Here is a 121,896-nt window from a genome sequence, read left to right as displayed (position 1 = left end):
ACTCCCAACGCCTTTAAAGGAGGTGATGACGTCACGCGGGATAGAAGGACCCCACTGGGAATTTCGACTTTTCGATTAAAATATCTTCTCGAGCCCAAATTAGCGCACACTACTCTTAGGGAAGGACGTACCATCAACGCAGCTGCTAACGCATAATCTCGTAGGCGTCACGAATATGGTGCCGTTTGTCAAGCAAAAAGGGTACTGAACTCAGTGTCAGTCTATTCAGGCACATTTTCCAGGCGCCCTTTCTGCGCGCGGTGCATTGCGGGAGCGTCGCGTCTCTTGTATCGAGCAAAACCGGTAAGCACAAACTGAACAGCACAATTTAAAGGGGAAATGGGACACGAATATAGCTTTGTACCACAATGCATTACTTGTGAGGAGAGCTATCTTAATTATCCCAGTAGAAGACATAATCAGCGGAATTTGTGTAAAGTGCGCCAAATATTTTTAATTTTATATTACTACTCTGTTGTGCACACTGCAATCATGGCGCGGGCGCTTTAGGAGTTAATTTTTCCACCATGACATTTTTATAAACACTTCAGCCGGCTTGCTTCTTTTATTCATTTGATTCATTTTACTATATTACCGTCTTCTTCTTAACATGCACAAGTTATATCGTACATTAGATGCGATGAAATGTAACCGAGCAGCGGGAGGCGTTTTGTTGGATCGGCGTGTGCAGCGGTTTTTAGTGATTCTCGAGGGAATCGTTCATTTGACATGATTCTTTTTAATGACTCGTTCAAATATCTTCGCAAGCAATTGTATTTGATTAAACAGTAAGTGATGTTGTTAACTTTCTTAATCTTTGCATTCATGAATGCAAGTCTATAAAGACACGACTTTATTTTCGCTCAAAACAATATATTGGTTATCCAGAATAACAAAAACTGATGAACTCGTTTGTTTTTTTTACATATTTTATAATTGTGCGCTGATTTTCTAAATGGCACTGTATGTGCTTTTTGCTCTTAACTGTATCATGTTACATATATTTGTCGTGCTCAAGAGTTTTGGGAACTTTTGGGACTACGGCTTAAATCGTTTTTCAACCGGTTCCTTAAGCGAACTCTTCAAACGAACCGAATCATTAAGAAGAATCTGTCTTGGACAGAGAGCGCGCGCCACACCACTCTAGTTCGAACTCCAAGAATCCCAAGAACCAACAACCCATTTATTTACTCATGGAAATGAATTACATAATCTATTTTATAAACAGTACATCCATTATCCCAGAAAATAAAGTCTAAATAAAGAGCAGAATGCATTATATATGTATGTTTGATTCGTGTTTTGTCTTAAGAGCAGTAAGGAGCAGGACAATTAAATAGAGAAACATGTGGCCATGTAAACAAAGCGGCTCCACAGTGAATTCATGTCAGCAAGGGCTTTGAACAGAGCTGATGTATTTAAGGGGAGGAACACTTGAGTGTCAGTGCAAAGATATTTGTACAAAATGTGCATTTTTTTTTTATTCGAGTTTGGGGTGGAATGGTATATATTTGTTAGCATGACACGTTTTGTTGTTTGCATAGCCACACTTAATGTCCTCGTTCCTTTACACACTTTAACAAACTTGCATGCCTGTTTGATTATTTCTTCTGCAGATTGTCTTTGCCATTGTGTGAAAGTGGTGTTTTGGCTGTTGGTGTCGGTGACGTTTTTTTAAAAAACATGTCGGTGCGGGAATCTTTTAACCCGGAGAGTTATGAACTCGACAAGAACTTCAGACTAACGCGCTTTCACGGAGCTCAAGGAGGCAGGCTGCAAAAGTCCCTCAAGATGTTCTCCAGAAACTTCTAGAATCTTTGCAGGAAAACCATTATCAGGAAGATGAGCAGTTCCTTGGGGCTGTGATGCCCAGACTAGGTACATGCCTATGCGTAACAACACTCACAGCTGGAAATGAAGGCTTTAACATTTTTAAAGGCGTAACAATGTTTATTTAAAACAGGCATTGGTATGGACACCTGTGTGATTCCATTGAGACACGGAGGCTTGTCGCTTGTGCAGACCACAGACTACATCTACCCATAGTGGACTGACCCATACATGATGGTAAATACTCACTTTAGAATCCCATTATAGAGCAAATGCATCATAACTTGGAAATCTGTCACACTCTTGATGTTTTTTCTTCTGTGAATTCTTTTGCTTTCTAGGGAGAATTGCCTGTGCCAATGTGCTGAGTGATCTATGCGCCATGGGAGTCACAGAGTGTGATAACATGCTGATGCTTCTCGGCCAGCAATAAACTCACAGAGAAGGTGAGACGGGGAAAAAGCTTTTAGTGCTAATGAGATGCGAAACTGGCCTATAAATGAACAGGCTAGGTTCACCTAAATATCATTTTATCTTCATTTGACCTGTGAGTAAATGAGTTTTTGGGTGAACAAGCACTTAAATCTTTTAAATGCACACGATATTTCTAAGATCTTCAACTGTCAACGTGATCAAAATGTTAAAAACAGGTATACAATCTACTGTATGCTTTTGGAAACATCATTTATGATCAAATTTAATGATCAAATATGATTCATCAGGCTTTTGAGGAACGTTTATTTTTTCAGCTCTAAAGTATCATTGTGTTGCAATGCGTGATACCAGTGGTTTGTCCTGCTCACAACAAGAGCTTTGATTAAAAAAAAACAAAACACTAAGCACTTAAATATAACATAGACCAGCAACTAACATTTCTATAATTTTTGTTTAGTCTGTGTTATTGTTACATCTCACTGATTTACTGACCATATAACAATTAACTATTTCTGATAACCTTGGGCCTCTAAATAAAATATAAGTTTTTTTGTTTTTTTTTACTCGAGTATGATGTCCATGTTCTTACTAGATTATACTGTATGTAGAGCTGCACAATTAATCGAATTTCTAATCACAATTCTAGTTATGGGTGCCATTTATATAATCATTCAAAAAGACAATAATCGTTCAAAACACACTTATGTTCTTCTGTGTGCATAAGATGCTTTTTTTCTTTCTCCAGGTTATCTCAAGAGTTTTTCCATTGTTATAATTATAGTTTTAGTTTAACATTATAATACCATGCATATTTAATTTAATTTGTTTTTTAACTAATACAGTGAATAGTTGACATTTCAGACTTAATACTACAGAAAAGCAATAGTTTTTCAGTTTAAATGATTAGCTAAAAATATTTTCATATAAAAATATGACACGTAAGTGGCTTCAAACATTGGTATAAACACTGTTGGGTATAAATCGCATTAATCACAATTAATCACTGCAATTACAATTTCAAGCTAAATAATTATGATATAAAACTGATGTATCAAATATAATACTTTAAAAACAATAAAACAGCAACAAATGTTAGTTTGCATATTTTGTCCAAAGTTTCAATAAGCTGTTATTAAAAAATACATAATTTCCATTTTGGCAGGCATTACAGGGTTAATAATCATAGTGAAATGCCTTTTATAACCTTTTGCTAATTGTATGCCTTGTATAATGTATTCGGAAATCGACATTAAAATAGCCTTTAACGCCAGATGTGAATAAATGATTAATGACATGGGCATTTAAAACAGAAATCATATTTTGCGTGTGTTTTGTAGGAGCGTGATAAGGTCATGCCTCTGATCATCCAGGGGTTTAAAGATGCATCCGAGGAGGCGGAACCTCCGTTACAGGAGGTCAGACTGTCATCAATCCTTGGATAGTCCTGGGGCGTGGCTACAACAGTGTGCCAACCTAATGAGTTCATTATGTAAGTCATTTTATATACTCTAGTCAGGTGTTTCTTCAAAATCGAGTCCATTCCTGTAACTTTATGCGTTTATAGGCCAGATAATGCAGTGCAGGGGACGTGCTGGTTCTTACCAAACCTCTAGGTACACAAGTGGCGGTTGCAGTGCACCAGTGGCTGGACATCGTGAGTGTTGCAGACATTTGTAAGTTTATTTTATAGTTTGGGCGGTGTTTAACTCTTGCCGTCTATCTTTCTGTCTCAGCCAGAGAAGTGGAATAAGATAAAGTTGGTGGTCACTCAGGAGGACGTTGAACTGGCTTATCAGGAGGCCATGCTGAACATGGCTCGGCTCAACAGAACAGGTCAGTATGTGGATCATTAATAACGGGGTCTTCTGGCAAACGCTTGACCTTTTTTTTTTTGTTTTTTGTCTCTGTCCAGCGGCCGGGCTGATGCACACCTTCAACGCACACGCAGCGACTGACATCACGGGCTTTGGGATCCTGGGTCACGCTCAGAATCTGGCCCCGCAGCAGCGTGCAGAGGTGTCTTCGTCATTCACAATTTACTGTTCTGGCCAAGATGGCGGCGTCAGCAAAGCTTGCATGGAACATGTTTGGCCTTATGCACGGCACCTGCCCAGAGACTCTCAGGTATAAGATCAGCTTCGTTCTTCTTAAAAATTGCTGCTTTCGCTTTGAAATAATAACAAATGTTGAAAAAGTTTAGTACAAATTGGATGCATTTTATATATAGAAAAACAATAAATAAAAAATAAGCAATGCAAAAATGTTATCAAATTAAAAACAATGTAGAAAATAGGAAAGTGTTTTATTTATTAAATGGATTTTTCACATTTTACTTATATAATAAAAACAGTTTAAATAAACATTACATTTAAAATGAACTACAATTTAATTTGTAATTGCATAAAAAGTATACATTTTAAATAAATTTTCCACTCTTTATACATGGTGAAAATAGTAATAATAATAAAAATGTAATAATAAATGAAATATAATAAATTGAAGGGATGATTATATTAATAATAATATTTGGAAAAAAACAATTTAATATGTCATTGTTTAAAAACTAATGAACATAAGAACAAATGTTGTAATTATAGTTCAGTACTATTAAAAGTTTGGTGTAGGTAAGATTGGTAAAAATGTATATGTATACAGTAAAACTAGTAATATGAAATAATTTAGCAATTTATAATAAATATGTTCTATTTATATTTTAAAATGTAATTTATTTCTTTGATGCAATGCTGAATTTTCAGCATTATTACTCCAGTCTTCAGAAATCATTCTAATATGCTGATTGGCTGCTCAAGCAACATTCATTATTATCATAATGTGGAAACTTTTAGGATTCGTTTTTTTCCTTCATGCTATGGCTTTTCTTTTAACTACTTCTATTTTTATGTTTAGGTTAAAATAAGGGTAAAATGTGTTCTTACGATATTTGGATCCCATTGTATTTGGGTCAAAGATGAAAAAGGTTTAACCACTTAAAACAATAAGAAAGTGCAATACTGCTTTAAATTGTTGTTGTCAACAAAATTCGATTAAAAAAATACTATTAAAAGACAAATGACTTTCAGTCCAAATACTAATTAGTTGTCATTTTTACATTTTTAAAAAATCTGCCATTCTTTTATATATGTTAATATGTTCAAGTCAGAAACCTTAAAAGTAGACACTTTACTTACATTTAATGTGCTTTCTATGGACACAAAATCACTTTTGTAAATTTCTTTTGATACGGACGTCTATGTGCATATTGTCCCTGTAAGCTCTTATTACACTTTCACTTCCATCTTTGCAGAAAACAGCGGTCTGACTTCTAAACGTTTCTTTCGCTCTTTTCTCCAGGAGGTTTGCTCATCTGTCTTCCCGCGTGAGCAAGCGCCCGCTTTTTGCGCCGAGATCAAATCTCCCAAATACGGGCGAGGGTCACCAGGCGTGGATCATCGGCATCAGAGAAAGGCAACCGACGCGCGCGCATCATCGACAAACCCCGCATCATCGGGTCGCACCGCAAGTGGCCACACAGAATGTCAACACCACCCCGGAGCCACGTCTTAAACCTGACCCCGTGACCCCTGAGCGGCCCGAACGGCTAGCCTGATCTAGCCTCACCTGAGATATATCAGCGTAATGATATACAAAACGTCTGCCCACCTCGGCCTTCGGGCAGATTCTCTCCACGGACACGGTTATAAAGCAGAAGAACATTTAACAAAGAAAATTCGATTGCCTTTTTATGTCTATAGTTTTCTGTTACATTAACCGAACATGCACCCGATTGTGAGGCAGCTTCAAGTAGAACGAATAATTAATAGTATATTTCTTCTCTGATACTGTTGATTACTTCCAGATTTCTTCTGCTCATACATCACCTGCGGTTTCATACTTAGCCATGGTGTGTTTTAGCCTTTCCTCTTAGTATGCACAGCCCGTGTGGTAGTTCACATCGTAATCTTTGCCTCGATAGTTAATGAAGCCGCAGCCACGAGGAAGAGTGAGTCGGGAAAGGATTGCTTTTTTACTTTTGTATTATCCTCGTATGTCGGATAAAATAACCCTCCCACACTGTTCGTTGGAAACGTGGGACTGAAGGAATCTAAGGTAATACCTCTCTAATAAATCAAGTCCTCGTATTTTGGGAAATGCGCTTCTGCCTTCAGCGGCGGTGCCGATGTTTCTCAAAGAATGTGCTAAACATTGGAGATGCAGTTTATATTGTATAATATTCACTGTTTCACATGAACATCATTAGTTCTGTTCTGTGGTAGAGCTGTTTTTATATTCTGTACAAAGGTCATACTTCTCGTGCTCTCATATTTGCTAATCATTATATATATATATGCCTTGAAACCCTCCAATAAATCTGATGTTTTTTTTTTTTTTTTTAATTCTTGAAAAATGTGTATATGATTGTGCGTGACGGATGTTTATATCCAGAGTTTTATGTGTAAAGTTTCAGTTTAATTAAGTGCACAGTACCTTCAACATTTTCAGAAGTAAATATGCACAAATGAAATATATACAGTCATTTGCCAAATACTACATGCTGAAATATTTACAATTAAATACAGTTTTGTTTTGTTTGTTTTTTTGCACTTTCTTTTCCCATTTTGCTCTAAAATATCTAGTGCACTAAAGCACTTCTTTGCTATAAATAGCTACAATATATTTACAAGTTATATATAATACTAACATAATCTACTGGTTGCTTTTTGTGCTGTTTTCTCAGATTATTTTCTTTAAACCGGTGCTTTCAGTTTGGGTCAGCTGTTTTCAGGAGTCACATCTTCTTCTCTTTCGGGTTGAATAGAGCTCTTATGTCCAGCATGGCTTGTCTGATGTTCTGCCGAAACGAAAAGAGTCCTGAGGACGGAGAGGAAAAAGACAATCTACGATGAGGAACCGATTCAGAAGTGTAATATACTGATACTAAATCATTTATATTAAGATTTTTCTTTTAACAAGTCCATTTAGTTTCTTAGTTTCAAAGAAGTCGTGAGTTTTGAATGATTTGAGATAAATTGACCTTTTTTTGTCTTTTGTATGAATATTTTCATAAACTTGATCATTATGTTTTCCCTTATTTGGGCAAAATCCGAGCGTACATTTACTATATTAGCACCTGGAATTATAGTGGTTTTTTTCTCATAATTCCAAGTTTACATCTCACATTTGTGACACTCTATTATTATTATTATTATTTTCGAGAAAAGTTAGAACTCCGAGTTGTAAAGTTGCAATTCTAAATTTATATTTATGGCATTTTTCTCTCGGAATTCTGAGAAAAATGCTTTTTTTATTTTTCAGTGGCGGTAACGGGCTTCTAGAATTTCTTAAACCGAACAATAAAGGTTTAAGTAACAATAAACCACACAGAGGAATGGTATCGTCGGAATAGCGTAACATTTTAAAGCGCGCGCGCAGATATTGCGTTGCTTATGTAAACAAATGTATCGTCTGTTGACGTGGACGCTAATACAGTTATTGTTCTCGATGTGAAAACAACAAGGTTTTATATCTGAATAATGTACGGCCTCGATTCGATCTGTCTGGATCGTGTATTCACAAAGTGGCGCTAAAAACGGTTTGAAATTCGCCTACCGTTTCAGGGCTGGAGAACTTGCTGGAAATGTGAAATGTAATGAGATTCTCGCCGACAATGATGTAAGAAACCCCATAACCGTCATCAGCAACCTGTATATAAAGAGTTTTGGATGAAGAACGATAAAATACCACATTTATTTGGCATTTAACTTGTTGCGATGTCACGTTGTGTGCTGTAGGGGGAGTGAGTGAGACTCACAGGCCCAAAGCCGCCTCCAGCTCCCACAAATTTGGGAAACTTCTGAATGTCGATGAGGTTGAGCTGCTGTTGAGGGTCTGACTGGTGGAGAGGCGCCAGGGCTCCGACAAAACCTATCAAAAGAAGCTGTACTTGAGACTTACGCAAAGTTAAACAGGTAAGTCCTATTTTATACTCCGAAACACACACCTGTTTGAGGAAGGGTGAGTCAATGGCCATTACTTTGGACACGATGTAGAGGCAGAAGAGATGGCGGTCGATCCCGGCCCCTGTCATGGCCAGACGGTACATGTTCTGATGTTTATCTGCGGCTTTCTTGAAGAGCGCTAACCTTTGCTCAGTCTGGCAAACAAGCAAAAGTCAGACTAGTTTCCAAAATTTTTTTTAAAATGGTGCAATGACCCCTGGGTTAGGTGTGTGTATATATTGCTCTCACCGTGGTTCTTTCGTCCTCCATTGCTTTTACGAAAGCCGTGGACTCACATGTGCATGAGCGCACGGTTTCCGTCCGGCCCTCGCGGAACATGCGTGTCATGGACGATTCATACGTCAGACAAAATTCGCTCTTGTCCTGCTCCGACAAACATAAATGCATTAAATGGTTTGTTCACAATATACAGACACAATTTTGCACAGGGATTATATGTAAATATGCGTGGCTTGTACCCTGTAATGAGCTAGCTGCAGTGCCAGCTGGATAAAAGCATCAGGACTTGTTCTGCATTTCTTTATCAGGCCCTTTCCAAACTCATTAAACAAGCAGCAGTGGAAATCCACATCGTCAGCAATTCCCTTTGCAATCATGTAAGAACCCCGATAATCTCCTGGCACTGAGAAACATGAGGAACTTTAATCAGTCATGTTTGTAGAAAGGATCTTGCAGTTGTCAGAAAGTACATAAAACACCCATTTTTTTTGAAAACCTATGCCAAACACTAAGATGAAAGGGTTAATTCATACTGCTTTCGAGATGTCCCATTGTAGTCTGGTAGGTGATGCTAGGCTTTTGTTGATATCTCCTTTGCAGTGTCCCTCTGCCGTATATCCAAGGTGGAAACTGTCTGTGGCTAAAACATACTAAACAGAAAGTTCAAATGTTAATTCTTATTAATTGCTTATTTATAGTTGTTATTTTTATTCATTGTTTACCTCCCACATATGTCCTATGATAGGGGAGTCAGCCCATGAATGCTCAGTGTTGACGCCGATTTTACCATTCTTGTAGACAATCAATGTGAAGGATTTATCAAACCACCTGACAGGCGAGAGAATTGCGTTTCAGTGTGCGGATATGCAACTGGTCATGGCAACCAGAAATAGTTATGTTTTAATACCACTGGTTCTTACCTGTCATTGCACTTTCCATGCAGTAGAGATTTGGCGTAGAGGTCTAGGGACCGTATGTTCTCTGGATCATATCCGTGCGCTTCATCGTCCAGAGTCAGAAAAAATGCAGCCGATTCAATGGCCTCCAGAGACGCCCGGTTGACCCCTGCATTAAAGTACTTCAAACGGGCCCTGGCCCAGGGAACCCTGCATGTGTGTTAAAGGGGAAGATTTCATTAAGCATTTATTCACCACATTTTGGTTTTAATTTTGTGGAACTACAATGGTTTGGTTTCGAACATTCTTCAAAATATCTTCTTATAGGTCCCACAGAAGAAAATCAAACTGTTTGAACACCATCTTGAAGCCTATGGGACCCCCCATCCCAGTGCACAGTTGCAGGACTATTGTGAGCTCATCTTCACCTGTTCCCAGCAGTCAGTGAAGGGAGCTTGATCTCTCCAGGTTGAGGCTCAGACTTGTCATCTAGGATACGTTGAAACTGCAACTCAAGCTCTGAGGGCCAAAGATGGCGACCACCGTAGTACAGCCAAACCTTAAAGAAACGGCCTCGATGGTACACAACCAAGTGCTTTCTGTCCTTCAGATGCTGCACGAAATCTGAGCACGGACAAATCAGTGTCAGAAACTATCATGCCATAGTAAAAAGCCATGAAACTGTGAGCCTATCATCAAATGGTATACAAAGATAAAAATATATGAAAAATGTCATTACCGGTCTCAATACCAGGAATACGGGTGGTGTTGAACATTCTCTCATACTGAAAAGAGCACATGGGGACAATCCCAAGAGCTCTCAGCTGGCAAAGAGAGAACAGAGGGCATGATGGGAATTTTTTCTGTATTTATTTTTTTCATGATAATTCACGGTAAAAAAAACACTTTTGTGTTTCTGTGTCAGTACCGGGGTAAGTTCTCCTCGCTCCAGCTTACGTCGATACTGCAGCATGGCATGGACTACGTTTGCTGCTCGTGCAGCCTGTCTGTGTGTAGGGACCACATAGAGTAAATCCTGGCAGAAAGAAAGAGAGAAATGGAAACAGACAGTTTTTTTAAATACCGATATAAACAGTATAGCTATTTAAAAAAAGAAAGAAAACTTAATTGTTTATGAAGGTCAACTGCTGTACTCCTCAACTTCCTGTTTCAATAGGAAGTATATCAAAACAGGCATGAAATCTGCAGTCATTTCATGGTCATATCAACTGCCTAACAGGCTTATTGTTACACTGTAAGATATATGCGACATGTAGATATCTGCTCACCATTGTGTAGAAGTTGCTGTTGACCATGATGGGGTCCCGTCCTCTCAGGTAGATGTACTCCTCCCACCAATCACTCACCTGTTTACACACACAGTGACATGCCTGTTAGTTTGCCTGCAAATATAGGGTTACCAAGGGCTTATAGTCCTCCCATGTAGAAGATCTCTGGCTTTGTTTACTTACATAATTTGTGGCCCACCAGGATTTGAGTTTGAGGTGTTTTTGGAGTTTGGGTGCAGGGTCCTTTTTGAAGTCATTAGCAACAATCTCCATCTGTTTATATTGCTCATCAGCCAGAAGAGGTCGAACTGATTCTAGATACTAAAAGAGGTAAGAAACAAATAATATGAAGGAAAACCGTCAATACAGAGTGCAGTGTAAAAAATAAATGGTGGCGATTCCTTTTTATTTGCAATATGAAATGCAAAATAAATAATACATTTAGCATGATTTTTTTATATTTAGCATTATATATTTCTGACAGCTGATGATATTTTACCCTGCTGATTGTATCATCAATACTCGGTACTGGCAGATGGGGAAGAGATGCCTGGAAGCTGTAAAGCAACGGTCGTCTGCCAGACAACAGCTTTACAAGACTCTAAAACAGACCGAATAAATCATAAAAACAGCCACTTTATAAACTGCATGTGTTGACTTTACATATGCTTTATTTCATATGAGACGCACCAGCCAGACTTTAGTAAAGAAGCTCATTTTGCCATGTGACTCAAAGATCCAGCCATGATAGGACAGGAGAGCTTTCAGGATGTACCTGCAGCAGAAAGATGAATGATAACCACAGGCCTGTGGCAAACAGGATGGCACTCAACACCGTCTTAGTCTGAAGGGTCATAAACTCGCTACATGGGAAGAAATATTAAAATGTTTTATATAATAGAATACATTATAAAAATAGGCACAAGGCCATCTACGCAATGTTTCAAAGCTGCTTTAATCAGGCTTGACACTAGCTCATACAGAATTATGTTTTAAGTTTATTTATATAGCACATTTCATACACAGTGGTAATTCAAAGTGCTTCACATAAAAGGAAGCAAAATAGTCATTCAAAAAAGAATAATCACAACAGTAAAAACAAAGCTTTTATGTTTTTATGTTGCACTAAAAAAAAAAAAAAAAAAAAACTTCCAAAATACCTATTCCACTACTTCACCCCCTACTTTGACCATCATAGACCAAACAAATAGAACTCAGAGGTTCTAATTTCAACTGATCGGCCAACACACTTGTCATTCTTTGCCCACATTCTTTACCATATAACCACCATGGCCATAAATAAAGTTTAAATGAATGCATTTATAAGTTACCTCACAGGTAGAGAAGTCTTGATCCTGTCAATCATGCCCATGGAGGGGTCGATCCTGGCATACATGGTGCTCATTATTGCAATAACTACAATTAACCAGCTGGAGGGACTAGCAGGGTAAACTCCTGTGAGAACACCATTCTGTTCAAAATAAAATGAAATAAATATTTTTTTATTAGATAGATAGATAGATAGATAGATAGATAGATTGATTAACTGATTGATTGATTGATTGATTGATTGATTGATTGATTGATTCACCTTGAAGCGGATGGCACGTTTCTTCCATGATGTCACTCCAGATAGGTAGATGTGTTTGAGAACCTCGCGGCTCAACTGTAGGTCAATGCCATCAGGTGTGACGGTGAACTGAAATGCCACTGCCTGATGAGCCTCTGCCATTATACAGGCTTAAAGCACAGCCTGAGGAATGAGATCACAATAAATGAGGTAATAATAGAGTATCTTTAGCAAACTCTCAGTTTTTGCTGTGTTTGCATGCTGTTTTAGCTGTGTTAGCGTAGTCTGATGGAAAGATCTGGGCTTGTAAGTGAAAGGTTATGTTGGGATTATCACCATTGTGCTATTTGTGCACACTTAACCTGAATGTTTCTGTGATCAGTGTGTATTGCAAGGCATTGTTGATACAAGCATCAGCTAATCTAATAAGTATTTAAATTATTGTCTTAAACTGCTTAAATTATAATATGAGAATTTGTATCCTTATTAAAGGCTTGAGGTTGAAACTTGTCAAGGGAAATTTACACACTGTATGATAAAAGAAAAGTTGCAGCTGGAAATATCCCATGAAATGTATGAACTGGTGAAATTATTAAGATCAGTCACCACTGTGCCATTTTACACCAAACTGCTCCAAAGAGAATATGCTTATAATAACAAGATTCCTGTAAGTATCTCCTAGGTTATAAGATTCTGAAAGAATGACAAATCACATGTATTCATCTTAAATCACAGAGTTCGGTTATGACACTGTCAAGCTTATGTTTCTTTTTCCATGTCATATGACTGCAGCCAGAAGAAGTGGGGCAAAGTTGAACAGTCAGAAATAACGTAGTAGGACATCTGAGAGGGCTGGGCTCTTATGTGATGAAGTTTCAGTAACACTGGCCAAAACACACGTGACATCTGACGCATGACTGCGTAGATGAGGAGATTTTTTTTTTAATAGAATATGCAAGTTGCTAAAAATACACATTTTTATATTAAATTAGACATAGATATTGCTATATGGTGAACTCTATGGGTCATTTCATAATATAATGTCAGTGTGAAATACCAGTATGTGGTGCAATAACAAATGGCACTGAAACATTTTTCTTTAGTAAAGGTTTAGCAATACTTAAGTATTTACTACTAAGACAAGACTACTAAGATCGCCAAAATAACAAATGATACTTGGAAGTACTTTAATGAAACATGTACTGACTACTAGACAATACAGACTCTGATGCTACTACACAGAGCTCAATTAACCAACAGAAAAAAAGTCTCTCAGAAGGACTTTAATAAGAAATATAATTAATTTACATTACCTGCAACACTGCAAGTCAGGTGAAACTCAATGGATAATGAGATACAATTTTCTTTCAGCTGGGCTGGAATGTCCTTTATGGAAGCAAACCGTTCTTCACTCTTGTGCCCTTCAGTCGACTCCTCGTGTACTCTGTAGCACAGTGACTATTTATCTCCTCTTGTACTCAAACTTTCTCCTCTCCCTCCCTCTTTGTTTTCCTTTATTTTGCGAGTTGCCTGTTTTCTGAGTGTTTGCTTTTTTTCCTGTACGCTTCTTGTAACTACCTGCTACATAGTGGCCCTCATAAATGCTCTCTCCCGTTCTGTGTATGTGTAACTAGATACTCTCGGGGCAGAGTTAAACCGATGGCTGTACAGTCAGGACACACTGTATGATCAAACACAGGCCGAATCTTAACAGTGCAGCTGGCAATATCCCACGGCTGCATGCCAGAGCATTCTGATGATTGTTGTAAGAAGCTGAGAGACTTTGTGTACATATAGGGTTGTGTCTTTGTAAAATATCATAGCAGGGAAATTTACACACTTTATGATAAAAGAAAATCCAGATCTGCAGCTGGAAATATCAGATGAAATATCCCATACTTCTCCCGAGTTATATCTTTCGACATTTTGGAGAGTACTTAAGAACATATTTGACACAATCAGCCTTGTTTATGCTCTGAGCGCACACATAAATGTAATCTGTGTAATAAATGCTGTTTATGTTTAGGGGAAAGCGTGCGTTGTGATACTCTCTAAAATGGTGGAAGACATAACTTGGGGAGAAGAACGTTTGAGTAAATTATGTTATTATGTATTCTCGCAAAACTTAAGTTAAGCTAATGATGTCACATCCTGTATTTACTGCGTTTCTGGATCATTTCAGTTGTGTTGCTGTCTATGGAGTATCAGATGGCTCTGGTTTATTCAAAATATCTTCATTTGTATTCCGATGAACGAAGGTCTAACAGGTTTGGAACAACATGAGGATGAGTAATTAATGACAGAATTTTTATTTTGGAGTGAACTAAACTTTTATTTATGCCAAAGAAACATTGTTCCACAATAACAGGTTTTCACAAAGTGGTGTACTTTTATACAAAATGAGAAATATTCAGTTCACATTTTATTGTATAACTAGAAAAAAAGGTCAGAAGTAGAGGTGGAAAAGGCTCTCGTAGCAGGTGGTGACAGGAAGTGAAGGAAGAGGACAGAGGGACAATGAATGCAGGTTCAGTTTAACTACAGCATTGTCCTTCATCCCTGACATGTAGACCTCGTTATGCAGAATGGTACCCTGGCCAATTAAAGTGGTCTTCTCTATTGCTCTGATAGGGCCCCACTTTTGAGAGTCCACACAGAAAGATGTCACCATGGTTTCAGAGTTATTCCCACCAATTACAACCAATTGACTATTGGCAGCACCCAGGAAGTGCAGGATGGGGAGGTCTGCACTGGAGCGGGTTAGTGTGGGGAGCAGTTCACACCAGCAATCTGAGAGGAAGAGAAATAATTGTGGCAAAGAGAAGGACAGGTTAAAGTCAGCATGAAATAGAAATTCACCCTGTGTATTTTTTAAATGCGTCTCATTGATCTTGTAAATTATTTGCCCATGCATATGACTTCTCTCTGGAGTTGCCTGCTGGAAGTTTCACTTGAATGTACGTCACAATACTTCAAAGCCAGAGGCTAATAGTCAACCTTGAGCAACCTTATATCTTGAGCAAGAAACTTATTGGCAACCTTTTGTCTGAACCTACAACCTTTGAGTTACCACCATCACTAGGCTCACTAGGCTATATCAAACCAAACTGTACCTTGTGTAGTATCGTAACGCAGCACAAGTTTTTCTCCAGTTCTCTGGATGTTTCCCAGTACATAGAGGCAGTGTCCCAGGCTGGTTGTGAGTGGGGAATCATGGGAAAGGGACAGGCTGAACTGGAAGTCTGTCAGAGGAAGAGACGAAACAAATTCCCAGGCGTCTATCCAGGGATCGTACCTCTCCACAGCAGTGTAGACGCCTGTACTGGAGTCAGGAGTCACAAGGGAATCCAGATACCAGCCACCCACAGCAAAGATTCTCCCTTCACAAACAGCTGCACTGAAGTGACGCCTGTGCTGAGAGGGATCATAGACAGTCACATGTGAACTTTGGCCTTTATTCTTGGATATCTGGTATCTGATTTTTTTGCAAATGAGACCTTAAAGAACAATATGTTCTAGGCAGGAATCTATGCATGCTGGGTTATACTATTATAGGACATCAAGTTGGAACATAATGAACTGGTTTGTTACTAATCAAAGGTGGTCTACAAGACACAAGACCCAACCAGCTTGACCAAGATGGTCTTGCAGCACAGTTAGATGCCCACCTTCTTGTAATTCAGCTGGTCATCTATTTAAACCATCTTGAACCAGATAATGACCAGGTTGAACCCTTAAGAGTAAATGAGTATATTTACTATCATTGGCAAGGATATTAACTTTTATTCTAATGTTCATACCTTAATCAGAGGAGCTGTTGATACCCATTGATTGGTAAAAGGGTTGTAGCGGAAGGAAGCCATCTTGAACTCATAACCCTTCTTTACACGATGTCTATAGCCCCCTATGAGATAGAGGTAATTATAGAGAACCGCTGTGGTGAAGCACCACTTATCTGCATAAAAAGGAAGATCTGTCAGAGAACTCCATTTAACATAATCTCCATCTTCCTCTAGCCTGAAGAGCTTTCTAGCAACATCTGTTTCCGGATCATTCCTTGAGGTTAAGTTCTCCTTCCTCAAGCAGCATAAGTGTAGACTTCCCTTTGACCTTAATCTGAGAATCTCTGCTTTAAGGTGTGGATCCAAGCCCTTGCTCAGGTGTGGATATTCCAGTAGGTACTTGCTCAGGTAGGTTAGCACAGTCTGTTGGAGCTCCTCACTGCAGAGTTCCTCAGCCAGCTGTAGATAGCCCAAGCAGGTGCACTCCGTTAGGGTCTGAGAGAGGGCTATCAGTAGACGATCAGTGAATCCCGAAGCAAGCAGGTAGGTGCTCACCTGTAGGTGCTCCACAAACAAGTCTTCAGGAACACAGAACCGCTGTAGGAAGCAGAATTGTAGAAGGTTGTGGAAGACTGGAGAGGGAACATGTTCAAGGTGCACCAGCTGTTCAGATGTCTCTCTCATGCAGGAGTGGGAAAGAGCCTTAAAATACTCGCTGCAGTCTGCAAGTTTCTCCAGATCCACCTGGAAGTAAATGCCAATAGGCATGCCATCATGTGTTTGTGGGTCAAGGTTCTGTGGTTAATGTGTATGCCCTTGTAGATACTCACTTGGAAAGTATGCGTGCTGGTTTGCACCATTACCATTGGTCCATTGCTCTGTTGTTGATAGGTCCTGTACTCTTGATTTGTTCTCCAGACTTCTGACTGTAGGTTATCAGACTCCTCTTGGACAGTGTCAGAAACTGCCTCTCTGAACTGAATCCAGTTTAAACTTCTTTTCAGCCATGTGCAAAGGTACATTAATGTCATGACTATAACCTGCCATAGATTAGCCATGTTCCCATTTAGGTAGAATACTCTAGTACTTGTACGACTTAAAGGTTTCATACGCCCTTTCAGCTGCAATATGAATGCAGTTAAAATGCTGCATTTAGACTGTCTTTTTAAAAAAAATCCTGACTCACAATCTCAGCCAAGGCCATGTCATTCCATGGTGGATGCAGGATAAACCCAGCCTGTTGTTTTGGTAGATCATGCACGGTTGTTTTCAAGGCTCAATATGGCGCCTGTGTGCCAGAGCAATCGCAGTAGAGCTATTTTGGTGTATCGCTGGAGCAGGAAACAAAATATGGTGGGCCCTTCTGTTCAGTCTACTGAATCACACACTTGAACCATGTTGGGAACTGATGATGCTTGACTAATATACTTTATACGAACTCTGTTTAAAACATGTACAGTAGTAGTGTTTTGAATAGTGCATTAGCTTACATAAAATATATTGTAAAAATGACATATTATGGCAGAAATGTTTCAACCAAACCTCTAAAAATATCTACATGTCTTTATGACACCATTGCTTGGAATGGAATCAAAACCCTTATGCTGTAAAAGCTCAGATCTTTAACCTTCAAAAAAAAAAAAAAATCAAATATAACATTCACACCAAAGTCAGCATGATTTTTTTTAATGAGCAAAATTAATGGATACCTGCACAGCAAATGAGTAAAAGGAAACATACCAGGGACAAGTTTACAGTATAACTTAAATAAGCCAAAGCAATTATAGAAGTTAACATTGGTTTTAACAGTGCCATTGCTTCTCAACTCAATATTTAAAAATCACAGATTCAATACCAACAATGATGTTGGGAGCATGTTAAAGTGGCCCAGCCTAAAATGTTCATGGTCCCCCAATGTTTCTTTTGTTTCTTAACTTACAACATACGATAAAGAAAGCATTGTGAAAATGATTCGGGACAAATACAGGAGCATCGATTTGGCCATTCAGAATCCCCCAAAATGATTCCAAAAATGTACCATGATTCGTAAGATGATCCCACTGATTCACTGTATAACGCTACTTTCCTTCATTTGTATTGTTTTTCTTCAGGAATCATTCAGAGAAGCTTTTACCATTTGGTTGAACAAAACACAGTATACTTGCTTTAGACAAATAAAAAATATAAATTAACATAAAACAATTAAAACAGAAAACCAAATCAGCAGGTACATAAAATCAATTTATGTTGGGACAAAGGCATTTGACAGTATAGTAATTAAAATTCTGTTCTTGAGGTTGCGTTTCTTTTATGTTCAGTACAGACCATATTCAAACCTATATACAAATGCATACAAGACAGCTTATGGTGTAGACAATAGTTATTGCTACATATAAATATGGCAGAGCAGAGACTGGTCAAATCCCAAGTAAAACACAGCATACATAGCTCAAGACATTATTTGCGATTATTAATAATTTTTCCAACTGAAGGTCAAATGCCATTAAAATCATAAAGAAAGAGTAGTTTATGTGCCATTCAACTAATTGACTCCTGAGTTTAAAGAAGACGTGCAATGTTTTTCACAGTATGTAAATATAGGCAGGATGCAATCATTTTGCAATGTTTAAAACTCTGGGGAGGAAAATTAAACAGTTAAACAGCTTTTGTTTTCAGATGAAAATACAAAAGAAATTCAATTTATAGACATAACTGGACCCTGTGGTTTACACAGTAATTATGATGGATGGATTGATTCTTAATAGAATTAATAGATAATGTTGACCACACGCAAGTTAGATAAAAAGTAAACACATTAAATAATGCAGTTACATTATTATAAATAAACTGACAGTTCGTTTTGTACAATCAAGAGGTACGAACAGTACATGAAATGTATCTAGGTCACAAAATACTATCCTAACAGTTGCAGATTTTTTGCAACTTTTCACCTTCTAAGTTTTTGGTAGGGACAAGAACAACTATAAAGCCCAACAAAATGTGACTTTAAGGCAGGGTATCTTTGGATGTTTCATTACCTAAAATTAATGTTCCCCAGGATGAACCATTCTTCAGCATTCTTAATTGTTTTGTACTGTGCCCTTTCTTGAATGTTCTTTTTAAATCAATATCGAAACAATAGGTGATGTAAAATGATATCCTCAAGCACAATTTAGGAAAAAAGCCTCTTCTGTTTGAAGTATGTGTCAAACCTGTGCTGTGCATAGTCCTGGGGAAAAACAACAAAAAGAAAATTAAACAGAAATTGGTGATAATATAGCTTTTCTGTTTGACGTGTCTTCAAATCAGTGATGAACAGAGGGGGTTTGTTGTGTATACATACTTATGTTTACTGTACACATGACTGTGATGCTGTATGAGCGCTCTCAGAATTTGATATTACTCAATTGTCTTTGAATATTTCACAAACAGTGTACTACAAACTTTATATGAATGTATAAATTCATATTTATATTTTAGGTGCTGTACTAGCCACAACTGACATGACTCAAAAGTTAATTAACAAGTTATCAAGTAACAATTGTAATACAATGACAGTCCTAAAAAAAAAATCATCATAGAAATATTAGACAAATGTTTGTAAGGGTTATAATTTTTGTGTGTGCGTGTTGGATACATATTTTTTTTGTTTACCATATATCCAAACTCGATTTTGGAGATCTTGGCTTGAATAATGGACCACAAGCCCCAGAGGAAATGAGAAGCAAGGGCAAACCTGTTTGTGTGCATGTGGTTTTGAAACAAACAGATAAAAGGGTTACTAGGTAAAGGTGGAAATACACCAAATGGTACACAGTGGTGCTTTTCCCCGTGTTATGTCAATAAAAGTCTGATAGTTAATAGGATTCATACCGGTTTGCCTCAATGATAATGTCCTCTTCTATCCTGGCTTGGTCTGCAGGTGCAATGCCCCCCTTTTCTGACAGATAGTGTCTGATAAAATGTAACTGAAAAACAAACCACAAACACCGTCAGAATAATATCTGTAAGAATATCCACTTTGTTTTGATATTTAAAAACATTACTGTGCCCTGCCCCATGACAAAATTGTACTAATTCCTAATAATAAGTCATTTTAAATGTCGTTTAATATTAACAACATATGCTGCTGTGCTGACCTCTATATGTTATACTGATAACCTTTGACACACTTTTTGTCACACCAGTTCCAAAACTTTCCACTAGATGGAAACAAAACTACATGTACATTATATCCAACACAAATGATCTTTCAACTGACAAATCATTTGTCATCAATTTGTTAAACAAATACCAAATTAATGTAAAATATAGTGTATGATGATGCTGTGTTGCATCTTGATAAGAAAAAAAATTCTTAAACTACTGTTAATCTGGCAGATCGTACGGTTTCAGGTTTTATGTACACATTTGTATCACCATCGTTTATTCTTTAATATATTGGATAACATTACATTTTAAAGATGGAATTAGTGAACATAGTAGAGAATTTTAAATAATTTTACTTCATGTCTGAAAAGGGTTGACAATACTGCTTGAATTTACAATCATATTATTGTGATGTCAATTTTACTTTGCACGCTTTTGTCTTTGCCTTATTTGGATTTGTACAACACAATATCCAAATAAACTGAAATGTTATTTTTCAGTTGATCATTTATAAATTGCATTTTTTATCTTGTCTCGACCATTAATGATAAGCTGTAGTGAGTGGGTGAGCAGTCTGTGACTCACCTGCTGTTGTCTGTTGGGATAGTTCTCCACCTTTGCCTTGTAAAAGGGCCACTGGTCATATGTGTAGTCATATATCCATTCACAGAAATGATTTCCAAAATCAAAGCCTCTGCCAAAAGAATCGGTTTTCAGAGCTGCATTTATTATAAACCATACAATGACAAGCGCATGTAGCATGTTATATAAGGTAGTTTTACCTGTAGTTATAGCTGCTGTATTCAAAATCAATAAGCATTAGTTTGTCAGATGAATTCTCTCGTCCATCCAGCAGGAGGATATTGCCTGAAGAACAAAGTATTATTTTGTAGGTGAAAGGGCAGATATGTTACAATATTGTGCAACACAACAGTGACTGACAGAACCGTATCAGATCACCAGATTAGACAGCTGGCAGGGCTCTGGTATGCGTGTACGAATGTGAATGCGATATCTTTTACCTTCCTGTACGTCATTATGGCAGAACACAACTGGAGAGGGAGTAGCTGCCAGCAGTGACCTGACAGACAGAACCGGCGTGTGATTAAGTGCTGCTTCATCACATCGCTCTTATAAACCGGCTTTTAAAATCATTGTTTATTGTTCAAAAGCCCACTGAACAAAACGTGCAGAAAAAGACAGGAACACACACAGAGCAGTAGAAAAGCATTTCATTTAGAGAAAAGTTACACAATCGTGTGTGTGTGTGTGTGATTGACCAAGCAAGCTGAGTATGCACAGAATGCAGCTTCCTGTAAGTGTGCCTAATCAGTAATGCCTGGAACTGGGCTAAGGGTGTTAGCATACAAACACACTTACAGTTTTGTAGTCAGTAAGATTTTTGAAAGAAAAAAAAATTGTATTGTATTGTATTTAGCAAAAATACATTAAATTGATCAAAAGTGACAGCAAAGACAATGTTATTCCTTTGAGCTTTCTATTCATTGAATAGTCCTGAAAATAAAAAGACTGAACCTTGGCCATTAGCTTTCAACTTGAAATCTTTCTCACCTCAGATTCTCCAGTTCTGCAGGAAGATCATACTTCAATAGCTTGTTAAATTTCTTTATGTGTGCTTCGCGCACAAATTTAATCGTTTTGACTTGTTCCATATACCTGTTCAGAAGAACGAACAGTAATTTTAACACTTATGCAAGTAGAAATAAACACAGCACACATGATAAACCACCATGTTTTGATTGACTGTTTCCAGGTACGATTAGTGATCTGCATGTTCTGGGATAGAAGCATGTATTAAAAAAAGGTAGTGATTGTTTCTATAACCGCAGGAATGCAGTCAGAAGACAGTGTGAGACTTTTACCGGTCAATGGTTCCAAACAGCCATTTGGGTTCCTTGTTGAATGGCATCTCCATCCCATGGAATCGTGCCACTTTACTGGCTATTTCAGCTGAGATCTCTGGGAACCCTAACTGCTCCAGACGTGCATAGCGATCACTCTGTGGACAGAATTAAAAGCTCAGATCATCACTTTTAGATTATGCATACAGAAATATGGAATGATAAATATTTGATCTACTTTTAAGGCATGCAAATCTCTTTAAAGGTTTAATTTTAAAACATGCATATAGAATCTGGGATTTTGGTTTAAGACTCACAGGCAAGTACTGCTCTAGACGCCCTTCTGGGAAAATGCCATAGAGATGTGGGCCCAACTCTCTCTCTGCTAAAATGGCAAACATCACACTTTCCAAAACAAGAGAATCCACTCCCTGCGTGTGAACAGAGAGACAGATGCATATGAGCAAACATGCATAACGCAATCACATACGACATCAGGGACAGCACTGGGCAATAAATAAGATTAGACTCTTATCAGCTTATGCAACAGCATATATGGTCTACTTAATGTATGATGTGGTCAGGTTGGCACACCTGTAGAATGGCCCCGTAGATCCGGAGCAGAACTCGTCGAGGTTCGACCCCGGTGGGCTGAACGTCGTCGGGTAAACTGCACATGTACAGCAGGTTACTGAGTCCTCCGCTGCACAAACAAAAGAAGCAGTATTGTTTATATTTCTATGTATACGTAATGCATGTGTGTGTGTTGAATACTTTTGCTCATCAAAGCTGTATTTATTTGATCAATTTATGTTGATCAATATTGTTTATTGTTTTCCTATTTTAATATACTTTATTAAAATATACTATATTAAGTATCATTCACTTTCGTGCACACATGAAATCATTCAAATCATTAATTATCAGAGCTGAAAATGTGCTGCTTAATATTTTTTTGCAACCTGTGATTATATATTTTTTAATTCGCTGAGGAATTAAACATTAAAATGAACAGAATCTTACATTCTTTAATATCTTTTTATCTATTCAGCACATCTTTGCTGAATAAAATTATACATTTCTTTAAAAATTATATTAAAGACAATAGTATATTATATATTATAACACAAAATGTATATTCTCAATAAACGCTGCTCTTTTTAACTTTTTATTCATGTTTCCAGCACTGCTTACAAATCAGCATGATTTATCAGAACGATTCCTGAAGGACAATGTGATTCTGAAGACAGGATTAATGTAACTTTTTTTCAGCTTTGCTTCACAGGAATAAATTGTATTTTAAAAGTACATTAAAATAAAGAAATTTTTTAGCAAAATTAAGGTTTACAGTTTAGAAACCATTAAATGTCTTACTGATGCCATCATTTTCGCATTAAGTATTGTTTTTTAGTATAATAAATACAAGTCAACATATAAAGTGGATCAAAAAAAGTTCTTAAGACAACTTTGATGCACGGTTTTGGTCCACTTCTCATGTTGACTAGTGTTAATTGTAATCATTTTGAGATTTAAAGTTCTTAACAGTTTGCTTACCTGACTATTTTGATCTGAAAGTCATGCTCCGATATAGCCTTCCATGATCCGGATAGAAAGTCGCGGCACCAGCTGAACGCCCTCCTCCTGGTCTCCCGGTCCACATCCACGTTCCGGCCGTCCTGATGGGACTCCGCTTCAGAGTCATCGTCTCCGTTCACACCGCGGGGACTGGCGGATCTCGCATGTCTCTCCTCGGCCGCCATCAGCGAGTCTCCGCCAGCAGGTCTGTCTGAATCCGCGTCATCATCCACGCATCTGCCTGCACTTCCAGCTCCATCACTCATGCACTTCACCGTTTGGCCGGAATTCATGATCTGATCTTACGCGCTAGAAAACCAGTTCTCCTTAAAAAGAGTAAAATAACTCAACCGCTACAAGTAAGCACGCCTATGCGCTCAGAAGCAGCGCCAATTAAACGTGAATAAACGCAAATGCACCACTATCACGCGCGCACAATGGTATAATCGCTCGCGATGACAGAACACCGTTTACGGAGAGAGAAAAGACAGCTGGATTAAAGATATGACTAGCTATTCTTTCCACATGACCTTTGCTTAACTGTTACATTAAATTTTACAAACTGTAAAGGTTAATTAAACATCTTCCCACTTCAACTTCTATTACTTCCTCGTGAAGTAACCGCTTGCGTTGTCGCCGCAGACCGACTTAAGAAGATTGACGTTCGTTTTAACCAATCAGAATAAGATAGCGCGGCACGCAACGCGTTTCTAGAACCGCCCCTTTAACGCAAGAACGCTGATTGGTCAGTTCTATTACGACTACAATGAGTATTGGGAAATGTAGTTAGTTTGATATTAAATAGTTAATTGAAAATGTATAGTATACTATAGAATATGCAGTTCCCCTTTAAATATATTAAATATAAAAATGTGCCTTTTGAAAGTATTTGTGTGGTTAGTACTCAGTTAGGAGGACAGATAGATGCATTTCCATCTGAAATTGTAGGCAGTAAAGCAATGAGATGCATTTCTCAAGGCTAAAGCTGAGTCTCCTGTCTTTCTCACACACAAACACACATCTACGCCAACCATAAAAACGCTTTGTCAGCAAATATTTCGTCTATACAGGAAACCCCACGTCCTAAAACGACCTTCATATTTGAATTGCAGCACACTGCTGCATTACTCACTTCCACCACTGTGGTTACTCGAGGCTAGTTAGGCTTTCAGCACCGATTACTGAACAGCTCCTCTGCGACAGAAAGAGGGTTATTTATCCAACTGCTTCTGAATGAGCCATGCTTGTGATTGTCACATAGACACCTGTTTATTGATATGAGCAATGCTTGATAATTAACTTGTACGTCCCCAGGAGATGTCTTGTATTGCATAATCTCTGTATTAACATTATGTGCCTGCTTTCTAGTACTTTTGAACGTTTATTTCATAATTATGAGAGTTAATTTACTGCTTAAGCTTATAATTTGTCCACTTGTGTGCTGTTACATAACTGGTTTTAGAGAAATGAAAGCGCAGCTGATATTGTGAGTGCGACTGAGCTGTCATTTTTCGCCAGATTTCTTTAATACTCTTGAACTGCGGTCTGTGTTCTGCCCACACGAAACATCGTGCTGCAAAATCTTACGTAGCTCTCGAACGGGACACGGAGGCCGATTATTGAGCAGTTAACCAGCTACCAACTGTTCTAAAAGAGACGCAATACGTTTATCCTCTAGATGGCGCTAAGCGGCTCAAAAACACATCCTATATTGAGACGCGTTTAACCTCTTAAGGCCCAATGTCTTTACATTGTTTTGAGCATTACAAATAATGTAAAAAAAAATGACATGAATGAATATGCATAGGGAAAAACAACTGACTTTTAAAATCACAGAAACATTATTTTATTATTTTATTTTATTATTTTATTACATTATCACATTATTTATTTCCATTTTTTTTATTAAAAAAACAAAGATGATAAAGATGATTCTCAAGTATGTTATAACAGATATTTGATATACCTGTTTTTCTTTCTGCAAAATGTATAAAATGTCTCATTATGTACAATGTATCTATAAACTAAATCTAATTTGCATATTCATGTATTTTTGGGGCAACATGCAGTGAAAAAAAGAAGTGTAATAATGGGAGTAATTATTGACCAGATTTTTATGAAATATTTAATAGAATATTGAAATACAATTTCTTTCCTAATTAATTTATGTCTCCCAAACTGCATAATAAACATGCTTGTAGTGACAGAGTCCTTATATGAGTATATGTATGAACTCAATGTCCTGTTTCATAACAGAAAGTCATATTTTAATCTGAAATTTTCCTGAGATGTTGATTTATGACATACAATAAAAAAATGATTTAAATAATAATGACAACATATGATCATATTTCCATAAGAGTGTCACTAAATTACTTCTTTTGTCATCACTTTGAAGAAACAATTATCAATATATGTTATGGATATTTTAAATGGAGTTTTATAATTTTATGCAAAGTACTAATCTTAAAACTTCTGTAGCCTATATTAGCTTTGTGCATTTTTTTCTGTGACTAGTATTATTTAGTTATTAATGATCTAATCACTATTCCTCGCAACATTTTGCATTCATAAATGTACATTTTCAAATCCCTATTACATTTTAATATTTGTATATAATTCAATGGCGTATATGTATTTATGGTGTATATTTTCAGAATCTCTTCGAATATTTTGTTTATCTTTGTTCATCATGCCTTTTTTGAAAAAATAAAGGATAAGAACGTATAAACGTAGTCTATGTAAAATGTATAAACGACAACATGGGCCTTTACTGATCGTTTTTTATTAAATAACACATAAAACGTGATCATTATTCCCTAGGTTGATAAAATTGTTAAGTACAATCCACACAAAAACAAAAACGGTGTCATAAATACCTTTTACATTTGCTTTTCTGAAACAGAAAAAGACACCAATAAATAAAATTGGAATTAACCCATCCATCTGACCAATCAGAGACAGCCTCTTTAACTCTAAGCCACACCCACTTATAGGCCAAGTTTAACGCTGATTGGCATTCTAGCCGCTCGTTCTATTTCTGTGAGATCCATGCACGCGCCTCTGCCCCCTCCCTCATCAGCATCAGCATCATCAGATGCGCGCAGATCACGCCAAACAGCGCACTGGTTCATCAGCAGGTGTGTGACTGAAACACAAGATAATCGATATCGATACATCGCCACCTATGTGCGTTCTTTGTATCTGACTCTTATTTCTTCGGATCAGCGATCGGGCCGTTTTGATGGTTTGATTCCCAGCGGGCGTCAGCAGTCGGTGTGGCCGAAAACGAGAGAGAATAAATCGAGATCATCTTTAACATCCGCTTCTCCAGCGTCTGTGGATGGGCTGCGGACATCTGCATCTGCAGTCTCTGTTTTTGAGTCACTAAGAAGATGGCGGACAGGGCAGAGATGTTTTCTCTCTCCACCTTCCACTCCCTCTCTCCTCCGGGATGCAGGTAAGACACGCAGTATTTCTCTCGAGTATGCGCGGGGTTTCCTTTTCTTCTGGCGTTTTTTTTTTTCACATAAGCTGGTCAGATACGACCGTCTGCGCTGTTTCTGTACGCGTAATGTCCTCAAACACATCCAGAGATCAGCATCAGCATCATCAGCATCCGCAAGCGGTGATGCTCATCATCCTTGTGTTGTTGATGTGGATCAACAATAACGCCCTTGTTGTCATTTCTTTTTATTTTTGCGCCTTTTTTCAAGCACTAATTTAATGTGTATGTAAAACAACGCACGTAATATTGAATGAAGGACAGATTGATTTTTTTTCTTTTTTTTTTCCTGGCATGTCATTGCCTGACGCATCCTCTCTGAGATAGTTGGCATATACTGGAAAGGCCCACGCCCTGTTGTGATGCTCATAACTGCATTTAAAATTTTGATCAAACATTGCACCGTTCCCATAATTGTGTAATTATATAGTGCTGTGTGATACTAATGAACAGGTACTTATTGTGTTTGCGGAGCTGCTTGTAATTGCACATTATTATTGGTATTACTGTAATATTACAGGAACATCTAAAATGGGTGATTGCAAAGAACTACCTCTTTTTAAAATAATTAAAATTTTGCAAGTAGCTCGAAATGGATTTTTTTAATGTTAAGATTGAGTTTTGATGTGCATTAATTAACAGAATTAGTACAGAATTAACTATAGAAATTGCGATTTCTATTGTAAAGAGCTATTTCTAACTGATCCAACCCTTCTAATTATATAGTCAGGTTGAGACATATTAAATCATATATTTAAACTGTATAAAATTTATTAATTTAGATGCTACTGCATAAAGTTTAATTTAGGGTTATTTGACAAAACAGCACAACTGTTTGTGTGGGGTGTTTTTTTTCGCCTGTTGTCTCGTACAAGATGTTGATTATAGTTTATTTATTCATTTGAACAGATTTGGAGCAATTTAGTGTTATATCACTCGCTCACCAATGTACCGATGCAGTAAATGGGTGCCGTCAGAACGAGGCACAAACATCTGATAAAAACATCACAAAAAGATCAACAAGTAATCAACACGGCTCCGGTCCATCAATTAAGTGTCGCGAACTGAAAAGCTGTGTGCTTAAACAAATCCATCATTAAGATGTTTTTAATATCTAATTCTTCCCTCTGGCTAAATACAAGGCCTCTGCACACAACAGCGTTTTCTCTAGTCGTCTTTTTCGAATCAGCAGACAAATGTGAACAGAACAAAGCATATTTTAAGCAAAGCAGTTTTAAGGAAACATGTTGTATGTCAAATATGGATTTTATTGTAAGACAAGAGGACTTGGAGGACGTGCTATTCCTGGATAACCGGAGAGGAATAATGATTTTTATTGTTGGGGTGAACTATTCCTTTAAAACGTAATTATTTTAAATGATTAAAATACTTTTCATTTACTACAATCGGGTTGTTGGCTTTTATATAACAACATATACGATCCTGTTTTGATTAAATTGCTCAAAGCAAATATTAAAGTGTGACCGTAAATGAAATATAGTTTAGATTTAACCACTTTTGAAGGGAAATTGAGTGACAGTTCATTTTCTCCATGGCATGCTAGTCTGTCTTCTAATGCTTTAATGTAAAGGTGTGTGTCGTATCACATTTTATTCCTGAAATGAAGGTGATGTTTGGTGTTACAAGGTACATTCAGTTTTGGCAAAGCGATCATTCCACCTTTATACTAAAACTGCGTCTCCCTCAGTGCTTGTGAGCGGAGGTAAAACAATCAGAACATCCTAAGCTTCCAGCAGAATGAATCAAAGAGTTTTGCGGGTCACATCACATGTCTGACAGTGTGATGATCTCCGGTCAGGCGTCGACCTATAAAGCCCCGCGCTGGAACAGGCCAGGTGATTTCAAAAAAGGTGTTTGACAGCTTAAAAAAAACACCAATGTGATGTATTTGTTGTCAGCTCAAACTGACGCACATCCCTTGCCTTTCTTTCCAGCTGTTCTTTTCTTAATCTGCATTTTTCGTAACCCATCGTTTACTTCACCGAGGACTTGTGGCCTTGTATGCTCTCCTCGTCCTCCTATAAACCTGCCATCTCTCAAAGTAGAAATAATGGGCTGCGCTCTTTATTCTTTAATGTCTCAGGATGATGTCTTAACGAAGAATAAATCTCTGTCTCTCTCTATTCAGATTGAAGTAGCTTTACTGGCATGATAAAAAGGCTTTGTGCATTTTGCCTGTTTGTATTTGGCATAGCCTCTGGCTCTCTGTTTATGTGCATGATTCACAAATACTTTGCACTTCGAAAAAATGTTTAAATGAAAATGTGAGCAAAATGGCAAGTAAAACTTTATTAAAGTAATGTTTTATCCCAAAATTAAAATTCTTGAACATTTTTTGGAGAGCATCACATATGTAAACAACGTATGTTCCGTGTAAGTAACACCGTATACGTTGTTTACATTGTTTACGCTTCAATTGGAACGCAAACAATGCATCTACGTTGTTTATGTATATGATACTCTCCAGAATGGCACCACTGTGACATAGAGGAGAAAATTGTCGAATAAAGTCGTTATTTTTCTTTTCTTTTGCACACAATAAGTATTCTCTTAGAATGGCACTTGGATTATCATTATGATGTCCTTGCTACGTTTCTGGACATTTACCGTGGTAGTATCTTTGTTGTCTATGAGATGGCCAGAGATCTTTGGGATTCGTCGAAAATATCTTAATTTGTGTTCTGAAAACAAACGAAGGTCTTACAGGTTTGGAATGACACGAGGGTGAGTAACTAATGATAGGATTATTGTTTTTTGCGTGAACTAAATGTGAAATGTTTAACCAGTGAGATGAAAATAGCATATTCTTTTGTTTTAATTGCGCTTTCAAACAGTGTATTTGAAGTGTAGATGCGTACAGAGAATACAAAACATATTTAAATGGCTTAAAAATATTATGTAGATATCTGCATTGTTTTGATCTAATAATTAAAACTAGAAAAAAAAAAAAAATGTGAAGCGTTAGTACGCAGAAGGGATTTTCCCATTTCTCATACTGTGTGTGGGTTGAATTATGGCATGGATTTTCTGACCAGGGAGCACAGTGGCTCTGTGTGTGTGTGTGTGTGTGTGTGTGTGTGTGTGATGATACGCATAGCTCAGCTGTACTCTTAGGTAATGCACCGTGGTCTTACTGACGATGCTCTACAAAACCAAAAGATTTCTCAAATAGGTACTTGTATGGGGACATAAAGAGACGAGCATAACACACAAACATACTAATGCAGTGAAAAATACACGCATGCAAGCAGCCTCTCTTTAAGCTGTTTATGTAAGTCTCCAGCTGCTCCCTTTGGAATACAGAAATACTATAAAATGTTGCGCGTGTGCATGTCGGAGCGGCTTCTCAGAATCAATGTTTTATGTTTGAGAGTAAACATATGCTTAGTTTTAATTAAAACATAACCGCTGGTTGTGAGAATCTTATTGCTTTCTAACAAAGATAAAACTTTGTGCTGCTAAATATTTCTGTGGAAACTATAATGTGTTGTTTTCTGGATTACTTTGTGCTGTATACATGTTACGGTCACATGACATTATCGTGTCATATATGACAGATGAGAGCGTTTGGTGACCTACCTGTGATCTAATCAGTGTGTCTAATAAGAATATTGATTGTGGTAAAAAATAACCTTAACTAAATTCCAGCTGTTGTGCTGTGAGTCAACATACATAATTTCATCTTAAAATGAGAAGTGTATTGGGAAGGATTTCTGCTCTGTTGTCACGCGTGCCCTTAAAAATGTTTTTTGAAGCATGAACTGTTATATAACATATCTTTGAATGGTGTAGTATAACTCTGATTGAAATTGACACTCTGTCTGCACGTACATATTACTATATTTAATAACAAAATGTGGCAATTGACTAATCAGAGTCAGGTATTCTAGAGATCTGTGTTCTAAATATATTCCAACACACCATAAAGACACATATCATCTTTTGTCCTTTTCCCTACAATTTTTGCCAGTCTTTTTAAAAATCTCTCGTGACACATCTAACCTTTTTCTTGCACATTCTCTCCCCCTCTCTCTCCTCATTTACTGTTCTGTTGTTTCCTTTTCTACTCCTTTCCTCATAATTAATGCAGACATTTACAGTCAAGTCGATGCTGGGTTTTCATGAGGTTTTGCTTCATTAGTGTCCCTTAATTCTCAGTTCATTCTCTTTGTTGTTTGGACAGATACAAGTAAGAAATGTACCATTTATGATAATATCACAATTGTTGTTTTAATGATAAGCGAGCTGACAGTGTGTCACTCAAAAAGCATTTACTGCATGATTAAGCTATAAATGGCAATGTGCGTGTGTGTGGGTGTGTGTGTGTATATGTGTATATGTGTGTGTATATCACTGTATTAATCACATTCAAATTCTTGTTTACGTAATATATGTGTATACTGTGTATTTATGTATATAAATACAAACACATGTATATATTTAAGAAAAATGTTTTTATATTATATATATATAGATAAATATATATTTTATATTTATATATATATATATATATTCAATATATAAATATATATATATATATATATATATATATATATATATATAATAAAATGTAGAAAATACATACATGGTTGTATTTATAAATACATAAATATACAGATCATGCATATAAAAATATGTATATAATATATATTTTTAATGCATTTAATTGTTTGATAGCACTAATGTGTGTGTGTATGTGTATATATAATATTTATTTATTTATTTATTTATTCACATAGCCATAGTAAAAACAATAATGCACGTTTGAAAGTAAAGTTTGTAGTCTAGTGTGCTATGGTTGATTATTATTTGCAGAAATCAAACATTTTGACTGTTGTACTGTAATTTCATGCATGTTAATCTGACTTTCTTTCTAATCTGACTTTATCATTTGGAATGTATTGAAGTATCAGTGCATGCAACAGTCCAGAAGTCACCGTTGTTTGAAAACAAACCAGCTCGGCGAATAGATGCATGATTCAGCACATTAAGCCCATCTCTGGTGGGATGTGGTTGTCATGGTGACAGCTGCAGAGGTGACCTCACCCTACTTAACCTGCCGTGTGTCTCAGTGGTGTTCTGTTAATGGTGTGACATCACCCTTTGCACAGCACAGCTACTATGGCAACAGCCAATGATTGACAGCGTATGTGCATCCCCCAGGGCCTGAAACATGCCCCACCTTTTGTAATTGTGATTAACGGGTTTGGAGCGGCCAACTGGAGGCTAGAAGACTAGAGAGTAAAAACGGGACTTTAGTAAGCAATCAAACATGAAGAGTCATCGAGATGGTCATCGGTAAGGAATCCTAAATAATCCCTTCATATACAAGATTGATAAGGCTGTTTATGGAGAGGTTAGAAGTTCGAGAAAACAGGTGCTTTATCTTTGATTAATTATGTGAATAACATCCCGTCTGGAGATGGGACACACTAAATCTTTTTATCGCTGTGACTTACAGTCAATGATCTTGTCTATTCCCTCACAGATTTTAATTGATTTAATAATAAGCCTTCCTTATCATCACAGAACATATGCTATCAGAACATATGCTGTCACTACAATGCTGAAATGTCGCCAAGAGGTTTTTTTTTTTTTTTTTACAATATCCTTACTAACACATTGCATTATGTTTTTTTGTATGTGTGTGTAAAACACTTTTAATTAGGTAAAACTGACTTTAAATATCTTGCCACTTACTACAGGCTAATATGCAAACCTGAATGTGCTTGTAGATGTATTCCATCATTAGCACTTCTGCTAGATCTGTTTTTTGTGAACTCATTCATAATTCATGAATCACTGTGAGTCTGTAACTAATATCACTGAGTGGTTCTGAGTCTAGAGCACAGCTTCTCCCAGGAGCTCCTGCACCGTCTGCTGTCAAGCCACACTTTAGATCTGAGCATGGACTGTGAATGGAGACAGAGACCTGCTGTAGATCTGTTTAGTTATAGTTGTCTTATACCCTAAATACACACACGCACACACACACACACACTGGGGCTGACTTGCTCAGTGGAGCGACGTTCCTCTAAATCCTCTGATATTTCAGTGATTAAACAGAAGCTCATTAAAACACATCTTCAAAGCACACAATCCACTGTCTGGGTTTTTCTCATGTGTGTGGGATTATTCCAGTGTTTCATCTCATGGGAGGGTCATTAGATGCTCATGTAGAAATACGTTCAGCACTGAAATCCCTGTAAATGGTGCTCTGATCAGGATGGCAGGTTGACAGAGGTTACAGAAACATTAGCTCTTTCTGGAAGCCTTTCTAAACCCGAGATTGTTAAGCTGAACCATACGAGTTGATGTACGTGGAACCACTTTAAATCTTATTACCTTATTATTTGTTTGTTTCTACTGTAACATACAGCACTACTTTAGTTCACCCAAAAAATCAGTTCTACTGTTGAAGACAGGAGATGTTTTTATTTATGTATATATATTTTTAAATTGTTTCATGTGTTCTGTAGAAGGATAAAAAGACGTGATGGTGAATTAAAGGCATAGTACACCCAAAAATAAAAATGTTGTTATCATTTACAATTAAATTTTTTGGTTGCACTTTATTTTAAAGTCCAATTCTCAGTATTAACAAGCTGTTAACTACAACTTTTGCCTTGTATTTACTCCTTATTTGCTGCTTATTAATAGTTATTAAGGTAGCAGAATTTGAGCTTTGCTTTATAAGTAATAAAGAACTAGTTAATAGTGAGAATCATTTTCTTTTTTTTTTTAAAGAATAAGATATTAATATGAAAAGCTGATAATCATAAACCTCCATAGTAATATTTCCATGTTTACAAAAATGTATTATAAACATTTTTCAAATTCTAAATATGCTATTTTGTATTCAACAGATACTCTTATTGGTTTGGAACAACTTGAGTGTTAGTAAATGATTGTAGAACTGTCCATTTAACATATTTCCCCCTAAAAAAACGTATTTGTAGCATCTGGGTAAAAGAAAACAATCAATAATTTTGCTTTATCAAGTCGCCCGAAATGCAAACGTGCCTTATTAGAAGCATGGAAAAAATCTACCCATCTCTTGCATAGAGGTGAAAAATGCTTTGTAGAATTTGACCTTTTTAGTCTGATTCTGTTGTGCTCCAGTAGAGTCAGGGTTGTCATTTACTCCAGGAGGAAAATGAGGAGGGATGTGCCAGTGTCGACAATAGCCTGGCATCCCTGATTACACCAGCCCATCTCCTGATCATTCATCTGGAATCTGACCCACAGGTCAGCACACATGATGAGATTTGAAACACTTGATTTCCCTTGTGCTGTGCGTCAGGCTTTGACAGACAGGCCTCTGAAACAAGCAGACTTTGAACAGGTTTCACATATATTGCCAGGTTGATTCAGTGTTATTAAATACATATATTTTTAACGGAATAAAGTAATTATATATTTGAGTTAAATGACAAAATATTTTACACTGCAAGTGCAATTTAAAAGACCTATGTAACTGATAGATGTAACTTTAAGACTGCTGTTAATATCTACACTCGAAAGAACGAGTACAGCTACCTTTTGAACAGCCACCAAACCATTTCAGAGTAACCTGTAGCATTTGACACTGATATGTAATGTTCACTTCTATAAAAAAAACACTTCACTGCCAAACTGAGCTTTTCTGAATAAGCCTAACAGGTTCCTCATCAAGCATGTTTATACTATTTTATAATTTTTTTTTTTTTCAAAAGAGGGCTGAGCGAAATTCATTGTTGACGTCATTAGTACTTCTGAAATGGATTTTATAGCGCTTCAAAGGCATCATATGTTAAAAGCCGACCAGTTTGTGGTTTTGCTTTGTGATATGCTTTACTGATGAAATGATTTGTAGTTTTTAGAGGATGACTGGTAACAGTGTTGTCAGCATAGTTAGTCATGAGTTCAGCCGGTTTGACCCGTGACACAAAAACCAGGAATAGCTTAAACGATCATAAACATTTGAAATGAGTCATTATTGATGAATGTGATTCACTTAAATGCGCCTTTTGAGTAAAAAGGATAGGAGTGCCAGCAGAGAAAAGATCACACTGAAAGACCAAAACAACACGATGAGCAAATGCTGTAAACAGGAAGTATTTCATCATTATAAATCATGTTTGCCCACATGAAGCTGTCTTTATGACATTCATAGATGATACTGGTTTACAAACAAGCCTATGCTTCTCATTTAAATGATAAAGTTTAGTCCATTTCACTTTGTTTTTATTATATAATTCAATTTAAATGTTCTCTTTTTCATAAATGACGTAATAACATGCTTTGATCTAAAAATGTTTGTCACTAAAAAAATCACAGGACCTGAAAGCTTTTTGTAATTTATTTTTTATTATTTTATTTTTATTTAATAGTAAATTAATCTCTTAATTATTTAATAAAACAATTATACAAAATAAACAATTTCTAAATATTATTTATAAGAGGACCAGAGCGATTTACAATTTAGACTGCACAACTTCAGTGTGTTTATTGAATTTAACGGACATGCCGATAATTACTTGCGTGTTTCATCCTGTGTCATTTTTTGTAGCAGTATAAGTAGATTAATAACTGTACGACTTGTTATGAACGCTTTAAGGCCCTCTGCTTCTGGATCCAGATATGTATTAAAAACATCAATATTTTTAGACAAGCACACCGAGTAAACAAGTCTCTCTCCTCCTCCCTCTTTTTCTTGTTCTGTCGTGGATCCTCCATACATTACAGATCTGTGTGATTGTGGCGCTCTGACTGTGAAAAGCTGCATTGCAGCACTGCTGTCAGCCGAGTGGAGCTCAGCTGAGATGAAATCGTCCCTTCGTTAGCGGCTAGCATACTCCAGAATTGGGGTTAATGCATTTTGCTGAGCCAAAGCAGAGCCAAATAAGGCAAAACGGAGGCTGGCCTTATTTACCAGCATGCTAACCCACTTATCAATAATGAAAGGGGATGGTGGAGGAGAAAAATGATGTTGTTTAAAGGTGTGGTGGACAAATCGTAGCTGTTGCAGTCCTTCTGTGTGTGTGTTTGTGTAATTGTATGTGTGTGTGTATGTGTGTGTGTGTGTGTGTGTGTGTGTGTGTGTGTGTGTGTGTATGTGTACATATGTAACAGTGTGCTAATCTGAGTGACCTTGTGGATTTCTTAGGCTGATGCCCTGTGTGTGTAAAATCAGCTGCTATGTCTTGGCGGCGCATATTTTAGATCAGACTTCCACAAGGACGCACACACACACACACACACACACACACACACACACACTCTCACTCACTCTTATATTAGCCAGCACATCTTATAGATGCTGTGATTTTAACCCTCACACATCCCTGTTGATTTCAGTATATTAAAAGAAAATCATCATTTGATTTATTAGTAGGCCTATTTTAAATAATGGCAGAACTTTTATATTCTTTATTTGTGTTTCTGTTTGCAGGCCGGCTCATGACATCAGTCTGGAGGAGTTTGATGATGAAGATTTGTCTGAAATCACAGATGACTGTGGCATAGGCCTCAACTATGACTCTGACCCTTACGAAAAGGTATGAATAATTCACAACGCTTTTTATTTTATTTTACTCAATGAGTCTAGTGTACTACAGTCTAGTATGGTACTTTGGGGGAACTGTAAGCTCTAGCACGCTGAGCAGGCTGTTTATGCACTCAGGAAGAGCAGCTAATATAAACATATTTACATATGGATGAATATGTGGCTTATCGCACCTTTGGAAATAGTGTCATCACTTCACTTGGCAGTCATGCATGTCAAAGAGCTCATTTGCATTTTAAAAGGCTCTGGGTCGAAAAGCATAAAGTCTGTCTGTCACATTTTGAATGAATTTCTCAGAACTTAAATTCCTTGGAATTAATTCTACTTCCATTCTCAATTTTATTCCTTTTTTTGCTATGCCAATCAAAATTAAACTCAAAATATCTGTTGAATTTTATCATTAAATGGAAAGAAAACATGAATTTCTATTGAACTATTGTAAAACATCCAAATGTCGAAGTCTTTTCCCTTTGTACTGTGTTAATATGGATGTGATTGTGGAAATATTTGTATTTGATACTATGTGTGTTCTGGCTGCACTGAGGGATTGTAAATGTTTTATTGCGGTGGCGGTGTGCCACGGCTGCAGTAGAAGGGCTGGTGACCCAGTGAAGTTTGCTGCTATGCAGACCTCTCTTCTCAGCTTTCTGTACCTCAGTCCTATTACAACGAAACCACTTCCTCTTCCTCACCCTGCTCCTAATTTGTTCTCCCTGGGTTCTCTGCAAAATGTTTGAACGTGCATGTATCGCTTCGATTATAACGCCTCACATGCCTTTGGTGTGTCAGATTGATTTAAATGCAGCAGCAGTCTGTGGGCATCATAGCATGCAGTGACCTCACATTGTTCAGTATGTAGGCAGATTGATTAGTTGCTTCTGGATGGTGATTGGACGGCCCATAGGCTGGTCATTTATTGATTGGTTGGTTGATCTCAAAGTGGGCGACAGAGCCCGTGCAGTGTGTCAGGCTACAGTTTTTCTTTTTTGCCACAGTTAGCGGCTCTAATTCAGCACACAAATACACACACAAGCGCTTGTCCCACAGGATTATGTCACGTGGAAGCAACACTGCATCGAGTTTGAAGGGCCTGTCCCTTGCCTATGCAACTAGAGTTTTCAAAATCACAGAAGACATTTTCTGTGGCTCCAATGTCACACTAAAACCAATTACATAGGAAACATTAAAGGTACATATGAACAATAGCTATTGTATTTGAGATCATTTTCGGTTTCATATAGCTTCATATTAGTGAGGTGTTATCATTAACGATAAAATGTTTTTGTGTGACATTATTTTATCACTTTGTCATAATATATACAGGAAAATCTATTTTAGAATTTTCTCATGTTTACTTTCATTCTGAATTAAAAATAAATTTGGCCCAGTTTTGATTTTCATACGTACTGCAGCCTTTTTTGGTGACTGTATACAGTTGCTAGGAATGTTTGACAGGTTAGCAACAGTAACTAAGGAGGATGATCTAATCAGAGTATATTTGTGGACTGATTGTAATGCCCAATTTCTACCATGTTGTTGTGATGTTGACATTTTTTTGACATTAAAAATCTGTTTATTATGGATTCATTTATGGAGTCGTTTTTTTTCTCCAGGATAGAAATTATAAAAAAGGTAACGTTTATCTCACAATCCTGTCAATTTTCTCAAAATTATATAGATATATAGGTATAGTATCAGAACTGGCAATTCTGAGGAAATGTAATTTTATTTACTTATGTGCAATTCCGAGTTTACATCTTAAAAATCTGGATGGATCAAAAAATCGGATTAAAAGGAACAAACTAAAACAAACAACAACAATCAAATAAATTTTCCCACAATAGTAAGTTTACATCTCACAATTCAGAGTTTTCTCAGAGTTGTACATATTTTTGAACTTAAACTTAATTGTCTCAAAACAGTAATTTAATGCTTATAGTAACTTTGTTTATCCCATTACAACCAAATTAGATTGAGTTTGTGCTAAATGTTGTAATGACAATATATTGCTACAATGATAAATTCCTCACTGAGCTCACTGAGCTTTTATAAGCTGCGTAACAAATCTTTTCAGAAAGAAACAATCTCTAACAATATGGTTTTCTTCTACATGTCTGATAACAGATTAAAATCCTACAATTACATTGGGAGAGATACTGTATATCAGGAAGATTAAAAATCAGTTTCTCTTCTTTTGTTTTATCCATTTCCTTTGATGCCTTTTTTTATTTATTTGATTTCTGTTAGAGCTTTCAGAAAGCCCGCAATTCAGTACAGTAGTAGGTTTTCCTTTTGGAGCAATTTTTGACATTCCATATCACACATCTCATGACAAAATCACACCTACACATGCTATGAAATATAGATAAATACATTCTAGCTATTTGTGGCTGTGCTCATTGTGGCAGACAGTAACGTTTGTGACATTTTGACATGAACATTTCTAGAATGATTCTTGTACAGATCATTTCCAGCCAATAATTCCATCCTTCCTAACACTCTCACTCTCTTTCTAGTTTCTCTCTCTCTCTCTCTCTCTCTCTCTCTCTCTCTCTCTATCTCTCTCTCTCTCTTATCTGGATTATTCATGGATTATTCATTCTGTCACACAGAGCTCCCGCTCTCAGAGTACATTTAACAGATTTGGGTTTCTGGGGTTTTGCATATTACAGTATGCTGCTGATGAAAGTTAATTGAGCAGAGTAGCATGCAGTATTAGAAAACAACATGAAACGGCATTCACAGCTCATTTAACTTGCGTAATATGACATATTTCCTAATGAAATGAATATGTGGCTCAGAATCATGTGGGGCACTGCTTCTCACCTTTGCAGTCTTAACTACATCAGCAGAAAAAGAAAAGAAAAGGAAATGAGATGTGGAATGTTTTGATGAAAGCAATTCATTTTATATTTTAAAAAGTTATTGGTTTCAAAAGAGCACATAATCAATGGTAATACGATCTTCAAAAATGCATTAATAATTTTTATGATAAAACATTTTTATAATATTGCCATAATATTAATTCCATAGCTGTGTGCCCTGTGATAGCAAAAATATATAAATATATTATTTTGTAGCATATTTCAGGCCCATATTTCAGCTAAATTGCATTTTTAAGGGTTAAATCTGCAATTATACAGTTTGATGTCTCTCTCTCTCTCTCTCTCTCTCTCTCTCTCTCTCTCTCTCTCTCTCTCTCTCTCTCTCTCTCTCTCTCTCTCTCTCTCTCTCTCTCTCTCTCTCTCTCTCTCTCTGTGTGTGTGTGTGTGTGTGTGTGTGTGTGTGTGTGAGGGATTAGTTTAGCAGCATGAGATGTGCCATCTTAGTGTCTGTCCAAACTGCTCATAATGAGAGATCAAAGACAAGAGGGTGAGATGTTTTTCTTGTGGAGCAGTGTGTGTGTGTGTGTGTGTGTGTGTGTGTGTGTGTGTGTGTGTGTGTGTGTGTGTGTGTGCGAATACTTAGTATGTGTGTGTTGTTCTACGTACATTTGTTTATGCATGCTTTCTAGCTCATGTGTACTAAAGAAATATTTAGTTGGTAATATATAGCTGGTACATTTAATCTGTTAAACTGAGCGGTATTGTGGCTCAGAACCCCAGAGGAAACACTGAGAGTTTATTGATGTCATCAGCTCAGAGGGTGGAGCGTAAAACAGTGCCATTCCTGCTAACACTGTATTGACCTTTATTTCTGCTTTCACAGTATAATATTATTAGACCTTTGTGTTTTTTATTTTGACCTTTTTTTTGTATTTATTTATTTTTATTACAAATATATATAAATTGTTTATATATGAATGTATAATTAAGAATTTTATAATGGTATGATAGTTGATTTCCACTCAGCATTTATTATATTAAAATGTAATTCACTTTTCTACAAATAATAACAATACATTTTTCAAGAGTATGAAATAGTAGATTTTCAGTACTGAAAATAAAAAGTAAACATAGGTTAACCTAATTAAAAAAATAAATATTGGTAACACATCATTTTATGGTTACACCTATTAGTTACACGTATTATTAGAATATTAGTCATTTATTAGTCCTAATTAAGCACATATTAATGCCTTATTCTACATGACCTTATTCAATATCCCTAATACCTAAACTTAACAACTACATTGCTAATTATAAATATTCAGCAAATTAAGAATTTAGTAGGAATTTTATTTTATTTTAATCAAGAATTTAAGGTATAGAATTTTTAAAAGCAAATAACTAAAAAATAAATACATAAACATACATTTAAACTCAGAAATATTCATTGGGGTAAATAAATTGTAAAACAAGTGTAAAAACTCCTGGTACGTCCTATAAAGATTCTTAATAATATACTGTATAATTTCATTTAAAGATATGATTACCCAGGCTTTTTTTCTAACTATAATAAGTCAGGCAACACTGACTGACTCATTCAGAACTGATGAATAGGTTGTCTTATGAATTATTCAAGAGCCCTCGATTATGCAGTGCAGTGCTGTAGTTAATGTCTCTGCATTAGTATAGATACTTGTCTGAGACATCAGTGGTACCACTGCCCCGCCTCCTTCCTGCTTATACTGCAGTATACAGCTGATCTGTGTGTGTGTGTGTGTGTGTGTGTGTGTGTGTATACTATTTAAACTCCTCTCTATTTACAATCTTATGGTGTTTCCTTCACCTTCTAACACTGCTTCTAACACTGCATCTTAAATTTTTTTTCCTCTTCATCTCTCCTTGGCTCTGTCTATATGCGGTCAGCATCGAGAGCACTGCATCCATTCATGACTTCTGTGTGAGTCGGGCTGGCTCAGCAGAACACTTTTTGCTGGTGTAATGCTGACTCCGTCTCTGAGCGGGGATGTAAAATCGGTGCTGGTCAGGAGGCCTCGTCCTTGGAAATATCAGAACGATAGTGTTTCAACAGAGCATTTATTTACTAACTCATGCAGTACTGCTAGAACTACGTCAATACAGCATTACAGCATATATACGTCTCTCTCTTGCCTCAAGTGTGTTCATCGGTCATAGTGTGTTCGGCTGCTGCTGGTATTGATTTGGTTAGAGATGGCGTATAGATTCAGGTCCCTGCAGTGCCAGCTGGTTGTGAATCTAATGCAGCGTGAGACTTTTAATGACATCACCCACACACATTTGCCAAGCAACAAAAAGAATTTTAACTCTAGTGCGTGAGTTCTTAACTGAGGTGAATATCAGACGTTAGGCTTATGTAAGTGCATTGACTTGTTTTCCTGGAAGGGCGCTGTAACCTGAGGAGCTTTAGTATCGATCACCATCTGCCCTTCTTCATGAGACATGATCCTCTCAGCTCTGTCCAGCCCATCCACTTTCCCTTTTAAAGACAAAATGAATTCAAAATTCCTATTTCCTTCCTTAACACATATTTTCAATACAATAAATCAGACTTTGTTTTGGTGTAACGCCCACTTTGTACAATCAATTACTGTTCGATAAAATCTAGCCTTGCCCTACATTTTGTTTATTAACTCTAAATAAATATTCCAGGGTAAATATAAAAACAAGCTTTTAGTAAAGCACTTTTATTTAATTTAATTTTTTACAACTATTTTATCAAGCACAAGTATTTTATCAAAAATATGAGTTTCACATTTCTGTTTTGCATAATTGTCCTTAATGTTAAGCACATTACTTTAAATATATTTTTTATTTATTGTATTTTTACCAACTGAAGGATATTTAAATGATTTCCTGTTGTAACAACGTCAATTTTTTTATCTAAAATATTACTTTAAGCTCACTGTTAGTTTCATTATTATCCACCGTTTTTTTTGGACAAATGTGTAAATTGCATCCATTTGTAAATTTGTAAAGCCTCCAATCTCATCTGTGCCCAGCTATTTTTAGCTGTAAAAAAAACTTAATTTTGCTGCTCGATATTGAAAATTGTCTTATCATGTTATTTTAATGTAATATCTTAATTATGAACAGACTGGTTTGTAGTGCAAACAATTTTACAGTTTACTGCACATTCTTTTTCTCCTTGTTATTTACCTATATTTTCTAATGAACCACAAGCCTCACCCATAGGCTTACTTCTGCATTGAGGAAAAGGTGTATAGTCATAAATATATGCTGCATTTGTCATTAAACATATCTGCAAGATAAGGGTTGGTTTTTCCTGCAACCATCTATATATATAGTAACACATGTTTCAGAAATTATGGCCTGGCTAGCAGTCAAGACTTGATCTAGTCCAGGGTGAACATATGGCCCAACATTAACAGCAGAGAAAAAGGTCATGTTGAATCATGCATGGTAGATATGAGAAATATTTGCTCTTGTTCATATCGACTGATATCTGTGGTTATTGAATTTTTGTGTATAACTGCTTTTCACTGGGTCATTCAGTCACCGTTGTTTTATCACATTATTGATTTGTGGTTATGTTTTACAGTGCTACACCAGATATTTTTTAATTATTTTCAGGCAAAATATTTAAGATGCTTCCTCTTTTTTCTTCTTCTTTGTAAAGGACTGCTTGATTCTAGAAAAGAATGATTTCCACCACCCAGTGTGCTCATTCCAAGATGACTTCCAGGAGTTTGAGATGATCGATGATGAAGACGAAGATGATGAGGAAGAAGAGGAGGAAGCAGATCCTGATGCCCCTCCCTCACCATCAGCATCTCCTCCTCCCTCGCCTACTCTGGGCACCCTGAAGAGCCGCCCAACTACTCTAAACCTAACTGCACCAGTTTCCCAGGTAACTCTTGTACACACCTGAAATCAATATTTCAATAAACATATGCTGTAAGTATTTAAATTCTTCTTTTGGTCCTAATCTCAGGATTCCTTGAACAACAACAGCAATGTATCACCACGAAAGTCAAGCTGGCAGGATTCTCTTCGAAACCCGACTTCACAGGGTAATTTTTGTTTATTTATAGAACAAAATATCTAATATAATAATATTAATATATACATTCCAAAACATGTGAACAGATTCTAAAAGCTCTATATATATACTCTAACTATTCATACAATTATTACATCAGAACATTACTGATCATATTCTATTGATTAATATCTATTCTGGATATTTATGTAGCTATAAATGTAGCCCATTGATAAAGTGTCCCTATAATGGGTTATGAAGGATTTATGTTTTGGACTTGGGCGTACTTTGTATAATAGTTGTACTTTAATCATTTTACTAACCATTTTAGGTTGTTTGTCTCCAAACCACTCTTGCCTTGAGGATGGTTCCCATGTAACTACCACATGCCCAGGGGCTCCAGACACTACCGGTTCAGCCAATGGTACACCCTCAAACCCACCAGGACACTGTGGTCTTCATCAGTCACCTGGCAGGCCGCTGCTGTACGACTTTGAGGGCAACAGAAGAGAACGACCTGAATATGGTAAGTCATATTTCTAACAGCTAATCCAAATTAATATAGTTCACAATATATCGTCTTAAACAACATTTCTTGTTTTATCCTTATCTTTGTCAACTTTTTTTGCCTTCCAAACTAGGCTCATTTGGTCAACATAACTCGTCAAGTGGGTCTGAGGTGACTGAGGTGAAACCTGATGTTGAGGAATCCACTCTAAGTGAGCTTGTTCCCTCAGTGGATGACTGTACTTCTCAGTGCTCCGATACCGAGGTCGACCATGACCTAAATGGTCATACCAAACGCCGACCTTGCCGCTCTAGACCTAATGACACTTATACTGTGACCACAGAGACTGCTGATGACCCAGAGCTGGAAAACGATGGCACCAGTAGGTGTCTGTCCTCAACCGCACCTCTTGGTAATGATGCTGAGACTCCGCTATCAGATGAGGAGCTGGACAAAGAGTTTGACATTGACTTCATAAGTAAGGATACCTATGATCAAACATCCAAGGAAGATGAGGCGTCTTCTTATGTTGAGTTCCCCTGCATTGAACCAGCTGAGTCGATTTCTGTCTCCAGCTACGTGTCATCCAGTCGATCAGATGTCCTTGACGCTATGGATGAACCTCGAAATATGCGTCACGGTCAACCTGCAGCTGCAAATGACACAACTTCCCCTTCATCTGATCCTGGTATCGCTGATATGAACGCCAAACGCTATGCAGAGTCAGACCGCCACAGTGATGACCTTAGCTCTCCTGGATCAGACTCTGATATTGAAGGGGAACTTGAGGCTGCGTTTGCATGTGGTCCACTTGCTAGTAACATGATTTCCTCCATCTCAGAGACAGAGCTGGATCTAACCAGTGAATCCAGCAGCGGGCGCTCCTCGCATCTCACCAATTCCATCGAAGAAGCCAGCTCTCCAACCTCAGACCAAGAACTGGACCAGGAGCTGGACCCAGAGCAAGACAGCGGTATTGTAGGTCTAAAAGCTTCTCTTCTTCTGGGCCAACCTGAGCCAATTAAACAAGAACCTTCACCAGGTCTAGACCCCAGTCCAGACATGTTACAACTAGATGATGGCCAAGCTCTGATGGGCCTGCAGAATGTAGACGATGAACAGGGTTATGAACACCAGGCTGATCCAGATGAGACTCTTCCCCCTGCCATACCTTGTGAGGATAGTGGCTCTCAGCAGTTGTTGTTGAAGATTGAGCCTGACCACAGTCTTGAGAGCTTCAAGCGCTCTTTCTATTTGCCAGTTGGCCCCAAACTAATGCCGTCTGTAGATGACTATGATGGAAACAGCGAGGGAGAGTCAGAGTCTGAGTCTGAGGATGAGCTTAGTGAAAACTCTGATTCTCCTTGGCTTCTCAGCAACCTGGTAAACCGGATGATCTCAGAAGGCTCTTACCCAATCAGCTGCCCAGAAGAATGCCTCAAACGCTCAGCCTCGATCTCTGACACCATTTCGCCCTCATCAGACTTGGAAACAGATACCTTTAATGAGATGGATGGCTGCAATTCACAAAAGCAAACACTGGAAGAAAAGTCACTGGAAGCGACCTCTGAAAAGTTAGACAAGAGACTTGATGAAGAGAAGGAGAGAGAAGCCAGCCCTGTATCTGAAGAGGGACAGAAGGAAAACAAGCGAACAGACTCTTGTCTGTACATGAGCAACCCCACATATGGCAATGCTACAACCATCTTTACAGAGCGATTTGATACGAGGACGAAGAATTATGAATCGGAGGACTACCCATCCCAGAACTCATTAAAAAACAAGCAGAAAGAAGAAGAGGAGGAACCAAATAATGACCTGATGATGGAGAGAATGAAGGAGCTGGAGTCTCCCAGCTTGAGCGAGAGCATAATCAGCGACAAGGATGAGGGACGGGAGACACGGGTCAATCAGATCACTTTGCAGCGAATCACAGAAGTGAAAAACAGCCTTACGCTGGACCTTCCAACAGCACAGACCAATCACTGTTTCAGTCTCACATACTCGACAGATAACGATGAAGATGAGCAAGAAACCTCCCCATTCCTGGAGGATCTTCACAAGGTACCTTCGCCCTACGCAAACGAGACTTACTTGGACAGCTCCCCACCTATTGACGAGAGTGTGCGAGAGTTGAGGAATACAACCTCCGACCGACCCATAGATGACTCCTTGGCATACGATTCAATGAAGTACACCCTAGTGGTGGATGAAAATACAACTCTTGAGCTGGTAAGCTTGAAGCGCTGTACCTCTGTTCTTAGTGAGGACAGTGATGGACTCTCTACTATTTGTGATGAAGACGTTGCCGATGAAGATGAAGATATTTACGGCCAGGGACAGATGGAAAGAGGCATGAGACCTAATTTGCTGTTAAGCTCCTCTGAAGAAGACTCCTCCCCTGAGGCAGATTTACCTTTCTCAAAGAAGTTCCTCAATGTGTTTGTCAACAGCACGTCACGGTCCTCCAGTAAGTGAAATTTAGCACCATGTACAAAAGATTTAAGGGATAGTTCAAGCAAAAGAGAAAATTATGTCATCATTTACTCACCTTCATTTACTTTCAAACTGTACACAAAATAAGATGCTTTGAAAAATGTGTTCAAGCGTTTTTTGTCCATACAAAGAATGTAAATGTGGTGTAGTATTGTTTTGACCCCATGAACTTTCACAGTATGGACAATAACAGAAGAGAGAAGGTTTTACGGGTTTGGAATACCATGAAGGTGGATAAATGAAACAGAATTTTTGTTTTTGTGAATGATTCTTTCATTTTGGTCTCTTTGGAAGATGTCATACTGCCAAAAATCCATTCTTTGTTATTGCTTGCTCTCTCACTGGATAAAACTAATATGACTAACACAGCAACATTTTTAAAACTACTGTAAAGGTTTAATATACAAATATGCTCAAGAAGGAAATGCAAAATTATTGTATAATAGCAAAATAAATTACCAAATTAAATTCATTACAATTCACAGAGAGTCATTCTGAGCCTGTTTAGTACAGTTTAAGAGATTTAGATGATCATTTTACATAATTTAGGAGCCTGTCTCTCTGAACTGAAAGGATATTTAATAATCCTAATGAGATGACATCAGAAGATGAAGGATTTTGTATGACCTGTTTCTAAATGAGTTTTGCAGTACTCTGTGACACACACACACTCTCTACCTTGGGGCTTACATCTCAGTATAGGCATACAGTGACATAATGCATCTGCATTATGTGTGTTTCAGGCACAGAGTCCTTTGGGCTTTTTTCGTGCACTATAAATGGAGAAGAAAGAGATCAGACTCACAGAGCGGTCTTCAGGTGAGCAATGCTACCCACACTATAACCTAAATACACCTACAGTAGCTCTAATCAAAAAACTCCAGTCTGGTTTAAAATCCAATCATAAACCTTCAAGGAACTTTTCTTTTTCAGTATCTGTTAAAACAGTAAATTGACTGCTCATAATATCTATTTAAATGCAAGTTTTAATGCCCACGCTTGCAGGTTCATCCCACGGCATGCAGATGAGCTGGAGTTAGATGTTGATGATCCATTATTCGTTGAGGAAGAGGAGGATGATTACTGGTACCGTGGGTATAACATGCGCACAGGGGCGAGGGGGATTTTCCCAGCATACTACGCCCACGAGGTTGTTGGCCAAACAAAAGACCTGATGAGTAAGAATTTTGAAAATACAGTGTTTTCAACACATAAGACTTTTTTTGGAGGGGTTATGGGGGTTGGAGGGGGCCATGTATGTAGTAATTTTTGGTAAGCATTATGTGACTTTCTTTTTCTTTGGCCTTCACACCTGGTCTCTTTGTTAAAGAACTTGGTGAGTCAGCATTGTGTGTATATGTGTGTTTCCATAGCAATGAAGAGAAACCCTGCTTGGATGGAAAGCTTCCGAGTGCAGTTCCTGGGATCGGTGGAAGTTCCTTATCACCAAGGCAATGGCATCCTGTGTGCTGCCATGCAGAAGGTACCGTAACCAGGAGATGTATCAGATAGTGCTTTACTCGTGTGATATAGTAGTCAATGACTGCACGATGTTACATAATATGATACTAACAAGAACTAATGTGTTTGTTTGTCTTTCAGATCGCTATGGCAAGGAAGAGGACGGTGCATCTTCATCCCCCATCTATCTGTGAGCTGGAAATAAGCCTGCAGGGTGTTAAACTAGTCATGAGTTTGGATGATGAATATGATTTTTCAGGGGAGGTAAGAGAAAGGGAGAAAAAGAGAAAAAACTAAAAAATGCATAATTTTTCTATTTATTTATTTGTAATTAGTAGTCAGCCATGATTAATGTATGCTGTACAAAGTACATTCTATACAATATATAATATATATATATATATATATATATATATATATATATATATATATATATATATATATATATATATATATATAAATCATCTTCTCATTTCTTTTCATAGTTTGACAGATGTAGTCACTTCTTCCAAATGAAGAACATCTCCTTCTGTGGATGTCATCCTAAAAACAACTGGTAAGCACACACACACATGCAAACCACATGTTGGTCATATGTTGGTTTTTGTGGTTTATGGGGACTCTCCATAGGTGTAATTGTTTTTATACTGTACAAACCATATTTTTTATCACCATATACTAACCCTACACCTAACCATACCCCTTACAGGAAACGTTCTGCATAAACCACAATTACCAGTACACACACACTCACACACACATTATAAATTTCTGTCTTTTAGTAAACCCCAAAACAAGTCTTCAAGTCTTTATGCATTTGATAATTTTTTGAAGATTTTGCTGGGCCAAAATAAGACTTGTCCCTCTATCTGTGTGTCTTTCTGCAGTTATTTTGGTTTTATTACCAAGCACCCGATGCTGAACAGGTTTGCATGTCACGTCTTCGTCTCTCAGGACTCCATGAGACATGTAGCTGAGTGTGTGGGGTGAGTGTAACACTCCTAAACGTCACAATAACATTTACAAGAGACTTGAGAACAGCAAAAAAAGAGTAAGAAGTTAATGAGAATGATCGGTCTCTGCTTCATTATCAGAGAATAGGCCAGACTGCTGTGTGAATTATTAAAGCCGAAAGGAGACCTGAGTTATGGGAACTGGCAGGAGGCAGCTATCTCTGCCGCATTACATAATATGACCTTATGAAAATATACATTATTTAGCCTTATCACAAAAATGAAGGGGGAAAAGTTAAGGAACAGAAACTGAAGATATCTTGTTTTCTTTGTTTTAATAACTCCTGGGAAAATAAATAAATAAATGTTTATATTTATTATGTATATATAATACACACATGCATGTATTTATTTAAGAAAAATGTGTTATGTTTATATATGAAATATATTTTTATATAATATAAATCACTATAAAAATATTTATGAAATAAATACATGTAAATATTTTCAAAATACATACTCTATGTTTGTGTACGTGTCTTTATATATACATAATAAATATACACAGTACACACGCATATGTAAACAAAGACGGTGATTAAATCGTGATTAAATAAAATATAAATAAATTCAGAAATACAGTTATTATAGTTATTATGTCAAGTAGACATCAGAATTAGCCATATGCAGTATATTATTTAAATCCTGGTTCATTATGAACAAACTGGGTTGGAATTGCCTGAAAATACAAACAAACAAAATATGCAATAACTTAATATCTTATTTCATATATTATAAATAAATAAATATGATGAAATTGAGAGAGAGAGAGAGAGAGAGAGAGAGAGAGTTACCTTATAGAAATTATAACTAAATGTGAAACCCTGCCATTATTAGCAATACAATAAAAAGACAAAGCATATCAATGTTCATGAAGCTCAACACACATGTTTCTGATTACATATATCTCTGTGTGCTTGTTTCAGACGGGCGTTCCAGGAGTACTACCAGGAGCACTTAGAATACGCCTGTCCTACCGAAGATATCTACCTTGAGTAAAGGAGGAAAAGGGTAACCATGGCAACTGCTGTCCCTCACGACAGATGTCTGTTCCTGGGCTTGGCCACTACGAGGCGCCTGGCAGCCTTCTCAAATGTAACATAGGCCTCATCTCTTTCTTCTCTTCCTCAGTTTCTCTTGTTCTCTCGACATGAACTGAGCTGAATACTCTACATAGGCTCTTAGTGGTCTGTCTGTTTATTTCAATGTTTATCAGTTCATTTATTCTCTTCATTGAGATGGATTGCTTGTTTATTTACCTTTTCTACTATATAATTAGGGACATGGTTTTGGGGCGGATACATCAGTTCGATTTCTTTTTTTATATATATATATAGTCCTGGTGCAGAAAAGGCAAAATATGACTTCACACGTTTGATTGCATGGCTTTGAGGGTTATGCTCACAAACACACATACACACACAATGTCTAAAAAGCAAAAGGCGATCAGAGGTTTAAATCTGAAGACCAGGATTGTTTGTAAATATGTATTTGTCCGATTCTGATACATTGCTGTACTGGGTTTGTACTAAAAAGGACAAGGCAGTAGGACGTGACCTGGAATCGTTGATAGGTCTACAGATATGTCTGTTCCATTGTAGTAGAAGGTTTAATGTACGTTTCTGATTTTACCGCAATGTAAATACTGTACAAATAGGGATGACTGTAGGTGAAAACAGATGCTTCATTACATCACGGTATGCAAGTATCCTGCGCCATCTGTCTGAGGATGAGAAGTGGGACGGATTGCACGTCGGCAGGCTGGGTGTAGATGGATCTAGAGGTTCGGTCGATCTCAAGTCATATCTAGAACATATTTGACCCCAAAATCAAACAAACATTTTGGAGTTTTTGTGTATAATTTGTATATTTATATTGCCACTGTGACATTTCCATCACAGTTTAACATCTAAAATTATAGTAATGCATCCAGACACTTTCGTTTTGAGCTTATTTTTTAGTTTATTTCCATTTATGATTATTAGTAATACAGAAAAAATTATTATGACCATCAACATGCAATTAAGGCTGATTCAAATATTACTATATATATATATATATATATATATATATATATATATATATATATATAATTTATATATTTATTACTATTACTATTATTATTGTTATTATTATTACCATTAACAACAATAATAATAGTGAAAACTATTATTATAAGTAGTAGTATTAATGCTAAAACACACAAATCATTTATTTAGCTTTACTTGAGCTTTAATTTGACTTCTTATCACAATAAAATTTATATTCCTTTTATTTAATTTTTGGGGTAAAATATTGCTCAGATATCGACTGGTTTCATCCGGTTGGCTATGCTATAGCACTCTCCTTTGGGCATTCAGTCAGATAATATTTCTCCAGCTCTCAAACTCCCCTCTGCTTACCATTGTCTGCTGTCTTGTATGATTGTCAGGTTGGACTGACGCTTTTAGCTTTTAAGCCTGATAGTGCTCACCTCTCATGCTTTGAACATTTGCAGGTAGAAACTTCAGAGAGATATGATGCTTACAGACAGCGAGTAAAATCAAAAGTCCTTGTTCACTGGAAAACACACTAAATACAGGAATGTTTTACCAATGGACTGGATCATTTGCTCCTCGGTAATCTGCAGGACAAATATCGCTTCATATTACACCGATAAAGAACAAAATACCCCTATTCTATCCTGTGAAGCAGTGAATGCCATTTATGTAGATGCCATGTGATTATATTATATGGACTCAGGACCTCAGAAAACTACCCTCGTGCTTCGTTTTGTCTCTCCGAGTCAGTCACAGATGCTGATTGGTAGACGCAGTTGTTCAGCTCTCTGACTTAGCCCTTGTCCTGACCTTGACCGGCGCTGATGAGACCGAACAGAGCAGATCCCTCTGCTGGCTTCACACAATAATCACATACAATAACATTTACCTCATTCAGTCTGATGAATGCAATCCAAGGCCATGCAGCAGCTCATAATCATGATGTGAAGACATTCAGCTGATATTACAGGAAAATGTGTGTAGTTTTATTTAAAACTGGCTGAGATGCGGAAATGGATAGGACGGATTTATGAAGAGATGGCATGATTTAAAGCTGCAGTGCTTAACTTTTTTGTGTTTAAAATTAGAAAATGCATATAATAAGAGAATACACAATGAATCCAGTTTACAAGTCGTGTTTTTGGCTCGTCCTGAATCACTACTACGGTACACCTTTAACAAGTGTTTATATTCGGACTATTTAGACTGCTTCGGGTAGGTGTCGTTGCGGAGTACCTGTGTGATATGTCATGCACATAAACAGAGAGAAGTAGTTCCGGCTACAATGTTCTTCCGCCACGCGCGCAGTTCGGTATATTAACCGTTAGAGCTCCAAAAGTCACGGACTGCAGCTTTAAATGTAGCTACATCAAATAGATATGGCAGTTTTTTTTCCATCACACCCTGTCAGGTAATTTCCTGTTTTATTATCTAAAAAGGAGGGCTGCGTTTTGAAGGTAATATTAGCATACTGCATACCGCGTGGCGTAAACAACCTGTTATTTTGCATTTTACACCCAGAAATCTGTCTTAAGATTTGTCAGTCTGTCAAAATAATAAACGTCACGTACTTGAGGGATTTACTATCCTGTTCTTTGTGCTCTTTTATACTGCACATTTTGGCAAAGCGTCTGACTTTTATTGCGGTATGCTAGTATGGTAGTATGCTATTTTGAACGCAGCCCAACGTTCCCAACACACGTGACTGTATCCTCCAGCGGCCTGCAATCTGTTTCCATGGTTACCCGTTCATTTTGCGACGGGGACGCTCTCTCGCGGAAGGAGTTTTATGTTTTAAACGTGTCTTGTTTTCAGTTAAGAGTGCTGTAAATATTCTAGAGTCAGAATCGCCATGCTGTGTCCTTTCTGTTGAGTACGTTATTGAGATAAATATGTAAATTTAAAAGAAATAATATTAATAATAATGTCGATGATAACAATCTCACAACCAAAAGCCAACTGTGATGGGGTGAAAAGATATAAATAGCTTTGAATTAGTATTTGTATCTTTCCTTTATCCGCTTTTCATTGGTATACATCTGTTGTTGGATGTGTGGTCAGTCACTATGTGCGGAATAACATGCACATGCCGTGTCAATCAGATCTTCATTCACAAACAGACACGCATCGAATGCCCAAAAAACTCATTCGCCATTGCATTTAACGAGTCAATCTGTCTCATTTACGAGCAATCGTTTATATCAATCAGAGCTCTAAGTCCTTAGTTATGACTGTTACATGACATTTTAAGTGTGTTCATAAGGTAAATGAATATCTTGAATATTTTAGCCTTCAATTTAGCAATTTGTAGTGACAAATTGGCTGTGAAACCCCTAACACATTCAGGCAGAGCATCTAATACTTCTTGATTACTTAAGCTTGGGTAGCTGAAATACAAAGTTCTTGACTTAAACGTACATAATTCAGTCCTTCACTGTATAACGGAAACAGCTTCAGTATGACAAAACTATGTATCTTGTATCTTTAAAAATGACAACTTGTAAAGAAAAAACTACAAAAAAATCTCACTGCCTTGTCATGGATTTGGTCTTATGAATAAAATACTATATGCTTGATGTCTCCAACGTGTTTGTGAGAAGTGTTATTTTAGTATAGTTTATAGTTTTTATTGCATTTTATCGTTTTTTATTTTTTATCATAGTTTATTTTGGCACACAAAGTAAATGAAAATAAGACATGTTCTGAAAACATCCGTTTTAATTTTATTTCAAGCTATAATTTTTTTATAGTTTAAATTTTAATTATAATTGTTTCTGAGTTTAATTGGCAAAGGTGAGACGGCAGTGCTCTCTGCCATTAAATGTCATCAGGGGTTCAACTATGCATTTTATATTTTGTCAGCCTTTAACTTAAATAAGAGTACCAGACCACAAATTAAATATAATTAGACCTGTGTTCTTTCCTTTATTTTTAAAATCACTCCATTATAACGATTCAGTGTTAAAAGCAGACTGATAGTAAATGAAAATACACTTTTAATAACACTGACACTTCACAGTATAGCTCCTCTATTCCCTTTACAACCAAATGCCGTCAAAAGCCTATTATTATATCGGTGAACTAGTCAGAGCCACATTTTGGTCTGCAAACCGACAGATAAGAGAAAATTAATAACACTTTTTAGCATTCATACGGCATTAACTGTGACAAAAAAAACAACAACTTCATTTTTTATCTTTTCAGTTGTTTTCTTCAACAAAGAACCAAAACGAGATTCCAGAAAAGTTGTGCTTTTTGCATTGCATTTTTGCTTGAAGAATGTAAACACAATCAGCCTTTCGCCGTTCTGGTGAACTGTGATTCGATGATTTGGCAGCGTGCCGGTGCTTGTCACCGCTTCCACTAAAGTGCAGAATTGCAACGGCAGCATGTGGGTTTAGGGGTGCAATTAGGAATGCAGCAGGGCTCGAGTGCAGAGTCTCTCCCTTTGGCTATCTCGCTCTCGCCAAACACCATAGAAGCCTCAAACTGCTCCTTGAAGACCTGGATTAGCTTGAGCACAGAGTCCCATTCTGTACTGTTAAGGTTATAGTTTTCTGATGGGTCTGCCTCTATGTTATATAGCAAAGGAGGATTATGGCGCTTGAGGAAAAGTGATGAGCAGTTGCTGTCTGGGGTGCTAACACTGTGAATTGCACCTGAGTTATGGGGAAAAAGACAATAGAAATAAACAAAAGAAGAAGAAGAGGTGGGAAGGCGAGGTTTATATAGTCTTAATAAAAGGTGAACTTACCTTGTGTATAGTAGTGTGCTTTGAAATTTTTCCATCTCACTGCAAACACGCTATACTTCTCGCTTGGAGAAACTGGATAGTAAAAGATGGTCTGTCTTTCACTCTGAAACATCAGTAACAAGGTTTTTAAAGCACAGGCTCACTGGCAGAGCTTGTTTAGCCTAAAATAGTAACTAATGAAGTAAAATAATGACAGATATTTTGGCAAACTATTTTAATTTTTTAAATAGGAGATTCTGTGACGTTGTCGTCAAAGATGTTCGTCTAATGCATGTATACGTAAGTTTACTATTCAAAAATAAAGCAGACTGAATGAAAGAATGATGCTAGTATGCTTAGAAAAAACTAATATAAAAATGGGTGCTGTCAAAAAAGTTTGTATGTAAACATATATTTATTATTTGCATATATATATTTTGATAATTACCTCTCCGTGATTCAACAGGATGTTTGTCATGTCAACCCCGTCTAGCTGAACGTCAGGTAACACAGCTCCAGCCAGTGTGGCAAAGGTGGGCAGAATGTCCAAAGAGCTGGCCAAGGCATGGGTCACACCTTTAAATGATGGGAAAACATAAATTATATTTCTTGTATGAATTCAGACCCTGGGCCGTTTATCTCTCAGCACCTGGTTGGATGGATCCAGGCCAATATGCGATGGCTGGCTCTCTCATTCCTCCTTCATAAGTCGTGCCTTTGCCACATTTCATCAGTCCAGCGTTTCCCCCACGTGATTTCCGCATGAGCTCTGGCCTGGGAACGCACACATAAATAGATAAATATAATTAGAAACGCACAAACCATGGACTAAGGAGAAACACCTACCCGTTGTCACCAGTGAAGAAGACCAGAGTGTTGTTGATCGCCCCCGTCTCCTCCAGGGTTTGCAGGATCTTCCCCACAGTGCCATCAAACTCCATCAGAGCGTCACCGAACGGCCCACGAGGAGACTTCCCTGCATAGTCTGAGCCTGCATACTGAGGGTAGTGTGTGTGCTGGAGAGACGGAGACCAGACAGAAAGCGTTTTTTCTAAGAGATCACAATGAGGGGTGAGAACCAGAAAGGCGTACGTGACAGTTCACCAACTTTACAGGAGGGCCAAATCAAAACTTTACCATACTTTGATACTATATGTATTGATTTTAAAGCACATTCTGGAAGCAAAAATATTACTTATTTTGAATAGTCTAAATTTTTCAAGAAAGATCTACCATGAGTTTTGAGAAAATTACATTAAATGATGAACACTATAAAAACCGTTAGAAAATCAATGCAATTATCACTTATTTTAATTTTATTTAAATTTAATTAAAAATGTAAATAAAAACCAAATTCAAATTAATCTTTACTATTTAACTGAATTACTATAATTATTATCTTAATTGTTTAGTTCATTATTATTTAATTTATAATTATTTAGTTAAGTCAGTCATGTTCATTCAGAACTACACTACCCACAATCCTCTTAGGCTCATCCATCAAAAAAGTCACTGTTACCAAGGAAATAGGATTTGTGCCAAAAGAGGTAATTAGACACTCCCATGAAGCATTGCGAATGAATCAAGTAATCCTTCCTAAACTCACAACTTATTATAACTTAACAATCCATCGACCTACACAGTTTAGAGTTTTAAAGAAAAAGGTGCTATGAAATTAAATAATGTTTTAATTTATTTATGAAAGCAGTTAAGGAAGCATTGTGCACATGTAAAATGTGTGTGCATTTTATATATATATATATATATATATATATATATATATATATATATATATATATATATATATATATATATATATATATATATATATATACCGTTTCATTTTAACCATTAAGCATTTTTTTAATGAATTGATTTTATTAGAATACTTTACATTCTTCTTTTTTCAATAACAAGCATTAAAAGAACATTATACTGTAAAATTCCATAAAATAAAATAATCTAGTACTTCCTTTCAAACTCTTTTATATAATATGCAAGCGATTGCATAAAACATTACAAAAATGAATTACTGGTCATTTATCAGATGCCTTTATCTAAAGTGACTTACAAATGAAAACAACAGAAGCAATCGAAACAAAAGTGCAACAGTGTGTAAGTGCTGTGACAAATCTAGGTTAGTTTATTTGATTAAAACGGTCGTTTTGATAAAAACTCTTTTGACTCACATGTGAAGGATAGTACAGGAAGAAAGGACGGTTATGTTGGACAGCATCACTGATGAATTGAGTGGCAAATTCACTGTAGGCCTTCTCGAGCTGCAGGAAGTCTGCGGGCTGCTGCTTGATGTTCTCATTAAACATGAGAGGTACGGTTACAACATCCTGATCACAGAAGCCAAAGCACTTCACATCCGGAGGGAAACACGTGAGATTCTGACAGGGACCCTTTGATAGAGAGATGCAATGCAATGATGAAAGACGGCCACAAAATGAAGACACGTTCAGAAATCAAATGACACAGCTGCATCAAAAACATATATTAATTATAATAATGTTATGCAATTTCCATGGTGCGTTCCAGATAAAATTCAAGAAAACAATGACCTGGTCGTGTGAGTATGGGATACCGAGATAGTTGTCGAAGCCCTGTCTGGTGGGCAGGTAAGTGCCGTTCAGCCCAACGCCCAGGTGCCATTTGCCCACTATGGCTGTAGTGTAACCCTTAGACTTCAGCACCTCTGCAATAGTGGTCTCGTTGAGCGGGAGACCCCCTTTAGAGGCCGGATACAGCACACCCGGGTAGATGCCGGAACGAGTCTGATAGCGGCCCGTCAGCAGGGCTGCCCTGGACCACAAAACGGTATATAAAAGGGAATTCTGCACATTAGCATGATAAATCATTAACAGAGGGTGCATTCTAATCAGGTTGATTATGATATTGGTTTATTCATCGTAAGATAAATGGAAGGTGACCTTGAACACATTGCATTTACCACGCAGTCGGCAGTGCATGTATCAGTCTGCATACAGAAGATGCATGTAGTCTGCATAGTATACATTTTAAATAATGCACAAATAGTAGTACCTTTATGATGCTTTCGAACCAAAATTATATTACCTTATATTACCTTGCACTCTGGCGCCATCTTGTGTGACGCTGTACTACCACTATAACATGCATCTGATATCTAATCAGTTTGACAATTTAAGTGTTTCTTGATGGCCAAAAAAAGAAGAAGCGTAAATAGTGAGCTTATCATTAATATAAAAATAATTTTAGAATTGCTGCAGAAATAATAGGACTATTAGTATCACAGTTTATGATTTTATATATATATATATATATATATATAAACATCTAGAAACCTTTTTTTTATTTTTTTAAACAATTTTATAAGCGAAGTAATCCATGAGAAATTAAATTAAATTATATAAGAGAAGTGATCAGTTAGACAATAATTTTTGATAGCCAGAAAAGACAAAACAAACACTAACAACAAAAGACCAGCTTAAAATGACTACATATAAATTATATAAAATAGCAATAATTATTATTATTTATAAAAAATATTCCCAATTTCTAATTTAATTACATCAAAAACTTTGAGGCTGGAAAGTGATTTAATAATTATCCAACGCAGGTATACAAATGAACGCATGAAAGTATCACTGATCACATGATGGATAACAGGTGGTTTTACCTGGAGGGGCTGCACACGGGACTCGTGACGTAGAAGTCGGTAAACCGGAGCCCGTGGGATGCAAGTCTGTCTAGATTCGGAGTGAGGGAGCTCGGGTGTCCAAAACAGCCCAGATCACCGTAACCCAAATCATCGGCGAACAGCAGCACGAAGTTTGGCGGCGAGGCGCGAGCACATCGAGCTGTGATCAGTGCAAGCAACGCGATTACGCGCATTAAAGCCATTACGCAGCTTACACAATCTTTACAATTAATACAAAACGTTATTGAAGTAGCATGACAGCCCCTTCTCGGTTTGTTATGAACAAACGCTTCGCTATGAACCTTGGGTCTAGTCCTTTCCTCAAAACTGTATTGCTATCATTTGCAACTGATGGAGTCTTTCATGTTGTCTCGATTGGATCACGTGATCACCGTCACGCGGTCACAGGAGGCTGATGGGATATGTAGTTTATTATCAAGAATCGGCGTGCATGTGCATCGTTTGCTTTCTTTTGCTTGCTTATGATTTGTGTGTGTTTTCAAAGTTTGACGGATTATATCACATTAACTTCAACAACATCGACAACAGTCTTCAAAACTTCTTAAAGTGTTTCCACTGAAAACAACTGCGTCTTCAGTGATGGTGAGTTTATTATTATTATTATTATTATTATTATTGGTGGTAGTAGTAGCAGTGTGACTCGAAAAATGTGCATTATTAAAAACAGTAACAAAAATAATAATAACTAATACAATTGGCAAGTTTATGCAAATATAAACTTTACCATTAAAAATACAAGCGTTTATCAGGGGAAATTATTTAAAAGTGTCTATTATTTCTCTAAGCAAACTGCATTGTTTGAGAAATACAAAGGTTTAAAACCCAGTATTAAAAGGCATTTGCAATCTTTATCAGGCTACAGATTTTGTCATTATGAATATATTTCCAGTATCTTATCAACAATTTTAGTTAAATTTTTATTCTTTTTTTTTTAATAGTTTCAGATTTTATTAATATGTGGTAGGCCCTAAGTCACCTTTTGATTTAATTTAAGCAGAACATAAAATCAGTAATAATGTCATTATTATTTGAGAATGTTTCTAAAAATGTGGAGATGATAATATCAAATTCATAAATGTATAAACGTCTTATTTTGGTCTGGAAAGACATCTGAATTTATAAGGGCTTTACTGGTTATAATGGTAATTGTATTGGTTTTAATTGAAACTGCAGTGGTCCCTCCATGTGGATCTCTACCGGTAATCATTTGACCATGACAGCTCAATGGAATATTTTAATGGTTTCAATTATGGTTGGTGGTTTGTAATGATATTTGTAGTGGAAATTTGTAACTATTATTATTATTATTATTATTATTATTATTATTATTATTATTATTGTTGTTGTTGTTGTTGTTTATATTTGAATTTGGTTCAGTTTATTAAATTAAAGTGCAACTGACAGGTGATTTATCTGTCATAATCTTAAACTGTTTATAAAGCATTTCATCGCAGCTCTTGCAGATGCACACAGGCCTCCATAAACTGTATTTTGACTTCTGCAAAGGCCCGTTCTCACTTGAAATGTGTTCCCAGTTCGGCTCTGAACCACTGTGGGTCACTGTTTCATAAGCTCTAGAGCTCACTGTAGTCTCGCAGCACACTGGAGCTGCAGCGATTGATGGCTTCGATCATTAATATCTCATTAGAGGCAGTGAGAGCATGGGTGCAGTGTCCATCCGCTGTCCTTTACATCACCCAGTGCTTGCTTTTGCTTGTGATACAACGTGACAATCAGTCAATTAAATGAATGGGGGATAAAATAGATTGCTCCACTAGCTGGAGGAGGTGAACGTCGGTGCCGATTTTCAGGGAGAGAGGGAAATCTAACACGCTCTGCATTTGAATTGCAATGCCTTCACAGTTCACACGCGCAAAAGTGAAAGATAGGCGCTTCGACGCCCTTACCTGAGGAAGATTTCAGTCCTAGAGTAAGAAATATTACAAAATCAATACGCTTGAATTAGGAAATGCCATAAATGTGCAGACTTGTAGAATTAATTAACATAATAGCCTCTGTTCAAAGCATTTCATGCATAGTAAGATTTATTATGCATGAACCCTCACTCTTTTCAGAACACTAGATCAATGGTTCTGAACTGTGGGGCCAGGGCCCACTAGGGGTCCTCAGCAAATTTCCACGGGGGCTGCAGAATGATTTAGAAGTATTAAAACACACACACACACACACATATTTATTTATTTTTTAGGGTGGAGAACCTTTGAATAATGTGGGCTTAGGGCTTTTAAGTGGAAAAGGTTGAGAACCACTGCACTGAATGGTTCAATTAAAATGTAATCCAACAAGATTAAGGAGAGGTGCACCGTTGCGTCAGGTTTCATTTGGTTGATGACCGTTCCTTGGATTTGCATTGAAGAACCTAAGACACGAATCAGAATGTCGTCTGCAAACCACGTACAGTAGCTCTTTGCTAAAACAGTGTGAAGACCTGAATATGTGCACCACTGGAGTTCCTAAATTCCTTTTAAAGCAGCGGCCAGAAAACCAAATTGCAATTCGATTATGGCTTTAATATGAATTTGAATTCAAATAAATTCCTATGCCATAATGTTTATGATTTGCAACTATGAGAAGTTTGTCAATGTTAAATTTAAATAGAAATTTGCATTTTAATTTACATACCATTTAAAAGGTTTAGGGTCAGAGATATTTACCTTTTTATTTGGCTCGCAAAGGCTAGATTTACTTGATTGTAAAAAATATATATAAAGAAATTAAGAATTATTACAATCTAAAATAGCCGTTTTCAATTTGAATGTATTTTAAAATGTAATTTATTCCTGTGATGCAAAGATGAATTTTCAGCGTCATTGCTCCAGTTTTCGGTGTCACACGATCCTTTAGAAATCATTCTGTGCCGATTACCTTCTCTAAAGAAACATTACTTATTATCCCAGTCGTTAGAAAACTAAGAAGAACATCATTCATTCGAAATAAGTAAAATAATATATAAGAATAAATTATGCACAGACGAGCACATCAAATTTTTGGTAAATATCTACGTGTGTGTGTGTGTGTGTGTGTGTGTGTGTGTGATTTGTATTTATGCATTAAATGTGAGGGGTGTGTTGTGACCTTCTCCACATACTAATTTCTCTTGTAGCACACAAGGACCTGCACATTGATAAATAGTTTTGATTTACCATTCACTTTCACATGCCCGTCCAGAGATGACCTACATTCAGTTTGGTGCGAGTGTGTGTGCTATTAGAGTAATGAAAGCAGGTGGAGAGAGGATGAGAAAGAGAATGAGAAACCCAGAGACGCTCTAAAATGTCTCCCTTTTGCCCTTTTTTGAAATGTTCCCCCTCTCTCTCTCTCTCCTTCGCACACCTTTTTGCTTCCGTCCCAGACTGTTTTTTTTTTTTGGTTTGTTGTTTATTTATCACGTCTCGAAAAGACAATTATCTTTGCCCCAGTGACCGGCGGCCATGTTAGATGACTTTAACTGAGTCTGGCTGCGTTCCTGCTGGCGGAGACGGAGGAAGAGCGGGCCCTTACATCACGCCCGCATCGCCACCGATACATTTGGCACGCCGCATTGATTCTTGGGGTGTTAAATCCTGGCCGTGGTGTAGAGTCAGCTCGGACACCTGAGGGAGAGGATGCTATCTCGTCTCACTTAGCCAAACTTGGGCCACTTGACTTCTTTCCTTCCAGGTCATCGTTTAATCTCGGATGCCGTGTTAACGAGTTCGTTAAGTTGTTGTGAGTAGAGCAAACCTGACCTTTTAGATTTGCTTTAAGTGGTAAAATACACCATTTGCAAAGAAAATCTTCGCATTTCACCAAACGCAGGAAGTGAGGATTTTGTAAAGATCAAAGATCAGCTGATGGTAATTTTCTGTAATGAGTCCGTGTCTGGCACTTCAGCCGCCATTTGCATTGAATGTGTGCGATTTAAACATGCTTTTGAGAGTATCCTGCAGACAGATGCTCATTAGTCTCGCAGAGCCCTACAAGCTTTGACTATCAGCATAACGTCTGGTGCACTTTGCAGTTTCTGTGTGGCCAAGAAGTGCCTACTTAAGATTCTACCACGGTTTGGTTTAATTTATTCGTTTTTAATATGACACTAGGAGCAGGTAAACTTGAAATTGATGCTAATAGTTCATAATGCATCCTGTACATGAGTTACAGGAGATAAATTTGGTGCTAATGTAATAATTATGTATGAGAAATGCCAAATACACAATCAAAAATGGTCTAATAATCAGTACATTACATTATTCAAAGCTGAGCATTAAATTTCAGCATGTTCATTCAGCAAGTTTTTTGTTTTTAATAAATCTGCAAAAATGTCAACAATTCTGTGTTTTTCTGTCAATATGGGGTTCTGTGTTTACATTAACGAGGGAAAAAAAAATCCTTGATTTTAGCAAATGACTGCAATATAACAAAGAGTGAAAAAATTAAGGGGGTCTTAATACTTTCTGTACCCACTAATATATATATATATATTGTGGCGGGAGGAGCCAGCGACAGACACAGTGGGCGTGGCGTCAGGCCTCGGAGAGGCTTATAAGCAAGCGTCACTTACCCTTCCTGGTGGCTGGGAGCGAGTCTCCGTTGTTCCTCCATCCCGGCATGGGTACCAGCGAGAGGGGATGACGTCATCAGATGTCGCCCAACTGTGCCGTCTAAGCTCCGTGTTGCCCGCATTCTCCACCACTGTGGCGGGATGAGCCAACGACAGACACAGTGGGCGTGGCGTCAGGCCTCGAGAGGCTTTTATTATTAACAAAATAATAATAATACAAAATAAAGTGTCCATGGGAAAAGTGTCCAAATAAAAGGGGGATTTCGTAAAGTGAAGGTTGAGGCCGTGTTGAGGGTCCAGGTAAGGGGCGGAGTCCGGCGGTCGCACACGCTCCCTTTTTCTGGTCCCGGGGCGCGAGGGCGGCGGCTTTTTCGCGGCGTCTCCGTCGCTTCGTTGCTCCGGGCGGCAGAGTGGGATGAGCTCTGTGTTCACGGACGGCGGAGTGAGGTCCATCGCGCACCCTTCCTGGACCCACGAGGACACCAGCGTGCATGCACGGGGAAGAGACCGGTCTCCCGAGGAGAGGCGCGCAGGGCATTTAACGGCGGCGGTGACAAGGCTAAATCCCCTTCAGGTGTGCCTCGTCACACGCCGCCAGACCTGGCCATATACCACCCCTCCTCTCGAACACACCCACTCCCGTCGGGAGCCTGGTGAAGGCGGCGAATAAAGGACGGGGTGATGGTGACAATAAAGAGGAGGGCATATATATATATATATATATATATATATATATATATATATATATATATATATATATATATATACTGTAATTAATTAAAAGCTTGCTTTTTTTTTCACAAATCGTGAATTTATCAAAATGTCATAAATAATCTGCGGTGATTAATACTTAATCCTTCTTTACGAATTACTTTTGATGTTATTATACAATATTTTAAATATTATTGTACTTTTTGTTGTTGAAATAAATAGAAATAAATAGAAATAAATATAATAGATTTATTATAACTAAGAAGAAAATATTCAAACTAGAGGAAACTCTCGCAGCAGAAGGACACATCCTGGAAATCACTCTATGCAAAGCTAAAGCTATTCCTGGATTTTGTCATTTCTTTGGTTTGACGGTAATCATTTAGTGTTGTAATTAAGCTTAATCTTGATTGTGTTTTTATTTTAAGCTTGGACTCTGACTGTTATAGTCGTAATGTTTGTGATTTTTACAGTAGTCATTTTGGTTCTTTGCATTCTGTCGAATAAGCGCCAGTTTTCTACATGAGGCAGTTGATTAGCATCGATTTCTATTTATTCAGTGCAGGCTTAGTCTAGAAACTTTTATCAAATCTACAAGAATGTAGCACATATTCAAATATGTGCATACATTTAATGGTTACATTTAACTTTCATGTTAGAAAAGTAACTCTTTTTCCTGTCATGCATATAATAAGGTAGAAGGGGATAACGAGAACAAAAGGGGCACAACAAATTTAGTCAGATGGAGGTGGTTACTCTCAAACCAGCACTAACAGAAGGCCATCGAAATGCTATTCGTCTTCAACAAAACATTTTTACCCTCTATGATTGCAATCATAGTACCAGTCACTTAAATGCAAATTCAGAGCGAGGAGAATAATGCTGTCTGAGGAAACTCAGGATCCTGACCCTGATCTATGTTAAGGGTAAGTGTATACATTAACACAGAGCTTATTTACGTGTCCTAATATATTATCATCCGCAAAAGGGATCATAACATTGTTTATTTTGGAGTGGTACTAGTTTGTTATTCAAATCTGTTAAAGGATTGTTAGTCAACCAAATCCACGCATGATGTACTTCTTAGAAGAATGGCGCAATTTTAATCTTTAATATTTTTTTTATTTGAGTTTTGGTTCTTTCAAAACACTGTTTTCCTTTCTAATGCTATAAAGCTGCTTAGATGCAATCTGTATTGTAAAAAGTGCTATGACGACTGGACTTGCTGCACTTCAATTGCTTGATCTCTTTATTTCTTTGTTTAAAATTGGCTTACTTTCATTAGCAAGATTATAGCTTTGTCTCTTTGTAATTAATGCGCTTATGTTAACGTTAATATCAAGAAATTTCCTTGTCTGCAGGACAAATAAAAAAAGTAGGTATGTAATGTAAGTGATACAAAGACGGTTCTTAACAAGTGAGATTACATTTAAATCTGCAGTTGTCTTTCTCTTCTTTTTTTTTTTTTTTTTTCTGGCACTGTTGTTTTTACTTTATGTATAAAATTACTTTCATATTTGACACATAGTTAGCATTGCATCAAATATATTTATTTTAATGAAAATAACGTCTAAATAAAGCTGAATAATGATTTATCCGACAAATTTTTCATAAAACAAGATAAATATGAATTAATTAAAACATATTGCAATTTTAAAACAAATGCAAATTTACCATAAGCTACTTACATTGTTAAATTGTGCTGTTAAAGTCATTTTTTTCAGATAATAACACGTATGTGCAGAATTCTCTGAGCCTCGTTTGATAGTTGAACAGCAGTTGCACGAATTGGCTAATGAAGAAAATAAGCAAAAAACAATGTTAATATGTTGAGTATCACAATTATCCGGTGATAGAGACTATTTATTTTTCTGATTTAATGTAGCCGACTTCAAAATATTGAGAATGCCTCTGCTCTTGGGAGTAAAGGTAAGTGCTGACTCCTCCTTTTATTGTACCAAAAGGAGTTTGTTCTTTCCACTGTCGTCTTTGACTTGCTCTCAGTTGGTATGAAGGCACTTTAAAGCCGTTGATGTATGATTGCATGTTTTGCTGCATGTTAGCTATATTAGCTATATCATATCTGCAAGACTAACATCTGTAGGACTCAGTGGAACCAAAGTGTTTCATACCTGTGCAGTCGCGTCTTCTCATAATAGTATTAACATCCATTCTCATTTTATTTTGCGAATATGTTTGGCTCAGCCAATCAGAAAAGCTCTCAGTTTTAAATCCCCCTCAGCATTACGGTGCGGTGCATCAGACGGTCTGTGGGCGAGCTGTGCTGTCTGAGACTGACTCTGGATGCTCATTAGCAACTTAAGGGATCTCTACTTGAGTTTTAATGCTTTGTTTCAGTTCTCTGAGCTTCATTTTTCTTCTAGTTCTGTGTCTGTCTTTAGATATGTTGTTTATTCTCTCAGAGCTGAGCGCAGTTATAGATGGCACATTCTGTAATTGTATGTCTATTAGTGGAGCTAAAACAGAAGCACTCAAAGACGTAAATCCTGAAGCAAATCTGTTGTGTAACCTAAACTAAGACAGTGATATATGTTTATTGTGCATAAATTACAGTCTTTATGATGTTGGAAGCGGAAGCGCAATTTAAGAAAAATGTAATGTAGAAACAAATATTTTCTCTGGATGCCCTCATTTTAGTCATGTGATGCAATGAGCTTGAAGAATGATGATTAAACTTTTGTCATTTAGAATTTTATATATATATATATATATATATATATATATATATATATATATATATTATTTTCAGCCAAAGGACACAGAAAGATAATTTTATCAGGTGTTGTATTTGGTGATCTTTGCTATCACTTTTATTTATTAATTTTTTTTTTTGTGGCTGTCATGGATCTGCCAGGTTCTGCCACGACCCAATCACAGCGATCTCCCTCAGCAGAGTTCTAACCACACCTGCACCTAATCAGCCAATCACCGCGAGCACTATATAAGCACACACCACAGTTCAGTCAGTGTCTCAACTCTCCCTCGCGCCTACGAAGTACTGACTAAAGACTTGCCTCGCTTCTTACCTCTTGTGTTTCTCTTCATATTCTAGTTGTGTCTGTCAGAGTCCTCCTGTGGTTGTGGTGTGTGCTTCAAGAATCTCCTTCGGATTCCTTGAACTCCCGATTCCTTGAAAGGATAAGAACTGTGCTCAGTATCGCTGTAGTTCCGGTCAATGTCTTTCTAAGGACAATATACTCGCACGATTTCGCTGTCGTTAGGCTTTCCATGCTCATCTGTGCGAATAAACATTGTTGTCGCTTTACCTACTTCCTGTGCGAGTCTGCTTCCGTTACAGTCGCATGGTTAAGAATTTCTTTTATTGTAATCTATTTCTAGACTTTAAAGTGATCTGACTTTTTTGCCTGGTGAATGATAAAATCAGCAAACGTCTTTAGGACTACATAATCCCAATTGGTCACTGAATTACGATACACTTATTTTATTTTTTACATTTCCATTTTTTTGCATTATTTTTTTGTAAGATTTTGAATGTAATGCATTAGTAGTAGGGTCTATTTTTTTGGTGCTTTATTATATGGGAAAGAAAAAGCCTTTCTCTCTTAAAGATTCTTAGACGTAGTGTGTATTGCAAGTGAAACACCCAATAGATTAAAAATACTTTTTTTGTATAGATCTCAACGATCTTTATTAAAGGACTAATAAAATCTGTATTTAATGAGAAGGATGACACATATACCTCATCTGCATGCAGTGTACACTGAAGTATGTGAAGGGCCTGAGTTTGCCTTTAAATAAGAACTTTATATTCAGGATGTGTGCAGCAGAGTCTTACAGAGAAAGAGAGAGAGAGAGAAACGGGTAGAGTGAGACAGGTGAATATCTACAGGGCTTCAGTCACACTGAGTGGAGTGCTGAAGAGTCTGGTCCACCTTTATCACTCTCAATCTACCCACATTACAAAATACACTGAAAACCGGCCAAGCTGGAAAGCAATATACAATAAACAAAAATACACTGCGTATATGTTGTGGCGTAGACATCTATTGATCACTAGCTGCCATTTATCAAAAGACTTGCGTTCTGCTCAACTAACTATCACTGAATAATTGAACAATGACGTGAAGGAGAAAGAAATATGACGAGAGAGAGAGGGAAGAGGAATCTTAATCTCTCTCTCTCTCTCTCTCTCTCTCTCTCTCTCTCTCTCTCTTTTCCTGTCTGTTGTGGGACAGCAGATAAAGCTGTTGAATAATTCAGGGCGTATTGAGTGCCTCCTTTTGGTTGTGTCTGGCTGTTAGCTGCTCTTTGGAATGGCTGAGGCATGCGGAGAGAACAAGTGCTTGAGAGCGTGAAAGGCACTGGAGAGAGAAAGAGAGAGGGAGATACAATCCTGCTGTAATATTATAAGTGTATTGTTTTACAGGGGAAAATGTGACCTAAATGTTGAAAACGAGGAGTAAACAAGATGGTTAGAGGGTGAAAATGAATTGATGTGCTGTATCGGAGAGATTTGTCGGGTCGTGAGGGGTTGTTGATGCCTCAGAGGGCCTTTGAACGCAAAAAAGGGTTTCAAACAAGCAGCTCGAGATAATAGTTTGCTAATAAATCCGGTTTGCAACGCGGTTTACGTACGGTATACACACACCACAACAACGACAAAAAAGTAATAATTTAGCTATAATGAACAAAGAGTCAATTAATGGATGGCTCGTGTTTGATTTGGGATCAATATGATTTTCTTATTTCTGAGAGAAAAAAAAATTCCGGCAACAATGCATTAAATTGATCAAAAGGTGGAGTGTGTAGTATTCAGGAGGGTCTATTGACAGAAATGCAATACAATAAATCTAACTATGTTATCAGAGGTGTACAAAGACCTTACACAATGAACTGTCATGTTTTTATTAACTTCACCATCATGTTTGCACAGTAACTGTCGAAGGACAAACAGAGCGTGCTTTATTACTATTTTGTTCATGCGAATACAACACTGACACAATAATGAACAAGTAACAGTAATATTTGCCATAACATCAATTTATTGAATAATTAAGTAAATGTTATTCCTTAATTTACCGTTGAAAGAAACCTCATTCATGGCTCTACTGTCTCTGCCAATATATTGAAATAGAAATTGTAATAGTATTTCATAAACTTACTGTTTTGTTGTAACCGTATAAGAGACCTGTTTTAAACACAACAAATAGAAAACGCTAGTATTTATTTTTTGAATTAATTATTCTTATGCTTGTCCCTTCTATGTGTTATATGTGCCATTTGATATACATACACTATATGTATAATTTATTTTTGTGTGTAAATAAACACAAAGCGGCAATGGAGATCTCCACAGTCTGTTCAATGCGTCATGTCTACATTTCACTACATGCTCATTTTTTTTTTTTTTTTTTTCTCGAGATTTGTGCTACCAGGAATTGTTTTGTAAAGATGTGTTCACTGTTGCATCAGCTCAAATATCAAAACCCCTCCAAAAAAAACCATCAAAACCCATTGAACAAACTGTATGTCCGTCCCTCAGCCTCATTTTCAATCATGGACAAATTAAATATGGCTCCAATGCTGAGGACTTTCTTTATCTCTGTAAACTGAAAAAACTCTGATTCACTACTTCGTTGCAAACATAGTGCTCTTCTATAGTGATGCCGGTGATGGTTTAAAATGATCAGATCAGATTGCTTTCTGTCTCAAATCCATCTTGTGCACTTGGCCTTTTCATGATGGCATTAGCAAGTCTAAGTACCCCCTTTTATTGCAACATTGATAAAATACTATTGACTTCAGGTGCACTTCATCACGTTCTTGTAGTAGTTCTCCGTAAACACGCCTCTCCACGCCTCAACCAGTATTTGGGCCGGCGACAAGAGGAATAGACAATAAAATGAAGGCGCAATAACTAAATCTCAGTGTAATAGCATCTAAATCTTTCTGAAAACGTCCACGGTTTATACAACAATGTCCGATTTCATTTGGCCATTTATTTGAAAGAAGAAATGCCGTTATAGTCCGGTCAAGATTAATTTTATCCGCACAGGACAGCTTGAAACGAATATTGTAGTGTCCAGTGACACATCAAACACATGATATTTAAAGCTGACAGGGGAGACACCCTCTGAAAGGTGCACATTAAACACCTGGAGTAACAAGCTGCCAGGCAGAAACACAGCTGCGTACCAAACACATACTAATTCATTCACCTTATTTTGACTGACACATGATTGGAGCGGTTTTATTGTCGGACACCGTCTGAGCCTGTTACTCCTTTATGTGAACAAGCAAACAGCGCTCGCTTTGATATCGGAGCGACGCTCGGGGTGACCCAGAAATGACGAAATGTCAGTATGTGACTTTTGAATGGAAAAAAAAGAAACACTATGAGCAAGACAAGAAGTGGCACGTTGACATAGCGGTGATAAAATGTCAGACCCGCTCGAGACGAGAGCGAGAGAGAGAGGAAATCTCTGGACAGGGTCTGCAGCAGGTATGATAGGGGTGAATAATAGTCGAGGCGGTATTCTTCAGGGCCGTGTGACAAAAACGACAACTCTGACCTTTTAAAGATGTTGATATGAAGACTTTGACAAGAAGCAGCACTGAACATAGTAACATAGGGAGAACTTATTTAAATAAATGTCTTTAAATATAAGCAATTAGTTTGTTTCAGTTACACTTGGGCTTCGCCTGATATTGCGGTTCAGGCGAGTCCTGCAGACATGGGAAATAAAGTCATAACTGATTATTAAAAAAATCAGACAGACTTCAAGGTCAGCGTGTGTTATTATTGTAGTACTTTAACGGGTAACCCCCAAGGCTCTGTACTTGGGCCAGTTCTATTAAGTGCTTTGTGCTGAGCAGTAGGTCTGCACTTTGACAGAACATTTTAGTTTGTCCTTGTCTGTGGGCACGGATATTTCTAGGATTTTTAGGGATGTTTGCTTGTTATACTATTGTATGTTCTACAGACTGGATGATTCCTAATCATTTTGCTAGTTCAGAAGTGAGCTATTACTTTACTAAACAGTCTAATTAAAATTTTTACTACAATAAAACAGAAACTCCCACGGGAGGGAGAGACTTGAGTCGTAGAAAGAAGAATATGAAAAGACTTTATTTAGACATGCTTTTTTGTACTCTTAATAAGGAAAAAACAAGCATGATTCAGAATCTCAATTGTATTGAATTTCTGCTTTTTTTTCAATTTCCTGGTCAGTGTTTTTTTTTTTTTTCCATAACTTCCAAATTACTTTTTGACATGTTAATAATTAATTAAATAAAAAAGAAGTCATTATTTTTGACTATAATTATATACAAACGTAACTATATGAAATCAAATATAATGATACACCAATCAACAACATAAGATGGCTATTATATAGGCTTGGGATAGACTTGACTTGGTGCACATACTGTGTGCAATTTGTGTTCGTTGTTTTGTATCATATGCATAAATATGCACGTACTGTACGCTACTACTACATTTAAGTGTGATTTTGATCACAAAAAATAAATATGAAAAAAGTCAAGCATGATAAATATATGCTAATTTGCATTGGTAAGATGACAACCACTGCAGATGTGCAAGCAAATATGAGTGCAATCTGAAAAATCTGACCACATGCAGCATAAAAAAAGAGAGAGACTTGGCTGTTGACCCTTTTGACTTGGGCCAGTAAACAACCATCGAGAAACAACCTAGAATGCCTAAGGTTTCCAGCACCTTATTGAAATGACAGCACGTTTTGCACGGCACCACTGGTGTTTTCTCCAGAGAATTTCCAAATGTGCTATTTATGTTAATTATGTTACATTAGGGACGCTTGGTGTGTGCGCCCATGACATTGAGCGGATTTCTACGTTGTTATCACAGTTTAGTCTAGCTCGACTCGTGTTTCTCAGTTGGGGGTGTGTGCGCGAAGGAAAAGACCAGTGTGTCTAGATCTGTCCTTTGAGGCTCACACATACACACATTCTCTCCATCGCTCGCTTCACTAACACGAGAGGGTGTGGTGGTCTGTAGAAAAATGAACTTCCTGTCGGCAATCCCCGCATGGCATCGTAACGGATGGGTTTACATCATCAAACCCAATCTCGCTCTCGGAGAACATCAGGAAATGCTTCTCTCCAACACCAGAGAAAGACCTTATTTTTTTTTAATGTAAAAGTGTGATAAGCCCTAAACACTCTCTCTGTCTCTCTCTCTTTGACACTCACTGCATCTTTGAGAAACAGAAGGGACAGACTTTCTCAACAACAGATTAAAAATAGAGGAAAGGCATCCAGCCTTGATCATCTAGCATTGGTGAGTTCACTGTACTGCTGTAAGGTTAAGGTTTGTGGTATGGAAAGGTTAACGTTAACGTGTAAGCTTTATGGATCACAATCAAAAATCTGTATGAAATCTGTATTGGCTGGATGATGATAACTAATTGAATTACAAAAAAAAAAAAAAAGTTGAATGGGTTTTATTTGCAGAAAAATCTATAAGTAAGCCTATGGCAAATCGACTGCTGCTATCAAAGCATTGCTGTTTGTTTGAGTATCCTGACTTTAGCTCAACCAACGGTGTGAGTTTGAGGCAGGACCGTCTGTTTGGCTGACCAATGGAAGACAGGGGGTGTGGTCAAAGTTTGGCTCGTTAGCATAAGTGATTTGTATACATGTACATTGTTTATTTCATCATTACTGTAATACTTTTATATAGCAAATACGCATTAAAATGACATTAAAGACATTTATAATGTGAGAAATGCTGTTCTTTTGAACTTTGTTGTTCTCTTGAAAAAGTAAAGTATATTTTCTACAAAATGATTAAGCTGCACGACTGTTTTGATAGTAAAAACTATATTTTTGATTAAAATAAATGCAGCATTAGTGAGCATAAGATATGTCTTTTCGTTACAAATAGTACCCAAACGTTTGAATAGTGGTATATTTATAATTTCTCTTTGCAAAAGCATTACATTTGAATAATTTGCAATTGGAGCATGCAGTTGATGGAATAGTCCACAATTTAATACAGTATAAGTACAAGAAGAATGAATAATTGATACACTGAAATTATGTGGGGTGTGATTATCTGTCAATGAGTGTTTGAGTTTTGTAATTAACAGGTCAAGAACCAAGGGGACCATAATGGAATCTAACAATCATTGTCCTGACGCTGCTGAGCCTATAGATGTGAGAATCCATGGCTTGTGAAGGAATTGATTGCTTTATGTGGCTGATGTCCTCAGAGACTCTGGTAAGTGTTACCACACTTTTTAGCAGCTTTGAAATCCCAACCATGAAATTATGCAACATGACTGGAGACTGTTGACGATAATGATGCTGAATAGATATTCATGACTCAAGTAAATGTGATTCCTTTAGGCCTGAGTATATTAGGCTTTAGGCGCAAGCACAAAACACTAATTCTGAGCAGCCATCGACAGACAGTTATTTTGTTAATTCATTATGCATCAATCTGTTATTTAAATATAATTGAGCAGACTGTTTACGGCCGTTTTGGAGTAATTTGTTGCTGAACATTTAAAAAAGCCTCACAAAAACACTTTAGATTACTTATTGCTGAAAAAGACAAGGTTAAATATTAAAATGATTTTATTGGTTTTAAATTGGCAATGATGGTAAAATCTGGCTACTTTTTTATCATTCGGTTCACTAAGTTTTTCTTAATGTTTTTGAAAGAAGTCTCTTATATCATAGATGCACTGGATCAAAAACAGAATTATTATCAAATGTAATGGTAATCGGAAAATGATTAGTGGCTGAATCTAGTATAGGGAAGTTAGCAGTTACTAGAAATCTTCCAGATCATTCTGTCATTTGCAGAAACATTCTTTTCATTTTATAATTTTGGTTATTCTTTTTGATCACTAGATGGAGCCACTTCATCAGATCCAGTACTAACCAATAATGTGTGCGATGAAATTACATGATCAAAAATAGCATGAGTCCGCAGCTCTTGACGATCTTTCGCCAGGCCTCTCGATTGCATAAAATCATTAGTATAACAGCAGAAACCTGCCTGGACTGCGTGGCTCCTGGTTAGTAGTTTTTGCTGATTGTTAGAACGATTGCTTAAGTCTCTGAAACCAAACTAATTAGCAGTGCCTCTTGGGGGATCAGGATTTTTATAACCAGAGTGAAACGTATTTAATTGAGTCATATGGTACTTCACAAATTCGCTTGTACCTGAAATTCCGAGTTTCTGAAAATCCCGCTGTTCTGTGATTTTATGTCAGTACATGATTCCACGCAGCTACGCTTCAGGCTCTTACTGATATTATTTGTTTTGGGAGAGTGGCATGATTTTCCCCACGGTGCTGTGAGCACTACACTTCCTCATATTGTGGCGTAGATCCATTAGTCTAATCTCTGGCTGTAATTGGCTGGTGCTGGCACTCAGAGCGAGGTTATGCAACAAAGCCCAACAGCACACTCTTGTTAATGTTTAAAGAGTCATTTGGGTAGCAAGAGCAATTTCATCTAACTTCAGTTGCTGCTTAGCTTGGATCATTTTCTGGATCTGATTCTGGTGTGCAGCGATGCTGGGATTGTGTGTGTGTGTGTGTGTGTGTGTGTGTGTGAGAGAGAGGCCATCTTTACATGCAGGTGTGTGTGATTGCGCTCATTGGAATCACTCAGGATCGAGTGTGCTAATTTAGCGTACTTCTCTTTGCTACCAAATAAATATAATTACAGTGATTGCAAAGCCGAACTAGGGCTGCACGATTAATTGAAATAAAACCGAAATGGCAGTATTGATTACTGCGATTGTCAAATCTCAAAGACTGTTGTTTAATTAAATAAACAAAAGCTTTGTGTGTATTATTTACACGTGAGCAGCTCATGACCTGGTGTTTTCAGTGTATCGGTTTGCAGTAAATGAGTTTGGGTTGCTTTATGCAGAATGCGTCACACAAACTTCCCAAACAAATAAAAAGCTTTAGGGTCTCCCTTGTCATATTGTTTTTATTGTTTTTTATATACATGTACACTGTTTATTTAAAGTCTGGAGAGTAAAAATTATACAGCTATAATAATATACTAATAATAATAATAATAATAATAATAATAATAATAATAATTTTATTATCATTCTAAAATGGTTGTACTGTACAATAAATGTATTGTTTTGGGTATTTTCCTAAATACTCTTTTTCATTACAGAATAAAATATTACATGGTCTATGTCTAATTACAACAACAACAACAACAACAATAATAATATAAATTATATTAAAATTATAAATAATATATGTGCAATATGTGTAAATACATTTCAATTACATTTAAAAATAGGTTTTCCTTTAACTAAGATCGGGACTAATACCTAAAAGTATGAGAAATTAAGCAAGTAGATACTTTTTTTTTTTAAAAAGCTAAAACCTAAACATTTATTCTACTGAAATCCTAGTGATATCTTAATTTTTTTGTCTCCAAATCATGCATCACAATATCAAATTCAAATTAAAAACGTGCATTTTGATTTCTAGGTCACTACTACAAACACTTTTCATGGGCCGTTATAAAAGGATCTTGCAGACCGAGCAGAGCCGGTGACCTCTGTGCACAATTTAAATGACCCTGTATGCTAAAAGTGTTTGTTTCCTGACCATCTTCACTCTCTCTGAAGCAAACCGACAGGATCTCTCTGAACGTTGGGCAGTTTTACTCCTTTGACCCCTGTAGCTCCTTCCTGGGGGGGCAAATTGGAAAAACTACAAAGTCTAAACCATGACCCGCCTCCAGATGTTACCTCGTGTCCAACATCAGCTATCGCCCAAATTAAACGCACCATCTGTCTGTACAGACAGCTTCATTAGCTTTCTGGATGGGATTCAGTTCCCATCGTCCGTTTGCTATCGTGTTTATTGAACATTCAGAGTCAGAGAACAGTTAGAAGTCTCTGGATTCCTGCGGAGGGTATCTTGCATGTCTGCTGACTAGTATTAAGAGGAAATTTTCTCATAAATCAGCCGGCAATAATGAGAAATGCTGCAAGCACATAATACACATCAGAGGGTAATGTGCCCTCAGACCACCAGCACTATCAATCACCACGAGCTCTCTTGCCACTTTTCTCTTAAACTCTACCGGCTCTTCTGTAGGACAGAGATTACATCAGATAGTTATTCCATCTTTGTACTTTGATTACATAGCAGCGTTGCGTGGTACTCCTGGGTTGATGACATTACTATGGTACTATCATTAGTGCAAATACAGATTTTGTGTGTGTGTGTGTGTGTGTGTGTGTATTTCAGTATTTCTGTTTTCTTAAAAACCTCAAGATACAGGATTCATTTACTGATTTATTTATTTTAAATATTATTTAATTGCTGTTCTGTCAAATAACTTTTCACTTAATTTCATATCTTACAGAATTTTATTACTGTAGATACTCTAGTTTTCATCTGTACTCAGTACTCAATACATTAATTGAATTAATGATATATTTTCTCTTTTTGCTTTAATTTTAGTTTGTTTTAAGTGCTTTTGTTGTAATTCTGTTTGTGTGTAGTTTTTATGTTACGTCATTTTCAGTTATTTATGTGCATTAAGTGAAGCGAAATCAAAATGGATATGTAATTAGATTGATTGATTATTTATTTAAGTTTTTTATTTCATTTGAATGAGCTCTAATTCTGCAGTTTGCTTGTTTCGGAAGGCACTTTGAATGTTTAAAGTTAGATGCAGGATTTAGAGCAACATATGCTCCCCTCCAGATGATATCTGTTTCAGCAGGACAGTGCTAAACCACAGACCGGAGCTAGTACAAGCATGGTTTTGTAGAAGAAGAGTCCGGGTGTTGGATTTGCCTGCCTGTAGTCCAGATCTTTCACCTATAGAGATGTCAAATATGTCAAAAATGCCCACAAACTTTTCAAACCACAATGGGACTAAATTCCAGAAACTCATAACCTCGATGCCTAGATGTCTTCAAACTCTTTTGAAAAGAAGAGGAGATGCTACACCATGATAAACACTTCCCATTCACAAATATTCTGAGCCCTGGCAGACATCAAATTCAAAGTGGCCTAATTTTGTGCATTAATTGTAAAAAATTATGTTATCTGTGTTCTATTGTGAATAAAATATTGGCTCTTGTGATTTGAAAGTCTCTTAGTTTCCATTTTATTAAAAAAAACGTCCCAACATTTCCAGTATTCAGGTTGTGCATTAAAAGAAAGACACTGAGGCCACATATCAACCACCCCTTAGCAACGGCACAGCAACACCCTGATTATCACCCTGACTTTTGCCCAGACCCTATTTTTTTCTGAAAATGAAAAACTGTAGTGCTTTTGCTGTTGCGGTTCAGGTAGGGATGAGTGAAGAGGAGCGATCAGTTCAGTTTCCCCCTCAAAGCCTGACAGACCCACAGAGAGGCTATTAGCAAACCGAATAAAGAAGTATGAAATGGCATTAGCTGTATCCCACAGCAAACTCTCTACTCTTTCACTAGATCTTTTAAGCCGTAAGCCGCAGTCACTCTTACACACTCTTGGGGAGTTTTGGAAGGTAATCCACGACTTTCTTGAGCTGCCTCAACATGACGTCTCGCTGCTGGTGCTGGAAGGGTTTCCCTTATTACGGTCATAAAAAAAAAAAAAAACATTGTAGAGGATGCATAATCTGTGAGTTTAGAATGTAAAATATAATGAAAACTTATATAACAAGAGTTTTTATACCAAAACACCTTGTCAGGTTTATGCAAACACATTAAATATGCTTTTATGTATGTAAAATCACTTTCTTTTCAATTTAATTAGATGTAAACAACAAAATCATTGGCTGACAGGTGTTTTTTTTTGTGCTGACCTGTACAAAAAAGTACATCTAAACTTTCACACCATTACACACACACATATACACTTCCATTTACAAAAATGGACTGTGTCCAAATACTGAGAGGCTGCTGTAACGACTGTAATGTAGGTGTTACTTGTCTCTTGCTGGGTGTAAACAGCACGTTGTGTGTTTTCTTATTTGATATGAGCAATAAGTGTCATCGTTTTGAGACATTTTTGGCCCTGTGATACTTTAAATACTTTTAAGTTTATACCAGACACATCCATGTCAAGCACCTGTTTCCTAAACAGCCATCAGTGGCAATCCAAAATGTAGAATTTAGGTTAAAAAATAGTAGACAAAATATTTGTAATAAAAGTAAATACATTATTTTTTTATTATTATATATAATACAGTATTATAAATAATACATCTTTTTTTCATATTTTTCATGAGACAGAATAGAGAATATTTTTTATTTCATATAAATACACACACAGGTAAAAGCACCATGAATAATGAAGGGATATATATATACATGTGTGTGTGTGTGTGTGTATATATATATATATATATATATATATATATATATATATATATATATATATATATATATATATATATATATGTATATATATATATATATATATATATATATATGTATATGTATATATATATATATGTATGTATGTATGTAAAATTTGACCAACATAAGACTTGGATCTTTTCTCTTTATTAAATTTAATTTTTAATTTATCTTTTTTTTTTTTAGACCACTGATTATAGTCGCCTGTTTTCATCTCATTTGTGTGTAGAATTTCAAACAAATACATTCTTAAGTGAAAAAATGTCAACACACTAAATTTACACACAGATACCAGTACTTCAGGAACACGGCGGTATGCTAGATCCCAGATAATGGATTCTAATTAAAAACATTAAAATCTTCATTACATGCAGCACATTACCATGAAGGATTGCGTAGAAGTTAACATGACTGGAACAGACACAATGCAAGCGGATGGACAACTTGAGGTCAACAGGTCTGCTGCAGTTGAATATTATTAATAACTCAAAGTCACCCTTCTTGTAAATAACTCTGCCAGCATCTATTATCTTGAACGCCAGCATCTATTATCTTTAACTGTTTGTCATTCCGCTCGTCTAAATGCAGAAAACCCTCGCTTTCTTCCATTTCCATATTAATGGAAACAAGTATTGTCTTACCGGAGCTTTATCATCCAGTAGCAAAGCTGCACTTGTAATCAGAGGTGTCATGGTGTAGCTTATGTTTTCACCCTTGCTCTCTCTCTCTCTATTTTCTTTCCTTTGATTGTTTTATTTATTTATTATTGGTTTTTGTTTTTTTTGGTCTGCTCATCTTTTTATGACCATAATCTCATTAGTATGACACTGGCAGGACGGAGGAGGAGAAGAGCAGGTCTTTACTCTTTTAAGGATGTGTTTTTCTCTCCACATGTCTCCCTTCATTATTCATGGTGCTTTTACCTGTGTGTGTGTAAGAGAGAGATAGATAGAAAGCATATCTTGATCTTCACCCTCCTTGAGCTAAAACATCAGATCTGTGTTGAATTACTTATGTGATTTCACATCGGCCTTCACTTTTATTCTCTATGCGACTGTACAGAATTGTAAAACCAGACAGATTATTAGTCAATACTTAGCTTTTCTTTCTCTTCTCAGTTGAGAATCTAATTGGCTGTGAGATGTTGTGCTTGATTGGTTAATTGACTTCCATTGACTGTGTCTGAGGGACTCGGGTGTGTAATTTTTGTTTAAACTAAACCAGCGTTTAACAGTTTCTAGGTCGAATTATCCATATGTAGCTTTTGTATTAACTACAAGCACTAGGCATTTATCTTTGAGAGCCAATGATTTTTGAAACAGTGCATTGCATTTTACCAAACGTAGACCAGAAGTGTAGAAAGACACAGGAAAAAAAATGGCATTATACGTTTACTAACTCACCGTTAAATGCATTAAATATGGGATCCTGGATCACAAAATCAGTCACAAGGGTTCATTTTTTAAATAAATAAACTTTCCATTTATATAGTTTGCTAAGACAGGACAATATTTGATATAGATACAAATATTTGAAAATCTGGAATCTGAGGGTGCACACAAATCTAAAAATTGAGAACATTGCCTTTAAAAGTTGGCCAATTGAAATCTTACATATTACTAAACAAAAATCAAGCTTTATATATATTTACGGTAGAAAATGTACAAAATACCTTAATGGAACATGCTTTCCTAATCATTTTTGGCATAAAACAAACATTTATAATTTTGACCCATAGAATGCATTTTTGGATTTTGCTGCGACATCCAGGTCCAGGGTGAAATGTCATATTGGTGTGACTTTTTATTTATTTTTTGTTAGGTCAGACAGGGTTTTCTGTTTCGTTGCGGGCAGACAGGTTATTTATGTTATTTGTGGTTATTGCGGTATTTGTGTAGAAAATATAGTATCTAAAAATGTCTTAATCTTAAATCTATTCTACGACCACTGGACTGCAATAGCAGAATGAATGCCACAAAGTGTTAGTGTTCGATATCCTCACTGTGACTGGAAGCTGAAACCGGAGTCAGGAAGTTATGGAGATGAATAGATGTGGCTTGTTATTTAATCTTTTTAATGTACATATGCTGCTCTCCTCCTATCGCTAATTTCTGTGTCTGACTCTCATCCTGTGCATGTGTTTATGAAAGAGGAAAAATGGAGAGAGAGAGAGATTTCAGCAACAGGACTAAGCTCATTAAGAGCAGCAGAGCAGAACACTGGGATATGTCTCTGCTCATCCTCTACAGTCCAGAGAGATGGCTGAAGCAGTAAACACACACACACACAGGTACATCTACTGTTATGATTACTTATCATAATAGTTTTTATACTGAATGAATCATATTTTCCATCCCCTAAACACTCCATTAAACATAAACCTTGTATGAAATATTCTAATTGTTTATATTTTTGATAAAAAAATCATAATATATATTTGAGTGAATCAAAATATATATGTATATGAAGACTATAGAGAGAGAAAGAGAGAGAGAGAAATACACATACACCACACACACACACACAAATGTACTTGTACTGTGTGTGTGTATATACAGGTGCATCTCAATAAATTAGAATGTCATGGAAAAGTTAATTTAGTTCAGTAATTCAAATCAAATTGTGAAACTTGTGTATTAAATAAATTTAATGCGCACAGACTGACGTAGTTTGGTGCTTTGGTTCTCTTAATTGTGCTGATTTTGTGTGTGTGTGTGTGTGCATTTGATCTGTACTGGTATAATGACCTGTACTTAGCAAATTTAAAAAATTGAGTTCTTTTTAATTTCACAGACTCCATTAAAAAACCTTCAAAAATGATGTATGAATTGTTGGAATAAAAAGTTGCTGAGATACACCCTTTTGAAATTGATAGAGTCAGCAAAATCAATTTTCAGAAATTTTCTAAAGGTTCCAAAGCAAAATCATTCCCTCCACATCTTTTCTTAATGATAATTACTAGGCCTATATGAATATTCACAATATAGCTGTTTTTTATCTTTATCTCAGTAAAGAGTGCAACAGTGCATTACTTTTTCATCTTACATCTAAACAAGCGTTCAGGTAAGAAAAACATCACTTTAATGAATAAGATTTTGAAATACTGTCTGTATATCGGGATTATGTGTTGTCTGAGAGATGCGTCTTTGTATAACATATAAATAAAGTGTTAATTTTAGATGTCTAATTACTGTTTAGAGCATTGGGATCACTAGAAGAGGGCTTAATGAACTCATTTCTATGAAAACCACAAATCTGAGATATGTTCCACTTACATTATCTACTTACGTGTATTTGAAAACATTAATATGATTAAGAAGATCTGCTATTTATTGCAGCGTAAGTATCTGCAGATTATTGCAGTATCTTCTGTTCCTCTATTAATCTGCTTTATTCAAGTATCCCCAGCTTTCATTTTCTCTTGCCTCCTCTTTCTCACTGTATCCTAAAGCGGCCTCATCTGAGAATCAATTACCCTTCCACTGCTAGCAATGCTGATTCAATTTCTACCTGTCCAACTCGATAACAGCAATCGTCCCCTTGTTCCCCTTGCCCCATTCTCCTCGCTGTTCAACATTTCACCCTTTTCACCCAATTTCTCATTCGCTCCATCTTCAAGTGTCAGTATGAAAGGTTCAAGCATTTCTGTAAACATTAGCATAGCGGCAAGTGGCGTTGCCATTGTAACAACTGGGATTGTTAGCATAGCGCTGTCAGTTTTCTGCAGGTTAGCATGCTGTGGAATAGTAAAACGAAACTCACGCACACACACACACACACACACACGCGCGCGCATGCATACTGTGGGACGTGAGGGAAATGTGTATTCTCTAATGCCGGTGGATTCGTGAACAGAGGAATAGAAATGCGCTTCTCTAGGGAACTCTGAAGGGGAAAACAAACACCTTGACAAGAAATGATTGGATTGTGTTTGTGATTATAACAGTGTGAAAGTTTCTCCGGTGTTTACTAGCCGCGCTCAGACTGTCGCAGAGTCTCAGATAGGAAATGGAACCAAAGACATGTCAACTTTTTTCCGCTCTACTTGTAAATGACCTTTTTACAGAGTCTCTGAACAAACGATCAGTGTGTGTTTGTACCTAACCTTACAGAAGAACTACACAGACAATACCTTGAGTCTTTATACCATGATTGTCTTATTACTGGTTCCATTTTTCCTGTTATACTAGTATGCAATCGTAGTAATCTGACTGTAAATATAATGGTTCCTCGTGGAAAACGTTAGCTTAACTGTAATGAATGTGCACTTGTAGTCTACATCAAACCTTAAAACTATATATTTGTACACAGTTTACCATTAATTATTGTAAATGACAGTACATTGGCAGTACTCTTTAACCATATTTCACACAATAGAAGTAATTACGTTATTACATGTACTATGTGGGTCAATAAAAGCACTCTAAAGTTCAGCTAATTGCAGCTTTAAACACTAATACATTTAATTGCATTTCACATTATATACAGTTTAAGTATCATCTACATGCATTTAATTATATTCTTTAGTATAATATCTATAAAGTATAATTTTACTATTTTTATATGCATTCAATTACTAGTTTTACTATGTGGTTATAAGCGTTGGTATCTGTAGATTTATAGAAATTGTATTTTTAAGTGCCTTGGCATGTTACGTTATTCCGTGGTAAATGAATGAGGTAAGCATTCATCTTTTTTTGCACGATATGCTGTATGAAGGGGTGTGTTTGAAATGACAGGATTAATGTTTCATTGTGTGGGCATTACATGTTCTTGCACACACTGTGGCGTATCTGTGTGCCCAAAGGGATCATGAAATGTGTGTGTGTGTGTGTGTGTGTGTGTGTGTGTGTGTGTGTGTGTGAAATTCTCTGTACGGTAAATGGTGTTTATTACAAGATTATCTCCCTCTCTATGGTACTTCATTCACACTCACAGCATGTTTCAGAAGTAGATAAACATTCTGTCCTTAGGGAGAAATATCAGTCTGAGACGTCTGAGCAAACCACAGGAGGTTTTCAGCAGGTATTTTAAAGCCATTTCTTCACCAAAAACTCTGGTCCACACATGCTGTGAGATAATTGCACATAAACAGCGCGAAAATACCATAATTACTGGAGAATTTCTTTGAATTCCATGTTAATTGGTTTTATTGATCATAATAAATGTTAATATTTACAGTAATTGTGCATTTTGGCTTGTAACAATAGGTTTTTGTATTGATGAAGATTAGCTGTAAATTGACCCGTTGTAACTACATTTCCCATAAGGCACTTTGGCAGCTCATTAATGATAAAATGGATCAATGTGCTTCTTTTCCTGCTCATATATTTTTACTGGCATTCCTGTCTTTGCAAGAAGATGAAACAAGAAATTAGAAGTTTTGCCTATTTTAATCTGAGAACTTCATTCATTCATTCATTCTGACCACAGCTGCTTCATTGATTTTCAAACTTTAAACATACAAATCTCCCAAGATGAGCTCATGTGGACCAGACCTGTTATTTACTATGATCATGAACTGGCTGCTTACTCAGGAAGTGATGTTTACTTCATGTTTAGGTTATGAGTGGGCAAATCTTAAATCGATGATACTAAAAGACAAGTGCAAAACAAAGTGTCTTTGATAAAGCTTGTACATACAGCACCCAAGAAATGAGTGGCAAAAGAATGTCGACTGTGCGCTTGGAAATTTGGCTTATTTATTTATATAATAAATATTGACAATCTCACTTGACATAAATCAGAAAGCGAAGCATGTGTACTGTTGCTCATAGATGTTTGGTTTCATTCCTGTTAACTGCCTAGGCAGAGCTATAAGTTATAACACAAATTGCTTATGCTCAAAACCAAATCTGAAGAAACCTCTTTCGCTGCAAAGAACCGTTTGTTAACAGATGTTAAAGGTTCTTTATGGAACCATTTAGACAAAAAGGTTCTTCTGGCATTGTGAAACATTTAACAGTAAGTACATTTGATTTATGTCTTAAAATTATAATTATTCATTCTTATCTTATCTTATTTTATTTATATATATATATATATATATATATATATATATATATATATATATATATATTTTTTTTTTTTTTTTTTTTTTATATTTTTTATTTATTATTTTATTTTAAGCCTTACATTATGCATTTAGGCTGCATTATTTTTCTTTTTTTGTTTAAAGCTACAGTCTGTAACGCTCTAGTGGTTAATAAACAGAACTGCGTGCATGTTGCCGAAAAACATTACAGACAGAGCTACTTCTCTCTGTTTATGTCTATGACAGACAGGGTTATAAAATTGATATATGTGTACTTGTTATATACATTGTGTAACTTTTTGAACACCAAAAAGTTACGAACTGCAGCTTTAAATGAAGTGCTTATTTTCATAGCCTGGATCACTCATTAAACTTAGACTGTGGTAAATTACCTTGTGTAAAGACAGATTGACTAGCCACTGTAGCATTATCATTTGCATTCCATTCCATTAATGACTTTATTTCCCCGTGGTAATGGTCAGGGGTCTGAGAGTATATTAACTGGGTCACGGTAGGTTAACATAAAGGCTGCGCTCGTTTGAACTGCCCTCTCAGGGGTGTTCGAGCTGTGGGTCAAAGGTTAGACAGAGTCTGTGAACTTTCTTAGGTCATCGAACCGCTGTTCCTGAGTTCATGACATCTCAGGACTCAGGAGAGGCATCTCAAAGGACGCTTCTCTCTTTCTCTATATATCTTTCGCACTCTCCATTCCGTCATGCATATTTTATTTCATCTTTTTCTGCTCTGTTTGAAGTCAAACGTGTCTGACAGCGTGGGCTTTGACCCCATACCTGCAAAATATCTGCCTCAAACCATTCTCGCGCACATACAGTATTATGCATAATGCTAATTTGAAATGATTACAATGCATTTTATATTTCTTCATGTATTAGCGTCAGTGTAAATGTGTTTGTAAAATGTGTCTCTGTATAGATATTAACTTCATTCCCCAAAGGTAGTGAAATACAAGTTTATTGCATATTTATTGGAAACTTTTATGTGTGGGTGTGTGAGGGTGCACAAAACAGTTTGTGCTTGTTTATATTATAATATTAAATAGTTTTAAGTGGCAATATTTATACCGCAAAGACCTTGCCTCTCCTCTGTTGTCATTGTGACCTAACATGCATCTAGGGAATAGTATCACCTCCTGTTAAAGTTTTATGCTTCTCGTTTAAGAATTATGACAGTCCATAAAGTTGCTGGAAAATGAATGTCCAGCAGGCACCTGGACATTGATTAGCAGCTAATTCCTTCAATATTTTCTTATGGGGTTATATAATGTTTTTTCAAATTAATTTTTAATAAATTAATTCTGTGGTAAACAAAATTTTATGATACATCCCAAATCTTATTAACTTATTAGAAACATGCTTTCAAAACTAAACATAACTGCTTCAAAATTCACGTTTTCAGTATGACTGCATGCAGTTTATGTTTATGCAGTTTAGCAAGTCTCAAAATATCATAAAATTATGTTTATAATAACATTTTATTTACCATTTGATTAATTTCGAAAGTACATCCATGTATGTTATGTTCCACAATATGTTATGATTTTAATTCATGTTATATTTAAATGTTTCATTAATAGTTCATAATACTTTTTCATATTGATGTTGTATGAGATTTTGTACAGTTTTGAACTCTTGTTATATTCACCAAGGCGGCATTTATTTGATCAAAAATAGTATTAAACAGGTAATATTGTGAAGTAATATTGCACTACTTGAATGTATACTAAAATATTACTCATAAATGTGCTGCTCAAGGCACATTTATCATCATCAATGTTGAAAATTGTCTGTTTTTTCAGAATTTGTTGATGAATATAAAAACATCATTAGATATTCAGATTTTTTAACATTATAAATGTCTTTTTACAGTTACACTCGATCAGTTTAATGCATTCTTGCTGAATAATAGTATTAATTTCCTTAAAAAAAAATTTAAATAGTGAAAACTTCTTGCATATGGCAATAGTCAATAAATCATTGCTTTATTTCCAATGGATGGGGAAATAAAGGTAAAGGTAAATATAGTTATACTTTGTCATTTATAATGGAAGTTATCTATTTGGTTGCATCACAGTTGACTTCATGCATCTGATGTACGACATAGCGTAGGTGCATGAGAAAATATTTTAGCTAAATTTATTTCAGTTTGAGCCCAGAAAGAGACACTCTGCAACTCTGGTTGCGTTTCAGCAAATTACAGTAGCAGGTCACCTGGGCTTTCCATAAATACTGTAGTATACATAATGTATACTGCAGCAATTGCATGAGTAGTATGTCACTCCAAACACTCCCAGATAAAGACACGGATACAAAGAGCGTCTGGAAGTAAGAATGTATAATGAATGAAGGTGTACGTTACCTCTCTTTCTGAGAATTCAAATCTAAGACACCGTGTTCTCATTCAACACTCGCACACAGTTGTCAGCACAAACAGCGTACAGCAGATATGTTTACTCAAATGTGACTCAACTGAAAACCGCGTATTTCACGATTTAGCAAAGGCGGAATATAGCCGCCGCTGTTCTCTGCCTGCTCGTCCGTTTGTGCTCAGGTATGGTCAAAAAGGAAGCCTATCTTCGCATAACAGCAATGTGTTGACAGGTCTATTTCACTGACTGCCCCGCCACAGAAGAAAAACACTGCCGCCACCTATAAACCACCCCCACCGAACGCTGTAGCCTGAGCGAGCAGGTATTGTTTTCATCCCTGACTAAGTACGGATCCTCTTACCCTGCCTGCTATCAGCTGCATACAGGAGGGCAATGTGAGCTCACAGCGGCCTGCTCGCTGACCTGGGACCAGCTTCGCCACTCTTTGTCAATGGGTCTCATGCTGCTGCTGATCGCTACTCCACAGGTGAATAGCTCACCTCCTCCTCCACCTCCTCCCTCCCTCCTTTTCTCTGCCTCTCTTGGATGGTCACTGGAGTCAGTTAACGGATGGAGTCGAGTTATTCCTGAACTTTGCGCTCCTGAGCTACAACCTTTTGCAACAGCAAAGACTAACGTTCTGGATTATTCCTGCACCTATTGAAGGTAAAGTGTTTCATTCTGAGGGATGATGCATTTAAGTCTGTTTTTATTGCATTATTGGTATCTGTTGTCGTTTGATTTTGTTCTTTGTTGGAGCATCCAGTTTGGGGACTGTTTTTCAGTGAAGAGCAAATGCGGTTGTGATTGTTGTGTATGATTTCTGACTTTATCTGGACAATGAAGTGCGGCAATTTTAGAAAAGCCCATAAAACCATAATATTCTGTTTTATAATGCTTATTAAAATATAAAAAAGTTGTTAAGGAATATAATTTAGTCTTCCTTTTAAAAAAGTTGCTGATGTCATAATGCAAATGCAAAGGTTCTTCAGATCAACACTAGTACTAATTTAATTTAACTTTATTTAATATTTTATTACATTTTATTTTTAGAAAAGTTATCTTTGCATGCACGAGATACTGTCACAATGTTGGGCTATTGCTTTGTGAGAATTAAACCTCTTGCTATGTGGTTGCTGACTGCTCCAAGTATCTAATATATTCTGATCTTTATATATGGTTCGGTTCACTCCTTCAGTGTCAGATTATTGGATTATTTCCCTCATTTGTAATGTCCACCAGACTTGCATCATGAATTATACTGTTTGGAAAAGTAATGATGCAACAAGCTGTGCCATTTGATATATCGTTCTTATCCTGAGCACAAACATTGCAGGAGACAAGTTGTGTGCCAAAGTTTAATACTTGATGTTAGGGATCAAGTATGAGCAATAGTAATTGTGATGGTTGTCTTAGCAGATAAATGCAGTAAATGTTTAGCTCTGTGTGTGTGTGTGTGTGTGTGTGGAGTCAGAGCTCGTGCCCTGCGGCTGTGCCTCAGATTCTCCATCTGTTTCAATTAAAGTGAGTGCAGGACTCACTGCACTGCCGGGTTTAAATGTCACAGTGAGAGAGCTCTCTCCCTGCCCACAAATAACACCACTACACAACACAAGATCTGAGCACAATGGAGCACACACTCCTAAAGAGCTCCTCAATAAATGGATTGAGAAGGTGAAACATTGCACCGATTCTTGAGACATGACACCAAACAAACCCATACCTGCTGTTCTTTTTTGAAATGGCGACTATTCAGCTTTGATATTAATCAGATATGATCACGTGAAGCACCATTTCAGTTTTGTTAACACTTTATGATAAGGTTTCGGTAATTATGATTTAATGACTAACATATAAAATAACAATGAACAATATAGCATGTGTTAATCTTCATCTATCTATCTATCTATCTATCTATCTATCTATCTATCTATCTATCTATCTATCTATCTATCTATCTATCTGTCTATCTATCTGTCTATCTATCTATCTATCTATCTGTCTATCTATCTATCTGTCTGTCTGTCTATCTGTCTGTCTATCTATCTATCTGTCTATCTGTCTGTCTATCTGTCTGTCTGTCTATCTATCTATCTATCTATCTATCTATCTATCTATCTATCTATCTATCTGTCTGTCTGTCTGTCTGTCTGTCTGTCTGTCTGTCTGTCTGTCTGTCTGTCTGTCTGTCTGTCTGTCTGTCTATCTGTCTGTCTGTCTATTCAGAGCTATGAATTATGATGTAATTTCTATCACGACTTGGAGTAAAAATTAGATTTTTTTTTAGAAGCAAAGATTTTTTTCTGATGTTGTTGGCACATTATTTGACAAACAATGGAAAACACAGATTTTATGACAAAACAGAAGCAGCAGGTGGCTGCACGCAGACCTCTGAACATGCTGAACAGATTAATCTAAAATAAATGCTTAATGCTTTATTTTTTCATTTTTGTTCCAGTGCTCAAGCGTCTGGCTTTTCTTCATGGAGTTTTCTGGAGGCTTTTGAGGGTCTGCTTGATCTAGATCTATTCTTTTTCTGTCCTACATTCTGTTGTTGACTCCAACTGTTCTTGTCACTCACTGGCAGAATAAACTCAAGGACTGTTTGCCGTGTGTTAATAAGTAAATGACGACTGCACACAGGGTAGAAAGTTTCCCATGGAAATGCGTACCATTCGCATTCTTTCTGTCTTTGTCTTATATGCACAGTCACACACACACACATACATTGGATACATGCTTTCATCTTCATTGTTAAACATGCACACATGTTGCATGTGCATTACCCTTAATACACACACGCTACTTCTACTCTTCTCCATGGTGAGTTTTTACTCTTTTTGTATAAAAAGCAGTAGAGAGAACGATATGCTAAAGTGTTTCTTTTTATGAAAAGCCTCACTTCTGATGACTTCTGATGAATTATAAAACAAAACAATAGTTGCATAGGTCTCCTGTTGATTTCTGTTCTTTGTTGCAACTAGTAGAAATGTTAGCCTCACATATTTTGGGCAAAAATATGCTTTTTTTATTGTTTGTCTTACGTTATTTTATTTATTTGTGTTATTTAGATTTTTTTATTTTAGATTCTACTTTGTTATTATTTTATTTTATTTTCTTACATTTAATTTCATTTAAATAAAATACTTTTTTTTGCATTGCCGTTCTATTATTCTGTTTTAACAAATTGAGAAGAAATGGTCAGAAGCGGCAAGAAACTACACTGAAACCTAAGCATTAAGTGATTTTAGTCTAAAAATGATGCATTTATTTTAATTCAGTATAATATATTTAATTACATTTCATTAAATTAAATTGCATTTTTTTTTATTTTGCTGTTATTAATGTTTTGCATTTTTATTATTTAATTTTCGGAAATTGAGGAGTGGAAATGGTAAGGGGAAAGGGGAAACTAAACTGAAACATACATAGGCTACAAATTATGCTTTTCCATCAACACTGTGCTTTTTTTTATATTGACATCGCCATTATATTGACTTATTTTTTGCAACGGCATTATTCTAGCAGATTGATGAATGTAAATGATCAAGAGAGAGAAAGAAGAAACAAAAGTTACAAGCTAGATTAGAACTTCCATAAGCTAATTATTGTGTAATTATTGAAAAAAAATTAACAATGTATGAAGTTATGAAGTTTAATACGTAGGATTAGGGGTTTGTTCAAATCCCTAACTCTCCATGTGAGCAATATAATATTAATGAGGCATTATCTTCAATGCTAATGACTAAGCATGCAGCGCTAATTATTCTAATGTTTATCATGGTGTCATAATGTCAGTCTTTTCAGCGTCTGCCTCAGGTTTGCTTTTATTTGCAGTGGAGTCTCTGCAGCCATGGGTCATCTTTATGAGGAGCGTCCCACTAATCATATTTAAGGCTTATTACCTCTCTCACTTTCTCCGTTTCCGTCACACACACAAACACTCGCAGCCTGTGGTGCCGGCTTCATTAGTACTATCCGTCAGTGTTAATGTAGGAGAGGTAAATAATTGGACACAGCGCGTTTGCTGTAGATGACTTCCGCCACAGTTTTGGCTCCTTGATTAGCAGGCTAATTGCATTTTGCTGCTTTTGACGGCAATCACAGCCATTTCCAAACACTTACGAAACATCTGTCAGAATGAGGGTTAATGCTTCGGCTTCGGCAATCATCTCGCCCGTAAACGCTAACATTTCCTATAAACGTGTCCGGAACAACCAGATGTTTATTTGCTTTCATAATTAGAGATTGGGGCTAAACGCATTTCTCATGCTAAAGATGTGCTAGCCGAGTCAGGCCGACTTGCTGACAATTGTTTATTTGTCATCTTCTGGCATGCAACTCTGGTTTATTTGTGTTCAGTACCGAACGTGCTAAATGATCGTAAGCGAGCCTCGCTCTAAATACTTCATTGTTTTCCTCGTCTGAGGGTTTTGGTTGAAATTTAAGCTTTGCTTTGGGCAGAGGAATGTGGGAAGACCTTTGGCTATCTTTCCCATCAGCCCCTTTCTGTCTTTTAGTCCCTTATGTGCGCTGGGAATCTCAACAAAGTTGGCCAGGTGCCCAAATCAAGACAATGCAAAGGTAAATGGGACGCTACCGTTTTATCAGTAATTTGAAACGCTCTATAGAATTATTTACTTTATTTAACGGTGACCTTGTTACAGGTTGCATGTACTTATTATATTATAATAAATATAACCCATTAATGGCATTTAGTTGCATTACTTAAGCAAGGTTGAATTAAAAAACTTATTTCTGAAACTTCTTTCTGCAAGGTTTACTCAATGCTTTTCTCAACTTATAAAATAATGACATTATTTGCTTAATATTATTTATTATAATAATCATAATAAATAGTATTGTAATATAATAAAAATAAATTATGCATAATTACATGAACATAACCCTAAGCCAAACCCTAATCTTAACCCATATAAATGTACACATAGTTAACTAATATTACCCAGTACTTAAATGTATAATTACACTGTAATAAGGACACCTTAAAATAAAATGTAACAAATGTATTTTATGTTTAAACTTAAACTTGTTTACTCTAAATGTCAATTAAATGCATTTAAAACAAAGATTTACCTAAATATTTATTGTATTTTTATTTTTGCATTCCAGTTTCGAAAAAATATTTTATTGTATTGACATTTATAACAGTAAAATGCAAGTCTAAATATAGTTTTGTTGAAAACAAGTGTTTCATCAGTTATTCAAATAATTTAATTAAGTAATTTACCTTGAGGTTTATTCATATTACATTACAGTTTTTCTCAATTGCTTTGGCACATTTTTCAAAACAGTCTTAACTTTCTCTAAACTGTTAGTGCAAATGTCAAAACTGTTTGCTGGAACTTCAGAACTCTATTGCATGTCTGCAAAATGTAGTTAGTCACCCAAAACTTTTCATTCATGCTTCAAAACCTAGTTATCTTGTCAGTCATTTGGCCAAGGCCACCAAAATATAAAGTATTTTTGTCATTGTGTGAGCCACGCTGGTCAAAATGTTTAGCTGTTTTTTCACCATGGCACTCAACCATGGAAATTAAGGTTTTAGTAAAACAAACAAAAAACAAAACAAAACTGATATTTGTTGAGAACAGTCAATAGTACATAGAAAAAAAAAGTATATGAACATTTGTATTTATACAGTACATTTATTTTTGTAATGCACTACATGTAATCGGAAATCTTGCTCGTCCAATTACTGTACATTTCAGATGTCTTACGTTACCACAAATGCAAAATAACACCCATGAGAAGAAGAAAAAAAAAATTATTCTTGGTGGACATCCTGTCGCTCTTGTTGGTCAGGCCAAAGATTTTCATCAACATCACATCTGATGTTTTCCATTGCAATGCACCGGGGAAAAAATCTCCTTGAATGCCGTACCCATCCCCTGCAATGATCAGCTGTGATGTCCTCACATGCAGCATTCATGGCATTCAACAGAGACATCTGATCTTGTGGTCTGCAGTTCAGGGTTGTGGAAGTCCTCCATTTTCCAAAAAAAAAAAAAAAAAAATGGTAGTGATTGTGCTGTAGGCAATCTACATATATATGCTCCCAAACTTGATGGGTTACATGGTTGAATTAATTGGTTGATTGGTTGATTCAAATTGTGTTGCAATTAGAGGTCATTAGCCAAATATCAGACATTACAAACAATGTCAATGAAAGATATTTATAGAATATACATGTATGTATACTAACTTTTCATAACTGAATGGATCGTTTTGAGTGTGATGGCTTACACAATGAAAAAGGATTGAAAAGTTATGAAGAGTTTGACAGTTAAAGTGAGAATCGTCTGATCAGTTTTGATCAACAAGCCATATGCAATTAATTTTTGTGCAAAAATGCAGACAATTGTACTTACTGTTTGCGCACATGTGCAAAAGCATTTGCAATTTGCTCAAATCAATAAGAAATTCTAATCTGATGTGAACAAGAAGCTAATTGTTTAGAGATCTGAACTTATTGTTTTGAAAAATTAAAATTTCATTCGAGAATTGAGCCAAAGCAATTGAGAAAAACTGTAATACAGATACTGTCAACTGAATACAAAGTAAATATTTTCCAAAATAATTTAGTATTTCATCTTTAGTATAGTAAAAATATATATTTTTTATATATATTTTTTCACACTATTTTCTCACACAGGAAAAGACATTCTGCATGCATAAAATAATAAGTATGCTGTATTCATAAAATTAAATATGTGTAACAGTTAGGTCATGTAGGATGCTATACAATTTGTACTCCTTAGTTATTTCCTGTATTTGAAAAATTTGAGGTTGTAGATTGTTGGGCGAGATGTGCTGTTAGATTACTAAACAATCACAGTTATTTTTATTTTATTTTATTTTTTAACCTGGCAGACCATAAAAGAGGGAGAAATATCCCCAAGAAAGAAGGAAGGTCTCTAGTTCTACATTTTTGAATGCTGAAATAACATTTGCATGTTTTCTACAAGGCTTCAAGAGCTAAACGGAATGATAATTGGTTTTAAACAACCCTTTTTCCAGTCTCTTTTGTTGTTTGATTCTGATGGAAATTGATGCATAATAGTGTAAATCCGGCCCGGTCACCTGTTATCCTTGTACATGCTAATGTGTTTGTATGGAGCAAAGGCTCTTTTCATCTACAGGTCACAGCTCAACCGCTGTTCGGCTCCAACACCGTGAACCGTGAAGAACGGCACAACACCAAAACCCATCTGCATTCTGTTGGTTAGAAAGCTATTTCATGCTTACAGCTCCCTCCGCTCTGGGAGGTGTGCGTATATGCAGCTAGAAAAACAATTGGTGAAGGTGTCAGGACTGAAGTTTGCCGTGATGATGGTTGAAGTTGTAGATCCTCTTGGAGATTTCAGAGCACTTATAACAACACGTGGGTGATGGGCAGGGATATTACTCTGTGCTTGGTGTTAGTCTCTCAGCTGTAATTTTGTTGCACATTGACGTCAACACCAACGTGCTTTTAATGAGTGTGTTTAATTTTTAGAGCAGATGAGAGCTGCAGGGGCTGGATAGAGTGGTGTATGAAATGTACTCACAGGCTTACATGTATATAGGCTGATTATTATATAGACTATTAGGGTAAACAGTTGACTAGTTGTAGTAGTTTTACCAGGTGCCTGTACCGTGATGGTGAACAAATTCAGTATCACAGGGTTAGTTTCGAGTTGACAAAACCAAACCAGTCCAATCCGGTACCACCAAGCTGGTCATCAACTTTCTCTGTCACTTCATGCTTGATCCGGAGTTAATGGAGCGCATGCTCATGAACGCATGACAGCAGCAGCCAATCACGAGCCACGAAACTGCGATTCACTTCTCGTGAGAAAGAGAGCCATTTACTAGATTAAAAGATCGAACAATATGAAGAATTTAAACACATTTTCACAGCAAGATGAAACATATCAATGAAAGAGGAAAACGTTAAAAAACATCTTACCATATAAGTGCAGGTAATTAAGTTGTACTTATATATACAAATATATAAGTTGATAATATTTGTAACACTGTTTGCATTTATCTTTGCATATTCACAGAATAAACAAATATATACATAAAGCCTAGATTTTGGATAAATGATTTTATATAAAGTAATAAATAACAGATTTACATTTTATAATTAAATATGATTATATTTAATTTTATAAATATTTTTTTAGGCACTATTTTTAAGAAATTGAGCAAAACATTTTATCCCAAGTGTCTTATTTAACCAACTGCGTAAAAAACTTTTACCACATTTGCAATGATGCTGATATATGTGGGTGAAAAAATGGTTTTATATTGGTAAACTACATCATATGAAATAAACATGAAACGAAAAACCAACAGAGGGACACTTTTGCACTCATATCTTGAATTTATGCAAATGCAGCTGCATTCTAATAAGCTAATTTGAAAAGTCAGTCGTAATCTCTGATTTCATGATGATTTCTTTAGAGGATCACACATGAATACGTGCATTTGTCTTTTTCCATCTCTCTTGCTCTTCCTGCAAAACCACATTATACTTGAATGTTAATTGTTAATGCCAGAAACCTGTTCTCTGGGGGAGCTTAAATGTGGGTTAAACTCCCAGTCAGAGATTTTAATGAGGATTGTATTAAGCTCTCTTTTTTGTGTAAGACCACTTGCTTTTGAAAATTAGGCTTATTTCTGAAACCACAGCTGTTTTGGTGTGTGTCTTAGTGTTGTGTAGTGCATTCTGGGTATTTAATATCCAATCCTTTAAATATCATAGAAAGTACATATTACTTGAACTTTTGAAATAATAAAATTTGGATTTAACTTTTAAAACTCAAAACCCCCTCACGCAGTCCATGAAAAGCATTTGCTGAAACAAATCTCCAAATATAAGCCATTTCTAACATCAGAGGGAAGAATACATTAACATTATTTTTAAAACAAGAACATTTGCTTTAATTTGAGTAAAGTAATTAAATCCATTAAATGATCTTCACCTTAGGTTTTGGTGGCGTTTGTGTACTCACGATAATTATTTAGCAGTCTTATTTGAATCTGTATCTTAAATTGTTCAATTTTTCAAAATGAAAACCCTCTGGGAAATTGCAATTGATCTTTGGGGTTTCCGAAAAATGCATGTACTGTATTGTGAAGTGTTGGGTTTGGATCTACATGCTTTTTGCAGTGAAGAGAAAGAGAAATGCCCGTGGGTAATGTCATTGAGTTGTGTATGAAGATGCGAATGTCTTGAGAATAACTTAGAAAGTACATCATTTATTCTCTTATACCTGACAAAAATAAGCAAAGTGCCAGGAGGATCTTGTCTAACAAACTGTGGGCCATTCAAGTCGATTATGTTTATGATGTGAGCCTGTTTGCTGCTGCAAGGCACATGTCGTTTCACAAACACTGAGAAATCTTATATAGTGTGATGTTGTATGAGGCTTGTAGAATTGTGTGGAAATGTGTGAATGTGAATCGAATGTGTATGTGCCTGTTGACATAATACGGCAAAATGAATTATTAAAATCTCTTTATTTATTAATATATCTTGCTTACCATATAATTCACTGTAAAAAACAAACAAACAAACAAATAATAAATAAATAAACAATCCCTAGTGAAACCTAAACAGCAAAACAAGAACTAATGGGTATTATCTATCTATCTATCTATCTATCTATCTATCTATCTATCTATCTATCTATCTATCTATCTATCTATCTATCTATCTATCTATTAATTCATGCTAATTCATAAAACATTAATAATTAAAAATAAGCAATACACTGTGATTTTGTTAAAGATTTAAGTCATATATATAGAATAGGTGTGATTATATTGTTCATTGTAGTTTAATGTAATTTAATAATGTTAATGTATAAAATTGTGTTGTAAAGTATTGCCACTTTTAAATAATTATTGTGCTATGTGCTTTTTATTCATAGTGGCTGATTGCTGCAAAGTTTTAGGAGTGATGCAATTTTATTATTTTAATTATCATTAAATAATAATTTGTAAATAATAAACATCTGCTAATGATAACTTCTACAAATGTAGACAGCTGCAGTGAAATGTGTTTATATCCTTGCAATGCTGCATTCAGCAGTGTTCTACATTTCTTATCCTCAGACTGCAGAGCTGGTGGAAACAGACTTGTGTTCAAATTTGGGAATGAACTTTTCCGTACAAATTCCAGTCCTGTGTTGGAGTACTAAACAAAAAGGGTGACTGGCTGCATTCAGTGTTGTTGTGTTTATTGTGATTAAACCTTTGGCTGTTATGGTCTTAAAGAACATATGGTCTTTCCCTCACATGTACCACGAGAACAGAAGAGCGTTTTCTTTGAGAATCGCACCTGTTGTTAATCCTAAAAACATGTCAGTGACTGTCTACAGAACGAGATTAAGCCCTTACATAAGAAGTGACGACCATATTTGCAGTGTGTATGTAGCCTTGGGCATTCAACAAGTAGCTCTGTTGCCATTGGTTACCCAACACCGATCCAAACACAATGTACTCAATTAGCTTAATTTAAGAACGTTAATTGGAAATCTTTCATCGTTAGTCCGTCATTATTTTCTATAGCTTGCTGGGGTCCTTTAATCAGCAGCAGACATGATTTGTATGATCATGCGTGTGATTGCGTTTTAATATGATGGATGGAGAAGTCCACCATGTGGGTCTCTTTTGTTTTTGAAACATTTTCACGTTCCTTTCCTGTTTTTAGTAATGACTCGAATCTCACGGGTCAGTGTAACTTCCTGCCAGGATGTGTGATTGGATGTTTTGTGGTTAAAGGATGCCACACAGGGATAATTGCTTATAATGTCATGGGCTCAACTGAGCTGCCGGAGGAGTTCATATTATATCTTTCAGATGCAATCAAGCTGTCTTTTACCTCTCTCCGCAGGTGTGTGTGTGTGTGTTTGATCCGTCACTTCCGTCGTTGAATTTGATGCTTGATAGCTGTGCGAGTGGACTTGCATAGATTGCCTGCTGTTGAAGCCTGGGGTGAGCAATCTCTCACTCAACACTCACATATATTCACACACACACACACACACACACACACACACACACACACACACACACACACACACACACAGTAAAAATGTTCAGTTAAATCTTGATTGTGGTGACAGTGCTGTATGCACGGATAGGGAAGTTTTGTCAGTTTTTTCCTTTTTTCCTATAAGAAAAATATCAGTGAGTGCTGCGCTGCAATACTAGGGTGTTTTGCATGAGTGCTGCTCGGACCTTAAACTGTATTTAAATGGCTCCCGGTGGCCACTGCAGTTGCTTTCATTTTCCAGAAGCTTCCTTTTGTGATGTTGTGAACTGACTGCATCCGATTGCGGTGTCAGGTTGAATGATTGGAGCAGATGAGACTCCTCAGAAAGTGTGTGATCTGGCAAAGCAGTATTGCACAAATGTCCATATTGAGTGAAAAACGTGGCCACTACTCTAGTGACCTGATTTATAAAAGAGAACAATAACGTCAGAGCTAACCGCCCAAATATGTCTGCAGCTGCCTTTTGAAATAATGTATTGGGATTCAGTCAATTTTAATCCACTATGTGAATTGATAACTGGATCAAGTTTGTTTGATTTTTGTCAGAAGCTGCTAAAACTAGATTTTTGAAATTTTTCATATAAGAAAAATGTTAGTGGTTGTTGGAATACTGGGGAGGTGTTTTGCTTGAATGTTGCCTGGAGTGTTTGTGGAATTTTACTGGTATGTTACTGGGGTATTGCTGGAATGTTGATGGTATGTTGCTGCGATATTACTGGGATGTCGATGGTATGTTGCTGTGATATTGCTGGGATGTTGATGGTATGTCGCTGTTGTTTTGCTGTAATGTTGTTGGTATGTTGCTGTGATATTGCTGGGATGCTGATGGTATATTGCTGTTGTATTGCTGTAATGTTGTTGATATATTGCTGGGGTATTGCTGGGATGCTGATGGTATGTTGCTGGTATGTTGATAGTATGTTGCTGAATTATTGCTGGTATGCTGCTGTGATATTGCTGGTATGTTGAAGGTATGTTGCTGTTGTTTTGCTGTAATGTTGTTGGTATGTTGCTAGGATATTGCTGGGATGTTGATAGTATGTTGCTGAATTGTTGCTGGGATATTGCTGGGATGTTAAAGAATGTTGCTTGGGTGTTGATGGGGTGTTTCCTACGTGCAACTGAGATGTTGCTGGGGTGTTGACTGGGTATTGGTGGGATGTTGTTGGAGGGTAGCTAGGATGTTGCTGGGGAGTTTTTGAAGTGTGGTTGGGATGTTGCTCAGATTTTTGTCTAGGTGTTGGTGGGAAGTTGTTGGAGTGTAACTGAGATGTTGATGGGGAGTTTTTGAGGTGTTGCTGGAATGTCGTTAGGGAGTTTTTAAGGTGTACCTGGAATGTAGCTGGAATGTACCTGGGATGTTGACTGGGTCTTGGTGGGGTGTTTCTGGAGTATAGCTGGGATGTTGCTGGACAGTTGATGGGGTGTTGTTGTGATGTTGCTGGGGAGTTGATGCGTTGTTGTGGGGATGTTGATGAGATGTTACTCGGGTATTGATAAGGTGTTGCTGTTGATAGGTTGTTGTCTGTATGTACAGGTATAGAAAATGGTCACATCACACAACAACAATAATATGGATTATGTAATCATAATCCATAAAGGATTACTGTGCAAACAAATGCTGCATCGTGAGCTCTTGGACAATTATATTGCTCTTTGTCGGTCGATACAGCTTACAGCTACAACCATCCAGCAGTTACGTGACTTCTTCCTCTGTCGATTCAGGCACAGAAAGCTCTAAAATTCTTGTGTAATGAAGTGTTTCTATGTGACCCTTCACTGTCTGCAATTAAGCAGCCACATTTATTTGAGGTTAATAAGTCTTGTAGACTTTATGAGCCATGTAACTTAAACCGTAATTGATACATATGGTAATTTCATTGTTTAACCAACTTTACTAATGTAACGCTTTTTGTTGTTGTTTTTATGAGACAACATTTAAAAATAAATAATGGGATCATTTAAAGCAGATTGACCGAGAAGGCCTGTAATTAAAATGAGGGGTACTTTTGTTTTTTTTAACCCTAACTGTATTAATGTTTAGTTTGAGACGGTTTATTAAAGCTGAAGTTTTCCCAATAAGAGCAGCAAGTTTCTTTTTCTCGTCAGTACTGTTGTTTGATTAATATATAATTACCAATTTTGTATGTAAATGTAATCTGAGACCTTTGGGGATTCTTTCAGTAAATTAGAAAATGCTGCTTTACCCCAGTGTTTGTTATTAAAGCAGCAAAAATTGATTCTGGACTTTATTAGGTGTAGAGAACCATGGGTAGATCAAAGTTTAAAAAAAATAAAGAAAGAAACTTGTATGAAGTGTTATTTAGTGTAGTATTAGCTGTGTTATTTTACATTAATTACTTTGACACCCCAGCTTTGAAAAGAATATTTGTTTTATGCTTCCTGTACAATTTATATGCAAAATTAATTTGTAAATCCTTCAGTGCAAAATGTTAGTGGCCCTCCCCATTATTCAGGTGTCTTATTACTGGAAAAATAGGACAAAATGAATTGCATTTGATAGAGAGTGTGACTTTTGCTCTGTTACAGGAGTTAATATGACTTCATTTATGACCATCTCATCGTCTTGAGATTGAAACCAGCTCAGAATGTAGCTTTAGACCTTTGGTCAAGTAACAGGTGATTTCGTACTATATATTGTATGTGAACACATTCTTTGTTGCTGGATTAGTACATAATAATAACTTTCTTCATTGCCTTGTAGCTAACTGTCAGAAAAATATAAGGTTTAGTTACAAAAAAAAGTATTTCTCAAATTTTGATGTCTTCTGCTTCCTGATGTCAGCAGATTCTTCCTTTTTTACATTTAAGAGTATTGCATTCTGGCATTACAATAACTTTAATTCTCTCTCTATATATAATATGTATGCAATTATAATATTTTGTTATGATTTTAATATACATTCTTAAAAATAAATGTTCTTCATTTGTATTTTGTAAATTTCCCTTTAAGAATGTTAAAAAAATTTTCTCTTTCTCTGTGACATCGCTATGACAACCCCCTTTTGCAATCTTTGCAATTTTTCAAACCTTAATAAGATCTAGCGCACCCAATTCCAGATGTCATAACATTTGGAGCACAATTAGCTTCAGTGTGAAGACACGACAGGGAACTGAAGAAGTATCGATTATAATTAGAAATATCACTCAAATATCTTCACTAAAAACTGCAAAGAATAAATAATATTACTTATAAATGTTACACGTTTGGTGTAAATCGAATCCGACTTCCTCAGTCCTTATACAAGAGCGAAAAACAAACTCTTCCCAAACCAATCAGTTTACTTAGTTATTTCTTCAAGCATATTGAGCGCGGGTCTCATCATCTTCAGATCTCTCTTTTATCTGAGATTCAACAGTATAAAGCCATAGAGCATCTCTAGTGTTGTTTATTGATCTCCGAGTCCGTTCAGCAGGCGTTTTCAGCAGGCCTCCTCTCCTAGCGCTGTTATGAGCGTGTCGTATGAATGGATGAAAATGAGGCTGCTCCGGGCACTGCTGCTGGAATCATCGCTGGCCTCCGGTCTGCTTTGGTTAAATAATGAGGCAACACACAAAACATGTATAACCTAAAAAGATCAGGCCGGAATCGATTCAACTGCTGAGTGCTCTGTGCAACATCTCTCTCCCTCGATTTCTCGAGCAGGTTTGGGAACAGAGGTGGAAGTAATGCAGATACAGCGATGAGAAGAAAAAGATTTTGTTGATAAAAATAGAGGTGAATGAACAAAACAGGAGAGCAGCTGCAGAGATGTGCAAAGACTTTGTCTCGTCCCAAGCCACATTTTCCAGGAGCTTACGGACAGTTTATGCACCACATTTCCTTGTGGATTATTATTTGCAGTAGTAGTATTTTGTTGTATTATATATTAATAATAATAACAACTAATATTAATAATTGTCTTTGTTACTATTTTACATTGGTTTTTTTTACAACATTGATAAATAAAAAATAATTTAAAAAATCATTTATTATGATTAATTTATGTAATTACTTGCTTTAATAACAATATTTATTTATTTAATAATATTTATATGATTAAAAAAATGTGTGTATATAATGTCATCTGACAAAAATGGCCTTGGTCTTTCCATCTCATTTTCCTTTTTACCAATATTGTCTCTCTTTCTAGGAAAAAAAAAATCCTTCAAGTACCACTTTGCCATTGATTGGTTGTTCTCTCTTTCCTTCATCTGTCTCTCTCTCTGTCTCTGTAGATATTATGCACTTCCATTAAATCTCATTTCACTCTGTTTGTCTTCTCTCTCTCTCTCTCTCTCTGTCCTCATTCTTGCTCCGTGTGTCTGTGTTGTAGCCTGCAGGGCAGAGTGAGAGACAGAGAAGGCCAAACTCTGTCCTGCTGCTGCTTGTGTTCGGAGACGAGACTTCTGTCTGTTTGGCTGGGTAGATGCTCAAACATTCGCCACATGGCATGTGCTGAAGAAGAAGTGGAGGGAACACTTAATGCCTTTTTATTTGGCTAGCTCAATTTCAAGATGTGAGCTCAGTAGTTGCCAGATCTCTCTTTTACCAGTTTTTCACCGATAGAGTTGGAACCAGTGTTAAATTGATTCTCATCAGGAAATGTTTTTTAAACATATATATATTTCTGAATTAAAAGACTGATGAATTAAAACGTGATGATTTTGGGGTAGTGGTTTTAGTTTACTATAATAACCATGCTTCTATGAAGTTTGTAGCTTAACATTAAGTGACAGGTTTGTATATGAGCAGTTTTTTGGCTTTTTCTAACTCAGAATGATGGGGCATTTCACACAGGAACTGCATGTGCAGTGTGGTGTATCTGAAGAGCTTGCTGAAGCGAGCAAGACCAGAGTCAGAGTTTAAAGTCTAATCCAGCAACATCAATTATCAGAAGCATGGCCCCACAATGCATTGCAGCTGTTAATGAGGCCCCCAGTCATTAAACACCAGCCACCAACAATGTGCTCCACTAAACCTACAAACCAATAAACCTCTAACAGCTTCATTGCACTTTGAGGATGTCTGCAATAATTTATGTGTAATTAAATAGCTGTAAATATAAGATGATTTTATTCTCATCTCCTCCTTTGTCCACTACATTTTCTTTTACTTGATGGTTTTTAGTGTGTTATTAGAAAACTGCTAGGGTGTTCTGGGTAGCTGTGAGGCTGTTGCTTAAAAGTGCTTATTTGATTATATATTCATTTAAGTGCATATTTGTTCATTATATATATATATATATATCTATATATATATATATATATATATATATATATATATATATATATATATATATATATATATATATATATATACAACTACCCATATATTTTTCCATGTTATTTACTTGACCTTGTTTTTACTTTTTAATTCACACTTTATTCACCTTTTAGTTTGCTTAAAGAAATGATATATCAATATAGCAGGTAGGTCTCTTAAAGTATCTTGGAGATGTGGCCACAGTTCTTCTGGATTTAGTCTGTCTTAGTTTGTTCTGTTTCTTCATGTTATTCCAGACAGATGATGACAAGATCAGATCTCTGTGTGAAGCACTGGCTGTCTCCAGACAAACACAAATCTCACTAGATCATTAGATTTAATGGCAAGAAAGGAAAAAACAAGCCAAGAGCATTTAAAGAACCTTTAGATTGTTAAGAATATGCGCGAATACATTGCAAATGTGCATAAATGCAAGCATAAAAAGCAAGTTTTGTTTTGTGGTAAACAAGCTGTAATGGACAATGTCATTCAGAAGATTTCCTGCCCTCCCTGATGTCTCTCATCTTCCCCTCTATACCCCAAAACAAACCTCTTCATCTCACTTATTAGGGCAGGTAATTGAAACTGGAGAGGCTCGTCATCTCACCTGGTTAATGTTCATTCAAACTAGAGCACATCCTCTGCTTCCCATTAGCCTTCCTCTCTCTTCTTACTCGGCTCATTTATTCACACCATCCAGCTCTTTACTCAGCATGTCACTTTCCAGCCTATTCCAATGAAAGCTGCCAGAAGCTTTAGCTAAGGCTGTTCGTTCAATCTTTCTTTTGGCTGGTCTTTTTTGATTTCAGAAAGTCGTGAGAGGGCAATAACCTAGCTTACCTCTGAAATGAATCATAATTGAGCTGCGTTGTTCAGCACAGCCCTGCCCCGGCCCCATCTTTTTATCTCTCGTGAACAAACAGCGGCTAAATGAGTGCTAACTGTTGTTTACATGGCGCTAACTTTGCCCTCGCCCTACTGTGTTGTTGTTGTTAAATAAACTTCACCCTCGTGAGCACCAGCCAGAGCTAGAGTACCCTTCAGTGCTACTTTGTCAGAGCTGCAGTTCTGTTCAGCTTAATAAGAGGGAGCTTGGGTGCGCGGCTAGCTAATGCAGTGTGTACCGTTAGCTAATTAATTTGATAGGCTAGTCACGCTCTGGCATGTCCAGAGGGATAGGATGGATTGTAGGGGATCAGTGACACAGATTAAAAGAGAGTAGCCGCCGAATGTGTTTCTCAGATGGGTATGGACAACCCTGCACCACTGTGCACTTTCATTAAGCTAATGCCACCGAGTTTCGGTGTGATAGCGGCTATTAGCAGCCAAGCTATTTCCCATCTCACTGAAACTACTTGTCCCTCACCACCCTTTTCTAAAGCTAAATAAACAGTTGTGTAGAATAATGTATAGTAGTAAAACTAAAATGGTTTTCTATATTGCAGTAACTTTTTTATATGCTTTTGAGCTTTGTCGCTAATGGACAATTCAGTTAAACTAGCAACTGATTGTAGCTCCAGGCTGGTAAATGCTCATTTAAGTGGTTTGTCATGTGCGTTTAACCTGGTTTGAGGCTTTTTATTCCACATTGATGGGGACCTGTTTGAACTAGTTAAGCATTTTACAAACATAATGTGAATTAGTTAACCAGTTGACTACTATAGGTAGCCAGTATAAGTTATGTTTACTGCACTTCTATAAAGTGCAGAGATATAGTCTTCTGTTGTACTAGTGATGTACTAGAATGCACTAGTTAAAGGGTGATTTTTTTTTACGTGTTTTACTCACCCTCCAGTCATCCTTGGTGTATATGAATTTCTTTTTTTAGATGAATGTAATTGTAGTTATATTAATTGTCCTGGAACTTTGCAGTGGGAAGGTGTTTCCCTTTAACACGTTAAATAAAGTGTGCGCAAACATATGAATATGTCCCTAAATAAAGAGTAAATGAAGGCCTCCTGTAGTGAATGCATGTGTTTTTGTAAGAAAAATATCCATATTTCAAATGTAATAGACACTTTTCTATCACTTCCACTATTTGTCATACGCGAAAGGTCTATTGTTTGTTCTATCAATCTATACTATCATTCGTTATTTCTATCTGTCATTCATTTTTTTCATTCTGTTGTTTATTCTATTTATTGTTTATTTGCATCTATCCTATTCCTTCTAACTGCCTTTCCCTCTATCTATTGTTTCATTATTCTGTCATTTGTTTGTTGTGCCATACATTCTGTCTACCATTCCATCTATCCTTCATTGTGTCTGTCATTCGTTGTGTCTATCTATTGTTTATTCACTTTTTTGTTCCATAGATTTTTCCATTTTTCTATTGATCTGTAGCGGTTTATCAATAATATACCATTTGCTCTTCAAAACAACAACCAAAAATATCTCTGGTGCAAAAATATTTGATTTGAGATATACCTAGTCTCAAGGATGCTTAGATATCTTGACTGGAAAACAAGAAAAATGCATATTAATAAAATGATTTCTGATTTAGTTTGAAATGACTCATTGTTTACTCGTGAAAGGCCAGATGATCTAAACATTCAATACACGCAGTCCTGTCCCAGTTCGGATGACGAGAACATTTAGTTTATTCCAAATCCAAAAGGATCCAACCAGTGCAAAAAAGTCAAAATAAAATGAACAGCATGTGAGTGATCCTTTGGTGAATGCACGCCCAGGTTTCATCTTATCTAAATCTTGTTGGGCCATCCTGCTGTGAGCCTGGTGGCGTCGTGAACAAACCAGAACAGGAAATCTGATCAGCTGGAGTAATGAGCTCCGAGCTGCTGCTTCATCTCTTTGCATCTTTTATAGACCTCCACAAGCCTGCTCAACGCCACCTAAATTCTTAATGACCGCTCACACTCAGCTGTATACACTCTCGTTTTCGCCGTCGCTCCCGCCACGCTCGCGGCTCCCTCAGATCGTTTGCTTTTACCTGACGCTGGGAAACTATGTGTCTCTTTGCTGATAAGGAGAATGACCTGTTTTGGATTTACCTAAAAGCAAAGTGTGATAGTAATGAGAGGATAGTGCTTCGGCTCTCGTGGCGAACATAAAAGACAAGACACAAAAAAGGGAGGAAGCTCTTGGCAGCGTCTGGGAAATACTTGATATGAGGTTGCCATGGCAACTTGCTAACACACTGAAATAGTCATTTATTGATGGTAATGGCAACACCGCAAGCGTGCGGTGATGAGTTGAGTCAAAACATTTGTGCATTTTATGTTAACATGTAATTATGCTAAAACAGTAATAATTTAATAAGGGAAGCACTGCACAATGCCACTTTCTTCACATCTTCATAGTCAACAAACTGTACTTTTTTCATAATTGAGAAGTAATTTTTCTCTGCGTGTGCACCATTTTGCCTTTGAAATGTAAGACAAGAGTTTCATTCTTTAATAAAAAGGCTCTGGGCTCTCTAGACTGCTCTGATGAAACACTGTCAAAAAAAAAAAAAAAAAAATCTCTCATGTCCACACTCCTGCTTGGCCCCTTTTATTCCACTCTTCCACTCTTCTTTCTTATTAAACTCTACCTATTTGTTTGTCTTATATGTATGTACATATGTACTGTATGTATGTATTATATATGTATTATGTGTGTGCGTGTGTATGTCCACCTTATGACGTTATGGGAATTCCACACGGATAGGAATTCCAGTAAATTTTGTCCTTGTGGGGACATTTTTTAGGTCTCCACGAGGAAACAAGCTTATAAAACATACAGGATTATTATTATGTTTTTTATCTAAAAATGCCAGTAGTTTCCTGTAATTGGTAGGTTTAGGTGTAAGGTTGGTGTAGGACAATAACACATACAGTCTGTACAGTATAAAAACCATTACACCTATGGGGAGTCCCAGTAAAACATGTAAAAGCATAAAAATACCATAATATGTTTGCAGATGTTTATTAGAAAAGTGCTAAGTTCACATGCTTGTTTCAATGCTGCAGGCAGCTATTTTACTTTCAAATGTTTGTTCTGTGTTGGAATGTCTGTTTTTGTCTGTGTGACTCCACCCAATGTCAGTTTACCTAATAGTAGACACCAAGTTGCCAGTTAATGGCAAACAGGACACATTTCAGCAAACAAACTCATCATGACCTTCTATCTGCATTTGTGCTTGTTCCTACTGTGTGTCCTTGATCTGGCAATTTTACTCTCTCCTGAGGAGGAGAGTATAAGACACAACTCTTTCATTTGGACTGCAGTATCCATTTCACTTGTTAGCTGTCAATATTACACACTGCACCTTTAAACAGCTATTTATATGTTACTTAACATAGTATGTATAGTCTAAGTACCTTCAGTAAAAAGGAAAGTTATTTCAGCAGCAAAACTTTGATTATTAACATTACAAAGAGATGTTGTGGCTGAAATTACATGCACCACTGATTTGTCTACAATAACACCAGGAATCACGTATTGAGAAAGTAAATAAAACCACTTTAAACCACTTTGACTATGATTTATCATATTCTGTGTGAGCAGCAGACAGAGACAATCAAAGATGGTGAGCAACCTTTTAAATACCTAATGTCACGTGAAATCCTGTAATGAAGAAAATGTGCTGTTTCTCTTTCATCTGTAACTTTGCAACCTTGAACTGTTATTCTTATTGAAATTAGTGGGGTGTGTTGAAAACAGTACATTAAGATAGTTAGCATTTTTACAGGAATGCTGCATTAACATCACTCTGAAATCTAATCATGTATGCATCATGTTCATCATCAAGCGTAAAAACTTACAAATTTATGCATGCTTTTAGGCTAAAAGTGTTCTCACCAAACGAGTGCAAGGCAGCAAGCAATCAAGAGCACCTTGTGAGTGTGGTTTGTCATTCTCTTGTTTAAACACTCTTTCATGCGTGTCTGAGCAACTCATGCAGGATCTGCAAAGACTTAGTCATTACCAAAATCCACCATGTAGTGTCAAAATCCTTCTTATGTACAGTAATGGTATCATATGATGATGGGTAAAGCAATGTATGATTAGCATATTCATATACCACGTTATTTAAAGGGGATACTAAAATACTTAGTAGATAGAATGATGAATATTACTATCATGAAGGGATGATATCTTTTCTATGGATAGGTTTTTCCATCCACCCATTCCTCCATCATCTTCCTGTTTTGTTGATGTTCTATCCATCTTTGTGTATTGTTATATCCATCCATTTAACTTTCTGTGTATTGTTCTTTCCATCGGTCCATCTATCCCTCCCTCCCTCTCTCCCTCCATATTTCTGTGTATTTTTATATTTTACATACTTTCTATGTATTGGTTTGTCCATCCATCCATCCATCCATCCATCCATCCATCATTATTCCTTCTCTTCTGCCCAATCATCATCCATCTTTTTGTGTATAGTTCTGTCTATCCTTTCTTTCATCATGTATTGATTTGTCCATCAATCCATCCATCTATTTACTGTTCTATTCATCCATCCAACAAACCATCAATGTGTTGTTCTGTTTTTCCATCCATTCATCTTTCTTTGTCATTCTTAAAATCAATCCATCATCCATTTGTCGTTCTACGCATTGTTCCATCCATATTATTGTTCTATTTATTGTTCTGTCTATGCTTCCACCCATTCATCATATTATTGTTCTATGTAATGTTCTGTTCATCCTTTCATCCATCCATCCATCCATCCATCCATCCAACATCCATCCATCCATCCATCCATCCACAATACCTAGTTTTGCATCAAACAAAGCTTAAAGTATTACGACAAGTCCAATGCTACGTTCTAAACTGTTGCAATGAAATGTTGTTGAATGCCTGCCTTTTACTCATCCGATCCCAGACTACACCAGTGAAAAACATCCGTTATTCCTTAACTCAGAATGACCATATGTATTCCTGCGTATCTGAGCGTGCAATCCTTACATGTTGGTGTGTGTAGAGTCTGTGCACGGTCTGACATTCTCCCCTTTAGAGATCTGAGATTTTTTTCTTTTTGTTCTTTTTTTCTCTACTCTTTACTCTGTGTTTGGTTCTTCCGCTGTTTCCATGGTAACATATCAAACTATCGGAACCTCCTGTCTCCACCCAACCCAGTCTCCCTCCCGATTTGGTTGTAGGTCAAAGATAAAGAGAAGGAGAGAGAGAAAGCAAGTAGTCTTAAAGGTGAGTGGAGTTTAAGGGCTCTTTTATGGCTAAGCTCTCTCTCTCTCTCTCTCTTTCTCTTTCTCTCTTTCTTTACTACTTACACATACACTTGGATCTCTATGGTGACGAGAGCAGCAGGCCTGTCTGCCGTTTGCTTGAGTTCTGTAATGGTGAGTAAGACACCAAACTACCCTATTTCTCTTTACTGCTAAAAGTAAAGCAAGTCTTTGTACTTTTTTGTCATCCATATTGTATAAGTTCTGCGATGCATCACTTTGATGTCTCCAGTGTGGTTGTACGCTTGAATTAGTCGGAATTTTTGTTCAGTTTAATATTTTTTGTTATGTCTGCTTTCTTTCTCGGTCTATGTCTAACTCTTTAACTCTTTGGTCTGCAAGTACCAAAACCTACTGAGCTGGATATCTAGACATCATTGTAATCATAGAATGTATTGTGATGTGCTCAGTTAACACCAGTGAGTTTGTTCACTCAACACCAGTGATATTTCATATTCTTATATACATTCATAGTTAAACTTACAGTTTTTCAGTATGTGTATTATATATATATATAATACACATACTGAAAAACTGTAAGTTTAACTATGAATGTATATAAGAATATGAAATATCACTGGTGTTGAGTGAACAAACTTAACTATTAAATAAGTGATTGGCCCTTATTTGCTTGGTCCACTCTCCAGTGCACTTCATGTAAGTTGTAGCTGCCTATGAAACATACATACAGTAGGTAGCTGCCTTCAATGTTTTCAGCGAATCTCTCTCTTTCTCTGGATGTGTTTGTTGTAAGTAAGATTAAAAGTGGTCTTACAGGTCAGGCTGACACTTCACAGCAAAAGAGCTGAAGCTTTCCCAGTAATCAGCTCATAACTGACTTCCAAGACAAACACACACACACACACCTACAGACTGGCCTTAGACTTACTGCGACAATCAGATTGATACATGGAAACACAATCAGGCTTCTAATGGAAATGGATAATGAAGTGCTTTCAATCAGCCTCATGCAGAGTGTATTCATGAGCATAACAATTTTAATTCCTTTATTTCATTAGTGTGATACTCCTTGATATTTTGCCATAATTATATTGTGTGTCATTTATATGCATCGTACTTTCCAAATTACATCTAGCAGGACACCACAAGTTGGGCATGTGGGTAGTTTTTGTGGAGTGAGAAGGTGCTTTATTTATAAAGCTTGAGCAATTGCTCTCTTATGCCCTAAGAACCCACGTAACCTTCTCTCTAAGATTGTTGGTAAAACAATCAGTCTTTGAGTAACACAGTCAGATGGTCTGTCTTTCTGTCAGTAATCCAGGTAATCAGCATTAATCGGTTTCATCCCCATTAGACATGACATATGTTTCTTCTGCTTTTTAGCTTCTGCAGTGGCATTTATTCTCTTAAAGAAATATTGTAGGTTTAGTTAAGCTCAATTGACAGCTTTTGTGGAATAATGTTGAATACCACAATAAAGAACTTGCCCTCATTGCTCATTTCTCTCTCCTTTTTTAAGCTATAATCAAGACTACAGTGAGACGCTTACAGTGGAAGTGAATGAGGGCAATTTTTGCCGGATTTACAAGCTTAAATGTGAAGCTTAAAACTTTATGAAACCACATATTTAACTCTGTTAAAAGTTTGGCATCGTCTGGGCTGTAAAGCTGCTGAACTTTTAGTGGTTTAAAGTTTATGGCGGTTTGTTGCCATGGCTTTACACAACTTTACTAAGCATTTTTTCCACATTTAAAATACATATCATGTATGTCTTACTATTAAAACACTTAAAAATGATTAATTATAACAGATTGATCAGTGTTTGACTATATCCAAAATTGCATGCTGACTTTTGAATAAATATACGTTTTTTTACTTTTACACAAGCGTGTTCTGTATATAGTTTTTAATCGGACATGCCATATTCTTATATAGTAGGTATGTATTCAGCTGCAGCCTTGATTTATAAATTACAGCAGCACATAATGCAAGATAAATGATTTTTAATGTGACTCAGATGATTGTTCCTGGCTGTTCGTGATTTTATGGGAGCACAGACAAATAGAAGAGTTATAGATAACTCGCAGTACCAATATTCAGCTCACGTGAGCTTGATGCATCACAAATTAAACTTTTCTCAGCTTCGTCAAGATGTTGGACATGCCGTATCGCGTTGCCAAAGGCCATTGACTCTCACGTCACTGGAAATCACAGACTCTCATTGAAAATGAATGACTTCTGCTTGGTTTGTTGCTGCATGTTGCTGTCAGTGTGAACAGGGCTTTAAAGGTGCCAGATGGTTAACCAGATGGGTAAAAGTCTTGCAAACATGACTCAGAAAAGTAAAGTAGTTCTGAGAGAAGAGGCTAGAATCATTTGTTTGCAGATGCCACATGGTTTAACGTTGTATTATGTAATGCAATTATATTTTTTTAAAAACAAGCAAGACCATTTTAAAATGTTGGACTATTTTGCGACTTCTTTCAGACTAGTGGAAAGAAACATCCAAAAGATACCTATTACACTTTATCTATGTGCATCTGTAGGATCCAATTATGATACGCATCTTTAAAGGCTGCTTTTTATTTCCTCAGTCAGAAATCTCCTTTTCGGTAGCGCTTTATACACTAAACTTTATGGTTCCATTCCTATGTATCTTGAACGTTTTTTTGATTCATATTTTAATTGAATTCTTAAGAACTTGCCATTGACAGTATTTTTAGTCAAGCCTTTACAGCATTAGATAGGAAAATAATATGACAGTTATGCAAAAGAACAATAATAAACTCTCAATTTTCAGTTAAAGGCAGTTAGTTCATCATCGAGTGTTATCATCCATCCAGCTCGGTTCAGTTTAAATCGTATCTGTGTTTAGATTTATGCATTTGGATTTAAAAACAGATATTCACATTTTCCTCTGATATCCAATAAAATAAAACAAGAATTGACCTTTTCTGCATATTTGCACACTTATATCTGTATCTGTAAATAAGTAAATCAATTCTTCCTGTACTGTGATTCAGTTATGACCCTTCTCTAAGTCAACAAGTGTACAACTATTTAGTATTACTAAATGGCCATGCAACTTTGATAACATTAAGGTTGTAGTACTCTACCTGGACTGATAGGCTCATTCTTTGAATAATATATTTGCGGGTGATCTCAGAACTGATGAGTCACCAAACTTTGCTCTCTCTCTCTTTATGATGTACCACACTCAGAAACGTCAAATTAATTCTCATGAGGTGTCACACGGCTGTAATACAATCTCGTCTCCCTAAAGCAAATGTGTAAATTATTAGATCATGAATGATTAATCTAACCTCATACAAAGTGTCCTCGCAGACCAAAATCTGCAGATCTGCTGCCATAATGTGCCCAAAAATGAACACAAGACATAGTCATCGGTCAGGACGTGTGACTTTACACTCAGTGATGGTGAACGGAAGATAATATGATGATTTTAAAGTGGAATAAATGGCAATGCTTTAGAATTGGGAACGCTAATACATTATTTTAAATCACCTTTGACTTTTCCTTCAATAAATTCCTATCTTGCTGCTTAGGTAGTTGTTTATTGAGCTTATTAAGGTCAGGTATTGGGTCAAATAGGGATGTAGAATAAGGCATTAATATGTGCTAATTACTACTAATATATGCCTAATATTATAGCGATATGCATGCTAATAAGTAACTAGTTAAGAGAGCCTAAAATAAAGTATTAGTGAATAAATTAAAGTGCATGTATTATGGGTTATGAAAGGTTCATATTTTGGTTTTGGGAGTTCCAAACCCCTTGGTGATTGGTTGATTTTATTAAAAGCAGTGTTTGTGAGGTTTGTGAAGCAGCACCTAGTGAAAAGAAAAGAATTTTACATTTTCATTTAGACCAACACAAAAAAAAGGCCAACAAGTGGGCGGGCAGTATGCTAATGTTTCATATTGACCTCAGCACGAAACGGCTTGAGGCTTGTTTTAAATACGACTCGTTTCAGTGATTCTGAGACGACGCCGACAGACAGTAACTTTATACACGGTCTACCTTCAGATTTAAAACTTTGCAGGATGTTTTCATTCACTTAGAGCTGTGTTACACACTGCATGAAATATCATTTTCAAAAATCCATAATAGGGGCACTTTAAGTTGGTGTTAAAAAATAATGCTTATAATGGCACCATACTTTGTCTGTAGTAATTAAAATAAATATATATAAAAAAAACCTCACTAAAGCGGTACTGCTCTTTTTTTGGTACTGCTCTTTGTATTTTTTTTGGTGAGTGTTAGTGAATAATAGTGAGAGTAAAAGAGCTATTTAAGTGTAGGATAAAAATTGACATACTAGGCGTATATTTTTATGTCATGCTCTAAGTGACAGATAATAATTATTTGTAGTGTAATCTCAGCTAGTGACTCTTTTTTCTGCAAAAACATCAATCTTCACAGTTACTAAGCGCAATGTTTCTCTCTTTAGAATCTTTTCTTCTCCTCTTGTGGACCAATTTTTTTTTTTTGCAAATCTCTCTTCCTCCCTTTCATTTTCTGTGGAGAATAATGCATTAGTCTTTTGTTAATTCATCTTTTTTGTTCTTTCACATTGAGCGTGAATGATCAAAATGAGAACATTAGACAGTGGCCATATTTCTTTCCGATGACGTCAGTTTATTCATACACCGACTGCTTAGCGTGAATAATATGCACGCGCAGTCATTTATAGGGAGAAAATGGTGGAGCGTGATTGAGACAGGTTGATTTGTGCACAGCATGTGACGCTAGAATGAGAGGAAAGAGAGAACTGTATGTTTGAAATAATACTGCGCTGCTTTTGGTTGGAAGTCAGCCTTGGGTTGTGCGCTCTGGGTGGTCTCGCTATAACTGAAATAGCTTCAGCTGTGACTAATAAGACTGATAGAGCCTTTGCCACACTGAACTCGTCTATTTCACACTGTGCAATGGAAAAAAAAGAACAAATAAATGAAATTAACATCAAAATGAGACTGAGTTATGTTGAAATAGGTGGCTCATTTATTTATTTAGTTTTTAGTTTTTCTATTTGACTAAAGAGGAAAAAGAGTTTAGAGAGTGGGAGTCATGGTAAGCTGTGCCACTTTGACTTAATTGCTCTATAAGCAAGTAGATAAGGGTGAAAACATATATATCATAAATATCAAATATTTGAAGGCATATTGTGCTGGAAAAATCATTGAGCTAGCATTCAAATATTTTGATATCAATGTATAAACGTATATTAAACTTTAAAATGACTGTATGCGGAATAATACTATTTGGAATTTATATGTTTTTAGTTTTTTCATTTATAATAAATGTAATTACTATGCTTAAATCTAAAACTTAATTTATTTATCAGTATATTAACTTATAGATTAATGTATGAGTAATAATATTTGTAATTGTTGTATTTGGGAAGAAAAAAGTTTAAGTTGTGTGTGTGTGTGTGTGTGTGTGTGTGTGTGTGTGTGTGTGTGTGTGTGTGTGTGTGTGAGAACCCCACAAGAAATAAAAAAAGTGTTTTGAATATTTCCTGTTGAAAGTTATTACACTATTACAGAATACTGTAATATTTATTATTGAATAATATTTGTAATAATTGCTACAGTTTGAGAAGGGAAATAGACAGTAAATATTCAGCTAGACTCAAATTTTTGTAATATTTAAAATTTATACCAAAAGTGTATTAAATTAAACTACAAAGTTACTTTTGTGCTATTAACAATTTGTAATAATAGCTGTTTGTCAAAGCTTCGTCTTCAATTTACACTGCACATATGTTCCCCCGTAGTTTATTCATTTATATTTTTAGTTTTGTTAAAGTTGTGTAAAATTAATAACATTTGTAATAATTTCTGCTTTTGCGGTCGAAGCTTTGAAGCTTATATGCATGTACAATCAATGTAATTATCGTACTTAATAAATCTAAAACTTTGATGTATTTATTTATTTATCTATCAGTATATTAATGTTTAAATTACTGTATGTGTAATAATAATGGCATTCAAGTATTTTGAATATGTTAAATTAGTCAAAAAGTGTGTATTAAATGAATCTAAGCATATTACATAAAACTATAAAATTACATTGTGTGCTATTAATAATATTCGTAATGATTGCTGTGTTTGTCATAAAAAGCATTTTACGCCACACATATATCACCCCACGTTTTTAGTTTTATTAAATATAATGCATTTTATTGTTCTGCTTAATAAATGTAAAACGTCACAGCTTCTCCACTGAACACGTGTAGTGTAGAAAACTAGAGCTTTACCTGTCTGGCAATAAACGATATAGTCAATCAAAATCAGTGTCTCCATTGGAGTTCTATGACTGGGAAACGGTGTGAGGCTTCTGGGAGGCATGTGTTCAGAGGCTCTGGCTCAATCATACGTCTGCTGTGTGGGTCGATAACTAGAGAGGCTTCTGCTGGGACGGAGCTCAGAGGATGGTGTTCGGTCTGATTACAAAACTGTGCTCAGACTGTTTCGGTGAATGTGTGTAAAAGTTCGCGGGAGGCTCTGTAAGACCGTATAGGATTCAACCCCTTGAGTCCGTGAGCGCGGAGGATTCTGCAGGTAAAACCAGGATTGTCCCAAGATCATGGGACAATCTGAGGAACTTGCTCCGCGTTACTCTGTAAGTCTTTAAATACTCTCAGAGCAGAAGGAAATATCAGTCCTTTACGATTCCTGATTCTCAGATAATACCTGTGGACCGTTGTTCACTGCCATTCACCTCCACATCGCGGCTTCTACACCGCATGGGTCGTATTTAGCTGAATACTTAACCTATGTTGGTGCTTGACTTTAAATGTAAAGTTAGTAAGGTGATTGACAGCGAGAGATTGGTTTTTTGACGTTGTTGAGTTCAACTTTTGCTGGTTAGTTTTGGCAGGTAACATCCAGCGCCTTCAGGAAGCATCGTTTTGCATGATATGCTTTTGAGAGGCTATTGTAGACTTTGGTTGGGATCCAGGATTACAGAAGAGAGCAAGTCATTATAAACTGCTCTTTTATGACACTAACGTCCCAAAGTTAACAGCTGTTGTATGATTTCTCATCAAAAGCTTGACACTAGTCACTAGTACAGTCTGTACTGAACAATATCCTTCATCTCTGCTCAAACTCTGAAGCGAGGGGCTTTGCCTCACTGATCAGTGCTTGTGAAATCCTCTCTGGATCTCACACGCTGCACTGAGTTCTGCCATTTCTGTCTTTCTTTCTTTCTTTCTCTTTTTTTTGCATTCAGTACTGCAGCTTAGTTTTGGGAGAAGAGAAAGCAAATTCTCATATCTCCCACACACCGTTTTATGGCGTTGTTGACACTTTTTTTTGAAATTTTATATACATTTTTTTTTTTTTTTTTTTTTTTAAACATTGTGATTTTGGAACCATCACTTTGAATGAATCGAAAGTTACTGAGCTGTGTTTTTTTTAATCTTCATTGTGCTAAAAAAATTTTGTTTCAAAAATATATATTTATAAATAAATTGAAATATATAATATAATATTAATATTTTTTATAGTATTTGCAAATATCTTTGATAGTACATAATAAAATTTTATTTTGTGGTTGGGCCAGTGATTAACATGGTTTTTTTCATTTTACAAATATAAAAAAAAAGACAACCATAAAAAGCATAAAAAAGATATATATATATATATATATATATATATATATATATATATATATATATATATATATACATATATATATATATATATATATATATATACATATATATATATATGCTTTTAATTAATGTATTTGTTATTGTATTATTATTACAGTATTATATTATATGATATATACTTATTTATGTACTTCTATAAATATATAAATCAACATATTTGAGGTTGGGCAAGTGATTTATTTCATGTGTATATTCGAATTTTTACATTTTACAAATATTATAAATATAACAAATTAATAGATATTAAACGTTTTGATAGTACCCTCTTTTTTAATATTGAAATACATTTTAAAATGATAAATAATTGTATTATTAGTAGTATGTTTAATTGTTCAATTGTAAATAATTATTTTTGTATAGTGTTTGTTTTTAAGAATAAGTTATTTATTTATTTATTTATTTATTTTTTTTAACTGGTCGACTGAGCCAGCACAAAAAGTAAATAAATCAAATTCTTACCGTTGACCCCAGGTTTGTGTCCATCTTACACAAACAATGCTGTTCAATGAGTTTATTCCAGCAGGGAATAGAAGAACATGCAGAATAACAGACAGAGGTTTTACAGATGTGCAAGTCACAGAAAAAGCAGAGAAAACATGAAGAAAATTGCTCCTACCTTCAGAAAGGATGCACCCTAAGCCAATAATGGTCCCATTGTAGATTTGATTATTTCCAAAAGCTACACTTTTCCATCATCATCTCACTCTTGTCCTCCTCTTCCTCCCTCACTGTACTTTTCTGCTGTCTCCTCATTTTGCAGAAACAAGCGAGGAAGCCCAGTTCTGCTGAAAACGATATAATCAGGATGGTGTCGACAGGATTGTTGCATTAGATAACTGCAGAACGCCCTTCAGGACCCTTCATTTACACCTTAATGTGTTGAGCAGTCAGATCGAAGCTCAATATTGCAGCTAACAGCGATCTAAGCTTCTTTCTCAAGAGTTCTTCCTGAAATAACACAACATATAATATTAGTATTAAGTTTGATGCACTGATGCACACCGATTCACTTGATTTCAGGGTAGTTAAATCCTGTTTTTCAGTCTGGTGGTCCGAATCAGTGTTTGGAATGATACTTGGTGTATCGGTTCATCAAACAGGTGAAATCCTTTTCTTTGTGAAGAGAACACATCCGCACCCCCTTACATAGAGATGAAAATCACAAATCTGAATTCTGTAAAAACATGCCGTTTTTTCCCTTTTATTCTTCACATTAACATTTGGATACAACATAAATATAAAAACCTTTTATGCTGTATGAGGTTTATAAAGGTTTTGTAAAATAATATTTTAAATGTAAATAAATCTGTACCTTATCTGTAAAAAAAAAAATATTATTCAAAATATTCCTTTGAAATTAAATTTTAACAAAAATATTTTGACAAATTTATTCTGTTTTTTAATTTGATAAACTCTCTTATGCTTTAATGAATTCATTTGTCTATATAAAACCACAGTAAAATTTGTAATATTGTAAAATAAAAATTTTTTCTTCAATGTATTTTTTAAATGTAATTTATTCCATGCGACGCGAAGCTGAAATTTCAGCGTCATTATTTCCATTCTTCAGTATCACGTTAATTAATAATAATTAATATACATTTTTATATGCTGTTTTGACACATGTTTTTGTGGAAACTGTTCCTTTTTTTTACGTCACTTTTGATAAATTTATCGTGTCCTTGATGAATAAGCATAATTACTTTAAAACCTTTGAACAGTAGTGTATCTAGAAAACTCATTTTGTTAGAAGGCTCTCTTGAAATCGATCGGGTTGATTGTCTACAGTAGAATAGTTTGAAGGTCAAGTCGGATTGCTGAGGTTTAATCACAGGTCCCAGGTTCAGGGTAAGAAGTGATAAAGCTGCTGGGTTGAGCCTGGTGAAATCAAGCAATGAAACACCACCATTGTTCGCTCTCTTTACGTCTCCAGAAGTTTCTTACTCGCCTGCGCTTTGAACGCAGGCCTTGTCAGCGTGTCTCACGTTAGTGTCTCATTTGACGGCTCTCTGTGTTTCATTTCCTCCGCAGTACTTTCACATCACAGACGGCAGTGCATGAGGAATATTATTGGGATTAGTTGGAGGCTTTAATAGGCCAGGGTCAGTTATCTTATTGTACAGCCGATTAGGCATAAGTTTGATTGCAACATATAATCATTGCTTTTAATCGTGTTCATTGTCTCCATTGTAATGATTACATCATTAACTGATTTTTTTACCATGCATTTTTTGCCATGTGTAGCTATCAGCATGACATAATCAATATATTGTACAAACGTAATTTGCTGCAAAGCTACATGAATAGATGTTTAAGATGTTTAAAATTTTTATCCACATTGGGAAAGTAGGTTTGTTGATCATTTTAATTCAATGTGTCATTTGTTAACATTTGTTAACATGAACAGTCAATGAACAATACATTTATTATAATATTTATTGATCTTTAAATGTTAATTAATAAAGATACAACCATTCATTGTTAGTTCATGTGAGCTCACGTCAAAATAACAATAATATATGACAATAAAATAAAATGTAATATATATGTATGTACAATGTAAACAGGTAAGTGGCTATGTGCTAACAGCTTTTTATTAATAGCACAAGCTATTAATAATGAATTAATAAATGCTGTGGAATTACTTCATATTAACTAACGTTAGCTAATGAACCTTATTGTAAAGTGTTACTATTTTGTTTTGAAAACTTGTGATATTGCCCTTCAGGACCTCTCTTGAGGTGGTGTATTAAGTGGGAAACACTTGGGTTCAACCAAAACTCTGTCAAAAAGAGAAGAGCACACTTTCTGTTTTCTCCCTCCTGCGTTTCACAAATCCTAACAGGAAATACCAAGAGCGATTATCTACGAGCATGACCTTGTGAATTAGCCCGTCTGTGATGAGGGGGCGGCCATGGAAGGGATCTAAAGAGTAATGAAACCATGTGACCCTGCTGTTGTTTTACCAGCAGTTAACAAAAGTTAAAAGCTGCTAGCGCAGTCAGTGTAATATCCTGTTAAGTCAAGACAACTCATCCAGATTGCCTTGTTTATTCCCTCTAGCGGTCAGTGACGTCTCAGAATGAGGTGGAACTCATGAACCCTGGTGTGGCTTTTTTTACCCCAGCATTCAGAATAAAAATGAAAAAGCCCCCCCAAAAATATTGAGACTTTTTATCTCGCAATTCTGACCCTTTTCTTAGAATTGCATGATATAAATTTGCAATTAAATAAAAAAAGATGGCACAATTGTGACTTTATAACTCGCAATTCAAGTTTGCATCTCACAATTTTAAGAAAAAAAAAAATCAAAGCTAGAAAGTCACAATTGTGACTTAATATGCAATATGCAATGACTTTATATATTGCAATTCTGACTTTATATCTCGCTTTATATATCTTTATACTTTATATATCTTTATATCTCTTTATATAAGTTAATTTTGAGAAACAAAATCAGAATTGCGAGTTCTGATAAAAGATTTGTGACACAAAAAGCAGCAATAATATATCTTTTTGAAATTCAGATTGGGAACAGGATATCAAGTAATATTTCTATCTTTACTGTCTATCGGCAGATTTCAGAAAAGTTGCTTTTGTGACTGTTTACATTGACGGAGATCCTCAGTAGTGGCTAGTGGACTGTGGAAGGTTCTTGACAGCTGTGTAGATCACAGGGTGACGGTGAGTTTCTGAGGTGCTCTTTGGAGGAATAGACACAAACACAGAAGTTGTTTGTGAGAGGGAGAGTGTGATGGGACATTGTGAAGAAGGGGCGTCTTTTGGCTGTGAATTATTTAGCTTGATGCAGTCACTGCACTCTGATTGAGTTTTGCACGGCCCGTCTGTTAAACACCAAGACATATTCTCTCTTTCTAAGCTGTTTAACACAAGATAGATGGCTGGCATGGAATTCAAATGGAGGGACTATTTTTGATTCAATCATTTGAATTATGATTTAAATGCAATGCTGCTGGTTTTAGATTAAAACTTTTGGAGTATAGCATAACTATAATCTGATCTCCGGTAATTACCCGAAACGGCCCAAAGCTGCATTACAGGCATGCACAGCAATGGAAACAGCCAATGACTTGCTATGAAAAATATGGAGTTTGTGCCAAAGCTAGCCTAGCTCTGCTTTCACCCATCTTCACATTTAGAATTTATCAGAATATATTTAATTTAAATGCATGTTCTTAGTTTTATTCTGAGCAGTTTCTCGGTGCACATTAATGTGGAAGATATATATGAATTTAATTTAATTAATTTCATTTAATTTCTGCATTTAATAAAAAAATGTAAAATAAATTAAATTAAATTTACATTATATATATATATATATATATATATATATATATATATATATATATATATATATATATATATATATATATATATATATATTTTTTTTTTTTTTTTTTTTTCACCTCTGGGGAGTAGATGCTGTTTAATTAGTCTAATTGGCTCACCCTCATTAACCCTGACCCCTGATCTTTCCTTTCGCACAGGAGATCACTTTTAAGGCAAGGAAGTACCTGGGCTATCCCGTAGTCTCCTGCCGCTGAAGTGCTATTTATAGTGTGCATCATGCTACAGGGAACAGATGGTAAGCGTGATCCTATTAGCACCATTAATGTACTCAGGGAACGTGAGCACGCTGTGCTTCTCACCTGTACTACAGTCTCAGGTTGCACATGGACACATGCTGATGTCAGGCTTTTTAGTGCACTTATTTTGAGTCCAGCAGCAGGTATGTGACAATATTCTCACTTTCACTTTTTTAAACACATGCTCACACTCTCTCACACACACACACACACACGCGCAACTCGTTTGTTGTTTGTCTGTTCAGGCATGCATGTGTGTGTTCGCGTGAATGCAAGTGTTTATTAAATTTAATTGAACTTTGTTGGTGTTAAGTAGAGCATCTTTAACACATGGCTAATAAAGGAGGAAGCCAATTAAAAGCATCATTTAAGAATTTATGATCGGTTTTATTTTAGCATTATTTATATGGCATTTATATAATGTAAGAGAAAAATAAGTAGAGAAACGATAGAAAAGGATGAGAACCTTTTTTGCTTAACCATAAAACACAAGAAGATA

The 121,896-nt window shown here is 36.3% G+C and overlaps 7 protein-coding genes and 1 long non-coding RNA gene across 10 annotated transcripts in view; 3 read left to right on the top strand and 5 right to left on the bottom strand.

Annotated features, from left to right (window-relative positions):
- The first annotated feature begins 201 nt into the window (after positions 1–201).
- Positions 202–5,872, top strand: sephs1 (selenophosphate synthetase 1). Its single transcript, XM_043264325.1, is given in 20 exon segments — positions 202–303; positions 1,617–1,749; positions 1,751–1,777; positions 1,779–1,878; positions 1,964–2,067; positions 2,171–2,253; positions 2,255–2,276; positions 3,603–3,657; positions 3,660–3,711; positions 3,713–3,754; positions 3,830–3,843; positions 3,846–3,919; positions 3,999–4,098; positions 4,178–4,304; positions 4,306–4,382; positions 5,611–5,636; positions 5,638–5,688; positions 5,690–5,721; positions 5,723–5,769; positions 5,772–5,872. Coding segments are annotated over 19 exon segments (1,200 nt in total). The 5' UTR covers positions 202–303; positions 1,617–1,683.
- An 838-nt stretch (positions 5,873–6,710) lies between these two features.
- cpt1b (carnitine palmitoyltransferase 1B (muscle)) lies at positions 6,711–13,895 on the bottom strand. Its single transcript, XM_043265138.1, is given in 23 exon segments — positions 6,711–7,116; positions 7,119–7,134; positions 7,873–7,965; positions 8,075–8,151; positions 8,154–8,187; positions 8,264–8,416; positions 8,511–8,645; positions 8,741–8,889; positions 8,892–8,904; positions 9,035–9,151; positions 9,224–9,329; positions 9,422–9,607; positions 9,826–10,021; positions 10,137–10,221; positions 10,326–10,433; positions 10,687–10,764; positions 10,870–11,007; positions 11,186–11,287; positions 11,377–11,463; positions 11,465–11,549; positions 12,018–12,157; positions 12,278–12,439; positions 13,570–13,895. Coding segments are annotated over 22 exon segments (2,304 nt in total). The 5' UTR covers positions 12,419–12,439; positions 13,570–13,895; the 3' UTR covers positions 6,711–7,051.
- A 672-nt stretch (positions 13,896–14,567) lies between these two features.
- LOC122362691 (kelch-like protein 42) lies at positions 14,568–17,318 on the bottom strand. Of its 2 annotated transcripts, XM_043264248.1 has the most exons (5): positions 16,869–17,318; positions 16,594–16,782; positions 16,057–16,497; positions 15,370–15,670; positions 14,568–15,046 (listed from the first exon to the last, which is right to left on the bottom strand). In XM_043264248.1, the coding sequence occupies exons 1-5, from the start codon at positions 17,145–17,147 to the stop codon at positions 14,703–14,705; spliced, it is 1,554 nt and encodes a 517-aa protein (XP_043120183.1). In that variant the 5' UTR covers positions 17,148–17,318; the 3' UTR covers positions 14,568–14,702. The 2 variants fall into 2 exon arrangements, with proteins under 2 accessions (XP_043120183.1, XP_043120182.1); XM_043264247.1 differs by having other exon boundaries at positions 16,057–16,782.
- Positions 17,319–17,708: 390 nt separating this feature from the next.
- On the bottom strand, positions 17,709–24,282 carry chkb (choline kinase beta). The gene is made up of 11 exons (XM_043265030.1): positions 23,604–24,282; positions 22,644–22,752; positions 22,367–22,480; positions 22,071–22,207; positions 21,760–21,864; positions 21,210–21,268; positions 20,970–21,054; positions 20,773–20,881; positions 19,912–20,006; positions 19,693–19,774; positions 17,709–19,267 (listed from the first exon to the last, which is right to left on the bottom strand). The coding sequence occupies exons 1-11, from the start codon at positions 23,915–23,917 to the stop codon at positions 19,211–19,213; spliced, it is 1,266 nt and encodes a 421-aa protein (XP_043120965.1). The 5' UTR covers positions 23,918–24,282; the 3' UTR covers positions 17,709–19,210.
- Positions 24,283–26,448: 2,166 nt separating this feature from the next.
- Positions 26,449–51,111, top strand: mapk8ip2 (mitogen-activated protein kinase 8 interacting protein 2). Of its 2 annotated transcripts, XM_043264879.1 has the most exons (14): positions 26,449–26,764; positions 26,853–27,084; positions 36,584–36,689; positions 43,202–43,432; positions 43,517–43,595; positions 43,896–44,090; positions 44,206–46,542; positions 47,312–47,387; positions 47,574–47,746; positions 47,942–48,051; positions 48,171–48,293; positions 48,515–48,585; positions 48,917–49,015; positions 49,969–51,111. In XM_043264879.1, exons 2-14 carry the CDS (start codon positions 27,020–27,022, stop codon positions 50,039–50,041), a joined length of 3,738 nt encoding a protein of 1,245 aa, XP_043120814.1. In that variant the 5' UTR covers positions 26,449–26,764; positions 26,853–27,019; the 3' UTR covers positions 50,042–51,111. The 2 variants fall into 2 exon arrangements, with proteins under 2 accessions (XP_043120814.1, XP_043120813.1); XM_043264878.1 differs by having other exon boundaries at positions 26,449–27,084.
- A 2,865-nt stretch (positions 51,112–53,976) lies between these two features.
- Positions 53,977–58,895, bottom strand: arsa (arylsulfatase A). Its single transcript, XM_043264880.1, has 8 exons — positions 58,479–58,895; positions 57,382–57,622; positions 57,004–57,222; positions 55,661–55,830; positions 55,464–55,588; positions 55,263–55,390; positions 54,836–54,938; positions 53,977–54,740 (listed from the first exon to the last, which is right to left on the bottom strand). Exons 1-8 carry the CDS (start codon positions 58,700–58,702, stop codon positions 54,445–54,447), a joined length of 1,506 nt encoding a protein of 501 aa, XP_043120815.1. The 5' UTR covers positions 58,703–58,895; the 3' UTR covers positions 53,977–54,444.
- A 30,403-nt stretch (positions 58,896–89,298) lies between these two features.
- shank3a (SH3 and multiple ankyrin repeat domains 3a) overlaps positions 89,299–121,896 on the top strand; it is a 225,513-nt gene continuing 192,915 nt past the window's right edge. The window contains exons 1-2 of the mRNA XM_043264469.1: positions 89,299–89,418; positions 121,299–121,396. The gene's annotated coding sequence lies outside the window, so the exon portion shown is untranslated. The remainder of the gene's footprint in view (positions 89,419–121,298; positions 121,397–121,896) is intronic.
- On the bottom strand, positions 100,295–117,535 carry LOC122362840. The gene is made up of 3 exons (XR_006253167.1): positions 117,407–117,535; positions 117,250–117,288; positions 100,295–102,125 (listed from the first exon to the last, which is right to left on the bottom strand). It is a non-coding gene; the product is annotated as an uncharacterized LOC122362840 (long non-coding RNA).

The sequence above is a fragment of the Puntigrus tetrazona genome, chromosome 18, assembly GCF_018831695.1.
Source record: "Puntigrus tetrazona isolate hp1 chromosome 18, ASM1883169v1, whole genome shotgun sequence".
Classification (NCBI taxonomy): domain Eukaryota; kingdom Metazoa; phylum Chordata; class Actinopteri; order Cypriniformes; family Cyprinidae; genus Puntigrus; species Puntigrus tetrazona.
Note: the sequence above shows the minus strand (reverse complement) of the source record. Positions and strands in the feature narration are given on the sequence as shown.

Bases quoted from the DNA above. Each gene is read 5' to 3' on its own strand.
- chkb (XM_043265030.1), bottom strand. From the start codon at position 23,917: ATGAATTCCGGCCAAACGGTGAAGTGCATGAGTGATGGAGCTGGAAGT. The intron at 22,753-23,603 runs GTAAGCAAACTG...TTGTTTGTGCAG, and splicing joins TTTCAGATCAAAATAGTCAG to CGGAGGACTCAGTAACCTGC. The intron at 20,882-20,969 runs GTAAAACTACCT...TTCTTTTGGCAG, and splicing joins TACAGCAGCTATAACTACAG to AGGCTTTGATTTTGGAAATC.
- LOC122362691 (XM_043264247.1), bottom strand. From the start codon at position 17,147: ATGAAACCTTTAAGTCGTACAAGTACTAGAGTATTCTACCTAAATGGG. The intron at 16,783-16,868 runs GTGAGTATCTAC...ATTTACTTCCAG, and splicing joins CCAGCACGCATACTTTCCAA to GTGGATCTGGAGAAACTTGC. The intron at 15,671-16,056 runs GTATGAACATTA...GATCCCTCTCAG, and splicing joins CAACAGCTCCTCTGATTAAG to CACAGGCGTCACTTCAGTGC.
- arsa (XM_043264880.1), bottom strand. From the start codon at position 58,702: ATGGCTTTAATGCGCGTAATCGCGTTGCTTGCACTGATCACAGCTCGA. The intron at 57,223-57,381 runs GTCATTGTTTTC...TCTCTATCAAAG, and splicing joins TCCCATACTCACACGACCAG to GGTCCCTGTCAGAATCTCAC. The intron at 55,589-55,660 runs GTAGGTGTTTCT...GTGCGTTCCCAG, and splicing joins TTCTTCACTGGTGACAACGG to GCCAGAGCTCATGCGGAAAT.
- mapk8ip2 (XM_043264879.1), top strand. From the start codon at position 27,020: ATGGCGGACAGGGCAGAGATGTTTTCTCTCTCCACCTTCCACTCCCTC. The intron at 47,747-47,941 runs GTAAGAATTTTG...GTGTTTCCATAG, and splicing joins CCAAACAAAAGACCTGATGA to CAATGAAGAGAAACCCTGCT. The intron at 48,586-48,916 runs GTAAGCACACAC...GTCTTTCTGCAG, and splicing joins TGTCATCCTAAAAACAACTG to TTATTTTGGTTTTATTACCA.